The sequence below is a fragment of the Opisthocomus hoazin genome, chromosome 2 (genome assembly GCF_030867145.1).
Source record: "Opisthocomus hoazin isolate bOpiHoa1 chromosome 2, bOpiHoa1.hap1, whole genome shotgun sequence".
In the NCBI taxonomy this organism is placed as follows: Eukaryota; Metazoa; Chordata; class Aves; order Opisthocomiformes; family Opisthocomidae; genus Opisthocomus; species Opisthocomus hoazin.
The window spans coordinates 5,286,455-5,428,605 of record NC_134415.1 but is presented as its reverse complement, the minus strand read 5'-3'; the positions used below and the strand labels follow the sequence as shown (position 1 = coordinate 5,428,605).

Sequence of the window (142,151 nt, the reverse complement as noted above, 5' to 3'; positions counted from 1 at the left end):
CGGCTTCCGTTAGTTACTCTTGGATACTCTGAAGTCTAATGAAAAAAAAAAAAATCTGGAAAGCCTGCAGAAAAATGGACAGTCTTATGAAAATAAATCTCTTTTTTTTCCAGCTATCTTTCCTTTAAAAGAATTGTTTAGTATAACGTGGCAATTTCCAGAACAGTCAAGTGAGTGAGTTACAAAAAAAATATTTGGGAATTGTGATGAATGTACTCATTAGCAGACTCAAAAAGCATGCTAAAAGTAGACTTAAATAGCGGAAAGAAGCCAGCACTGAAGAAATCCAGGCAGTAATAGCATCTCTGGAAGCTGGTTTATTCTGTCCCTTTACATAAACAGGTCAGAGTGGGAAGAGGCAGCTTCTGCCAAACAGAAGCGAACACCACGCTATTGTCCAGAAACGATGCAGAATTACAGCAGGTTTCCCCAAGGTTTGGAGAGTGTCTGACTTTTCCCAGTACTTCCCTGGAGGTCTCACCCACAAATAACGAATGGCCCTTTTTGGTCCTCTGGTGGACATGTCCCCTGGGCACCAGAGACAGAAAATCCGAGAAGAGGAAAACCTATTGTGCCTTGCCGGCAACTTCCCCTCTTTCCCTCTGGTGAGAACAACAAAGATGCCATGGTGCTGAGGCCACCCAGCCCACCCAAAAGAGATGTTGGGTACAGGCTAAAGCATCCAGCAAGCCTGGGTATTTCTGCTTCCCGTTCGGAGTGCCCTGTCCACCCTGGCAGAGGGGGTATCTCCAGGCCAATATACACATGTATTTCCATGCTGGATGAGTCTCATACGGAAACCAGCCCAGCCTCCATGGTGAACAGATGTCGTAGACAAAGGTTTTGATACCTTGGAGCACTGGTCACACGCACACGGTTGCGAACGGCAGTGAAGCAGCAGAGAAGACCTGCCTCCACCTCCTCTGGTGCCTGGGGTCAGACTCTGCGTCCAGAACAAGAAGCTGTTGCTGCTTACAGAAGCTCCACTCTGCCAGCAGAGATCCTGGAGAAATTATGAAGTCTCTTGGGCCTTCGTGGATTGGAGTGCATAAAATAAAACGCTAGGGAAAGTCTGAAGTTCAAGGCTTTCTTTTCCTCAAGACAGCTCTGTTTCCACTTCGCTTGTCATTTGAATCATGCCCTGACTACTTTTAAAATCACCTCTTGCACAGCAACCTCTTCCCATATTCTGATTTCTATCATCCTCTAAGGTAACTAAAAGCTAGCGGCTGCTGGTTCAGGAACTCACAACCCTAATTGCTGTCCCTGATAGAGAGGAATTTGCCTTTTTTTTTCCACATGGATGCTCTTGGAAATCACATCACACTTACATAAACCAGTTATTATCTCCAAAAGAGTAGAAGTCTCAAGAAATCATGTCAAAGACTTAATCAGGGTAAGAAATCACATCATCTTGAATTGCTCTTCAGTGTGGCAAAAGTCTCTTCTAGACTAATGCAGGAAAAAATGTCAAATCAGACAACAGTTGTATTAATTTTATTTGGCACACTGACAGCGCTGAATTCATGTATGGAATTTAATAGCTATTTCCTTCACAGATCCAAAAGTTATGGGCCAATTGATCACCGACGTTTGTCCACTGAAGTAAATGGAATTAAACCAGGGTGAATCATCTGTGGCAGTCTAATAGAATTCATTAATTTAAAATATTTTTCTTATACATTTTGTTGCAATGATCAATATACTGTGGACAGCCTTTTTGGATTTTAGGGGACGTGGTGAAGTTTGGAGAAACTTTGAGCAGTGATTCCAGGTGATAGCGTAGACAAGAACACCAGTGTTTCTAGCCTCTTATTAGGCATATTTGGCTGAACAAAAGGATCCAAAGAGCACCAAAGCATGGCGAGAATTATAATCTGGGCAATGCAGGGCAGAGTTAGAGAAGCAGTCTGCCCTGGGATTATAGTAGAATCAGAGAATCACAGAATCATTAAGGTTGGAAAAGACCTCTAAGATCATCAGGTCCAACCGTCACCCCAACACCACCATGCCTGCTAAACCATGTCCCGAAGTGCCACATCTACACGTTTTTTGAATCTCTCCAGGGATGGGGACTCCACCACTGCCCTGGGCAGCCTGTTAACCAATAGGTCCCTGGGATTACAAATGCTGCCTAAGTTTTCTCATCGGTTGCGAGTCCTGGAGAACTGGTGCCGAAGGCAGGTGATGCTGGCAGCCTGCTGTCCAACAACAGGGCCAAAAGGCTGAGGTTTGCAACTTGAAGGAAAAGCTACAGACTCATTGTCCAAGTGTCCTTGTGCTCAGAGGGACAGGATCAAGTGCAGAGACAGCTGCATAATGCAGGACTTGTCCTACTGTCCTCTCCTTGCTCTACCCAAAACGGAAGAGATGATCCACTCTAGAAACAGACAGCTCTTTCTAAACCTGCTAAGCCTTACCTGAGAAATGGCAAGAACTGTCCTAGAGCAGGAGAGATTCAAACAGATGGCTGAGCTGAGACAGCCTGCGTTTACTACGCTGTGTTCAGTCCGAAACAGAACTGCTACCAGAGATTTTACACATTCTGTCCTAAGGAAAAACATCATCTCCTTGCTCTTTGTAAAGAACTGTAGAAGTTTAAAGCCCTACACTTGACTTATATCACTACCCACCCTTTTTTTCCTGTCCTAACTGTCAAAAATACCTGTAAATAAGTTCAGAATACCACAAGGAGACTGCTGCAGGAGCTGGGTCATCAACGGTCAAAAAGCATCCACCCTCACTTCTTCACATGCCTTCCTTGCTCTGTCCCCACTGCTTCTTGTCCCCGCTCACTGTCACCCCATGCCCTTCCTCCTTGACTGGTGGTAGAAGGAGGTGGGTGGGAGCTGCCCTGGGAGTGTGGGAAGGGAAGCGAAGCTCAGTTCCTCAGGCTTGCTAGCTGTGCTGACAGGCTAAGCTATTTTTCAAACACAGAGACACATGGGCAAGAAGAAGCAGTGGGTCAGGAGAGTGACTGTGCTTGACAACTCTTTCTAACACCCTAGATATTGCTGGGGCTTGGGAAAAGGACTCTGCTCCTTCCGTGTAAGACACTGGTAAACAGCCTTGGCTTGTAAATGGAGGGGGAAGGGGACAGAGGGCAGGAGACATGAACTGCCAGCCCCTGCTCACTCCCTCCCAGCCAGGGCAGCATGCACTCCTCTATCGCACATGTTGGTCTACGTGCTTGTAGGGTCTCACCGCTCCCCGGAGAGCAGCCCCACCGAACTGTGCTCCTCTCCCTCTACCACGCACCCAGACCAGCAGTGCCCTGGAGACCCCCAGCTCACCCAGACGATCCCTGGCCCTTCCACTGGTGGGAAGAAGAGGTGCTGAGAGCCAACCAGCCAGCAATTAGCGCTTGGCTAAAATGCTCCTATGCTGAGCAGCCACCCTGCTCTCAGTGGGCACAATTACGGCAGCAGAGCAGCATATGGCCGCAGGACTCGGCGCTTCTTTCACCACCCCACCGATCCTTTCTGCTTTTCGCCGGCTTGCTGGTCTGGTCACGGGAGGTTTAGATTGGACATTAGGAATAATTTCTTTATTCCTAATAATAAAGGAATTATTAATACTGCAAGAGTGGTCAGGCATTGGACCAGGCTGCCCAGGGAAGTAGGGGAGTCCCCATCCCTGGAGGGGTTCAAAAAACGTGTGGATGTGGCACTTGGGGACATGGTTTAGCAGGCATGGGAGTGTTGGGGTGACGGCTGGACTTGATGATCTTAGAGATCTTTTCCAACCTTAATGATTCTGTGATTCTATTATTCGAAGTCTGACAGCAAAAAGCAGGCTAGGTGGTGGGGCTGATGTCCTGTGGAGCACACTGCTCACGGCTCTGAGCTCCCCACGCATGCACACCCCCTCCTCCATCGGGGTCCACCTAACCAGAGATGGTGCCCAGGATGGCAGGCAGGTACAAGAAATAATGATGGAGTGACTGGTCTGCAGAGAATATTCTCCCAATCACTATCAGTCTGCTCCCCCAAGCATAAATATCGATGTCCTAGATATGCATAAGCCCATACATATAGAAAAGACTGCCTAATCGAAGTTCTCCATCTGTGTTTGTGGTGGGTTTTGTGCCACACAGCTCACCTTGGTCCCACGGCTGCAGCCTTCTCAAAAGCTCAAAGGTTTAGCTGTAAAGTGCACACAGTGTGTTCATTTGTCTTCTTTTTTTACACGTCTCAATGGTAATTTGGTTTGAGACTTTTAAAAAGGGCAGGATGTGCCATTGTTCCTGTGCAGAATGTAAGATGGAGGGAGACCTTTGCTCCACAGTTATTTTATTGGAAGGAGAAAGCAGGTTGTCGTAGACCAAATCTTCCAGCTTCTTTCCTGGGAAGGTACCACTCCTTCTGCTGGGTATATGGAGCTTCAAGAGCACTAGGTGTACAAGTAAGAATAAATAATATATAATAATTACTCGCAATTATTTCCAGTATTCATTTGTTTGCGTGGTATAAGCTGTACTCTCAACTGTCATCAGACAGAGAGCAGAGTGTTATTTGAAAATGCCTGCTGGAAACACAGCTAGTTGAAAAAATATCTACATACCCATTTCCCCTAAAACGGTTATTTCCCCCCTAAAAATTTCACAGAAATATGTCCATTTCTTTCACACGTTCAATAGGGAACACTGATAAATATCTTGGTTTTGTCTTAACCTGAAAATGTCATTCAGATTATGTTGTTTTCATTCACCTAATTTTGACTCATACTTAAATATTAATAATACGGTACATAGAATATTATGTTATATTTATCAGTACATGTACTAGATATATTTATATTTTATCATGTTTCAACATTATGGAAGTGTTTCAGTATGATCAGAATAAAGTATTTAACATCTAAAGTAATCTAAATTCTGAATTTATGCTTTTATTATATTAATTAAATTTCGTTTTGATACAAAATACAGCCCCTTTTTACGACTTTGTATTACCTGCCAAAAGAAACTGAAGTTCTGGCCGATTCTTATCATGCATCCTTTCTGTGGATGTTGGGAACTTTCTGAAAAACTGCTTCCTCTGAATGTAAATCTTCACATTTAGGACCCTCATCTACTGAGGAGCCTCTGCCTGTGGCAGAGAGGCCGCTTTTTAGGCTGAAGCCACTTAAAATAACACAAGCTGTTAGCATTTATGTTAAAATATTAATTTGCTGATTACTGATCTCTTTGACTTGCATGTCTATCATTTTGTGGGCTCAAACACCTGTGATAATAAAGAGAAGTATAATCCCATACACCTACAGCTGTCTCTTGCTCCCTTCAATATTGGTGATGTTTTCCACATTCCAAAAGTTTTCATACGCCGCACAAGAAAATACCAGATTTCCAGTTCCTGGACCTCAATAACCTTCCCAGCTAGTCCAATTATTTTTAAAATGACTTCCACTTCTATTCAATTTTAGATTTGACTACAGCTAGATGCTTTCTTTCCTCTTCTTTTCTATGCCTGTAGTTGAAAATCAGAACTCCTCACTTCTTTGCTCAGCTCCAAGACAGCATGAATGATGAAACTCAAGAGAATGGAAACTGAACCGAGAAGAAATTCCTGTATGCAGTCACCTTATTTCACAGGGATTCCATTTTTTAATAATCCATCATGTGATTAGAAAACTAAAGAGCAAGGAAAATCCGAAAAAGCAAACAAAAATGATAGAGATCAATTGCCACAATGAAACGGACTAATGTACCCTAAGATGAGGGATGCTTACTTAAAAATGATATTTTATTGAATCAGGCATAACTTGACCTATATTGGAAACTGAAGGAATTATAGTGATTATGCTGGGATAATGCCAGCGAGCAGCTTGGCTACGTTATTAAGCTCGAATGAATCAGCCTCCACTATAAAATGCATCGCTAAACAGACAAGGACAGTAAGAAATTATAGAAAGGAAGGTGAGGGAGTCGAGAGGCCGTTTTGTCACCGCGCTGTCAGCGTGCAAGCGCTGATCGTCCGTCTCGCTGAGGACAGCCCAGGGAGGTGGGGAAACACCTGCCATCACCAAATCCAGCCTTGGCACAGAGTCATCGTGGAAATATTGCATCCAATCATATAGAAACCCAGGCAGTTTATGTTTAATGGAATACTGGGGCTGGACGGAGGTCCTTCGGGAAGAGACAGGTCCTTTGCACCGGCAGGAACGCTCTCACGTTGTGTCTGCTTGCTGTCTCGCTGTTTCTAACAAGGCAAACAGCTGAATGCAGGCATCATTTGTTAAAGATGCTGAGAAGACAACTAGACAAATATAACACGAAATATAGTAGCACAGTGTGCTAGGGTGAGAAGGGCAATTAAAAATGGAAATTAATTCAGTCTTGCTTAGGCCTTTCTTACCCCTGTGATGCTAGTGGAGTGGCTCAGTTGTGACTAAAATTAGCTTTCAAGCCAAGCAGAAACAAATACTGCCTTGTGGGCCATAGCAGGAACATGTATGTGACTGTCATATATGTGCCTGTCATATACGTGCCTGTGTTTTAAAGCTAATGTTTACAGGACCAAGAGATGCTAAGTCAATGAGCAACCATGGAAGAACACACTCAAGGCCACCTTTTGCTTCTAGATGCAGAGAGACAGAGCCAGTCAGACCACGACCTTCTTGGGGGGGGGTGAATGCGCCAGGGTGCATGAGGGGGTGGAAGTGACCTAATGCTCCCTTGGAACAGGAGATGGTTGAATGACACAAATCACTCCTCTAATTGCAAAGATAAGGAGGTGTGTCAACACAAAAAATAAATTCATGAGTTCTGTTGAGTCAGTGAGAGGTCTTTTGGAGGTACTGTACAGTATGAGCACAGATACTAATATTTAATAGTGAAACTGGAGACTGGTCTTGAAGCTTTCAACTGCAGAAATTTCCATCATGCTGATTTTTGCTACAAGGCTGAGAACAGCCTATGGAATTCACACTGGAATTTTTAGACCTTTATTGTGTTTTTATAAGCTACAGGTCCATTCCCTTCTGTTAGAGAGCCTCCATGGGTTTGATTCACCATCTGTAATTTCCTTATGGTGCTGAACTTTAAGACACTGGTTTCTTTCTTAGTCAGGCTCTTTTGGAAAAAAAAAAAAAGGTACAAATGTATATATTAGTCAGTGTTTTGAAACTCTTATTTCTGACTAATGTTTGTACTAGATGTAGCTAGATTCTCCCCGACTTTTCTTAGGAAAAACAAAGAAAACAAAAAATTTCCTTTTTCTATAGACTAAAAGATCAGATCCTGGGATTTGTGCAGGTTTTTTTGAGTAAATAAAGAAAAAAATCTCACTGGTGTTCATTTTTTTTTTTCAAAAACTTTGACATATTTCTACCCAATTTTGACAACCATCTTACTCAAACCACATATTTCATTCCAACATAGGGAAACCCTCTAAACACAATGGAAATATGCTGGAATTAGAAAATTAGTTACGCTGAAACTTTTTTGAATCACTTTTGAAAATTTTTGATGGTAAAAAAATTGCCAGAACAGACACTTTCCTGCAAACAGTTTCAGCCTGAATGATTCAGCATTATTCCATAAGAAACTTGCCTGTTGAAAATTACCTTGACGGTCCAGAGCTTCATTTGCAGGGCCGCAGGCATCACAGGCATCGCCCATTGTAACTCTTTGGTGCAAAAGAGTTGTATCATCTTTCACCAAGAGTGAATTTGGCCTGAGGATTCTTTAGGAGAATTTACTTCCACGTAGCCCTTTTCCTAAATGCATAAATTTTGATTGTTCAAAAACTCCCTGAAGAGCTCTGTTACATGGTAGAAAGATATTTTTCTTATTTAATTCAGGCATCACAATTTTGATCAACTAATTGCGAGGGGAATTGAAATCTGATTTCTCAGTCTCAGCCCAATTTGACTTTTTGTTTTTAGCTTCAACAGAACTTCTTTGGCCATCTGAGTTCTTCAGCTGTACATAATTTAAGGGAAATCAATTTAGAAATTAGCTGCATGAATTACTCAGCAATGGATAGAAAAGAACTTGCTCTCTTGTACTTGGTTGAATCCAGATACCTCCTTTAAGAGCTAAAGCACTAAATCTACTTGGAGGGAAATTAGCTTTTAAAAAAATACCAGTAGTATTCAGTGGAAACATTCCTGTTTGTGAAGGGCTGTCTGGTTATGTTTTTAGATCAATCCATATTTGGGGAGGGAGGGAGTCAGGAGTCACAACCAGAGTTTGTCCTTCCCCTGACTGGCACATCCAGGATCCCCTATTTATTTATGAACATTTAGAGTTCACCCACTGGAGGGACGGCTATAGCTCCACGTTTTATAAAAAACTCCAGGTTAAGGCTGCTGCAAGGTAACAATCTCTTCATCAAGGACAGTGTTTAAAGAAAAACAATTCATTAATATTTTTTATTTCAAAATCAAGGAGAAAGTTTCTTTCATTTAGCACTTCAGAGGGATTTACAGGTAACGTTTTTGTCAAATTAAGCATCTAAAAGTGGAACATTTGAAACTCGCTAACCAGAACTTTTCCTGTCTTGACTTTTTTGCTGATCACCCTGAGAGGTAGACACTTTGCGTGCCGTAAGATAGTAAGTCAAAGTTGCAATGGAAGCGATAGTCTGTGATACTCTCTAGGGCATGGCTCAGGAATGTGTGTGAAAGAGCGTCGGCCATATTCCTTAAGTAAGCTGAGCAGTGTTGTCCTCAGGTTACCATGAAATTACTTTTATCAGCTGCAGATGTGGCCCACTATTTTGAATCATATGCTTGAAAAGAAATTGAGCTCTGCATTTCTGAATTCACTCCCTTAATGTTCCTTATCATTTGCTGTAGCTGGCCGCTGTCTTGTCTATACCCAAAACACATGTTGAAGCACCAACGTCGTTCAGTATAAAGTAAGCAAAAAAAGACACCCTTCACCCAGCTTAAGGTGAGAAATCTCTTCCTCCCTTCAATATGCAACACAGAGGCAAAGCTGGTTTCACCACGGTGATGGTAGGCATATCTGAGGTCTCTGCCAAAACCACATGCTATATTGCATTACTTTTGACTAAACTTTGCTACTTTGGCTTCTCCCTTAACTCTGCACCTTTAAGGAGAACATGGAGGAAAAACTCATTTTACGATTTTTTTTAAATTCTTTGCTTCTAGGCTATTTTGAGGACTGCAAGTTGGGGAAAGAAGCCGATCATGCTGAGCTACAGATCTGTTTTTTCATGTGGAGAACCAAGAAAAGATGTTCACACCAGAAGACTCTTTGAAAAAAACACCCCTGCAACAACTGGTTGGCATCTGTCTGAAAAGATACCGAGGTGGTGAATGGATGAAAGGCATTACAGCACGAGGTGCACACCGGGCGCACTTGTATTGCATGATTTGGAGCTGTTTGTCAATAATTTCCTGCATCACAGAGACAGTGCTGGAAAACGTTAGGAGCAGCGTCATGTTTGTCTCCTGCGCACACAGGCAGCTTAGACATTTCTGCTGCGAGCAAGGGTTCAGCAATCACTGTGGCTCCCTGTCAGTCTGCTGACCTCGTATGACTTATGCTTGAGACCAGCTCAAGTGCAGTGAAGAGCCAGGACACTCCCGCAGTGACCACGCATGGGCAACGCAGCCCACAGTCTAACTCACAGCCCTTCCTGGGCGACAGTGGTTTGGGGAAAGCCTGACAATACTTGTGTTTGTTGGCAGAGTCATTAGTCCCAATGTCAGTGGGGACTTCAGAAAGAAGGCAGCACTGGTGAGTTGTGTCCCCAGATGTACAGAGCGGGCTGGGTCCCCCAGTAAGCTCTGTGCCAGTGGCAGAGTGAGCTCCAAAAGAGTAAAACGCCCTCCCAAAGGGCCCTTTGCCAGCCTCGGTGACAGGCATGGACATAGTCCGGGGGCTGTTGCAGCTTTCAGCCTTTTCGTCCCCCTGTGCTCCCCGTGAACGTGTCCTGGAGCACCTGACGCAGCAGCAGCGTTTTTCTACCCGGAGTCAGATGCCAACAGTTTCCAGCCCTCAGTGGCCTCCATAGGGGTAGGAACATACCTATGTTTTCAACAGACACCAGAAAAATGCATGACAAATGTTCCATGGGAAGAGTTCAGAATTCACTTATTTGTATACAGAGACTGAAGTGATGAATGAGTGATAATTACAAAAATTTGGATGCTTTTTTACCTTTGTTACGCAGATAACATTTGCTCCTAGTTCCTTGTACTCTTAGGACATATTGCTGCAGAAATCTTAACATTGAAGATAAATACTAGGGTAAAAATTTTGGATGATGTTCCTGAGTGGTCAAGCATTGGACCAGGCTGCCCAGGGCAGTGGTGGAGTCCCCATCCCTGGAGGGGTTCAAAAAACGTGTGGATGGGGAACTTCACGACATGGTTTAGCAGGCATTGTGGTGTTGGGTTGACGGTTGACCTTGATGATCTTAGAGGTCTTTTCCAACCTTAATGACTCTGTGATTCTATGATTCTGTGAGTGCAGCAAATTAGGTGGGTACAAAGTGGTTTTTGTAACCTTCTTCCACGGTTTCCCTGTGGCTGAAGCGGCCATGGGCGAGCTCAGCTCCCCCATAATTCACAGCAGCTCATGGGCTGCACTACCTTTCCCCTTCCTTGGATCATCCCAGGTGTCCCATGGGCACCCATCCGTTGCTGGCCAACCCTGGCAGAGGCATCCCTGGCTGCTGGCAAAGCCCTGGCCAGCACGAGGGGACGGGCACGCCTGCAGCCCCAGGATGCCATTACAGGCCTGTCTGTCATGTTGCTATTAGCGTCACCGAGAGGAACGACTCTAGCCACGAAAAGGCATTAGCAGAGGTCATTAATGAAAGGTTCTACGTATTCTTAGAAAATTGCAGCATTAGCGGGATGACTTGAAATATTTATTAACGTGGGGAATTATGTCAGTTTGCAGATTTCTCTCATTACCCTACTGGGGTGTTTTTTTAGCTGGTTGCAAGGCTACCAGGCAGGCCTGGGAGGAATCCAGCAGCGGTCTCTTCAATCACGGAAAGTGCTTTTAGCAAACATTATGGTAATGCTCAGTGCTAAATGCTGTTTGTCCCCAAAAAAAGCAAAAATCACTGTGAAGAAAACAAGAAAGTAGCACAGAGAGAAGAGTGTTTGCTGCATGAAAAGTGCTTATTTGCTCCATCCTCAAATGTTTTTTGAATGGAAAACCAAGATGGCTTTGAGCAACAAAATTTGGGTGTAAACAGTCCCCAGGCTTGAACACAGGTAATGGGCTAATCAAGCGAGAAGGCGAAATCATTGTTTTCATCAGCTTTCCTTTTGCTCGTCAGGGATGTTTCAAAGGAAAGCACGCAAGCATGGTTAAGGAATAGATATTTGGGGCAAATTTTGAGCTAGTTTTTAAAGTAAAAACCTAATGTTCATTTGCAGGTCCTTTGTAGGTGCTGATGGGTGGATGCCACAAAATTTGAATTCTTTATTTAGAGAACATTTGCTGACTTTCACATGTCCTTCATGACATCCTCGGCAGACGCTACTGACACCTGCCTACAACCGTTTGCTGGAAAAGTAGAGGAAATGTATGGAATCAAGTTAAAGGAGGGACTTTCAATCTTTGTTCTCAAGGCCCGTGTCGAATCTGGCTCACGCAGGAGAACTGTTCCCAGAAAAATCCCCTTTGAGACTCCCACCCACTCACATCTCCACCTGAGCACAAGTGCCCATGCAAAGCAAGTCTGGGCGTCAATGGGCGAGTGTGCTTGTTGAAATTGTTGTCATGGCAGTGGAGAGGTTGTTAAAGTTACCTGATGGAAGGAAAAATGATGACAGCCTTCAAACTGGTGAGAAGAATTTAGGTGAACGGCATAAATAGGCAAAAGAGCATTTGTCTCTTGTGTATGATGCCAGGCAGAAAGCGTTGCGTGGGGGTGGTAGCTCTGCATTTGTTTGTTGTGGTTGACTTAGCTTAAGTCAATAATTCTGCTGACATAAATACCTGAAAAGCCAGAGGCAAATCAATGAAGGAAAAGGCAGGTGTCTAAATTTCTCCAGAATCAGAAAAATCCCACTGTAATACCTGCGTGGCTACAATCTAAAAAGAAATTGGCAGTGAGTTTTGTGCAGGATTTGACTTGCACTGGAAAACTATCAAAATATAAGAATTTACTACATGATAAAAAGAATCAAAGGATTTTGATATTATTGTTGTGTTTAGCAATAAATGTAATGGTAAATCATTTATCTTTCCTGAATCTAAGAAAACCGAGGGTAACAGAGAGTGAACAGAGATGTAAATAATTGTGTAAGTGTGGACTTCAGAAACTTTCTGTTAAACGTGCCACTTCCCTTCTTCTTGTCAATGGGGGAACACATTGAAGAAGAAAGCACAGTATGCAATAACAATAAGAACAATAATAATAGTAGTAGTAGTAATAATAATAATAATAGTAATAATAACGCAAATGAAGGAACACAGAATCTATAATGCATATTGAGCATCTGAGTCATTAAGGGAACCCCGAGGGGCTCAAAGCCAGAGGCAAAACACAGACTGAGGGTTATACCATGCAAATCTGATACTACCTGGCAGCTTCACACTAATGCAGGGAAAGCATTTCATTAGCGATAAGCAGAGTGCATTCTATGTAAGTAGCTGGAGTCAGCAGAAGGGCTAAATTAACAGGCACGTTTGCCACACACACCCCAAAATTGGCTCGAAACCAACAGAAGGTGACTTTAAAATCTTCATTTCAGGCATTGTTTACCAATCTGAAGTTTATTGCTTCAAAAATTTCAGACATTGTATACAAAATTATAAATGTCTTGGTCAGCCATCCCCTTTGGTTAGACAAGGGACAAAGAGAGCACTGATAAGATGTCTTCCCAAAGTTATGCGTAGTTATCTGTGGAGGTGCAGAAGTTCCACACTATTCTCTCATTCATTTAAGCAGGATTCCTCATGTGACTACGCGCTCTTCAGCAGGAACAAAGATTAATAAAGCCTGCCCCTGAAAGATCTTCATGCTATTGTCAGATGGATTTCATTCTTGTACAGTTTATTAAAAATATGTGTAAAATTAAAGCATTGTTACCCAGATTTAATTAGATCTATATGTAACATGGTAAGTGCATGTCCCTGGACTGGAAGAATATCACTTTTGGAAGCAAATTTCTAGAGAAATTATTCCTTTGTATAAACGCAAAATGTAGTTCTTCATTTGTGCCATCATTTTTATTATTACTATTACTCTTCTTATCATTGTTGTTAATGAAAATGCTCTCCAGAAAGTCTCTTGCTGGAGTCTTCCTGCACAAGGAAACTACTACACTTTTATCCTTTTTTTTTTTTTTAATTAAATTTTTCGCACTGTTGTCCCACCACAAGTTCTGATGTTTTTACAGTGCATGAGGATTCAAGAGTTTTTTGATGCTAAACAAATTAGCCATAAGGTACATTGCCTTCAGATTAAGAAGAGGGCTGAGAAACACCCCCATGCAGAGTAGAAGTAAAGCTCAGCACTGCTTTCAGGGAGCTCTGGAAAGGGGCTGTGTGCAGCTGGAAAGGTGAGAGAGGTTTCTCCTTTCTTTGTTTACAACTTTGTATTTATTCCTTATGCCAAAAAAGATATTTCAAGACTGCTGCTCCTGTTTTCCTTCTGCACAACGTGCTGTGGCCTTAGGAAGACCTCTCCTCCAACTGACCTCTAGCAACAGCAAAGCACTCAAGTATCTAAATGGAGTTCAATTGAAATCCGTCTTAAAATGTCCATAACTTTCACTTAAAAATGATGCCTTCACCAGAATTTTAAAAAGCTACAGAAAGTACATCAGCTCCTGTGAAAAACAGCACATTTCCACCCTAAAGGGCTAGACAGCAAGAACAAAAAATCCCCCAAATGAGGAATTTCTGAAGCACTGGATTGCAGTAATGCCATTTGAGAACCTGTCAGCGTTTGCAAGAATGAAGCCGGCCCCTGCCCAGTTTGGTTTTTAGGCTGAGGAACGCGCGTGGGTGCTGAAGCAGCTCTGGCAAAAGACAGCCCCCATCTGTCCTGCTGTCAGTGGCCCCTGTGGCTTCCCATCCACATCCAGCGAGACGCTGGTGGCCTGGCAGGTCACGGTTCCCGGAGGCCCAGTAAGAGAAAAGAGACTTACAGCTGTGCTCGTGAAATGAAATCGCAGCTGAGACGAGAGGAAAAGTGCAGTGAAAAATGAGGACAAGTTGTAAGCCCTCAGAAACTAATTGGCACCACAGCCAACTTCATTCACTAACGTATGGGCATAAAACCAAATTTCTTTCTCGTCATGAAAATACTGAGGGTGTTTTAACACCATTCTCCTAGGCTTCCATCCCTTTTATTATTTTTCCCCTACATTTTTATGTTTTCCTTCTGTCTGAACATTTATTTTCCTTCCCCCCTTTTCTCTCTTAGTCCTAGCATTTCTGCTTTTCTCTGTTCTTTTATAAAAAACACTTAAACTTGTGTTTATTTTTTTTTCTATTAAATACTTCCTTGGTTACCCACTGTTTCAAACATCCTTTTATCCTCTGTCATTTTGACTTCCACCTACTCCACTAACTCACACCCATCCACACCCATCCAAACACAAAGCTATTATTTTTTTCTTTTTGCCTGGAAAGTGTGAGTCAATGGGCAGTGGGAGGGAGTGAAAGGGTAGTGCCAGAAAACACGTCTTCAGCTTCAGCATCTTGCAGTCAAGTTCCCAGTGAAAACTGGTCATAGAATCATAGGATCATCAAGGTTGGAAAAGACCTTGAAGCTCATCAAGTCCAGCCATCAACCCAACACCACCATGCCTGCTAAACCATGTCCTCAAGTGCCACATCCACACGGTTTTTTAACACCCCCAGGGATGGTGACTCCATCACTTCCCTAGGCAGTCTATTCAACATATCAGATATTAAACTGACAAGAGCAAATACTACACTTGTTCTTAGCCAAAAGGCCAAGAAGTAAATCAGCAAATGTGTTGAGGTAAAGGCAGAGAAGATGGCAAGGACGTTTTTGAAGGTCTTTTCGCTAGACTGGAAAGTTTAGGACAGTAGTGTTCTAGACAAAAGTTTTGCCTGGAAATACAGCACCTTCTGCTGAAAGCATGTCTTGTCATTGAAATTTTTTGTTCATTGAAAACTCAGTTCTCAGCTGATCTGACTCCACATGGGAAGCAGGTATACGGGACCAGAGGACAACTTGTTCCCTGAACTTGGAGGATGTTTTGTTTGATCTCCAATCAGTAAGCAGAGCAGCACCCTGCCACACTGTGAGGTATCCATGGGCTGCTCCTCCTGTCCATGTCACCAGATCTTAGTTAGACAGAGGTAATATATCTCTGGAAGGTGTCTGGGTTTGTCCGTTCTTCAGTACTGCTGACCGTGGACTGGGTTACCCAGCAGCTATCTGCACGAGCACCTAATTTCGGGTGATTGGAGTGGATCAGATGAGGCTCCTCTGTCCACACTATATGTGAGTCAGAGGGTTGGCTTTGAACTACCTTTACTCAGTGGACTCTTGGACTCCATGCTGCTATTGTGTCTGTGGTTCAAAGCTGTCCCAAGGATCAAAAACTGTTCCAGAACTTTCTATTGCCCAGTAAAGACAGGAGGGTGCTTGGTGCATGCCTGGAGCAGAGCTTCCAGTTTAGTTTTATCTGAAGCAAAGGCAGTTGCTGTGCACAAATGCCACTTGGTGAGCCAAACCAAGAGAGTGATAAGTGGGGACAACCACGGAATTCTCTTAAAAACCTCACTACTTTTCCGAATTGAAATGTTACTTTAGACACAGGCAGTGAAGACCACTGCTGAGATTCATGGCTCCGTGTGTCTACCTTTTCAAGCTAATAACCCTCTGGGAGTTCACAGTAGTCTGAAAAGAACACACACACACTGCGCTGCCTCTGACATGGAAATTGTCTTTTTTCTTCGTTATCTGAAATCTAAATTAAAGTCATCCAGACCGAAAGAGGTTTTGACTGTGTGCATGGCAATAACAAAAGTCACCACTAGCATGGCACAGCAACAAAACATAATGAACTCTGCCTTTTCACGCAGCAAAAACATGCCTACAGTGAGGAACCAGGTGCATTTCTGTGATGGAACGTGAGAAGACTCTACAATGAAATGCTAGCTCTTTTCCCTGTAATTATATTGGTCACGTAACAACACACATCGAAGGAATTTTCTGATGTGTGGTTAGGGCCCTGTCTCAATCAACTAAAACATTTTTTTTTTAATAAACTCAAGTTCCCTGTCAGCCATTACTTTGCTTCAAATAGATCATGCGGTATTTTTGTTTCCTTGTCTTTCTAAAATACATATTAACACTGCAGAAGGAGCAGTCTGAGTGAATGGAAGCCTGGGTAATAAAAATACATTCAATTGAATACCACAATTTGATTACCGAGAAGGACAATTTGGTGGCAGCACGCTCTATGTACCCCTACAAAGATGGATTGGGCATGCAACATATCCTGATAGCCCAGGCCGGTGAATGAAAAGGCAACTCCTCCAAATGTTTTCTAAAATCAATTTTCAACCTCTCTGTCAAAATGGTGTAACATTTATAAATCAACTGGGTCAGAGGTAAGCAGCTGCATAAAGAGAAAACAGAGTAGACTGAGCGAAATATCTCACCAACCAAAAATTGTGTGTTTTCTGTCACCAGTACAAGCCCCTTGGCAAAGGATTTGCTGGTGGGCTGGGAATGAGGTTTTTCCTCCTGCTCCGTCAGTCTTTGGCTTCTCTGCTGGCACCCTTCGTCACTAACAGACTGATGAGAAAACCAGCTTTGGGCTCTGACTCCTCAATATTTACTGTGGGACAAACTAAGGTACCCATCTCCACTGTCTCTCTGAACAGCTATTCCTCCTCTGAATCACTTGCTACCCAGAGAGGAACAGTTTCTAACACGGCATTTTAGGACAAAATGCTGTCTGTACACGCTAACAGGCTTGGTCATGAGAACTGGCACAGGGATGGAGAAGACATCTAGGGGAAATCCTGTCGTTGTCCCCATTTGAATGACTAGCACGTGCAAATGGAGATTCATACTCTACTCAGATGGGCCACGAGATGCTATTAAGTCTTGAGCAACACAGCCCTGATCTGGATTTAAACCATCAGTCAAATAGGAATGAGACATACAGCCTCTCCCTCAAGTCTCCTAATCCTTTTTCTGTGACACAATTTCACTAGAATTCTTTGCATTCACATAACATGGCTTAATCTGAATTAGCTTTCTGAGCTAGACCTCATAAGGCTGATCATTTAGCCTCTCCAACCTGTTTTCTCTCAGCCAGACCTAATTTTAGGTCTCCTTAATACTTTCTCCAGATGTTTTGTGGTGACTTTCAGTAGCTCCAGCTCCCTCCAGCCGACCCAGATGCTTTGCTCCTGTAATCTGAGTCCCCAGCACCCAGAGGTCACCCCTGCTCCACGGCTCCTTTCTAAGCTTTCAGTAAACTCTCACAGAAAGCCCTTAAAGGAATATAGTTGTCACGACATGGGAAAGAAGCAGCTCTTGCCATTAAAATCTGCTTATGACACAGGGGAAAGAAGATAGGAATGAACCATCACTTTTCATAATGAAGGGAAACCGCCATCAAGAATCCTAAATGTTGTGTGCTGGGACTTGTGAAACACTTGGAGATGACAGGAAAAGGAGGTGCATGCCTAGGTTGCAAACCTTTTGTGATGATAAAAAATTATTTAGTAAAATCAGTTCTAAAGCTGACTGCAAAAAGCAGCTGAGGGATTTCACAATGCTGAATAGCTGCAAGATAAACTGGCAGATGAAACATAAGGTTAAGAACATAGTAGCACGTACAGGAAACACACTTCTAAGCACACATAAAAGTGATCGGGCTCTAAATTAACTATTGACATCAGGAAAAAAAAAAAGAATAGGAATCACAAATAGAAACCATCACTAATTAGATAAATACACTGTGTGCCCACATTTTATCAAAGAAAAAAGATCTCTTCTTTTTTTCAGAAAAGATAGGGACAAAGGAAATAAGTCTGGTCAAAGCTATGGAACTAGCTTAGATCCCTTTAACTTTGAAAAGAGATGACTGAGGGAAAATATGATTAAGGTTTGTGAAATGATAATGGCTTGGTAAAGGACAACAGATCTTCACTGCTTCTCATAAAGAAAGAATGAAAGAACATCCAAACAAACAAGCAGGCAGCAAACATAAATAAACCAAAAAGAAGTGCGTTTTGCACAGCAGGTAGATAAACCATGGAACACTTTGCCACAGGTGTTGAGGAGACTAAAGCATGAATGGCTTAAAAAACCTGCTAGATATACTCATTAATGCAGAAGTCCATCAAGAGTTACTTAGCCTATGCTCCAGTTGAGTCTTCGAGATGAACACAGCCTCCTGGTCCAAAAATCTCCATCTGTTGATGCCTCAACATCTGAGGTATCAAGAAATAGAAGAAAGGTTGTTCTACATTGCTCTTTTTCTTACTTTCTCCTCTGAGTACCTGGTATTAGCCAGTATCAGAGACACGACGCTGAGCTGGATGAGTATTTGTTCTGACTCCGCATGGGCACCTTCTTGCAACCAAGGAGAAAACGTTATGCAGAAACTGTTGACCAAAAGAACCTTTATATATCAAATAAAGAGAAGGAAACGCAACATCCAACTCGGGTACTTCCAGTATGCAATCAATACAGCCTCCAAAGAGATTACACAGACGGCAGTGATATTTGGAAGTGCAGAAAGTGCATTTCCATTGCAGAACCATTCAAAGAAAATTCTAGTCAAGGAAAAGGCTTGTTCAGATCTTGCGTTGCCCAGATCTTTGGACGCAGGGCTAATGTAAGCGCATGTGTGAGCCATCCTGCTCAGGGCAATTTCATGAACCAGTTTCCACAATCAAATAGTCTGTTGCACGAGTGTATGATGCTTTTCAAATGATCTATAAATAAACTGAAGGACATTACATCAACAAGTCATATGATGGATGGGATTGAGATTAGCTATTATGAGGAGGAACAACAACTTCTGATGGAGGAAAAATAGAGCACACCCAGTGATGATTTTGCTAATCAGCCAGGCTTTGTGTCAGGTGTAGAAAGCAGACAGCAGCAGAAGGAAATATTTGTTACCATGGGCTTGCTCGGAACACAAGAAGCCAAAACCTAAGAGACAGGCCAAAAGCTGCTTATATAACCATGGGGGGAAGAAAAAGGAAGCAAGAAATGATCCAAACAGGATCTGCTTCATTTCAGGACATAAGGTGGGAAGTGTTAGTCACAGCATCAGGCATGCACATCGTTCATCCAACGAGAGGAACTGTCTGTACGAAGGCATTGACTCGGCTTTCCAAAGCTATCTGGTACAGCATGTTTTGAAAAGCTGCAATGAAAGATTGTGAAGTGAGACTTTGAATGGTGGGGCACATCGTGGCAGATGGGAAAGATGATCTTCCCCTTTGCTACTGAATCACGATGAACAATCTCTCTGAAGTATTGCAAAGTCTGGAAATTCCATCAACTACCCCCTTATGAAAACAACATTCAATTTCACTTCCATCCACCCGAAGAGTTAAGCAGCCACAGCTTTTTCTGGAAGCAATACTACCAGAACCTTGGAAATTGATGAGATTTCTAAGTGCCAAAGAATACAAAAAAATCTAAGAAAATGCAAAATAGGTGACAGGTAAATTCAGATAATCAGAAAACAGATGAAAGTTTTAAGGCTTCTATTTCAAAGATTTTATTTCTGAAAGTTCAATATCAAATGGAGATTTGAAGGCAAGAGCTAAAAAATTATTTAAAATCTGGCAACTCTTACTGCTCCTATCAGTAACCGAAATTTCAGCTCAGAGTGTATCTGTAGACCGGCGTTCTGAATCCTGCTATGACTGACTGATTTTTCACCTTAGCTGATTTTGTAGAACTGGCAATGGTATGTATACAAGCAAAGTTTCACCACTATATGGCATATCAAAAATGTGACTTTGACCAGGATACTGGAACTCAGAAAGGAAATGTCTTCTACACCACACAAGGAAAAATCTGATGGGTTTTGGTTTCCAATTGTTGCAGAAGAATTCCTTGAGAATGCAAAAAGAAAGAGAGAAAAGCTCAACATCTCTTCAGCTTCAGAAGTCATGCTTAGAAAAAGTAGTGCTTTAGTGAGTTCGTTTGTCATGACTAATTTCCTTAGATTTTAATAAAACTGAGATGTGAGCGTCTCTTCCAAAGGCATCATGTCCTTTATACACTTAGATAACCCATAAATGCTTCAGAGAAGTGAGGACTAGTCCCTGCGTGCCGCAGACTGGTGTATCAGGCACTCTTTGTTTGATGGAAAGGAGGTCCAGGTCCATCGTATCTTGCAGAGGTTGTGCTCCCCAGGGAGGTCACCAATCGCAGATCCCTCATGCAAGTATTTCTGTGGTTTGCTCTCTGCAGAGGGAGCGGAAGCTCAGAGTTGTGGGCAGTGCTCACAGCAATGGGAAGGATCCATCCTTCACAACAGAGTGGACATGGGTGAACTGAAGGATGAACACGAACTTTGATGAAAGTGAACCTTAATGAAAGTGAACCTTGATGAATGTGAACCTTAATGAATGTGAGCGTACGTGGGGGTGACGGCTGAGGAAAGGGATGGAGAAGCTAGGGGTAGAGTGAGAGTCTTCTCGCCGTTCATCCTTTATGTAGGTGATCTGAGCCATTGACGGGTGAAGTCAGAAAGCACTTTTGGAGCACTGGTCTCGAAGCACAAAGGAGCAGTCCCCTTGAAAAGCAAGCATGCGAAGACTGGCTGGCTCCTCAACCAAACCTATGCTCCCAACATTGACTACAGCTGTCTCTTACAAGGGTGAAAATACATATCGAGGTTTAGTCTCTCCTCTTCATTATTGGCAAAGCTGCTCACCTTTGCTCTCCTCAGCTTCAGAAAAACAGGTCTGATGTACTGCACTGCCTTGCAAAACTGAGAAGTTGTCATATCCCATCACAGAAACAATGATCTCTTAAAATGGGTAGGTCACTGAATGAATCTGAGGTTTCCAAGGCCAGGGCATTGCTACTTCGGCTAAAGAAGCAGGCAGCATTTCTGTTTGCTTGTGCCAACAGCCACATATATCATAATCCATTAAGGAGGCCTTTCTGGACAGTCCTGGTTCATAGGACAGCATTCTGGAATTTACTGTTCCAGATGGCGAATATCAGGGACAGCTTCCCCAGGGTTTCTCTTCTGTCACTGAGTGTTCAGTTGGCATTAAAAAGATAAAATATAAAAAAAAAAGAAATCTATCTGTGGCAGACACCCAGCAAGGCAAGTTTCATCCAAAACAGCTAAAGAGTTATATAATCACAGTCAAGAGACAGCAGGCTTATCTGGGAAGCGTCAGGCAGCCTTACTTACGGGCAGTGAGAGGAACTCAGTCCCTGCCACAACATGTTCTTTCATGTTTCTTCTCCTTTTTATAGTTTCCTCTGTGTAACTTTGTGCCCTGATTTTATACTGGTTGTCTTAGTCTGGTATTAGTCTTCTGTAAAATCAATGGGGATGCTGAATTCAAAAATACAGATTAAAAGGAAAAGGAGGGGGTTTGCCAACACAGTATTAATGACTTGTCAAGACAGCTAAGCTTGGCATACGAAGGCAGCTTTCTCTGGTTATCCAAAATAATTTCCACAGTAATTGGCTTCTTTCTCACTTTTTTGAAGGATGTGTCCCCAGTACAGTGCTATACAACTGACGATTTATACTCCTCATCAGAGTAAGAAAACTGCAGGAAAAATAGTGCCTAAGCCACACTGGAAAAAAGATGCCTATAACATAGCTACTAGAACTTTCTTAAGCCCCTTTATTAAAAATTCAGAAGTGAGGGTATTGTAACGAATCATCCACGTGAGTAAAGCCCAGGCTTCTCACAAATTGCAAAGTCACTGCAATAATCAATGAATGGAGAAGTTATTTCCCTAGGTGATCATAAATTAACTTCCACAAAATAATCTGTAGCTATGGTGTAGGAGGTGTTTTTATCAAATGTATTGTCCCAGTGGAACGCCTTGGAGCCAGCAGCTCTGGATTTTGGCATGCTACCCTTTGGCTTTGGGTCTACGTGTGCGCTGACCTGGAAGGTGATGCCCTCTGCCTTTGAGAAGGAGCGGGAACCTGTGACAACCGGAACAGGGGTTCAGGTAATATTTTAAGCTGTTTTTCCTGGTGGCTTTGTGAGGGATTAATCAATCAGGCAGGGCAGATGTAAGTTCCTGTGCGAGTCAGCTCTCTCCAGCCTGCTGCCAGTGTCATCTGCAGCCTCTGCACCTTTTCACTGCTGAGTCCTGGGTACGGAGCATCCACTCAAGGCACAACTGCCTGCACTTGCAAAAGCGATGCTCCTGCCCACCTCTAGGTGCTAGGAACGAGAGGATCTATAAGGCAAACAATCATACACCTTTTCCTTTCTGTGAAAAATAGTGAAGTCCAGACTACTTTTTAGTCCGGTGGTCAGGGATATCACCTGTAGGGACTGATAGCTAATGCACAGAATCTGTATCATAGACAAGGAGACATGATATTTCCATTAGCAACACAGTTCATCACATAAAAGAGAACAAAAAATAGAAGAAATAGTACTGGGTAGTGATTTCTTATAGTAACAAAATGATGCTAATGCAGTGAAAGATGCAGGTGTAAGAAAGTGCTGTATTAGCAAGGAATGGATGAATAATCCCCACAGCTGTGCTTTCAAAAACTCCCTATCCAGTTCTTTTTCAGAAGATTTTGTAAGAACATAGAAACCTGTGCTGGGTGATGTACTGATCCTAGGGTAGTGTGACAGCTTACAACTGCCACAGGCCCAAAACCCACCCAAACAACAGGGCTGCCATGCTTCCACTGTCTGTGACGCTCTTCTCGGGCCAGCTCTGCTGCACATCCGTCTGCATTCGTGCCTCACTGCTCCGCTCAGAGCCACCAGTGCTTAAGCACTGTTTTGGGTGTAGTATGAGAATAATGTTGATAATATATTGATGTTTTTAGTTGTTGCTAAGAAACCAAGGACTTTTCTGAGTTTTCCATGTTTGGCTAATGAGCACGTGTACAAGAGCTGGGAGGGAGCACAGCCAGCCCAAGCTGGGCAATGGAAATATTCTGAACCATAGATGTCATGCTCAGTACATAAACGGGGACAGGAACTTTCTTCCATGAGTTTGGTGAGTTCCATGAAATCTGCCAGTTCTGTGATCGCACTCAGGGACTGGCTGCACCATCAGTCATCGGGTGGCGAGAAAAATTGTACTGTGTATTGCTTCTTTTGCGTATTCATTATTATTATTAGTAGTATTGTTATTGTTGTTGTTGTTGTTATTATTATTATTATTATTATTATTATTATTACTACTACTATTATTATTATTTTCTTTCTTGTCTTATTAAACTGTCTCTTTCTCAACCCACGAGTTTTGCTTTTTATCCATTCTCCTCCCCATCCTACTCGGGGGATGAGCGAGCAGCTGTCTGGTCCTAGTTGCCAGCTGCCAGTTTAAACCACGACAGTGGTGAAAGAGGAGATGGAGAAAGAAGAGAACAAAACAATCAACCTTTCCAAAAGAAGTAATGCATGCCTCATGTTCCCTCAGATATGGTGGAACCTCCATTCCCTTTCACTCCTGCAGAAGCTGTTATGACTTATGTTGACACCGTAGAGCCATACCCTCCAATGCTCTCTTGCTGGAAGAGTTCTTCAGAGTGACTTGGACAGGCTGGAAAGTTGGGCAGAGAGAAACCTGATGAGGTTCAACAAGGGCAAGTGCAGGGTCCTGCACCTGGGGAGGAACAACCCCATACATCAGTACAGGCTTGGGGATGACCTACTGGAGAGCAGCCCTGTGGAGAGGGACCTGGGTGTCCTAGTGGACGACAAGTTAACCATGAGCCAGCAGTGTGGCCTGGCTGCCAGGATGCATTAGGAGGAGCGTGGCCAGCAGGTTGATGGAGGTTCTCCTTCCCCTCTACACTGCCCTCGTCAGACCTCATCTGGAGTACTCTGTCCAGTTCTGGGCTCCCCACTTCAAGAAAGATGAGGAGCTAATGGAGAGAGTCCAGCGGAGGGCTACGAGGATGATGAGGGGACTGGAGCATCTCTCCTACGAGGAGAGGCTGAGGGATCTGGGCTTGTTCAGCCTGAAGAAGAGAAGGCTGCGAGGGGACCTAATAAATGTTTATAAGTATCTCTAGGGTGGATGTCAAGAGGATAGGGCCAGACTCTTTTCAGTGGTGCCCAGCGACAGGACAAGGGGCAACGGGCACAAACTGAAGCAAAGGAAATTCCATCTGAACAGGAGGAAGAACTTCTTCACTCTGAAGGTGATGGAGCACTGTAACAGGCTGCCCAGAGGGGCTGTGGAGTCTCCTTCTCTGGAGATATTCAAGACCTGCCTGGACGCGATGCTGTGCAGCCTGCTCTGGGTGACCCTGCTTTGGCAGGAGAGCTGGACTGGGTGACCCACAGAGGTCCCTTCCAACCCCTACCATTCTGTGATTCTGTGATTCTGTGAGTTCCTCCTAGCTTGTTGACTGACTTCGCCATTGTGCTCTATGCAGCTTAATCACATGCTGGCAGACGCTAATGGGGACACTAATGAACTAATTAACATTTATTGGAACCTGAGCTTGCTGGGAATGAAATGGGAGCTGCTCTTCACATATGTCACTAGGATAGCCCCTGCTCCCAGATTAAGCAGAGATTTCCAGCTAGTGGCAGACGCTGATGGAATAGAAGGATCACGTGAATCAAAGTTGGGAAGGGATATACTGCGCAGTCCTTCTCACATCACAGATCCCAAGAATGTGCATCCATCAGTGGGACAGGCAGTGGTGAGGAAGAGAAACAGAGGATCAGCCACCTGAGTACAGCCATGCGTATCCCATAAATCATTCTAAGAAGCTGGGCTTGATCCCTGTGGTAGCAAGTTTTAGAGGAATGATATGTTTCTCTTGCCTACTGGCCACAGGATGAATGAGGAATTAAATGTCTGATACATGAGATACAAAATACAAATTAATTGTGTGCAAAAGAATATCTTCAAAAATTGATTCCAGGTTTTAGGCAAGACGTAGCTTGTCCAAGAAAGCCAAAAATGCAATGGATGTTACCTTCAAGACATGTTTATGAGAGAGTCTGGGTGTTAAAATTAAAAGGGCTCTGGCTAATTCAGAAACAGGGAAGCATGCACAAGACCTACTAATGGACTGTATCTCCGCAAAGTTAAAAAACATATGGGACAGAGCAGCCAAATTCCAGTGTGTGATTGGTGCTCTGGAAGAAGACATCACATATGCCAAACTCCAGATCTTGTTATGCTATTTTTGTCCATAGCTGAAGTGGAGAGATTTCCCCTGGTTAGAACGGATTTTAAATCTGGCCCAGTATTCACAGGATCCATTGTGATATCTGGGATACTATTACAGGAATGTTAAAATGAAGAATTGGAATGGAAGAATGGAGAGAAAATAGGGTGAAAACTGTTAGGGAGGAAAAAAGAGACAATTAGGGAATCTCAGGATATGTACGTAGGCAAGAGATACACTACACAAAAATCAGTGGGAAAAGGCAACACAACGAAAGAAGAGAACGTTTCTATTCACCTCTCTCTCTGCCTTCTGACAATGTCAGAGGGACGAGGCATTAGCCCTAGTAAAACTGTCTTCTGGCTGCAGGATGGAAGTGTGTTGGTGTTCTTCAGTGAGCAGTCAAAGAATGACTACCCGTGTTTCGTGTGGTTTGAACAACTGGCAGTCGGATCAGAGATATGGGAGGTATCCACCCAGATATGTATTAGCTTTCACGGTGAAGGAAACAGAAATAAAAGTGATGAGTTTTGGCGTAGTTGCCACTTCTTTTGAGTGTCATGCGGTTCTGATCCTAAGCCAGGACCGCAATTTGTTAAAAAAGTGTTCCTGTCTCCTATGTGGCAGCGTCCTCTCAATCATCGCGGCAGCGTTAGCGTTTCTGTGTGCAGGTACAACACTGCCTTGTCACAGCGCTGCCGTGTGACTTTGAGGAAAGGACAGTCCCAAAGCAGGGACGTTTTTAAGGCGATAATACATAAACTTCAGGAACTGTTACCTTAAAATCAACCCTAGCTATCTGCGAAGAAGTAAATAATAATTTAAACAATAGATTTCAATATTACTAAGTAAAAGTTGAATTTTTTCCCCGTGATTTGATTTTTTCCTGCATTATTTTGTTACTGGAATGAAACAGGAAGGTAGGCAACTGGTAACGCTGTGTGGTACTAGGGATCAGTTCTTCACTCTACCGCTTCTTCTGTGCACAGCCATACACAAATATCATTACAATTTCTGTGCCTTGGTTTCCCTACGAGGTAAGCAATAGATATTCCCATTAATAACATCATGATTACCTCACAGGAGCGAGATGAGGCTTAAATAACATCAGCAGTTTCCAGATCCACTAATAGTACATGCTAAAAATATTTTAAGTGTTGTTCTTAGGGTAACTGGGTTTCCACAGAAGACAATAAGCAAGCTGAGAGAAAACAGTAAATGATAACTCTCTTGAATGCTTAACCTGACTTCTCCAGGTACAACTCCTTCCAAATAAGTTGGGATTGTTATTTTTTTGTTCCTCCTGAGTTAGTCTAGCTTCTCACCTTTGCTGCTGCACGTGTTCTATCCAGACTGTGTTAGCTGCGCAGCCAAAAGGGTGAGGGGAGCGGGGGGAGCTGCGCCGCTTCATCCCAGGTCACGCAAGCAAACGACAAGCCAGCTGCTGCTACCTGGGCGGCTGATATCCCTTCATCTGCAGTGGTAAACCTGTGTTTTCTCGCTTTGCATTAAAGCCATGGAGAGGCAGAAATAACTGGGGTAAAGTTCTTCAGGGCAGGATTGCGTGGCTTTTATTCCCTTGTTGCGTAACACGTTACGTGAGTGCCTGAAACACCAAGCTAAGGCTTATCTTGAATCCAATGATGCAATTGCCCCGTTCCATAGCAAACTGCAGGGATCACTAATTACATCTCTCAGAGGCCAAGCTATTCAGCTTACATCAAAAGAGAGGCTGGAAAAAATAATTACTGTTAACAAATGAACTGAAACTATTATGCAGACTTCCCCACTGTGCTGAAGCTGCAAGCCATAATCTGAATGAGATAGAGGATAACAAACAAAAAATGTTGTTAGGACACATGGCATTTCCTGTGACCTCTCTTAAAATATTAAAAAAACCCCAAAAAACAACAAAAAACCCCAAAACAAATGAACCGAGAGGTCAATGCAAAAAACGCAAGCACAGATTCCTGCCCTAGGGTCATAAAGACAAACTGGGATGCTGATGAGACACAGCTCTCTGCAGGGCCTCTGAGCTGAAGGAACAAATTAAACTATTGCCATCAGCCAGGCCAGTTGAAGACCAGTTCAAAGTCCCCCTTCCCTTTTCCACTCTGTCTGCTTCCACCTGGTCCTCCCAGCTCAGATGTTGTGAAGAAAATTCTCCTCCTTCTCTGGTGAGGAGTGCATGTGTGCTGTGAAGACTGGCTTGAAATAAAACTGGGCCACCCGCCAAACTTGGATTCAGGGCTCTAAGTTGCTCTAAAATAAGCACATTTACCTTCCCCCGCGTGGTGAGAGCCCATCCCATGGCTGCCTTCATCCTTTCCACCTCTCCCACGTTCTCTCTGCTCACCTCCAGCACCTCACCCCACCCTGTCTGCTGCTTCCCAAGCCTCACCAGTGCTTTTACAGGGCAGTGCTGGTCCAATCACCAGCTCAGTCCTTACACAGGGCGCTGCAGAAGAGGTCTGGGAGCTGCAAATCCACCACCTCTCGCAAGAATGCATCTGTTGCTCCAGCATCACTGCTATCTTGTGCCACAGTGCACATGAAGCTGTCTTTCCTTCAAAGGGAAAGAGGTCTACAATTCTCCTGAATTAAAGCCTGCACATCGGTGGTTGCTGTGGTTTGACAGGATGCAGGACGGGGCAGGGTGGCACATGGCAAGGTGCTTATAGGCACATGGTCACGGCAGTCACTGGACTTCAGTTTCATTAATAAGGATATTGCAATCACTGTTTGGGATAAGAAGAGATTTTTTTTTTGACTTCTCAGGTTGTTAATTTGCTTTGAGGCATCTTAGTCCTTTCGAGTATTAGCTAGGGAGAGATTTCAGCAGCCTCTTTTGGGGATTCAGTAAATATCCTTGTTGTTTTTAGACACCAACCAGAATTTGGGGCCAGCTGAGCTGTCAGTCAGACTTTCTGTAGCAACTGCTATCATCTTCAAAAAGAAGAAGCCAAAAGCTGAATCAGAAACATTATTAATTTACAGAGGGGACTGAAGAAAACATTTAGGAGAGGGATATTGCAGAATGAGAGAGAGCTGGAACAGTAAAGCAGATCTGCAGCCTCACCTGCCACACTTTATGAGACAATGAGAGAAAATAGCAGTGAGTTATATTAGTAGCAAGGTGACCCAAAGTGCTTTCACGGTTGAACTCACAACTTGCACAAAATAGCCATGGATTAGCGCCTGTGAGCCAGAAATAAATTTAAACCTTGTATTTTTTACGCTGCCAGCAGTAGTCCTTTCTTTCTTCTGTATTCTGCTGTCCTTGCTGAGTGCGACTCTTAGAGCCTGTGATCTGTGGGACTGTCAGAGAAGAGAAGCAGGTGTGATGATAGCTTAGTCTATTTATATCTACTCAAAATGTACCTCAACCTTGAAAATTCTCCCAGGCTCTTTTCCCTCTTTTTCAAGCAATGTTGTTGCTGTGGACGACAACATACCCAGTTGGGAATCACTTACCACAGCCAGGTGAAACACAGCTTGTGGAACTTCAGATGGATACAGAACCAATCAGACAACGGAAACAGGTCTAGAGGTACCTGGTCAAGCGGAATCACGCTGTGAACAGCAAGGGAAATAGTCATCGCAGAGCACCAGATGACTCAGCAAGGCAACAGCTCGGAGGTGGGCTTCAGAAAGGCTTAAGAGCATTACAGTGTCATTATTTTCCCCACAAGCCTCTCCCACAATTCAGACAGGAGCTATCCCTTCCCTTGAGTTCAAGGCACTTTCTTCGGCATTCCCAGATGTCCTGGAACTCTTCCAGGTTCATTTCCTTCAGTTTCTTTACTTCAAATGCTTCACACAGCACTCTTTGGCATCTTAGCAGCCCCTGTATATAGGTTTACTTAGCAGCCCCTGTATATAGGTTTACCACTCTGGCTCCTTCATTATCTTTCTTCCTCTGTTTTTACGCTTTTCTTCTCCTTAGCTGAGATGTAAATATGCTAAAATGCAAAACAGTGCTCACTGTCCTCTGGGGCTTCCTCAGTGCCACAAGCTTTTAAAGAGAGCAACTCAGAGAGCACTCTCAGAAACACCCGTCAGCCCAACCCTGGGCTGCACCCCGTAGCTGGGAGGTGTGAAACTCTGATCTCGGGCTGAGGAGTTCTCCTGGCTTCCCTAATGGTCTGTCAAATGCCTACGCCTGGTCCCGTGCCCCCAGGGATGCATCCAACTACTGAAAACCAGCTGTTGTCCGTTCTGTCACTTGGCTACGGCGAAGAAAAGTGAAACAGGAGCTCAAGGAAACCGGTGCTGTACTGTGAGACTTGTGACAAAAATTACCAACAAGCAGCATACGTGGGAGCTCATGCAACATTTACAGAATAGGACCACATATATTTGCTCAGAAAGTGGAGAATGGCCGGTAGCTCTGATCAGTAAGGGAGGAATGGGAGTTCTTCTTCACACTAAGTGATGTTTAGCACTCCTGTTTCTGATTAGTCTCCATAGCACGCCTCTCCCATATCTCGCAGGAACCACGTACTCAAAGACGGCAGAAAAGATAAAACCACGGTTTTTGCTTCTGAGCAACTGAGCCAGGCTGGGCATTGTCTTCTTGGCACAAAGACTCTTTATTTTAATAAAAAATGCTGACCACTTCATCAAGGCAAGTCCTTTTAATCTGTATAAAGGAGTCATATCTTACCTGCAGTCTTCTCCGTGAGAAATTTAAGCTTATTTGAGCTATTTGTGTTCTTTATTGCACAGCAATTATCCTGCTGTGAAGGGATGGACTTAATGACCAAACAGGTAATTTCTGTTACTAATTTCTTTGCTCATACGTCAGGAGGGTGCATGCTAAAAATTCTTTTTATTAAAAAGAGCTTTCTTAATCTAGTGCACATAATCAGACAACTTGTAAAGCACAGATACGTTCTACTTTTTTAATAAACGACTCATGATTTTGCTTGCCTTGCTTTTCAGATGCATCTTGATGCGCTCCATCTTGTAGGGACCTGATTCTTAAGAAGCCTCATGCATGGCTTTCAAATATGTGGTCACTTCAAAGTGCTATAAACAATCTAAACCAAAAGCAGCATAAAACTAGTTGACTGAAAATTTCATCAGAAATTAGAACAGCTTTTATACTGCAGCTGAGCTCAGAGGGAACTTTTTTAACAAAGGTGCTTGGCTGCACAAGTGTCCTGACAAGAGCCATCCATTAAGTTCAGACGGCAGAGGACAAGCAGAAAATGGTGGAATCAACAGAAAACATGAGCTCATGTCCGATCATTTATTGCCATGTGTAAACTAATTGATAGCCTAAGTGAGAATGTGACAAAGCTGGCCAAAGGACAGAATGAAGATTGCAAATCATAGCTTTGTTTTTTTCCTAGCTCTAACTGTACAGCACTAGAGAATGACAGTGACTCACAGCCTGCATCTTCTGTGTAGCCCGGGTTACCATACATCTCATATAAGGTCTCTTTCCATTTAAAAATCTTGCCTGGGCAAGAGTGAGAGGATCTTTCGCGTTTGCCTGTGATTTCTGGGCAGCTGGCACTATTTGTCACTAGCTCCGACCAGGCTATTGTATTTCTGGAAAGCTGGGACGTGTCCTCAGAGCATCAATAGATCAGATGTACGGTTCTTGACCCGCAGGACCAACGCATGAACATGTGGATGGTTTAGCGCACGTGCCCATAAATCCTACCCCCCTCGGGAGCATCAGCGGATCAGCACGTGTTCCCACTCAACAGAGCGTGACATATCCTAGAAGCATTGAATACTCTATACGGCTCGTCGCAATTAGCTGAGTCTCACAGCTATGGAGCATCACATGCATTAATTTAAAAAATCTGATACAGAGGCAGTAAAATTTTCTGAGCAGATTAAAAAGGTTGGTTCCTGGTGACTAATCATGCTAGTGCACATTCCAGTGCATTAACTGGAAACTGTAGCATGACAAATATGAAAAAGGAATGACACATATGGTATTTCTGTGAGGAGTTCTTGAAACTGTCAAGATGTGCAAATTTTTTCACAAATATTTGAATAAAGAGTGGAGAGCTCTTTCCCCTGGCTGTGAGTCGAGTTCAAGTCCTTTATCTGCAAGTGTATTTTTGGTGATTTCAGGGCAAAGATAACATTTCCTTAAATAGCTGCATCAGAAAGATGCTCTAAATGACTTCTGAGGACTGTGAATTTCTGCCTCCTGAGAGTGCATATGAACCTGTGGTCTGCACAGCACTTGAATTAAAGGCTGCCTGAACCTGGTCAAGACCTCCGAACATTACCAACAAAGAATGCTGATCAGGCACTATATAGAATAATGGAAAAACCAGACCATTCTCTTTTAAAATCACCTTGTCGCAGCACAGGAGAGCAAGCTTCGCGTGGAGAGATGCCACGCCAAGTTACTGACAAGCGTCTGCTCCGACGCCGGCTGTCCTCCACAACTTGGCATGCTGTAATCGCTGAGCACTCCCGGCTGGAGCAAGGCATGGCTGACAGCTGGCTGGGGAGGCAAACGGCACCCATGGGGCAGCCGCAGCTCAGGGTCCAGGTAGCAATCGAGTGCCTCGCTGGCTCTCTTCCCCGTCAGCTTTAGATCACCTCTCAACTGGTATGTAGCCCCCTCCTGCCAATCCTATTTACTTTTTGGGGTGGCTCCCAGCTCCTAGCCGCCGTGAGAGGTTGCCAGCGTTTCGTGATGCTGCTCCCACCCCCCCAGGGGCAGCTGGGAGCGGGGGAAGGTGGGGTGAGGAGCAGAACTCACCCTTTTTCGGCGTACAGCAATAAAATCCTGGTGTTGGCAGGAATGGGAAGGATCTCGCCAGAAGGGGAATAAGAAAGATTTTTCACTTTTCCACTTTGTTTCTGATCGCTTGCTCTGTTACAGGCTGAAGTGCCAGTGCGTACTTCAGCACAGAAAATGGGAGGCTGAGACAGAGCCTGATCTCTCTTGTTGCTAAGAGAGTAACCTCATTTGCAGCAGATGGTGTTTATTGTTACTCCCCATCTGCACGAGGATTGAGAATTCTTCTCAGAAGAAAACATTGCAGCCTGACAGCATCCTGGTAGGAAAAGGCAAAATGAATTCCCATCAAATAGAGCTTTTCTCATAAAAAGACAGGTTTTTCTGAATCTTTGGGTAAGCTTGACTTAAATAGAGTTTAGGATTTTTTTAAAAATGATATCACTCTGAGTTTCTAGCCGTGCTGTGTCATTTTTCAAGATGTGGAAAAATGGAGTCAAGTAAGGGTTAAGCACATTGCCTCTGATCAAAAAGGAACTTAATGTCCGAGCTGAGATTAAAGTTTCAGCTCTCTGCCATCTTAGGCCAAGATGCAGTCCCACAAAGGAACAGACAGCACATCTCATGAGCATCTGTCCTTGGCCGGAGCACTGATAAGAGAGCTAGGGGTGTGTTGCCTATGAATGGTCAGTCCCTTAAAATCACGGATATCTCTCTTACATTTGTCTTCCATTGACCGATGTTGCATGTCTCTTTGTTCTTATTCAGAAAGCACACTTTTCTTTTATTCATATAACCCATCCGAAGTCATAAGAGTTACACCAAGGTGATTCGTACTTTAAGCCTCATTATAATCTGCCTGGGGGTTTTTTTGCATCCTATACCATAAAATTCACACCCTGCATATATAACTGCCACTATCACTTTCAGTTGTGCCCAAGCTTTCATGAGCACAGAAACATTAACAGGACTACAACTTAGTAACCGGCTTCCCAGGGCAGTGGTGCAGTCCCCATCCCTGGAGGCATTCAAAAATGTGTTGATGTGGCACTTTGGGACATGGTTTAGCAGGCATGGGGGTGTTGGGTTGATGGTTGGACTTGATGATCTTAGAGGTCTTTGCCAACCTTAACGACTCTATGACTCTCTGATTCTGTGAAAACCGAAATGGAGGGAACTGACTGTGGACAAAGCGAAAAATAATAGTATGCAAAACAGAGAGCAAAAGAACAAAGAAGGAAATGATCATTTGATCAGGTATGTGTTCATGTATAAGGGCAACTTGCCTTAACGTGTGGGCCAGTCCCCAGACTGCAGTGGTTATACTGTATTTACAGCGTACCTTTACTTCTGCTCTCTGTATGCTTGCTTATAGATTCATTTTTTGACCGAAATGCCCTCCTTTTCTTCCTGCAGGTTATGTCCTACAAGAAAAAGCAGAGTCAGGCTATTTTTTGGCATTTCTAGAAATCAGGCACGCCCTGGCAGATGGCTGGTGGTGCACAAGCAGATTGACTGGATATGCCAAGAAACTTGTAGCATTCCAGGCAACAGGAATGTGTCTGAAACCAGCGGACCTGACAAAAACACCTGCCTGGACCGCAGCAGACAGCCGTCCCTCACATGGCGGCTGCCCAGTTGATCTGTACCTTCACCGTAAATCTGAAGCAGCTGGGGTATGCCTGATATCTGGCATATGGGCTGCATAAACAGAAATCTCTCTCTAGGATTTCTTGAACGGAAGTCTGGAAGTCCTACGTACATCTGTAGCAGGTATGCTAGTGGTTGCTAATTTAATGCAAAGATCACAGCAGCATGAAGTCACTTGGTATGCTGCCTTCTTGAGACTTGCAGTGCAAAAGGTACAGCAGTAGTGACACCTCCATGGTGACGTTGGCCAGAAGATGCTTTGCCATCTTAACACACATTAATTAAAACCCTCAGATGTGTATTTTTCCTCTTAACTGGTGCATACAACAATGGCACAGCTGAGATTTTTTCATTATTTCCTCTCTTGTGGCATTACTAGGTGGACTCTGTGTGTGAGTGTACACTTATCTGCAATATCCGTTGTACACACACCACAACTTCCACATTTTCCCATGTGGAGTTTCACTTCCAGCTTGGTTGTGCTCATGCCTTGCAACTCAGCGGCGCAAGGAACCTTTGCTGGCTTTGTTCCCCAGAGTCTTAAAACAGAGGATCTGTTCACTGCCTAAAGTCATGAAGCTGAACACAACTTGGCGATCCCAACCAGAGCTGTGCTTACTGCACACTGATATAATTTTCTCCCATTTCACATGGAAATGCTTCTCCTCCAAACCTTGTGCTCTTTAAGTCACTTTTTACCGCCTGGAAAAAGTGCATAGGTCTCTATGTTTCTGTGAACCATCAGTGACATCCAGTGGCTATCAATGCAAATACTAAAAAGGCATAACCCCTACGGGCAAGGGACACCTAAACTTCTTCCATCTTTCTCTAACAGATAGCTATTCACAAAAGGAGAAAGGGGAAAAATTTTTGTTTCCTGGCCCTTCCACAAAAGCTTCTTATCGTGGATTTGATTGAATCTAATTCAACTTGCAACATAGGACTGTTATCGTTCCTTTGTAATAACTATAAGAAACTATAGAGCTCCCTTGAAAAACCAAATGGCTGAAACCATGTCATCTCCAAACAAAATACAGACACTGATCACAATGCAAAATAAATAAACGTGAAACCACTGAGAAATATAAACCAGATATGCATAAGGGTTTCACTAGGTAGTCTTCCAGGGAGGTATGTGCCTGACAGAGTGAGTCAAGCTGAAGAAACAATACAGAATGAAAGAAAAGGAACAGCAGTGATCATCTGGACAGTCATAGCATCACGGAAGCACAGAACTAAAGAATTGTTAGGGTCGGAAGACACCTTTAAAGATCATCTAGTCCAACCCCCCTGCCACAACCTTTCACGGGAAAGGGAGCACCCTTGTCCAACTGCATCTTGAAAACCTCCAGTAATGAGGACTTGACCACCTCGCTGGGGAGTTTGTTCCAGTGAATGGTTGTTCTTATTGTAAAAAATTTCTTTCTTCTGTCAAGATGTGCGTTTGTTTATATCATACATATAAAATAATATTTTAATATAATCACAAAGAATGGCATTACTACATTTTATAGTCGGCTTCCAAGACCCACCACTCAAGGAATTTGCAAACTACTCCTTTACATTGCTCATTTAGGACCAAGGCTTTTCTCAGTGTGATTACAGCCTCAGTGGCTGCAGTAGGATTATTTACACTTTCGGAGCCAGGCACGTATTGTGGTGAGTGACGGTTATCACAGAAGTCAGCAGCACTCATTCACTGACTTCCGTATTCAAGACTGCAACCAGGGACACAAACTCTTCTACTTTTATTCATGTAAGCGATTCCATTCCCAAAAGAAAACAAAATAAAAGCACTCAGTAAAACATCAATATTAGGAAAATACCCTTTTCTGCCTTGAAGTTCTGCTTATTAACTGGCATTCATTGTTTTTAACATCTACAGAAAGCAGCTAAAGCAGAACTTTTCTTCCACAATTTTGTCAGACAGCCAAGTGATACATTGACCAAGATATCATTTTAGGATGGAAAGATATTAAAAATAATTAATCAGCACTGGCACATTAGTTTGTCTAACATGAACTACATTTCCTGAAAGTTCTCAGTACCTGGAGTGTCCACCACAAATCAACTGTAGCATCTCTGTCCCTGCGTGTTGCACACTGTCACACTTCTCTCCTTCATCATAAATTGTATGCAATGCCTTCAGCAGCTTTTTAAAATAATAAAACCAGGGAGAAATCTTAAGAATGTGGTGGAAGGTAACCCCAGCTGTTTTCCTTCCCAATTTCACTAATATATACAGGAAGTTTCCAAGATAGCGGATTAGTCATTGGCAGCCTTCAGGAAAATGATAATACAATTACAGTAAACGTCATTTGTCATATCATTATGCATCCCTTGAAATGTTTTTTATTTGAGAATAAAAAGGGATATTGGAATCTTTAAAATTCAGCACCCACACAAGAGCTAAAAGTAGCTCTTCTACTCTCTGGCACCTACATCACCTCTATTGAGATAATAGCAATAATACTGAGACAGACTTTTAGATGCTTTCTCTTCATTCATCTAATGGTCCATTAATGGTATGTTATCCAAAAACTGCAGATAAAACAGTGATTACAGTTTTCACAAGAAATTACTAAGTGTCATATCTTCGTGGCTGTGAAAGGATGATGGGAAAAAGAATTTAAAAGCATGTTTTCTAGTTCCTGGAAATCTTGGAATGATGGTGACAAGAGTTAGGAAATGAATGAAGGGGCTTGTAGTAGAAATTATCTAAGAAATCCTAGCACAAAAAATATGGAAGTAAAGAGACCTTCGTATGACTGTCTGGTACGGCTGTTTCCCTCACTGCTTTGCTAGCCTCCTCTGCCTTGGAGAAACGTTACTTTGTGCACCACTGCCCCAGGTTAAGATGGTGTTCAGGGACAGAGTGTGGAAATAACCCACAAGTCCTAATTCTGGTTCTACTGTTAACTTAGTGGAATTGCTATGTTGCAGTTTCCATTGCCAAATCATTAAATTCCGCTTGCTTCATATTTAATTTGCAATGACATCAATAAATATGAAGAGCATAAAGAGCTCATCAATAAATAAATTCAAGTGGAAGCATACTTTTTATTTCCTCAAGGAACTTCGCAGTTACAGCTTTGTAAACAAAATGTAAATGGCAACAGTAGGTCTTTTTAGAGCAAGTTTTGTGTAAGCTAGTACATAAGACCTTAAAAAATGTAGGTGTAACTCCTTTGTTAAGCAGTTAACATTGAAAACCAGTTAGAATTTTAATTTCAAGCATCTAGCTCATTAAATTGACAGCTGAGCAGTAATGTGGCTTTGTTCCTGTACTGGAATGTAGATCTTTAAATATCATGACATAAGAAAATCTTTTTGATATGATGCACATAGTCATAGCTATTGCAAAAAAAGTGCCAGCGTGGATTTACATGGTGGGTGTTTATCTTTTCTGCTCTTCAGCTGACAACACGTGATGGCTATAAACCATGCCTGCCAGCATTTGCATCTCTGAGAGGGTTGGACATGGAGAAACCTGTCAGTCTTGAAGAGTTTTCCAAAGGGACAGGGTGAAAGCAAGCAGGGGCAATCAGCACCACTGAACCCACATCCTTTGGGCGCGGGGAGTCTTCTGTGCCCTTGCCCATAGAGCAATGAGCAGAGCTACAGCAGATGCGCCCTGCCAACTGCTTGGTAAGGCGCTGGGCTCGCCCCTCGTTTGAGCTCACCGAGACAAAATTAAATCCATAAAATGTACGTGCAAGGAATGAGATCGCTTGCTGTCTTCCATCCTGAGGCAGCAAACAGAAACGCAAGTCACAGCAGGGAGGCTTTTTAGAGCTAAATTCGTCTTCGCTAAGCCAGAAGAGACCTTGAAGGAAAGATTTTGAAGGAAGCAAGCCTAACAGAAGAGCCTGCTGAAATGCAGAAGTATGGAGGAGGCAAATTATGCTCTGAGTCGATTCCTCTTACTCAGGAGTACATGGGCACAATCTGCAATAAATTTAAACATAAGCAAAGGCTTTTTTTGGCTGTTAAGAGTGGTGAGATGCTGGCACAGCTCACCCAGAGACGCTGCGGGGTCTCCACCCCTAGCGATACCCAAACCCCAGGAGGACACAGCCCTGGGCTGCTGGCTGTGGGTGCTCCGCTGATGGCCGGGCCCTGCAGCTGTAAGTGACCAGATCTAGTTTCCATGCTGGGGGCCTGCCACGGGACACCAGGCACCCACTCCAGCAGCACAGCCCAGCTCCCCAGACCTCACAGGGTGGGAGAATCATAGAATAATTAAGGTTGGAAAAGACCTCTAAGACCGTCAAGTCCAACCGTCAACCCAACCCCACCATGCCTGCTAAACCATGTCCCGAAGTGCCACATCCACACGTTTTTTGAACCCCTTCAGGGATGGGGACTCCACCACTGCCCTGGGCAGCCTGTTCCGATGCCTGACCACTCTTGCAGTAAAGACATTTTTCCTAATCTCCAAACTAAACCTCCCCTGATGCAACTTGAGGCCATAAAGGAGGAACCACAGGACTTTCTCCTGTTATCATAAAGGCCCTAGCGTAATTGAAAGAGCCAGTGTTCCACATACAGGCCCTTGTGTGATTAGAATAATAGGAGTTTGTTGTTTTTACTTAGAAGAAGAGGTCGTGTTACCTTTAAATCAAGGAAACTCTCCTTGAAGAGATAGGGACACCCTGAGACGACTACTTGTTAGCGCTTAGCTGGTTTTAGCTGGTTTTAGCAAAGAAGTAGTGTCCGAAAGTAACCTACTCTTCATGATAATACATTATAATACTAAAAATCACAACCCGTGGGTGAAAGGCTGAGGGCTGAAGTCTCCAGAGCTGGGCACAGGACTCCTGGGGGGATCTCAGCAGAGCGGGGCAGAGGGGCAGAATCCCCTCCCTCGCCCTGTGCCCACGCTGCTGGGGACGCAGCCCGGGGCATAGCTGGCCTGCTGGGCTGCCAGCACATACTGGTAGCTCACGTCCAGCTTTTCACCCCACCAGTACCCCCAAGTCGTTCTCTGCAGCTTTAAAGGCCGCTGCCGCACATTCCCCCCCCCCCCCCCCCCGCCATTTTGAGCTCCACGCCACTCCCCCCACATTGCCGCCTGCAGGGCCGCTCGGAGCCCTCCAGGGGGCGCTGCGGCGGCCGGTACGCCTCTCTTGCCGCACGCTCTGTGGCGCCCCGGCGGCGCCGCGCTGGCGGGGGAGGTGTCGCGGTGGCCGCGGGCCCTGCGCTCCCCTCCCTTCCCCTCCCCTGCCCTGTCTCCGCCTTGGGCCCGGCGGGCCGGGGTCGGCCATGGAGGCGAAGAAGGTGAACCTACCGCGGGGCCCCGAGAACCTCTGCTTTGACAAGGACGAGTTCATGAAGGTGGACGGGGGGCTGCTGAGGCGGGCGGGCTGCGGGAGGGCGCTGTGGGCCCGGGGTGCCGGAGGGTGTGGGGGGGAGGCCTCCTGAGGAGGGGAGTGGCGGGTTCCCCGGGCGGTGAGAGGGGCCCGGAGCCTCGGTCGGCGGCTTGGAGCTCCGCCACGGCTTTTCCCCCGGGCGGAGGCCTCCGGAGAAGAGAACCTGCTCCCGGTGGTGCTCTGCGTCCTTCGGAGCCGAGCTGCAGCTGGGCTGATAACCCGCGTTCAGGCCTCATGGCTTGGAGAGCTAAAAATAATTCTTAATACTGTATTTCGACGTTAGTTTGGGGCTTTTTGTTTGTTTGTTTAAGTGTATGCAGGGGATGTACAACCTGGTGCTTTGCAGAGTTAGTCTTTCAGTGCCCTGACTCACAACATTGAGTGCTTCTAAAGTTAAAGGCCAAGACTTTGCAACATTGGAAGCAACACTGTTAAGTAGCCTTTTTGCCCCCCAGTACTTCAGTTTGGTCAGCTCGCTGGCAGGTGGAATACTTTATTTTGGGGGTGGGGTGCGTTCCTGGTTTGTACATTTTATTTACATCCTTCTCTCTTTCCTGTTTCATTTTCAGCCGGATTTTGATGTCGATCACTTCGTATCAGACTGCAGGAAACGTGTTCAGTTGGAAGAGCTCAGGGAGGATCTGGAGCTCTATTACAAACTCCTTAAAACTGCCATGGTGGAACTCATAAATAAGGACTACGCAGATTTTGTCAATCTCTCAACAAATCTAGTAAGTCTTACTGAGTTGTACTACGTAGTTCAGACTTAACATGTTCTTGTGTGATTTTTATTGTTTTGGGTGAGAAGTATGTGGCTTGTATTTTGGCATTATTAGTTTTGAGGCATCTTAAACTGTGACCCCTTGCACTGAGAGAAACTGAGAGACTGTTATTGTAGAATATAGTTACAGTACAGGCTGTTGGCCCATAATAAGTGTTTTGGATATATGCTTTTTGTCTTAAAAAAATCAATTCATTAGGAAATTAGACTCAAGGCAAACTTTTAGAACTGCTAGTAGTTGTAAAATTGAAGTAATCAAATCGTTAAAACTGAATAGCAAAGATACAAGTAAGGCCATTCTGAGGGATTCTTTCAGGAATCTTTAAATTTACTATACAGTCAGTGTATCTTGACTGAAAATTTTAATCATTTTCATATTACAATGTCTTGTTCACTGTGTATCCTGCTCTTTTACTCCACTTCATCCAGATTCCAATTATATAGGTTCAGAGAGTGAGATTGAATATTTTTATTGGAAGAAAACCTTCCACAGATGGAAGTTTTCTTTCATTTTTGGCTTTGGGTGACAAGCTGGTATCTTTATCCCTGTGTTTGAGGTAATGTATTTCTGCATTGCACTTAAAACTGGAGACTATAAAGAGAAGTATTATTTCTCAGTTCTCTTTTATTATCTGTAAAATGGTAGGCTTTGTCAGCAATTTATGAACTTATCAAAAAAGTCATAAATGTTTTTATGGTAATTTCTTTAGGTTGGCATGGACAAGGCCCTTAATCAGCTTTCGGTACCCTTGGGACAGTTAAGGGAAGAAGTTATGGTATGCTCAAAACAATCATTAGACACAGCTTGGTAAAATTCAGCTCAGTTTCGTATGATGTATAGAATGTCTTTTATTCATGTTAATAATTATTATGATAAACTTCTCTTTGAAAATTGACTTGTTAGAGCAGTAGTAGGAGGGGCATTGTGTTTTCAAGCCATTGTAGTGGCAGTAAATGTACGTTTTCTATAGTCCATTTTAACAGAGATAAATGATTTCTTTAATGTGATAAATGAATGGAATGGATGGGCTCTTGCAAGACAAGTATATGGTGAAGTATTGAGCTGTTTTAATATTTAAGTAACTTAAAGATAGTAGTAAATAAATCAGATACAACACAGGCCCACTGAGGACTTTTTTGCTCTGTCCTGTGGTTTAACCATAAAAAATGACGCTCTTGAAGATTGGTCTTACTCTGACTCTTCCACAGGGACTTGGTATTTAGTAAAGGGCAATTTTTGTTCATGTTGGCAGCTGATTCAAAGGGAAGTTTGCTGCATAAATGTGCCTTCAAAATATCTTAGCCTTGATGTCTAAAAATCAGTTCACAGCATAGAGAAATATTTATTGTGTGAAAAATGTTACTTAAATCTGATTTATAACTTTAGTTTCAAGACATAAAATCATATTGGTTTTATTGCTTATTTCTGGGTGAAAGGTGTTTTGATTTCTGTAAGGGACTGAAAGAACGCTTCTGCTTGAAAAAATGATGTGTGGTGGCAGTGCTTTAGGAGCAGGCTATACTTTCAGTTATTTAGTCTTATTTCTGTTTTTTTTTCACTTAGAGGGCAATTGATGTACTGTAGCTTTTATTTGTCCTTTTTTCGTATTCATCTGTTTTCTGTTTTGAGTTTAGTTTTTTGAGTTAATGTTTTGCAAGCCTGAAGTGGGAAGCCAACTTTTCATACTGACTTTCTCTCTCACAGAGTCTGAAGTCATGTGTCAGTGAAGGAATTCGAGCAGTAGATGACCGAATGAATAAACAGCAGGATATTAGAAGAAAAAAGGTACAACAGACAAATTATTACTTTGGAAAAAATCCTCATTAAGGCAACTTTTCTTTGTGCCATTAACCCAGAGAAAATGAAATGTTAAAAGTTTTAGGCTGCCTAGATGCACACTGTGCAGTATTTTGCACTTGTGAAAAATAAAGATTGAAGTTTTGGTTGACAGACTTAATTTTTACGATGTCTAGTTGATCATAATCTTTATTTTACTTTATTTGCCAAAAACATCTATGTTTGGTTTGGTTGGCTTTTTTCAATTATAGTTACTCATGTTTTTGCTTGTAGTGGTGTATAAACTTGCTTATTATGAATGTAATTGAAATACATCTGTCTAATTTCTATATGAGGGGGAGGAACTAACATTTGTCTTTTGTGCTTAACTTGGTAAAAATCAGGCATAAAAACAGCTGCTCTACATATGTGACAAACATTGTTTGTAGGGTTTTATGGACGAAGGTGAGCAGTACTTTAATTGAGACATGACTCAGGTATTAAGATGGAGGGAGAGAACTCAACACCACCAAAAAATAAACAACCCCAAAACCAAATCAAAATGAAAAAAACCATCCAAAACGTCTTCAGGGTTGTTAGGTAATGTAAATTGGGATTGGGGTCAGAGATGAAAAAACTTTCTTTAATTACAGATGTGTGTCCTGAGACTTATTCATGTTATTCAGTCTGTTGAGAAAATTGAGAAGATTCTGCATTCCCAAGGCACTAAAGAATTGTCCTCATTAGAGGGAAACAGGTAAATGTAAATATTAGGTTTTATTTGTAATTGATAGGACTAGCTTAATTTCATGGTATCGATGTAGATGTGTTTACATAAGTTAGGATATATCTTTACAGATGTAACTCTGATGGAAGAGGTGACTGTTATTTTAGTGCTTTCTCAGGCTTAGTCTTCTGCAAACTAGTAATTCACAGAATGCGTAACTCTGCCTCCAAAGTTCTGAAACACTCGTAGTGCTCTCAGTAAACGTGTGCTTTTTGAAGTTTGCATGCAATAATTATTTTTTTTTTTCTTGGAAGTCACGGGTCCTGTCATGTCTGAAATACTTTCTACAGTAGAGTTTATTTCAGTATCGTTTGGAAGTGAAATGGGAGATAGCTTTTCTTGTTTTCCCTGCATACGTATAACAGAAAGGACTGCTGCAAGGATAGTCTGAGGCAGGCAAGCCACACGCTTCTGCATTCTGGTAGAAGGAAAGTTTGTGACAAGTTCCAGTCAAACTCATAAGTTTTTGGGTTTTTAACAACTCTGTGGAAAGTGTCTTCTCCCTCTGCCTTTTCTGAGACATGGAAGATGTCTTTCAGCCAGTTTTGGAACTGATGTACCAGCTACGTGCTTGAGATAATTGACTGGAATGCCAGTGCAAATTACGCTGCAAGAATAAGACAGTTTCATGAACCTGTTTGAATGTGAGACTGTCTCTTCAGTTTAGTTCACTGGATCACATGGGAGTGAGTAGAGGGAGGCAGACAGAAGAATAGGTTGTTGCCTAGAGGGACAAAGCACATGGAACTGTTTTCAGTCAGGGTGAGGCACTTTACAGAATCATGTTTTGAAGCAAGATTGTACTCCGGTGGCTGAAAGTTTGGCTAATTATATAGACCTGAGAAGGGTAGGACAAGGAGTAATGGTTTTAAACTAAAAGAGGGCAGATTTAGACCGGATATAATGAGGCACTGGCCCAGGTTGCCCAGAGAGGTGGTCGATGCCCCATCCCTGGAAACATTCCAGGCCAGGTTGGACGGGGCTCTGAGCAGCCTGACCCAGTTGAAGATGTCCCTGCTCACTGCAGGGGGTTGGGCTGGATGGCCTCTGAAGGTCCCTCCCAACCCAAAGCATTCTGTGATCCTGTGACTGTTCCTGTAGAGATAGCTGTCATTAGTTTTACCAAATGACGGGAAAGAAGGAACAAATCCGGATGGTGACGAGCACTTACGGTAATACGAGCTGTAAGCCTGCCTTACTGTGTGACAGTAAGCAGCACTGCCATGTAGAAAACAGTGCTTCATGCTGCTGAGGCACCTGCTTATGTTCCTTTCAGCTTCTGCTTCAACTGCTTCATGTCTTAGTAGCTCCAAAACAACTCTAATCATGTAGTCTGTTCCAGATTACTATTGCATGATTGCAATAATTGTAGTAGTAACTATCAGAATTCCAAATATTTAGATTAAACCACAAAAATTGGGGGAGAGTGTTATCTATCTGCTGCAGATGAAAGTGAGTTGATTTGAAAGGATCCAACTGTGTATTCTCATTTTGTATCATCTCTTTTCTAGCCCACTTTTAACTGGACAGGTTTTAGAGAGAATTGCCACAGAATTTAATCAACTGCAATTTCATGCAGTACAAAGCAAAGGAATGCCCCTTTTGGACAAAGTGAGACCAGTAAGTATTGCATGATAACCAGCTTAACGCTTGTAGGATCAAGCAAAACTGATGTAATTGAAAGACAAATGCCTCTTACTGCAGAGTTTTACTGAATTAGTTTGTGGGGAGAAATGAGTTTCGAGAGATCATTTTTATCATGACTAGAAGTATTGCTTCTTCTGAGGGTTTACACTTTGTTTGCGAACTTCTTCAGGATAAATTATGTAGAATAAGAGTAGGAAATATGACAGACGTTTTTGTCAGCCTGATGTGTCTTGCAGTTTGTCTGCTTGCTGACGCTGAGGTCTAATTCTAGAGATTTATGTTGGTTTTGTTAGTTGCAGTGTACAGACCAGAATATAAATGGAATGTGCCTACAGAGTGGCTGGCTGGGATGTATTCAGCTTTGTCTCTTGGTGAAATCTGTTGCCCAGCTGTGACTGTTTTGGCTGGTAGGCTAATCTCCCTAATATCCTGTTTGTAATAACTGTCTACTGTAAAAAATGAATTGACAGGTTTTTTCTTCTGTCTGTTCATTGGATAGAGGAAATAGATGAAGACTGGTGGTTAAAGGTAGATAGTATGAATAATGTGAATATGGAGACAGGGTAACGCTTTAAGCTGTTTAGCATGGAGCTGACATTCGTGATGGCTTTTGAGCTAGTGAGCTAGTTCATAGTTCCAGTTTTTTGCTACTTATGTCTACTGGCAATGCAAAGATGTTTCGGCTAAAGGCTTCCATGGTACGGTGTTGATTCGTGGGTAGTTTACAAAACTGTTGTGGCCGCTGAGTTATTGAACATGGATAGCAACAGAAGGGTGGGCAACGTGGTAGTAGTTACGGTGGGAGAACCTTTATTACTTTGTCGTGTGGCTTCCTTAATAATGCTTGCCAGGGCTTCTGTCTTGTTGCTAAGGGTCATCAGATTATGGTCAGCAATTAGGTTATGGGCTTTGCATGTTCAGAACAAATTCTGTGGCTAGTTAAAGAATCATTTTAGGATGAATGGGCACAATACAGCATGCAAAAGGCCAGAGAAAAAATTTGACTTGTTAAATTGGTAGTTCGACTGTGATTGAATTAGTGTGTGTTGCTGAACTTGCTTTGAATACAGAGTTGTAAGGGACCGTTTTGGGCCAGGAGTGTATCTGCAGGTAGTGTAGCAATGAGTGGGATCTAGTGGAAGAGATGTTGCAGGAGATGAGGAAAAATGGTTTTAGCAAATGGGAGAATATATGGTGACTGAAGCAGCTGTTTGGCAGAAGCTGGAAGGAATCTAATGGCATGCCACGTGTTGGGTTTTTTTTGCCTTTTTTTTTTTTTTGCCAGTGTCACTCGATGTCTTTGGTTTGCAGTAATTTGATAAATAGTGCTGGGAACACGCTCTCGTTTTCATTTTTTTACAGTGCGGGGTAAACGCCACAGTTGTTATCCCTGGTGATTTACTGTCAAGCTTTTCTGTAACGTCACACATAGTGGTTCAGTTGGACAAGGAACAAGTATGGACCTGTTTCTTCAGGATGAAGGGGAGCTTAGATAAGTTACCACATAACTTAGAACATATAGAGGAAAACAATTGTCTTTTAACCTTATAATAAATACTGTGTTAAATAGTGTCATTAACCCATTAAGCTTGTGTTAATGTTCATTTAATGCTGACAGTTAGCGAAACTTGTGCACCTTTCAGATGAAAATGGAAAGCTGAATTCTGGAAGAGTTTTGTTCAGCAGCGATGGCAAGGTCTTGCTTTTGTTTTTTTGTTACTATATTTTGTTTCTCTTCACAGCGTATAGCTGGAATAACAGCTATGTTGCAGCAGTCTCTGGAAGGGCTGCTCTTGGAAGGCCTTCAGACTTCCAATGTTGACATAATACGTCACTGTCTTCGCACCTATGCAACAATTGACAAAACGCGAGATGCAGAGGCATTAGTTGGTCAAGTGCTTGTAAAACCTTATATAGATGAGGTAAGATTAAAATCAAGAATCCTAAGAAAGTTAACTGATTTGCAAACATGCTTATTTTTCCTGTTAACCTCCAGCTTTGTTTAGCAGCTTCAAAATGCCTTTGTGGAGAGAGCAGGAGAACTCAGCTCCAACACAATGTCATTTTGTTTGTTGTTGCTGTTTAAGAAAAAAGGGTAGAGGAGTTCTCTGTCTGCCTGTCACCAGTTTCAGGTTATATCCAGCTGGGCTGCTTCTTTTCGCCTACATTTTTCTTGGGGTGGGGAATCCAAAAAACAAACCTTACACCCAGCATATGACTGGAGTAAAATTCAATTTTTTTTCTGGACCAGGGTGCATCTGTGGGAATTGGAGCAGATCTGGGGTTTGCATTGCTTCATGGCTGGCTAAGTAGTAGGCAAATGCAGCAAAAATAGTTTATAGTGCAATGACCTTTTCTTCCCATTGTATAAAAAAGTAGTTTCTGCGATTCCTAGCTGTACTAGGAAGTTAGCAGGGTGAAGTGTTTGTTTGGGAAGCAATTGCTGTTGTCTGGTGGGAAAAATGTGTCAAAAGGTCAGTTTCTCAATTAATCAGAAACCAATTTTTACTAGGCCGTCAGTTTGCAGTAGCAAGTTGGACCAATCACAAAGTGCTGATGGAATTTTCTGAAATTAGGGGACTTTCTGCTAATTCTGTTGACTGTGCAACTTTTGCTGCTACCTCTAAAATGGTTCCTCACCTTTTTGTAGCACAGTTTGTTCTTACCACTTCTTCTGGCCTGAACAGTTGGTGACTAGTCTACACTACTTTTTTTTCTTTTTGTTGTGGTTGATGATAATGTAATTCCTCCAAAAAAAAGCTCAGTCAGTAACCTGCCACAATAGTGTAACAATCAGAATAACAATCATTTTTCTTGTATGTCAGCACACCTGCCGTTGCCACTAATAACATTTTTAAGGGCCTACAGTTATATTATGGTAACTCAAGTTTCAAAGCTTCAAGTAAAAGTCTAAAAATGGGTTTTAAGATATTTGATAATCTGCTGTGTTTGAAATGGCTGATAAAAGAGGTTTGTTATGTTTTTAATGAATGTGCTGAAGTGGTGTTGCTGTAGTCCCAAGACTACTTTTGACTCTCTTCGTCAGTGTGTTGGGAGTTATGTCCAGGTCAGGTAACGATTCCGTATGATTTCCAAGGATATTTGCTCCCTACTGAGATCTGAAGAAGCGCCCTTTTACAATACAATTACTAGTGCTAACTGACTGCCCCATTGCAGGAAACTTCGCTGGCTTTCACTAGATTGTCAGAGTGTTTCATAAATGCATTAAATTCACTGTCCTTAAAGAAGAGGTTAAACTGGGCCAGTGCCAGGGCTTCAGCAGTATTCATTTTCCTGCTCCTCTGGGGAGGAAAAACTAAAATACAAGCGCTGCCTTGGCGATTGCAAATATACACTTGCCTGAATTTGTGCATGTTAATAGAAGGCATAGATCTTCCTGTCATGGGTGCCTCTGCAGTGCACGGCACTTCTCAGTGGCTTTGAGTCCTCAGTTATGCTATTGGTGTATCTTTCCTTTGCTGTCAAGATTTTCTTCTGCTGTCATTAATCTTTAAATTGAGATATTTAAGAACATTCTCTTTGCTCAGTAAACTGTGAGAGGCATGTTATGATGTGAGGTACTCTTTTCTGCTTTCAGGGTATTTAGAACAGTTTGTTTTCTACTGGTATTTTACAAAAAAATGAGACTGCTTATAGTATAGAGTTAACATTAACACCCACAAAAGTGATGTGAACATTGTGTCTAAAAGTATTGAATATGTTTCTGTAGGAAATAATACAGTTGCTTTTTGTTACACGGATGTGCCTTGCTGAAAATAAATGCAGAAGCAACCTTAAGGTATTTGCTTCCTTGTTTCATTTAGTGTCAGATTGCCACTGTGTTCCCAACCGAGGCAATTGAAGAGTTAGTGTATTAATTCTGATGAAGGAGTTTTTCTTCTAAATCGAGATGAGGAAAAGAAATTACCTTTTTTCACTCAGTAGTGTCTTCAGCAGCCAAGAGATGGAATTGTTAGCTTTCCCTTCCCTGTGAAAGAATGGAATGTCTGGTAACACCTGAGCTGAATGTCACTGTCAGGAGGATGTTTCTTTTCTGCTGTTGGAAGGGCAACATTTAAAATTATTCTGGTTTTACTTTGTATGCACAGGGATTCACAAACCAAAGTCAGCTCCTGACGTTTGGGTAGGAGAGGGAGTTGAACGGTGTTGACCTCTCCCTTCAAGGACAAAGATCCTTTGGATGCTTGCTGGTGCTGTAGCATCTGCTGCAGTGGGGGACAGGCCGTCTTCCCCGCTTGGTTTTCTCAATATCGATTCTTTCCCCACTTCTGTACCGTTCTGCTTGCTGATGCAGTGAGGAAGAAGCATTCAAAGAAGTGGAAGAATACCAGGGCATACAAGCTATTGTTCTTTGCCTGTGTTGTCCAGCTCCTATCTGCCTTCTCTTTATGGCAGAGATGATCCCTTTTAACTGGATGTGAGGTACCGTCCTGACAAGCTGCTGTGCTAGCTGTGGTAGAGGCTTAGCACTGTCACAGGAGATTCTTGGCTATTGGCAGACCTGCATTTGGGATTGGACCAACAAACTCTAAATTTAGAATAATTTTTTGACTTTATTCTGAGGCTTGATTAGCTTGCCTGTCACCTGTTTAACTTCACAGTCTGCTTCAGGGGACAGTGGTGCGTGCGGTGGGTAGGGAGCCAGACGCAGTGGCTAACATTTAAAAGCAAGGAGCTCATTCGTATTCTTGAGGCCAGTCTTGTCAGTTAGAGTGCTGCATTACAGGAACTCATAATTCAAGCTGGCAAGTTATCCTTGGAAACTGTAATATAAATTGGAAACTGTATATTTGGGGTTATAGTGGTGAGAGTTTTGAGTGAGTAGACTGCAAGTCTTTCATTACGGTAGTTCATGTTCACTTTTCTTACATTTAACGTTGAACTCTTCCTGGCAGGTGATCGTGGAACAGTACGTTCAATCTCATCCTAATGGCCTTCAGGCTATGTACAATAAACTGTTGGAGTTTGTTCCTCATCATTGCCGTCTCTTGCGGGAGGTAACAGGGGGAGCCATTTCAAGGTAAATATCTTGGGGGTTCTTTCGGTTGCACTAAAGTTACAGCAAATATCATAACTTTTGAAATGCTTTGCATAGTTAGCTTCCATGCACAAAGGTCTTATCTGGCCTTTCCTGAAGATTCGGAGACAAGTTTGATTTCTTTCTTGTCTCCGTGTTTTCAAAACAAAACAGTGAACAAACTTTCTTGGTGCTGCGGCCCTGACTTTCAGAGGAGGGAAAGAATCCTGTATTTCAGCAGTGAAATTGAGTACAGTTAATACATTGTGTCAGATCCCTTGTTTTTTTGAATCCGTGAAACATGTTTGTATGCCTCATCCAAGGAGGAGCACATAATAAAGCTATTAAAAAATAAAAGTTCAAAAAGTTCTGGGGTTGTTAGTGTGATTCGGATAAGTGGGGATGATCCCAAGAGGTTTGACTGATTTATTGCATGTAGTGGAACTACAGGTTTAATTGATTTGTGTAGTGCTTCCACTGTCTTCTCCAAAAGTGCTTAATTCCTTACACAATTAAATTGCCTGTTTTAAAGTTTAAATAATTCAGGTCTAGTGAATTGTATCCGTTTATTCATCTGTTTGCAGGCTGGTTAATACGGTAGACTGCTGTAATTAGCAGAACTATGGACGTAGCCCCTAGGGACTGCAGAATTACTTTTCTAATTAGTCATCCATTGCTGAGCTTTTTATGACTCCTAAGTTTTACTAACATTTCAATTCTTTTAATCCCTCAGCAAGTTTTAATCTTTCTTCTCAATAATGGAACGTTTCTACTTTGTACTGTGGTGTACTGAACTGGAATTAAATGCTTGTATCTCTTCTGCTCTCAATTTATAAATTTTCATAGTCAAGGTAGCTTTTAATCTTTTGCTTCAAAGCACAAGATCATGTATAAATACACCTTGGAACAATTATGAAAAAGTTTTGCTTCTTTCCATTACATTAGTCACATTACTCCTACTTGGTACATCTTTGAAGTTTGGAGCTGTTAAAACTTGAAGCACACAAGTAAGAATAGGAGTTCTCAGCTGAAATGTACTCATTTTCCAGAACAAACTTGCAAAATATAACACTAATAAAATTTTAAAACACTTTGAGAGCTATAAAAAATACCTTACAGGTGATGAGACTTTGGGTTCGCCTATGAAACCTGGAAGGAAGAATAATTTAAGGGAGTCAGCATACATACGTAACACAATTTTGTTTTGCCTAGTGCAGCACGTGTCTTTTTAGTTATCCCTACCTCCAAATAGAAGCCTGGTGATAAAATATAACCATGGAATAATTGCATTTTTATTTCAGTGAAAAAGCAGATATTATTCCTGGGTATGATTTCTTGGTGAATTCAGTGTGGCCAGAAATAGTACGCGGTTTAGAAGAGAAACTGCCATCACTGTTTAACCCTGGAAATCCAGATGTGTTTCACGAGGTAATGAATTTTAATTTTTTGCATTTGTGATTCCTTTGACAGACACAAGAATTGAATTAATCATGTTCTCTAGCTTTTTTGCTGCTGCTTTTGTGTAAATTCATGTTGTTGCATGGCTCAGAAGAGGAGGTTATCTCAAATCACTTAATTTAATTTTTATAGTAATTAATTCTCCCCTCTAGTTTGTCAGGAAAGCTTATACAGAAATTACTGGAAGCCAGTCCAAGACTGGGACTTCTGTATAGGAAGGGCTGTCATGTTAAGTACCTTGGTTGTAACTTGGCCTATACTATGGGAAGGTTTAAAAAAAATTGTTTCCTTTGATTGTTTTAGTTTTTACTCTGTCAGTACTGCAGATTATGTTGTGACGAGAAACACAAGTTGACTAAAAGAACCAAAAATACTTGGAGGCAATGTGATAAGTTTTAGAACATAAAAGAAGTATTTTCTCTGGTATTGCAAACAGTTATAAAGCAAGCTTACGTTATAAAATGAATATGAAGTACTTGCCACACTTATATTTTCATCATTGGGAGTGTTTATCTGCCTCGAAAAGATCATCTTTTGCTGATGTTGAAACAGATTTCTTGGTCTAGTATGAAAATTGGCTCTGGCAGTACTTTATTAGTATGTCACAAGCAGAAAATAAAGCTTTCTGCTTTTATTCATGTCCTGTCTGTCTGTGTTTCACCATGACTGCTGAAATGCTTGGATTTTTTTTTTTTTCTCCTGTGCAGCTTGACTTATGAATAGTGTGAAACTTTTCATATTCAAGATGGAGATGGCAGGCAGTGATAAGTTGTCTGAAGGAAGGCATAGTAGGCAGACCAGGACAGATGACTTAAGGAGATGTTGGATTGTTGGTGGAGGTTTATAAAGCAAATAATTCTTCTTGTGTTCATGCAAAACTGCTTTGACTAAATACTTACCTTTTCCTTGGAAATTAAGATCTCTTTCATACAGATACATTGCATAATTGAAGGCAGACAGGCATGACAGTGAATGTTTGCAGGGTTGGCTCTGAATAAGAAACGGATGAAATGGGTGTTGAGGAAAACTGTGGTAGTGCCATGCAAATGACACTCTGGAGTGTTCCCCCTCCGCTCTGAGAATGTCTGTCTGTTTCCCATAAAGCTTCAGTCACTCTTCAGGCTTTCACCTAATACCTCGCGTACTGCAGTTTGTGAGCAGAGCTGTGCTTTTGTCACCTGTGCTGCTTGCTTTACACAAGAATGTATTTTTTTTCTTCAGAAGAGCTGGGCTTGCTGTTTTAAATTTAATATTTCTATAAGGCTATCATCTTATGTTAAGCCAGTATTGGCTAATAGTACCACTGTTTTTGTTTACAAAAACAAAACTACAACAACTTAGCACCCCCCATGACTTTCACATAAATTATGTAGTAAGTCTGAAGTACTTTCCAGACTGCTTTTGACTACTTAAGTGACTCAGTCTAAATCATTAAAATATTTTAGCTACAAATCAATAAGAAGTTGAAATGCCAAGTGTAAAAATGCTGTTATGTCTGTGTAAAGAATTCCTCCATGAAGTAAGGGGGTGGGGGGAGACAACTTTAAAATTGTTTCTGCACTGCTGATAATCCAAGTAATGCAACACAGATTTTACAGTCATCTTCTAGCTCTGTTTTCTAGGTTGACAGAAATGCAAAAAAGTCTTCAGGTTTGTTTGGATGTGCATATATGTATAGTTTTAATGCTGAAAAGTTGGAATACGCAGTATTATCTGTTAGGAGGTTTTTAGATGTAGATGGGGGGGAACAGAAAAATAGGTTTTTTTAAATCCTGTAAAAATCAGACGTGTTAAGCACATATGTTAAAATAACTATTCACTTGTGCAAAGTTCATTTTTTTTCAGGTGGTTGTGCCCTTATGTCTGAGTCAGATTTGTAGATTTACAGGTATTTGAAAAGGATACTTGTTTTATCCCTAAACATTAATTTGAAACTGTGAAGTTTAGATTCCTGTGTTTGAAAATTGCTCCATTTTGTTTCCCACTTTAACTTCTCTTAACGAACTTTGTGTGGTGAACAATCCAATCCTGGAAGCTGAAATGGGAGCCCGTCTTGCAGTTAGTTCCCTCTCTTGGATATAATGTTTTTGATAACTAGATAAATGTCTCTTGAGTCGTCTTCTGTTTTGAAAGTGATAGGTCTTTGCAGCGTGTTTGGTTTATATCTCTGACTAATACTTTAGGTAGCAGAGCATTAGTGGCTTGTTTGCCTTTTTACAGTACTGGGTTTATTATCTAAGAAAGGAGGCCTGGAAGAGCACCAATCTGTCATTCATTCCGGGTTTAACTCTCATAGCTTTTACTGTTCCCCGGTGTTATAGATACAGCCACGCTGGGAGAAGAGTAGTTACTGAAAGCTTTTGTGTGCAATTTTGAGAATGCCATCCTGAGACACTGAAACTGCCATGCCACAAGAAAAATACGCTGCAATTACACTTCTAACAGCAAGTGATGAACTACTGAGGTACACAGCACGAAGGCATGCCCATGTCAGTGCGCGTCCTGTGGTCGCAGGAGAGTTTCTGAGAGCGGAACCTCTAAGCAGCAGCAGCTCAGGGGCTTCTCCCAAGAATGTTTTACTGCTTCGTAAGAGGCAAAGTCACATCACGCCCGTAGGGCTCTGGTTTGTGGCAAAAGCCTTGCTGCTACAGCCCTGCTGCTGCTCTTACTGCAGTGAAATCGGAAGCACCGAGAGATTGTCAGCCTTATTTTGTTAATTCAGCAGCAGCTTAATGAGCGTGTATGATATCTTTTGTGGAGGTTTTTTGTTTTATTAATAGAAGAAACTTGCACATGAGGCAAACCATTTTTCATTGCAGAGAGGCATTTTAACTGTTAGCCGTATTTTGACCTTACGCTGATTTACATAACCTTTGCGTTCTGTTAGCATGGTCTGTTTTGTGTGAAATAACAAGTTTATGTATTTATGTTATTTCGTTTAGTTTCAGGTTATTAACAAGTTACTGTTGAGAGTAAGCCCACAGTACATTTTAGGATTAATGTAATTTCTCTTTGCTTGCAACTGGCTTAATACTATTGGTAAACATCTTATTAGAAGTATACACTGGATAATGTTAGTTTAGCTGAAATTGCTTAAAGTTCTTCTGCAAATACCAAATATTTGCAAAACACATCTGTTGGGAAACAGTTATAGAAATTCCTATTAGACAGGTCCTATATAATGGAAAAATATGCTTTCATTCTCATGTGTGTTTGGTTATGTGTACTTCTGGGTTTTGTTCCTGATTATTTCTCTTTTTGTATCCCTTGATCTTCTGGGACTGACTCTGTTCTTCGTACTGTGCAGCACTGTTGTTCCACCCCAGTGATTTCAGCTCAGAAATACTGATGCATCTCTCTGATCGGTTCTGTTTGTTCAGGGTACTTTAACAATTTTATTCTTTTTAGAAGTGTCCTGCACTGGCTTTTCTTATCGTAGAGTAACACCTACTAGTTAATTTGGTTTGGTTTTACTGCAATCCAGAATTTTAGCCTTGTAACATTGGGTGATGGGGACAGTGTCAGTCCATTCTGAACCTCGAGCTTAACTGCAGGGTGATCACCTGCTGAATGGGTGGTGGCCTTCCTTGTTTGCTGAGACCTTGTGCGTGCTCAGAATGCTCGTTCTTTTTCTGCAGAAGTACACTACTAGTATGGATTTTGTACGGAAATTTGAACGACAGTGTGGCTCCCAGGCCAGTGTGAAACGGTTAAGATCTCATCCCTCATACCACAGCTTTAACAACAAGTGGAATTTGCCTGTATATTTTCAAATAAGGTTAGTATGCAATTTTTTTTTTCACTCTTTCAAAGGCAGAGTTCAGTCACAGCAAGGTGATCGGGCTTAGGGTCAGATCTCCTCATCGTTCGAAGTGTCACTCGTCAACAAATCATAGTAGAAGTCAAACTAAGAATTTAATTACTGAGTCAAGTAGCTGTTTTCTGCATCTTTCAACGATTTAACGAAATTAGACAGCTACGTTTCAATATGTACGGTGTTTTTATTACACTGAATTTGACATGCTGCTCAGAAGACTTTCAGGAACAGATCTAGATACGTCTTGAAATCTTGTTTCAAATTCTTTTTCTCCAGTGTCCGTGGAACTAGGCTGTATGTTGAAGGGTGCTGCTTCTGCAAATACAGAGGAATACTTACTAGGAGGGAAGAAATCTTTCTTCCTAGAAATACAGAATTAAAGGACTTGGCACCTTGCAGCTTTTCCAGATCTAGCCATGTTTCTGACATCCTTTTTGCCTCACAGGATGTGCTCTGTAAAGTGCTAGGTCTTGTAGCATTGCCTTCCCAAAGATTGCCCTACTATTCCGTCTTCCTGAGGAGCCAAGTAAGAAGTTTTAGCTTAATTTTCCAGCAGGTCCAATGTACCTGTAGTATTACCTTTTACAGATCTTGCAGCTGGAAGAGAGCAGAGAGACTCAAGAAAGCCCTGTTTTCATTCTAGTAATGCTAGAATTTTAATGAAGGGAACCAAATAGAGTGTAAAGCCATGTTTTTATGAAGTGTGGCCTACACATTTGATTTTAGGGCTGACAGTTGATAATGTGTGAGCTCTCTTCGTTCAAAACCTTCTGAGGGTCTCAAAAAAAAGGGGTGGGGAGGGTAGAATTTAAAAAAGAAAGAGGGGAGAGAAGTTATTTTTAACCTGGATCCCTTCAGTGGCCTCTTACTGACAGAGTCATGCAGTAACAGTATAACCATAGCCACGTTTGTACAGTTTTTTTAATCCAGGATAAATCCACATTGCTGCTGAAGAATTCCATCCAGGAATCTTAGGAGTGCTGTAGCTAGTATAGTGACAGGAGCATGGGGCTGAGAGCAGCATGTTAGCGTTTTGGTGGTTCACTGTTTTGTAAAATGATAACCCCGGCCTCTGCTATCCCGGTTTGGTGTTTTTACTTGCACAACTGTTCCTGCAGCTGTGTAGTGAACCGATAAGAGGATCTGTTACCCTGGGCAAAAAAGGCTGACTCTCAACTCTTATTAGTTTCTCCAAACCACTTAGCTGCACAAATATTCCCGCTGGCCCAAGGGAAAAGGCAGGAGTACTCACTGCAGTAGCCGTGCTGAGTGCACAGACTAAAGTGTCCATGGAAGTGTAGCCATTATAAACCTTTTAACAGATATGTATCGTTAATAGGAGTGTGAGTCTGCCCTTTTGTTTGAGAGTGCAGCTTTTCAAATAGGTGACCACTTGATCAAACTTTGATACTCTTGCTCATAAAGTTGAAATGGAGCTTCAGCATGTTCTTGCTGTTCAAAAATGTTCTTTCTGATTAGGTATTTTGAGCTTTGGCTGATGAAAAAAGCTTCTGGAAAAAATAATTTTCCTTTAATCCAAGATTACTGTAAATCTAAATAGTGCGCCATTTTGATAAATGGTTGGATAACAGCAGCTCGTTCATCTTTCACCATATTATTCCTATATATTGGAATAATCTGATACTTTGGGAAGCGCCTATGAATTCTTCAGTGCACAACTGTGAAAATAATGTGACATATTCATTATATCAGGGAGGCTTTTTCTTTGATGTATGTTAATATCCTTAGGTCATACAGGATTTTTATTGGAGTGTTACCGCACACTACAGCATTTATAGTGAAGATTGCCAGGGTTTTTTCTTTTTTCAATTGTAGAAATTGCCCAGAACAATCAGCGCTCACTAAAGCCTTTACAAACGATCCTTTGAGGAGCGACTGGATGTACGTGCATTCCTTCTGTAGCAGTGCTGGCACAGACAGCCCCAGTGACTCTTTCCCTTGCCACTGGAACTGTAGTGAACCCCACATCGGGAAAGTTTTTTTCCCATATAAGAAACATTCAGCAACAATTATGCCATTGTTAAATCTGTTTCCATTCTCTAATCCTTTTCATCGTAAGACTTGACGGCACTGCTCTGTTGGTGGAAGTGGTGCCTAGGTAGGAGTAAAGGCCATTTCACAAGTATTTCTAAAATGTGTTTAGTTGCTAAACATGCATCTAGTCCATTAGGAGTTTGAACTAGAACAGCTGGGTGGGCCCCTGTTCTGATCTGGAAATCACAGTTAACGAGGCTTTAAGAGGAGCCCTCCAGGTTCGTAGTTAGTAAGTTTGATAGAAAGACTTGCAGAGTTATTATGATGCACATTGAAGCAGGAAAGGGGAAACCGGTGACAATAGAACTTTCTGTAGGGGAACTTTAAATAATAGCTTTGTTTCAGCATTTAGAAGGAAAATATGGTTAAAGAACTATTTTCTGCAGTTCTTGCTTGACAGTTTTTAAATGAGAGAAATACTATGTTGTTTATTCGATATGCTTTAAATATTGAAAAGTATTGAAGGTTTTAATACTAACTTTGCTGTTACACCAAAAAAATTTGGGGGAGCGAGATTTTTTTCACTTTTTTGAGAAGGGGGTCAAGGCATCCTGTGAGGAACTATTGATTTTTATCAGGTACAGAATTGTTTGCAGAACCTTATGCCACTGTTCGTTAACAAACACGTTAGGCTGAAGCCTCCAGTGTCACATGACATATCTGAAGGTCAGCTAAAGCACGTATGAAACAAGTGTTCACCTTAAAAACAGTAACAAAGCAAAAAACTTCACTCCTCAAAAAAGCTGAGGCTTGACACTGCGAGCTATCATTTTGATAATGTTTGCAACCATAACTTTAATAATTTCCTGAAGTACAAGCTTCATATCTGCCTGTAAAATGTCAAAGGTTCTCTTTCAAGTATTTGAATGTTGGTCTGGTTTATATCCCAGTTTACGTTGGGCAAAAATAACCCCATGTTTAAAATCTCTGTGTGTGTGTTGATAGCACATTGAAATAGTATTGAAATAAACAATGAAAAAATGTGTAGGCATCAGTGTAAGCAGTTGTTGAATTGTAATAGTCAAACTTTTCTGTCTCTCAGATTCAGAGAAATAGCAGGGGCCTTGGAAGAAGCACTTTCAGATACACTAGAGGAAGCACCAGGTAAACTTCTATTGCAAAAATTAATTTCTCAGTTGTGAAGGAATTGGTGGTACAAGTAGCAGTGGTTACTGTCTGTGCATTGAGTATTTAGTAATACGCATCCCGCGGGTTCACGTGAGCTTTCTGTGCCATGATGGACTGATTAAACAGAATACGTATAGAGAAGGCAGTACAAGACGTCTCTTCAGTGATCACTTTACTGACTAAAACCACCCCTTTTGGCAGCAGTCATTAACATATTTGTGGAACTATCCCCTTAAGGCAAGAAGGAACTAAACTGGCATTTAGCATCCTCCAAGTGACAAGCAAAAGGCTGTGCTGTGTTACTGGGACGTGTTTTGCTTAATTGTAGGGCTATGTGAAGGCGAAAACGGCTATCATCTGTTGGCAGCATTTAGGCTTGCTGTGGTTTACAGCGTTGCTGTCTGCTCCGAGGACACACATTGGTTTGTCAGCAGGTGAGGAGGTCTGCACAGGAAGGATTAGAGTGGAAGGGAAAACCTGATATATTCATTAGAAGTATATTGTAATCAGAAAAACTTGCTTCAGTGAACAGAGTAAATACTTCTGAAGAAGGCAGCTAAGAGCAACATAAATATGTGTGTCTGTGTGTGTATATAGATAGACACATGTGCTCTCTGACGAGAGCAAGGAGAAAAAGATCCTAATGGAGATGAACTGCATAAATCCTGCTACTTCAAGGTGTCTGCCTGGAACTCACGCATTCCTTAGCTCTCAAATTATATGCTACAAAATGTTAGTGCATTAACTGCTTTGAAATATTTTGTTTAAATGTGAATATTCCTACTGTATTTTAAATAAATATGTCTAGCAGGTGCCCTGGATATAACTGTGACAGGACCAGTAGTTTAGTGCTAAGGGAGTGTTACTGTTATGTTAGGCAAGCGTGTCTAATATAACTTCTTCATAATTATAGACAGCCAAAAATTATCCTGGAAGTGTTGTCTCCTGAAGTGCATTATTTGGCCAAGCTGTTCCTGCCTTTGTTGCAGGCACATTCTCATTTGTTGCTTTTATGTGCACAGCTGCAGGAAAACTTAGTGGAATTTGAAATCTAAAGCCACGAGGAGCTAATATTTTAAGAGTTTGTTTCAGACAGTGCTTAATAAATCCTCTGTGCTATCTTTGTGATTGTGTCTCTTTGGAAGACTACTGGCTTTTTGCTCAATTTTTTTAAATCTCAGGTAGTGCAGTTACACTGGTGTTACATCTTTTTAAAAATGTGCCGAGGAACTTGACCTTTGTCTGATTGTTTCTAGCTGGCAGCTCCTACTGTCTTTTGGCCACTCACATGGTCTGGATGAGTCTTCTGAAGTGCTGGTCAGATCAAATGTTTTTACCGTTGTTAGCACACCGTCTGTGGAAACTTAGTCTGCAGATTTTGGCGCGGTACTCTGTGTTCATTGGTGAGGTAAGAGAACAGCACGCTTATGATTTTGGAGGTTGGGTATGTCCATCAGTAAGAGACCTTCTGAAACAAACTATGTGACCTCTTCTTAAGCACTTTTTTTCCCCGAACTCAACGTTCTTGACCAAGAATGCTTTCAAGCAGCTCATGAGTTTGTTTTATAGAAAGTGTCACTGCAAAATATGTCATCAGCCACAAATACGGTGCTCCTGTGGCGTTACTGTTTGATGATTACCAAGGCTGTATTTCCATGTATGCATGAGGCTGCCTCTGCCACTGAAAGGAGTAGGCACCATCTTTTGGGTTTGTTCTGTTTGTGTAAGTGTTTTCTCATTGATACAGTGAAAAAGGTTTTGAAACAGAGCCAGGTGAAAACTCACTCTGGAAAAAAAGAAGGGGGTGAGTTAATCCCCATTGGTTGCTCAGTATTGAGACTGTAAAACTTTTGAAAGTCTCCTGAGCAACTGATTCAACATCAACGATTCCCTGCTTCTGAGCAGGAGAGATTGTTCTTTGCTCTTCTACTCCCTGCTCCCAGCCATACAAGTTTTCCCGTTTCTTGTGTCATAGAAAGAGAGCATGGTGGAATAATTGGGGTTTAAAGGGACTCCTGGAGGTCTTCTGGTCCAGATTCCTGTACAGAACAAGGCCAGCTTAAATAAGGTGGTGCAGAGCCTTTTCAAGTTGAATTTGGAGTATATCCGAAGATGGCAATTTCACGCCTCTCTGGGAACCCTGGTCCACTTTTTCCTCATATTTGATCAGATTTTCCATTGCTACAGTCCATGACCATTGCCTCTTACTCTGTCACTGTACCTCAAGGAAGAGTCTGATTCCATCTGCTATATACGTGCCCATTAGGTAGTTGAAGGCAGCAGTTAAGATCTCCCTTTATCCTTCTCTTAAGACTAAATGACTCGGTTCTCTCAGCTAAACTGGTTCATTGAAAGTCCTGACAAGTACCAGAGTTGAGAGAGTTGTGGGGTGAAGCACGTGCCTGGCAGCAGAGGACTTGAGGAGGTGGGAGAAAGGAGTTTTTGACAGCCGTGAGTGGTTATGACTTTTGTATTCCAGCGTATGAAAATAAACTGTGTTTCTGCAAAGCAGATAATGATCAGATTTTTGGCCTTGCACATTGCTTCCATGCAGTAGTTTGTTCAAACACCACACGGGTGAAAATTGCTGTAGGACTGGACTGCCTTCTGCTATAGTGACAAGTTTGCTCCAGATCATCCAACTCCTTAGTGCAGCTAAAACTATTTTAAAAATATCTTTTTTAATGTAATTTAGAAATGCTAGTATCCCTTGCAAGTGTGGCATTCTAATGCTGAAAACTTACAAATCCTTTATATACTGTTTCTTTTTGTCCAACTTTAACTGCCTTCGCTATTTTTAGGGTTCGCATCTCAATTTGATGTTACAGGTTTCTGTAAGGCCCGTTTCCTGTGAGAATACGAAGGAAAGCAAAAAATCTGTGCCAGTTGGTAGAAAAGAATCTTCTGTAAGCCTCAACCCTGGTGAGGACCAAGGGAATGGGTCTTCTCCAGAAAGTCAGCCGTTGCCTTCTGTATCTAGTACTCAGCTGATATATGTTGCTGCAGATCTGGACAAACTCCAGGATCAGGTTTGTGCTTGTGTCTTCACTTAGAAAAGAGTCTTCCGTGATTTACTTGCCAGTGTTGTCTGGCATCTTGTTAAGGACATGAAATTGTTTAAAATCATGTACTATAAAGCTGTTTTTAAATCTTAAATGCTAAAACTGGAGTAGTCCAGTATAGAAAATACCACCTGAAATAAATGCTCTACTCTATGCTTATTTGGAGTGGCAGATTACAGAGAGACCACTTCAAGTATTGAAGCTCTTTCTATCAGGAGCTGCTGGACTTAACCTCTAAAATAACAAGTTTCTGCTCATTTTTGGTGCAAAACGTCACTGTCCCCAGAGTCTTTTCTTTGCTAGCAAAATCTCTGTTGCAGGTGGGAGTGTGGTGCAATATTCAGCTTTAAAATTGCATTCTCTTCTAAATGTTTACTGATTTTAGTCTTTGAGGGTGAAAAAAGGTTTTATCATCATGATTATGCTTTGCTAATGATCGAGAATCTTGAGAGGTACAGTATTTTCTTTCAGTAGAGATGACTTCTGTCCATTTTTGGTCAAGAAGGCTGAAATTTCTGTGGTTTGTGAAGTTGTAAGTTGCATCTGGGTTGAAAACATTTTGTTAATTCTATATTATTTCCTCTGAGGACAGTAGTAAGGTAGGGGATTTAGTGCATAGGCCTTAATTCCTGTGAATATTGTATTCTTCTAGTATTGATTTCCCATAAATGCAGTAAAAAAAATAGAAAAGATTGAAGGTGTCTTTTGATGCACTGGAAGCTTACAGAATATAAGAAAAATAATGAAGATATGTTTATAACATGAATGTATCTCTTGGTTTTTTTTGTTCAGATTCCTGATATCTTGGAAATGATTAAACCAAAACTTGAAATTATTGGCTTCAAGAATGTGTCTTGTATTGCAGGTAAAGCTGAGAGGCTGAATTCAGTTGCTTTCCCCTTCTTCCATATCCCCTCTGCCAACAAACAAAATCAGCTTTTACACAGTTTCATTACAAAAATTCAATTTACAATAAAAATTTGAAAATACTGATGTGTTTATTACTTATGAAGCTGCTATAGTTTTAAATTGTTAGATAGAAATGATCTTGAGTAGACACATTAAGTCTGGAAAACATTTGATTAAAACTGAGGAACTGAGTGAGTATGAAGTGCTTTGGGATGTGTTTTCTTTTTTTCTTTTTCCTTTCTTTTTGAATTAACTTGTCCAGTAATTAGGATGCTTTTCCAGCAGGTGGGGGACCTTAAGCTAGGAGATTCATAAAAAGTCTTTAAACACATACTTGTAAAGGAAATGGGGAAGAAGTAAAGAGGGGCTTTCCATTGTCCAATTGAAACTAAAATATTGTTCTAAAAAGATTTTTCTACTTTTGGCCTGATGCATCGTGTAAGGAGAAGAGTTCCCAGAGTTGCATAGTTAAATACCTTAACTTCAGAGGACATAAGCAATTAAGCATTTTAGCCTCTTTTTCTGGTGTTTTCTTTGTTTGTTTTTTTTTTTTTTTTTTTTTTAATCTGATCCTTCTGTGTGTGAAACGTGGAGTCTGATTTTAGTTTAGTAGTTAAAGCCAGGCATGTAGTAGCTGGGTGAGTGAACTAGTCCCTGTCTTCAAGTATAGCTGGAAGTTCTGCACTGTGAATTCCACTTAAATCTCTAAATTGTGCTTATTGGTGGATGTCCACGTCCATAAGAGGGCTTGTGCACGTCCCTCACTCAGCAGATGGTCTGTTGTCAGTCACAGCTTTGAGTTGAGCATGTTCCAGTCACTCCATAGGGAATTTAGGTACCATGAGAGAGAATTTCACAACCACAGTTTCTGTGGCAGGTCGGAGCCTTTTGATTGAAGCCCCTTGCTACATTGGTAATACTGAAAAAAAAGTGAACCTGGAGAATGTTACTTTACCCCTTTTTTCTTTCCTTCCCTTCGTCTGTTTTTCTGGCTGAGGAATGGGTGACATTACTGGAGTTGTCTTCTAGATGGCTGGTGTTAGTAAGCATCCTGTATTTGACACCAACATCCATCTAAGATAGTGAGATTGGGATGATGGGGGGGGTTCACCTAGTTCATATTGTGATTGGACAGGGTAGCTCAGTTTAAACTTTAGCATTTTTTTTTTCAATAGGAGCCTTGGAAGACTCAAAGACTTCTTTATCAGCCTGCGTGCCTACCTTGAACAACAGGATTATCCAGGATCTCAGTGAGTCCTCCTTCGCTTACCTAAAGAGTGCACTGGAAGTTCCAAGATTATACAGGAGAACAAATAAGGTCAGTGCTGGTTGCAAATGGAAAAATTAAATCTCAGAAAGGCCTGTGCTAAGAATGTTGACCAGGCAGTACATTTATGAGTTCTTCAGGCCTGTCTATATATGCTTGACAGTCAAGTGCCCTATTAAATACCTTGAATTAATTTAGTGATTTATTGTTTACCTCACTGAAAAGGGAAAAAAAAAATCGTATTTTCAAAAATTTGAGGTAGAGTAACAATGATGTGGGCACAGGTCTGAGATAGAAGGAAGGGCAAGGAGTAGAACTGTTGATGTGCGAGAGAAAAAGGGTTAATGAGAATAAATGTGTTTCCCTCATGTCATAGCACATGCCATGAGATGCAGTGCTTCTGTGTGGCAGGCTTCGTTTGGGGGGATGACACTTGTACCTGCTGTGTCAAGAAACTTCCTCTCAGCGGGCTAGCTGCTTGGATTTGGTTAAAGAAATACCTTGCATGGAAGGAACCAGATGAGAATGGCTAGAAAGAGTAATTTGTTGAGAAACTAATAAAAAGTAGCGGTGAAATACGATACCAAAAATGATTGTCTGATCTTAGCTTGTTTTACTACTGTGATTTGCCTTTGCCAGTCTGCACACTCTTGTTGGTAGAAAGCTTGGTATCATTTAGGCAATAGAAAACAAACTGAGTAACGGGGACCACAGACTACTACATCCTTGCCTAATTTGAACACAGAGGGCAGGCTGAAATGGGCAAGACCCGTTGCTGGGAGAGGGTTGCCTTGACTCGCCAAAATCAAAACCACTTTCCTGGCTATCACAAAGAAACTGCACCACCACCAACAGTGCTGTACTTTTTCAGTGGCTAAATGGAAAAATCTACTTCTTTCAAGGATATTAAATTTTCATTGGGTGGTAAACATTGAGGGTAAGCTGGAAGAGAAATTGTTCTTAAGGGAGTAGTTTATTACTTCAGTTTACTATTAGGGTTTCTCATTATCTTAGTTTTAAGGACCTACTTAATCAGGAATTGTATTTAAAAAGGAGAAACAACCTCAAAGCCAATAAATCCATCTATGTAGCGAATGGTTTATTCTGTCTTTAACACAGAATATTTTTACTTAAGGAAAGAGTAGGACAAAGTATTGTAAGTCCAAAGCAGGTGAAAAACCCAACAGCCCTACACTGCTTAGCTCAGCTATCTGAAACCAAACTCTGCATAGTGATTCAGTGGACTGCCATCATCTCTCAGTTGTCCAAGGGATGTTTTAAGCAGGTGATGGCCTAACTGTGCCAAAACAGAGACCTAGGACCTGTCTAGTTTCAGTTCAGTCAGGTTGCTAGCTGGAGGTCTGTACTCACGAGTGTGACTGGATTGCTTTCTTGGCTATCAGTCTAACTGCCTTTTTGTGGTGCGAAGCCTGAACTGATGAACAGGGGCGAGACTTGGGTAGAGAAGGTGCGTTACTACAGTCATGTTAAGTTCTGGCAACTTGATTTTTACTATGTTCTAATACTTTGATTTTTCAGCAGAATTCAGAATTTGGTATGAGGATAGTCTTTGCAGGAATTGGATGTGCAAAGGCTCTCTTGCTTGGCCAAGTTCTAAGATTTGGGACTCTTAAGAGGTTAATGAGGTACTTTGGGTATCAGGGATTTTGTGTGCCCTGGATATGTTCTGTTGCTTTGCAGTGGATGAGGTTCATCCAAGCTGTGTGTGGATGGTCCCTGCAGAGACGAATCATCCTGCAACCAAAACTAGCCGAGAAGAAGATAGTGAGGGGATATTAGTTATCCCAAAAGCATTCTTCTGGAAGACACACCAATGGAGCAGGATGGTATAAGAACAGAAGGAATAATGTCTTCAGTTTAGTGCAGTATAGTATGAAATAGTAGGTATTCTAACAAAGATTTGGTAGGCTGCCTGCTCAGCTTTCTCTGAAATCAGCATGAGCAGAAAGTACATTCAGGATCATGCCCCGATAACAGGAGTGGCGTTTCTCAAAAAGCTTTGGTCATTTTGAACCTTGTTCTGTGTTATACATCATGTTGTATAGCACTACTGAATGATTTTGTGATGATGTCTTTCCTATGTATGATGACCTCTTCATTGATGTCATGAATTGCGTGTATATATGTGCATTGACACATGTGTGCATAGCATTTTATGTGTGTGCTACAATTCGGTGTTGATGCTTTCAGTAAGTAAGTAAATTACTGGTTCTTTTTCCCAACCTCGTTTCTCTGTCATCTACCAGGAGGTGCCAACTAAAGCTTCACCTTATGTCGACAGTGCTCTTAAGCCCTTCTACCGACTGCAGAACGAATACAAAGATATATTGAAGCAGCCGATGATTCATCAGTGGTTGGAAGGTGCCCTCTCTGAAAGCACACAAAAGTAAGAGAACCATACAGAACATTCTGTGCATTAATTAAAAATGCCTTGGTCTGTGTTGAGTTCAGACAGCTTGTACAGGTCAAAAATGTTGTGATGAGGAGGAGGCTTCAACACTGAATGTCAATCTTCATATTGACCTGCAGAACTAATGATGAAATACTGATTAATTGATAATGATGGAAACATAGGTAGTTTCCTCGCAAGGAAAACCATTCTTCCCAGCATTGTTCAGTATTGTTCTCAGGGCTGGTGATGTGTACTGATGTGTGTGAAGTAGGCTTTTCTGTAAAGGTGTAATTTTTTTTTCTTTCTTTCTCATTAATCTTCCTTAATTTAGGTATTATGAAACTGTATCTGATGTGCTAAGTTCTGTTAAGAAAATGGAAGAGAGCCTAAAAAGGTTGAAGCAGGCTAGAAGAACTGCAACTTCAAACCCTGTCGGTACAAATGGGGGCATGAGTGATGATAACAAAATCCGACTGCAGCTGGCCCTAGATGTTGAGTATTTTGGAGAACAAGTAAGTTATGAGAAACAAGTTTGTTTGCTATTATTACTGATTTTGGAAGGGAGTGAGATAGAGGGGGAAAGGGAAGCTTGACTTATTTTTTTGGTCTGAAAAGCTTTGTTGGTATGGTTTTGTTTTTTGGGTTTTTTTGCTTTGCTTTTTCGCATCTGTATAATGGAGGTGACTTGAGACCTTGGTGACTGTAGATACCCCTTGAGCAATGCGTGCTGTCGTGTCCTTTCAAATACAAATACAAAAACAAAACTTGTATTTCTTACTATGCAAAATTCAGGTACTGCTTCATGCTTAGAAGCACGAAGCAAAAACACTGTGTGGACTGATCAGAGGGCAGGGGTCTTCCTTAGCTCTGATGGAAACATCTTTATGGCTCTGCTTTTGTTTGCCTTCTCTCTGGATATTTCCAGCTTCGACTTACTGAGTAGCCAAGGCTCTGTTCCCAAGAGCTGTGAAGATGTTAGCCTTATTTCTTGTGCTGCGTAACTGTAGGTTCCTTTCAGTGCCAAATGTGAAACCTTAAATAGCAAAACAAATAAAAGAATAAAATATTCCAGGAAATGTGTGCAGCAGCTACATCAGATTGTATAAGCATACTGTTTTGTATTCATTTATTTCTGACAATTATGTATAGAAATAAACAAACTTCCAAGTGCAGGTCCATGTCATTAGTTGCCAAGCAGTTGTCATCTGTCATGCTTTTGAGCAGATGCTGTTGATGCGTGGTAACAGGCAGATGAAGTCTGCCTCTGTGTGAGCACATGCGTGTCTCGTACCTGAGACTTTACACAAAGGAAGAAGATTTGGGTGGAAGTACGGAAATCTTACTAACAAGAACTATTATTTGGCAGGTTTTGGCTGGGGTTGGACTTTGTGCTTTTATTCCTATGATTTGTACTAACATCACTGCAATGCGATTTTAAGCTGAACTGGGATAGGCTCGTAGTCATTTAGGAACTGCTTTGGAACATGTGAACATTGCAAAGAGTTCCAACAGCAAGCACCCTTTCAGAATCATTTAATTACAGTTTTATTTAGATCCAGATTTTTCTGTTTCAGTGCACTCTTAGTTTTTTCATGGCTGTATTTCTGTAGCTGCCAGAGCAATAGATTTCCTGGGGAAGAAGTGACTCGTAGCAACCTCTCTATTTGTGCAGTGGTTTTCATCCCCCAGGAAGTTCGGGGCTAGAGCCTTAGGCTCTTGCAGCCTCTTGAAATGCTTTCACCATCATGCTGTTGGCTGTTCTTGGATGTATTCATGTTTACCTTTAAAGTCTTGCCCAGAAACTTTGTTTGGGGTTTGAAAAAATTTCGGTTCAAATTAATGCGTTAAACTTAGAGCCAAGTTTCTCTTTCTGACTGTTTCATTGGAAAACTTCAAATTGGCTTTAGTTACAAGTTGTCTGGAAAATGATTAAATATTTTCCTGCAAGACCCTACATTAACTGAGCAAAGTTGGGTACAAATTTTTTTATAGAGAGGAAAGGCTGAGGGAGCTGGGCTTGTTCAGCCTGAAGAAGAGAAGGCTGAGAGGGGACCTAATAAATGCTTATAAATATCTGCAGGGTGGGTGTCAGGAGGACGGGGCCAGCCTCTTTTCAGTGATGCCCAGTGACAGGACAAGGGGCAACGGGCACAAACTGAAGCAGAGGAAGTTCCAGCTGAACATGAGGAAGAACTTCTTCACTCTGAGGGTGACGGAGCCCTGGCCCAGGCTGCCCAGGGAGGTTGTGGAGTCTCCTTCTCTGGAGATATTCAGGACCCGCCTGGACAAGGTCCTGTGCAGCCTGCTCTGGGTGACCCTGCTTCGGCAGGAGGGTTGGACTGGGTGACCCACAGAGGTCCCTTCTGACCCCTGCCGTGCTGGGATTCTGGGATTCTGTGACTATATGCAGTTTTGGATTTTTGCCGCGCATTAATGCAGGACAAAACGCATGCTTTGCTAAATCTTTTAAGTAGAATAAATAATGGTCTTTATGTTTTAAAGAAAATTAATGTTTCTTCTGTGTCTGTTTTAGATACGAAAGATGGGACTGGACACAAGCAGCATAAAAAGCTTTCCAGCCCTTGCAGAGCTGGTTCTGACTGCCAAGGACCAGGCTACAGCAGAACAATCCTAGATATTTTTGAAAGCATGTGAGTGAAGATAAACAGTGTCCCCAGAAGAAGGAGAGAGAATTTAACTCTTCCTTATTTTACCAAACAAGTAGCAATGAAGTGCTTCCTAATGTATCTCGAGCAACAAGTCAGTGCATCTGCTGTCAAGATAGGCTTGTTGCACCAAAAGGCTGAGAATTTACTGTGGGTTTCCATTATATGGAAAACAGTGAAAAGTTCTAAACCTTCTACTGTAGAATAAAAGTGGAAGAATTTTTTTTTATTATTTTTGTTGTACATCTCAAAATTCAGAAGAATGAACTTATATCATGAAAATAATATGTAATAAATTGTCTTTCTAACTCTTGGTGTCCCATATGTTTTTGAATCAAATGTGTTCATTGGTGGCTGTCAGAAGCTTTCGAAGGGACTTTACTCCAGCTCTCCTGGAATAAAGGAGGTGCTCACAGGAGCAGGAGCCTGCTGTTTCTTGTTGCTGCTTTGCACTTACCTGCTTTCCCTCATCGTGGGGATGGGTTTGGGTTTTGAATGTTTTCATTTTACTGATTTCTTTTTTTCATGGACCTTCTCAGTGAGAAGTGCTGCATAAAAAAAACTCTTCACTTTTAAATTTCAAAAATAATTTCTGGTATCAGTATCTGACTTACTGGCTGTTACACTCAGGCTACCTGTTTTTCTTCAAACTAAAACTTAATTCACTAAGCTAGAGTTTGTTCAGAGTTGGCGTATTTCTGATTCGTTTTATATTGTCTGTTAGAATTCAGGGGTGTATGGTGCCTGAACACAGGTAAAATTCTTGTAACTTCAAACCTAGTTACTTCAGTACAAGGTGCATCTTTATATAGCAGGAAGTTTGAAAGAGTTGTTAGGGTTTTAAGTGGTAGAAGGATTATCAAAGAGCTCTCTTGAACCTAGAGTGCTTAGCCTGTTGACACTTCTCTTTTGTATGTGAGGGACGGGTAACAGAGGCTGGCAGCAGCGGGAGGTGGATCTGAGGCTTTCAAATGGGAGAATGCCCTGTGTGAGCGAAGGAAGGTTTTGTTTGTTGTTTTGTGAGGTTTGGTTGGTTTTTTTTACCTTGTGAAAAGTTAACACTGGAATTCTAGTTCCTGTTCATGAATTAAAAACACCCAGTTTCTCCCGAAAGTATTTAGAGAGTTTGGGTCTTAACGGGAGAGCCGACGATGATGCAAGTCTTCGGGTACTTGGAGATACAGTGCTCGTAGCACGGGGCTGTTACGTAGCATTGATGTTGCAGTGAGCAAACCTTTCGCAGCATGAAGGCTTTTGTTCCTCACTGCTGGAGAACTGGCCAGATTTTAACTGGGAAGACACAGCTGTGTGATCACTGCTTTTGAAGCCATTGGGTGATTATTACGACTTTTCTAAAATGAATTTTATGAAGGGAGGCAGCGGGGAAAGTACTGCTTAAAATCATCTTGGTTCTTGGATTCAGTCTGAGTAATGGAGAGCAGGATTTAGCTCTTCTAATTGGCTTACCATCTCTGGTCACGGCAATGTATACAACGGAGAGAGCATCCGAATTTATTGCTGGAGACGGAAGCAGCAAAGTGAACCGACTTGCTGGATGTCAGGTTTGTTCGTCTCCTGGAGCGGCGTGGAGATCCTCAGCCAGCCAAGGGCTCAAGCACGCGCTACTGAATCAACATAACCCTCGCTGCTTACGAACAAGAGTTTTGATGTCTCTCTTCTATTTTTCCAGGCTTCTGACTGATGAACCCAGAAAGCTTGGTCTCCCTGCACCTCTTCATGTGCTTTTGTTAGCAGTCGGGAGCAGAGATGTCTTGCTACCGCTAACTACTGTTGTTTTCAGCGATGCTTCCTCATTATAAAACGAATATGTAAGTTGTAGTCTGAGGCTGAGATTGTAGTGTTGTAAATGCGTTGTGCAACGTCTTATTTTGGAAGCTGTGTACCTCTATAAATTCGAATTTCTCTAACAGCTGTCACAACAGTAGCAGATTCTGAGACCTCTGGATACTGGTGACTGAAGGTAGAACAGCTTGCTTTGTGTCCTCCAAAATCGGGGAAAAGGATGCGATCTGTGTACCAAACCAAAAAAGCACAAAAAGGTTACTTGCCCTTTTGCACGTGATTTACGACACCTTCCTGCAGTAACAACCCTTCTGACCTGTCACCAGCAGCTTGCTGAGCGTGCAGCCTGCCTTCTGTTCTTCTCCACCAAAGACCAGCTGTAATTTCAGGGCAAGAAACAACATTGTATAGCAAATCAAAATTATTGAATGGCCCTCTGATTGCCGTAAACGTCGACATCACTGGTTTTGTGCCAGTTCCCCACCTTTTGTTCACTTGAATAGCATTTAATTTTCTTTCAGTGGAATACGGCGTTAGTTAAAAATGTCTGTGATGCTCCTGTTGAGAGAGGGGTGTGAATCGGCTTTGTCTTTGGTAAAATGAATTTTAGCATTTTCAGATACTGCGGATCAGTCGGGAGGGGAGAAGAGGATCTACCATGTCAGTAAGTGTGTTCAGATAGAGGTGTCTGCTGCTACTGAGCTTCTTTCTTCCGTTCTTCAGATTTTTAGTTTTATTTAAGTGCAGTTCATGCCAGTAATGCAGATTTTGCATCTTCTTCCCTTCTAGGACTTCTAGAAAACGCACTGTGCTATGTCTGGAAGGAATTCAGCTGGAAGAGGGTTTGTGCAATAGCTTTGGGGAGGGAAAGAGCTGTGGCATGCTTTCCTCTAAAATGGTAGCTGGATTCTCATGTTTCTGGGCTATGCCCGGAGTGGACCAGACTGTTTTAACCTTATCACCTAGAGATAACTGGCAAGTGTTTAGGTGCTGCGTTCGGCAGGCTGCGGAGAGCTCGGCCGTGGCTGGTGCCTGGGGCGCTTGGGACACGCGCCGTGGTGTGCCTGGCAGAGCAGTTCGCTGCGGCTGGGGGAGACCTCAGAGCGTAAAATGCTGTAAAAATTCTGGATGTAAAACTGATGTCGGAACCCAGTCTCAGCAGAGCTCATATTGTCAGGGAAGCAGATTTAGTTGTGTTTTGGGGGGATGTTTTTTTTTGGTTTGGGTTTTTTTTCTACCAGCTGAGTGTCTCGGAGAACGGCTACATGTGCACATAGCTTATCCTTTTGGTACGGTAGCACTTGCTGGGGTACCACTCTCTTCCCAGTCCTTGCTCTGGCCAGTATGCGTTTAGTTCCCTGTCCTAGCCCTTTCCTCCTGCCTTTTCTTCTCCCGGGTGTCAGAGGAGAGGTGCTCTCCCTCCACCGCGGAGTTTCTCTTCTGATAAGCGTTAGGCTTTGTGGGTGGTGGGGTGTGTTGGTGGGTTGGGTTTTCTGCCTGTAGCCACTGAGGAGGGCGTGGAGCCCTCCCCAACCATGCAGCCCCCACCTCAGAGCAATGGTGTTTTGTCCCAGAACTTACCGGCAGCGTGGCCAGGGGCTCCCTTACGTTATCCTCCATCTTCAGCGTGGAAATGGAACGTGTTGTGGTCTGAAATTTTATTTGTGGCTGATGCCACCTTCCGACTTCAATGAGGAAACGGGAGAACTTTTAAATTAGTGTGAACACTTGGAAGCTACCTCTTCCATGCTCACAGCTCTATCGTTGGCTGTATTGCATGACAATTTGCAATTTATTGTCTGAAAAAAAACATAAATCTGATTTGGAGCAAATTTTAGAAACCAGAACAAGGGATACAGTTACAGACATAAACCAAACTGAACTGTGGCAAAGCATTTTGGAAGTGGTTTTATTAGCATCTTGCTGTCTCTGGACATTTATAGTTACTTGCTTCTGTATGTAATACATCTAAATATTGTACTTGTTAGAGCATCTGGAATACATACAGTATAACCAGATAAATACGTGGATGCTGTATCATAGCACTTGAAATCCTCGTGTTCTCGAGAGTGAGTTGTATTATTTATGAGTCTGTTCCATTAAGCTGGAAGGATCTGTGATGGAGCTGCATCACTGACAGCAAGCTACGGCTGTTAGGGGGTTTGGATCAGACAGACGTGTGGGCCGTTGCAGATGGCAGTGAGCTCCATAGGCTGCATCGGGCGTCACGTACCCGAGAGACTTGCAGTGATTTTTCTAAGCGCCACCAGTGCTAGAGACAAATCGAGAGATGGGAGCTGGAAAGCCTTGTTCCACTGAGAGGTTTTCCCCTAGTACCGGGATCTCACCCCCAATTCCTCGTTTCCTAATTCGAGGGTGGTCCAATAATCTGTTGTTCAGTCGGATGTTTCAAACCTTTACAACTCTGTTAAGAGTTAGATTGGACCACTAAAACCTTTTTATTCATGTGTAGCAGCACATCCACCATTTATACTGGTATTTAATACTATTTTTTGAGAACATATGGTTTGGATATGTTAAAATTTCCAGATCTAGGCTTTAACCAGTAATGTTCTTTTCACTATACTGCTGGAATAAATCCCTCGCAGGTTAGAAACTAGTCCAAGGAATGGAGTTGTATTGGAATAGTAAGCCTTTTTTTTTTCTCCTACAAAAAGTCAGAGATAATTCTGTCAGGCTGTGCGAATTTATCCATCGCAGTTCATTAATGCTACCAAACCCTATTTTTAGCTTTTCCATAGACTTAAGAAACAAATGTATCCATCTGGGCTGCAGAAAGAAGAAACTTCCTCTAAATCTTTTTTGCTTCCAAGGCAAAAAACCCCTTGTCTCAGCAGGACAAGCGAAGCCTGCCCATGCTGTTGGCAGCATCTGAAAGGAAAATGCTGGTTATGAAGCTAGAAATCTCTGTGGATAACGGTAAAACTTTCACTGGCACTTAAAAGGGGGTGGCTCTTGCAAAACTGACCAAACTAAAAATTAAAGAGTGGCCTCATGAGGAATGAAGAGGTCCCTTTCTATACCTTTCTATAGTAAATGATGCTTGTGCTTATAAAACTATTTTTCTAAGTCAATGCCCTGCTGGCTACTGCTTTGTCCCCCTTGCTGCAAAGGAAGGAGCTGGGGGCGGAAGGGAGACGAAGTGGGAATAAGGAAAGGAGAGAGGCTGGAGGAAGATTTGAGTCACCTCACGTGGAACAGGTGAGGAAGGATGAAACGTTGCGATGTTTCAGCTTCCATTTCAAACGCTACCCGCTTCTTCTCAAAGCGAAGCAGAGCACTCAACAAGGTCAGAAAAGACGAATAAGAAAAAGGCGATGGGAAACGTGCGTCATCCCCCTCCCTCCCCGTGCCCCCTGCTTGCGGTTAAACCCCGAGCAGGGGGTTTGTTACTCTGCCAAGCAAAAGCATGGCCCTCGACTTCTCTTCCAAAACCGCTAAAAGGAACGGCTTGTTCAGCGTCGCTTCCAGGAACGCCACATCTCCCTTCTGCGCCGCGGGGCCTTCTGCCTGCTCTGTTCCATCACCGCTCAGTTGGAAGAAGGCGTTATTTATTACCTGTAAGGCAAAACACATGAGTAAATCTGGGGTCATCGGAGCGTGATAGCGAAGATACGAATGAGGGTTTAAGTGCTTCCTAGTGCATGAAGTCATCAGTAACTGAAATCGGCTGTAAGGAGCGCAGGATAGACTCCATGGATGTTTGAAAAAGACCTTGGAGCACTTGTTCTGTAAAATGTGGAAAAGCTCTACGACTGCTCTGTTAGAGATTGATTATAAAGAATATTGATTATAGAATAGAATAAAATCATAGAACTAGAACATAGATGCAATTGTGTAAACACAGCTGTGTTAAGAAACCATACAATCGGTATGCTGCAATTGGGATAGAAACCAACTGTATGGATTATATCAGAATTCACAAAAGATGAAGGACAGACGACGACTCTGAGACGACCTTGAAACCAAGCAAGGCCTGAAACCAGCGAGGAGAATTCTAGGAAGACAGAAGAATAGAAAGAACTTAATAAATGACGTACTTCAAGGAACGGAACGGTTGCCTAGAGACTTATGAAGATTCTGGACTTAATGCAATACTTTTAATAAATGTATATGAACTGATCTAGTGAGTTAAGCTTTGCCACTCATTGAGGTGATGGACCAACTCTGAGTTGTGAATAAAGCAATACCTAGCGTAACCCACTCGTGTGAGAACAAAATTTTTAACAGCTCATACACTTGGGCCGTATGAAATCCTGGTACCCTTGAAGCCCCTGACAGCTTCCAAGGTAGGACAGCTTCTGAAAATAAAATTAAATACAAGTAAAGGCACTCGAATTACACTTCTGGAACATAATTTGCCTTCTTTTTATGAAAGACAGCCCTCTCCTCCAAGCTCTCCCTCCTTCCCCTTGGGACTTGAATGCTGGAGCCTGTTTTCAGGCAAGGTTGTGTGCTGCAGGCACCTCGGCGCCGGCGATTTCTGGGCGCAGTCCCAAAGCGATGGAGGATTATCCCCAGCAGCTGCAGTACCCGGAGGTGTTTGAGCTGGAGGTGGTAACGAATGTGGTCTAATTTGTACTTGGAGTACCTAGCACACTCAGAACTTCACCTCTCTGCTGCATTTTGTTTGCTGCAGTGACAAAATTTGGGTAGTTTAAAGCAAATCTGTTTCTGCTGATGGGTTGGTGTAAGAAATATTCACTGACGTTCAGTCATCCTGCTGTAGGTGACCCTGCTTTGGCAGGAGGATTGGACTAGATGACCCACAGAGGTCCCTTCCAACTCCTACCATTCTGGGATCTGGGAAGTCACCTACTAGCATGTGTCCCACATGGCTCTGGCTGGTTTGTTCTAGGCCAACTGGACAGTTAAAGAGGCTGAAACGGAGCAGGAGGCGTATTTGTTGAATGCCAGTGATGTGTACTGTACCTTTCCAACGCTTAGATTGGCGTCGCTTATTTTACTGAGATCTGCCCCCTTCCCCAGCAGCGCGGGCAGTTCCATGTCTGCGAGAAGCTCCTGTAGATCGGAGCTGCCTCGTAGTGTGAACTCCGGCAGCGTTAATTTGATTTTCCTGCGGAAAAGAGAGAGAGAGCTGAGTGAGCACACGCTCTGTGGCATGGAAGCAGGGTGTTTGGGTGTTCCTTCAGGGGGCTGTTTTCACATGTCCGTTCCCCAGAAGCACTCAGTGTGTGGGGACAGGTGGGCTGATGGGTGGCTTGTTACTGCTTCCAAGTGGGAAGTCACCCAAAATCTGCTGTTGAATCTCAAATGATCGCACGCTGTGGTTCCTGCACTGTCAGCTATGGGAAGGGACTTGCTCCTTTCCCTAAAATACCCACAAAGAAGCAGCCAATCCCACCAAAGTCAAGGGACCTTGGGATGAGGTCCCTGGGGTCTGCAAGCTTGGGTGCTTGGTGTTAAGGCAGCGAGCAGGCAGGCTGGCGCAGGGCACCTGGGTGCGTTGGTCCCTGCGGGATGCCTGGTACCTTGGGGACAGCTGCTGAAGCCAGGCCGGGGACTGCAGGGACAGCTCGGACTCCACGTGCTCCAGGTCGCTGCCGTTGACGGGCTGCAGCAGCACCAGCAGCGCGGTCTCGCTGAGGGGCACTTCCACCACGGAGAAAGTCCCACCGGCATCGGTTTTGTACTTGAATGTCCCCGTGACTGACAACATCGGGACCAAGACCTTCGTGTGTGAATCCACCCAGAACTCCTGAGGCTCTTTGAGCCGGGAGGCTTGCTTAACCTTCGCTGAAAAACAGAGTGAGAAAGAAGTTGATTCTTCTCTTTCTTCCCTCCTTCCCCTCTGCCGCCATATATGTCAGTTCAAAAACAACACCCTGTGCATTAGACAAGGGTTGTGTGTGTAAAATCACGTTAGCTGTGGTAAAACACATGTATCCTGCCTTTATTATGCCTTCTGGTAGCATCAGGCAGGGGCTGGAGCTCTTGGGCAGCCGTGCGGGAGAGGGAAGGCAGCACGAGCGTGGGCGGAGGTCTCGCCCTTGGCCATCTTGTCAACCAAGCAATGGGGAAGGTAGGAAACAACACCAAAGCGCTGACTGAGCCGAGGAGGTTGAAAAGGACAGACCTGACCACTTGCTAAACCTTGATATTAGTTCCTTGCCCAGTTGACAAGTTTGGGAAGCCTTGCTCTCGCCTCCCGCTCCTGCCGTGCGGCTTTGCGTTTCAACACGTCACCTGCTCGCTGCCAGACGTCAGCGCGGCTGGCGTTAAAGCAACTCCCGCCATCAGCGAGAAGGGCAAAGATCTGACATCCTGAAATTGCTGTTTGGTGGAATTAGGAAAACAAATCTATATGTTGTGGTAAAGAAAGGAACTTGTTGCAATTAAAGTAATTAATATTGGTAGAAGATAGGAGCTGGTCTAGCTGCACTGTTAACTCATCTATTCTCCAATAAATCCAGATAAACACTGGACCCTAACATATTTAATATGTAGTAAGTGGCTTTGCATGGGAACACTTGCCTCTTAAATGAACTTGCATAAAGAGAGCATTTAGGCCCTTTCACCTGCTGTAACTTCAGCAAAAAGAAGAGGCAGGTAGGAGCTGTGAAAGGTGTAAGCAAAAGAAAGAATTAGGCAGTCGAGTTATTCACATTCTTTCCTTACTTTAGAAGAACAGGAGATGCAAGCCAAAAGCAGGGAGGAGCCACTTTCACAAGGTCTGTATAACCTGCAGAATTTATGCTCACAGTTTGAGGAGATACTGGAGAGAGTCCAGCGGAGGGCTACGAGGATGATGAGGGGACTGGAGCATCTCTCCTGCGAGGAGAGGCTGAGGGAGCTGGGCTTGTTCAGCCTGGAGAAGAGAAGGCTGAGAGGGGACACCTTAGAGCAGCTGCCATTACTTGAAGGGGCCTGCAGGAAGGATGGAGAGGGGCTTTTCACAAGGGTGTGTAGTGATAGGACAAGGGGGAATGGCTGTAAACTAAAAGGGGTCAGATCAGAGAAGGCTGAGAGGGGACCTTAGAAATGCCTACAAATATCTGCAGGCTGGGTGTCAGGAGGATGGGGCCAGACTCTTTTAAGTGGTGCCCAGCGACAGGACAAGGGGCAACGGGCACAAACTGAAGCAGAGGAAGTTCCAGCTGAACATGAGGAAGAACTTCTTCACTCTGAGGGTGACAGAGCCCTGGAGCTGGCTGCCCAGGGAGGTCGTGGAGTCTCCTTCTCTGGAGATATTCAAGACCCGCCTGGACGCGGTCCTGTGCAGCCTACTCTGGGTGACCCTGCTTTGGCAGGGGGTTTGGACTAGATGACCCACAGAGGTCCCTTCCAAGCCCTGCCATTCTGTGATTCTGTATAGCAAAATTCAAGACTGTAACACAGTTAAATCGAAGGAGAAAAGAATAGGGCATTCAGATAGCTAAACATATCAAGATGGGCTAGTAACTGGTTTTTAATAGTCTTGGGAAAGATGCTGCAAGAACTCAAAGCTCTGCTGCTGACTTTGGGACAAAGTCCATTAACATTGTACAGGCCATGAAGCAGGATGAACCAGCACCCATGTGTTTGCACTGGCTCCCCATGGACTTTGGCTGGGTGAGGGTCTGGACGTCTGTGCCCTTCAAAGGCGTAGCTAGGTGTGTACCTTGAGAGTGCTCCAAAAGATGTTAGTAGGCTTAGTATGACCATTTGTTTCTTACAGCATTTTTTTTAAGATGTGGGAGAGATCTAGTTGCTAAAAAACCTGCTTTTTGTCCCAGACACCTGGAACGTACAACAAGGAACACTGAAGATGATGAGCATCCCTACTGTAGAAGGTGATAGCTGACACGCTGGGAGAGATGGTTTCTTACAGTGAGACTCTCACATTGGGACATGGCAGCTGTGGGACTGGGCAACCTTCCAGCAGCCACATCAAACCAGGGGAGAAACCTGGGCCTGCGATAAAGTGAAGATGGGCGGAGAGTGGCTCGAGAGCAGCCCCCAGGACAAGGACTTGGGGGTACTGGTGGATGAGAAGCTCAACAGGAACCAGCAATGTGTGCTTGCAGCCCAGAAATCCTGGGCTGCCTGAAGAGCAGCGTGGCCAGCAGGTCGAGGGAGGTGATTCTGCCCCTTTACTCCACTCTCATGAGACCCCACCTGGAGTCCTGCACCCAGCTCTGGAGCCTCCAACACAGGAAGGACATGGATGTGTTGGAGCGGGGCCAGAGGAGGCCACGAAGATGATCAGAGGGCTGGAGCACCTCTCCTACGAGCACAGGCTGAGGGAGTTGGGGCTGTTCAGCCTGGAGAAGAGAAGGCTCTGGTGTGACCTTGGAGCAGCTGCCAGTGCCTGGAGGGGCCTACAAGAAGGATGGAGAGGGGCTTTTCACAAGGGTGTGTAGTGATAGGACAAGGGGGAACGGCTCTAAACTAAAAGAGGGTAGATTTAGATGAGGTATTAGGAAGAAATTCTTCCCCATGAGGGTGGTGAAACCCTGGCCCAGGTTGCCCAGAGAAGCTGTGGCTGCCCCCTCCCTGGCAGTGTTCAAGGCCAGGTTGGATGGAGCTCTAAGCAGCCTGGTTTGGTGGAAGATGTCCCTGCCCATGGCAGGGGGGTTGGAACCAGATGATCTTTAAGGTCCCTTCCAATCCAAACCATTCTATGATTCTAAGATAACTGAGGTGGAAACAGCTGTCGATCACAGAGCAAAGATGTAGCCTGGGAGAGCACCAGAGCTCTCTGCAGTGCTGACTTGGGAGTCCAGGGAAGAAAGGCTGGACCTCTCTGCTTCAGGTGATGATCTCCACGTTCTGTAACACGGGCTTGATGCTAGCCTGACAACCTAACGAGAGGATGACTTTCTGTGGAAAGCTATGACTTTTTACTGTCAACAAAAAAGTATAGCAAAAAACATCCTACCAAATTTCTAGTTCAAACTGAAGTTGTTAAGGCGTGTCTTTTCAAAAGAGAGTTTAAATAGGAGAAGGTAAGGGCACTAAATATCACGCAGTCCCACTGAGCTGTATTCAGTCACTAGTTTGTCATTATTTTGCAACTTCAAAAAAAACCCAGAAGTCTATCAGTAAGATGTGCACCTGATGTTCTGCGTTGGATTCTAAATGGCAGCCCCTGCTCGGCAGCGAGCTGGCAAACGTGAGAACAGCCGTGTGCAAGCGAACAACAGCTGGGACCCCTGGAACATTTAGCTTTTGTTTTGTATGGATTTTTGTCATTTTACCAATCCTTTGGCTGTTGATAGCATCTCAGGAGTACACATAATGTGTTTCACAACAGAATTGTGCTTTTTCTTTTCTGCAGCTGTAGGGACAGACGTGGAAGACAGCAGCATCAGCTACCATGGTTGTCCCTCCGAAACCGAATGGCAACGCAAATGCTGCAGTCCATCACGTGTTTATTAGAAAAGAGTTGCTTATCTAATTCACTCATTCTTGAGCCCATTTTTTCCACCCCACCTGGGGAGACTGAGACATCTCAAGAGCACCCTTCTAAGAGAGGAGGTAGTAGAGATGACCCAGTGACTCAAGGCCTCGAGCATGTGCGAAGGGTCCTAAGCTGCTAAAAAAACCAAGTTTCCAATACAAAAGAAGAAGAAAAAATTGCTCTCCTAAAGGAAAACCTCTGCTTTTGTGACCATGCCCAAGTCTGTAACACAAGAATTATTTTTGCAGTATCCTCTCCATGCTAGACCTTATGCTGAAGAGAAAGCTGATGCTCACAGCTCCCTCAGGAGCTGGGATCAGTTCATGACAGCACCTGTGAAAGGCAAAGGAAACCTGATATCCAGTTTCCAGGTGGGAAGGTGAAGGCACGAAAGCATTTCACGAGCACCAGGGCTCTGCCCTTAGCAGTAGAGGCCCATTTAGAAAATTCTGTCTAGCTGCAGGTTTTCTTTTGCCACTGGTAGGCAAGCTGACCTAAAGCGTGCGATGTCTGGTGTTGCATTCGGTCACAAGAATGTTAAAAAGCAACCACGCTCAGAAGACAAGACTCAGTTGTGGTACTGGGGGATTTCTGGGACAGCAGCATGGAATGACCCTGGGTAATTAAGGGATTGCCTTGATTCTTTTAATTTTGTATATGTTCCAAGCTTCCATAAGAAGGGCCACCAAGATGATCAGAGGGCTGGAGCACCTCTCCTATGACCACAGGCTGAGGCAGTTGGGGCTGTTCAGCCTGGAGAAGAGAAGGCTCCGGGGTGACCTTAGAGCAGCTGCCAGTGCCTGAAGGGGCCTACAGGAAGGATGGAGAGGGGCTTTTCACAAGGGTGTGGAGTGATAGGACAAGAGGGAATGGCTCTAAACTAAAAGAGGGCAGATTTAAATGAGATATTAGGAAGAAATTCTTCACCATGAGGGTGGTGAAACACTGGCCCAGGTTGCCCAGAGAAGCTGTGGCTGCCCCCTCCCTGGCAGGGTTCAAGGCCAGGCTGGATGGAGCTCTGAGCACCCTGGTCTGGTAGAAGATGTCCCTGCCCATGGCAGGGGGGTTGGAACCACATGATCTTCAAGGTCCCTTCCAACCCAAACCATTCTATGATTCTAACTGGTAGCTTGTTTGGTTGCTTCCTGAGCCAGAAGTTGCCTCCAGCCTTCTGTGTTTAATAGCCACTAGAGGAGCCCTGCCCCTTATCTTTTACAGCCTTTCTTGAACCTGTACCTCTGGGCTATTCTCCTGCGGAAATAAGCATTTTGGAGAAAAGTGGGGTTCTTTTTGGCTTCCTTTAAACCTGCTTCCTGATCATTTTTGCTGCAGGCCTCTCATGACTTTTCATTCCTTTGCAGTCAGAAATGCTGTGCAATCCTCTGTTATTAATTTTCCCCTAATCCTCAGCTTCCTGGTCAAGGAGGATTTCCCGGAGGCCGTCTCCGTCCACCTCCTCCTCGTTGCCCTGCAAGAGCGTGGACAGGACCCCGAGCACGGCAGCAGGGAGCAGGGGGCCGTGCACGGAGCGGCACTCCAGCCTTTCCTCCAAGCCCTTCCCTCTCGCTGCTGGCCAGGCATGACCTTGCCTCCCTCCCGGGAGCGTGGCCACTGCCCATCCTCCACCCAGCCCGTCCCCGAGACGAGCATGGCTGCCTCGTACCTGCCAAGCCGACGTCCACCGCAAACAGCAGGTCGGCGGCCGGGTCGATGTCTGTCAGGAAGCATTTGCTTTGCCCCTTGCTTTTGGCCTCCACGAAGGCGTTTATTTGCTTTGCTGCCTCACTTGGGTTTGTAAAGTCAACAGCTCGGGCGTAAAGAGCATCAGCGGAGGGGAGCAAGTCCTGCACGAAGGGTTGGGACAGAGGCACGCCGGGGGCAGAGAACAGGCAGAGCGTCTTGGAGAAGAGCAGCTCCTCCTCCTTGCTCTTGACGAGGCTTTCGATCGTCCTCAGGCTGGACAGGACCTTGTGTCCGTCCACCCTGGAGGTGCAGTCGGGGTCTCCGGAGGGGGGAACAAACCCCAGCAAACGCTGCAGGTCGGCTGCCGTCTGGTTCGAGGCACCCAGATAGAAAGACACCAAGGAGCCGTAAAGACTGGTTGGGGACAGGATCACGTTTTGGCCCCGCCGCCTGTCCCGCAGCTCGCTGTAAAACCGTGTGCCCAGGACGTACACAAAGTCCTTCAGGTAGCTCAGCTTCTGCCTGCCTCGGCCGCTCAGGCTCGGGGCTTCCATCTTGTCCTTGTCCCTCAGGTCATCTTCATAGACAGGTGTGGTTTGGGAGTCAATGGGGACAGGGACAAATGTTTTCTTTCCCTCCTGGACCAGGCTTTCCAGCTCTTCGCAGGTACTCTTGTTGAAAGAAAACAAATTGAAAGGGTGGACGTAGACCCGGTCACAGGTCACTGCGGTGAGGCACGCCAACGCACACAGAAGATCTGCTGCCAGGTTCATGTCGAGAAATTGCTTCCGCGGGGTCTGCTGGAAGAAAAAGCGGGGAGGAAAGAAGGCTGATCAACCTGGTGTAAACACAGTTTCTCTTACTCGCAGGGCGAGGTGCGAGTGCTGCGCTGGAGCTGCAAAGGCAGGAATTTCAGTATTTAGTGCCGGCTGGTCTGACTCTGCTCCCCAAAAAGCCCAGGGAGATGCGACCGCCCGCGTCAACGGCGGCAGGCGAGGAAACGCTCAGCGCAGGTTTGGCTTCGTTACCCGCTGCAGCACGGGAGGCAAGAGGGTTGTGCGTGCCGGCGGGTCAGGCTCGCAGACTGGAGGGTGCTAGGTCTGGCAAAACGTTGTGAGACCGCAACGGCGTTGCTCCTGGCACCGGGGCAGAGCTGGCTCTGCAAACCGCTGCGCCAAATCTCGCTGGCACGCGGACGGGCTGAGCGATTTGCCCGCTGTTAAGCGGGAATTGGGTTTGGAAACCGGGTCCCTTGAGGTCTGACCGCTGAACACCCCATTTTGTATGTCTAGTCAGCGTAATACTTGCCACTAACACAGCATTTTGTGTTTTCATAGCCCAGCGCAAACATTCGTTCCAGCTTCTAGGCAAACACGCTCAAGGCTTCCTCGTACAAAGGTGCTGGAACCCTTTTCTTTATCTGAATACAGAGTTAGAAGGGGTAAGCTGAGTTTTACTCTGCTGTACAGACAGTTTTCCCCTGCAGCAAAAGACCACCTGCTGCTCTTGTTTTTCCTGATAAGTATTTTACTGGATATGGCTGTCACTAGTATTTTGGGATAAAGATATGGTGCGTACTGGGAATGAGAAAGTCATGGGGACACACACACGTACATCCATCTATACACATACATGTGAAAACACCCTGGCAAATTTCGCATTTTCGTAATTCATGCAAACACCCTGGCAAATTTTGCATTTTCGTAATTCTCACTTATCCTGTAGCTGATCTTTTGATAACTAATACCTCTGCTGTGCCTTCCCTGGATTTCTAGTCTATGACTTTGAATCTGTATATTTGAAATCCAAATCTGAATCCAACGCAGAGCTGTATTTTTATTCTGTCAGTCATTTCTTGTTTATTGTGGCTCTGTTCACCCTCTTCTGCCCTTTCCAAGCTCTGCAGAGAGCATTGGGTGGGCAAAATGCTGACAGCCTTGCCAGTAACCTAGCTCTGCTCTCTGCCTGCTTTCTCCAAGACTTTTTCAGTCGTGCCAGCCTGCCAGTTATTGTAATTCTGGTAGCCTGAGCCTTTTGAGAGGACGCGGTGTGATCTCCGTCTCACCAACGCTTTCATTTACACAGGGTGGAAGTGTCTGGGTTTGAATCCAGCCGTTCAAGACCTGGCACCTCCCCAGCATGGTTTGCAGTGTATAACCACGCTCAGTTCAGTGAGGGGTCCCCAAGTGTTTCATGCCTAATAATACCCATTTGCTAAATCACCGTGCTCTTGCAAACACAAAAACTGAGCTGTGCAGATGCTTGGTAATTAGGCATACCTTGCTAAGCACGGTGTGCCTGCTAACGCGCGCATCTCCGTTCCCAGGCTGCAGGCTCCTACCTAACAGCTTGGTTTGCTGCAGTGATGGTTCCTTGGGACGTCTGAGCACCTTCCCTGTGGGTGCCCGCGGGTCAGGCCTGAAACTATTTGCTCTGCAGAGGCGGGCAGGGGAGGACCTCCAGCCCTGTGCCTTCACCCAAGGGTTGCTCTTCCCCATTAACTCCCACCCCATCCTCTGAATTCACGTGTAGGCAGCGGCGGTGGGTGCTGCCGTCCCCTCAGCTCCCTGACACGTCTTCGCCTCCCCAGCCCCACCAGCAGCAGGTGATATGCAGCACTGCAGGGCTTCCTCAGGCCTTATGGCCAGTGAAAAAGTTATCTTGGGAGGTGCCTTCCCAGCTTCACCTTCGCAGTTAGCCCAGCCACTGTCCGTTGCTAGTCTGCTCTCTGGGACAGCTCAAGAAAACACACAAAAAAGCCACGAATTATAGGCACTGCCCTTCCCCTGTTCTCTGCATTGTACAATTATTTTGAAGCATTATTTAATTCTTCCTGTAGCAGCAGAGAGGATGACACTGTGCCACCTGGTCAGGCTGTACCGTTGGGCACCACCGGTGCCCGGTGGTCACATCTCCACCACTACCAAAGCCACCACGCCTACTCTACTCTCATGAGCAGCAGCAAGAGGAGCAGTCCTCACTACCAGCACCAACCCTAAGCCCCGTCTGTGGAAAGCAAGCGTGGTTTACTTCCCTAAAGAAGCCAGCCCCGAGCCTTTCAGAAAAGCACGAAAACCTGAGTTGAATAATCAGCATTCAAAGTAAATCCAGCAAGCTGGCTTACTCGCCTCCGTCCTGGTGCGTGCGGCCGATCTGACGCTGTCCCCGCTTGGGACACCTCTTCCCGATGGAGACGCGGTGTGGTTGCTGGTGGACTTCTGCCCTTTCCACGGGAGAGCCCTTTCTACCTGCCCGCAGCGGCGTTGCGCAAAGCATCACAGGCTGGGGGGGCCGAAGAGAGTTAGCTCAGGCCGGCCAGGTCCCCGGCTGGACGCTGGCTGCATAGAAAGTTCCAGGTACGGACACACAACCTTTAGCCGGACCCAGCACGTCTGGGCAGCAGTTACACATTTACTGAGATGGACACAGACGTTTTACTCTGCAGAAGAAACTCTTATAAGAGCTGAAAATAACTCAGCTGGTTTTGTGCCAGACTCAAAGAAATGCAAATTTGGTGTGTAGGCAGACCATTTTTATTTCTTGGATAAATTGCCTTTAATCTCTGCGTTGCAGCCTGGGTACCCGTCAGTGAATGGACATGCATGCCACTGCAGAGTGAAATTATTAAGCTCTCCATTTTTACCCTTCTTTCCCTCTTGACCTATCCAGAAAATCAAAAGTTGGTTCGTTTTCCCTTTCAAAACAAAACATGTTGAAAAGGAAAGAATGAAAACGAGATGGATTAGGTTACCAGATCGAGATCACAGAGACTTCATCCCTCCCAGTCTCAGTTTCCTAAGTCCTGCTTGGCAAAAGGGGTGGGATTTGGAGGTCCTCCTCCGGCTTTTGAAATGGTGCTTCAGTTTGGTGTGCCCCTACTTCCACTTGAAGCGAATCAAACCGGGGATGGCGGAGCTGGGTTAGACTGGGTTCATTCAGTGCCCCTGTTACGGTTAGTGATTGAAATCCCGTGGCTCCAGTGGGAGTGGGGCAGATTTAACACCCATGCTCTGATTTCAGAGGGCCAGGCAGGCACGGTTTGTACCGCGGTGCCCAGTCACACGTTGGCTTCAAGGGAAAAGCAGAGGGGGATGCTTTCGGTGCGGCTGGGCAGTCGGAGCTGGTGGAGCTGAAGGTGGTGTTGGGTTGACGGTTGGACTGGACGATCTTAGAGGTCTTTTCAAACCTCAGTGATTCTAAGAGATCTGCTGGCCCGAGTGTGGTGTGCCAGGTGGCTAATGCCGACAGGATGGGAAATGTCTGACTCTGCAGCCCTGCTTTTCATTTAAATGATCTGATCACCTTAGCTCTAATGAGGTCGGGGAGCGGTTCTGAGTACTGGCCCGTATGCTGTGCTGTCCTGCACACAAGGCGTAAACATACAGCTGGAAATATTTAAGGTGTTTTGTTCTCTTGCTGCCTGAGCATCTCAGTCAAGGAAGCATCTGGCGACAGAACAGTTCCTGAGCATTTGTACCGTCTCCAGATGGCTATGGAATGTATGAAGCCCAGCCCCGGATTCAGGCAACGGGAGAAGGAGTTCCTCCATTAAAAATGCATTTTGTTCAGCTAAATGCTGAAGAGAACAAATCAGGTTTTGGGTTGCAATCTCCCCTTTCGCCTCTCCCCTGGAGAGTCCTTCCCACAGGCAGGCCGGGGAGAAAGCTGGTCCCTCCGAGGCCGGTGGCAGTGAGGGTGGGATGCGTGACAGCATGGCCCAGAGCTGTGTCGCCTGCATGGCCGCCCACCTGGGTCTGCGCGAGGCACCAGACGCCACGGGGTACACGAGCAGCCAAACCTGTGCTGCGTCCTCCTGTGCAAAGCCTGAAAGCGGGGAAAAAGAGAACCCAGCCCGACACTTTCAGTGTCAGAGACACAGAAACCAAGGCTGTTTCACTGCAGGACACCTTGTGTTCTGCAAAACACTGAAAAGTGTCCTTATTAACAAGAACTATTGACTTTGGCTAATAAGCTACAAGTGATGCTAATAACATATACAATAGCTGCCAGACTTATTTGTTTACTGTGGACAATAAACACTGGAAAGAGAAATCACATAACCCACAGCCACTGTATTTTTTTCCCTTAAATCATTACATCTCTGTGCATGATTCAGAAACACGTCCTAGCACCCGGAGAGCATTGTTACTTGGGTATCTCCTGCTCCCAACTCCCCCACGGTCCATGGCCAAGTCTTGCTGCAGCTCTTGGTGGTCTCCTTTTGCTATGGGCACCAGCCCCTTGGCAGGCATCCCTGGCTGCAGGGGATGCTACCCTGCAGAAGAGGGGGAGCAGGGGGCAGCTGAGTGATAACTCCCATGTGATACTCTGCTGGCTCTGTCACATAAAGGAAGTTCAGGTTTTAATCACAGAATCATAGAATCATTGAGTTTGGAAAGACCTCTAAGATCATCAGGTCCAACCATCCACCCAACACCACTGTGCCTGCTGAACCATGTCCCGAAGTGCCACATCTACACAGTTTTTGAACCCCTCTAGGGATGGGGACTCCACCACTTCCCTGGGCAGCCTCGTCCAATGCCTGACCACTCTTTCAGAGTTGAAACTCTTTTAGTTGAAACTTCTCCGAGTTTTCAGCCAGGTGGACCTTTGGGGCTCTTGTAGTGCTCATGCGCTCATTTCTATTTTTTTCTGTCGACAAAGAATTGTCAATGTCTTTGAGCAGCACAGGAATCTTTGTGCCCTCACACCCCCCCCCCCCCCCCCCACTTAATCAATAAAGTAATTGAATTCAAATACTCAGCCTTCTCCAGAAAAAAATATTTTGTCAAGAAATGTTCAGTGACCTGCTTTCACCACAGTGCTCCTCCTGCTTGAGACCACCGGGAATTTGTCTGGGCTCAGTAACGAGGGAGAACCTTTGATCTCAGCTTACGTTCATGTCCTACTGCAAAGCTCAGACACCAACACCCTCCCCCCTTATTTCCCAGTCACTTGTGCTCACTCAATTAATTTTCCTCTATTAAGATGTGTCACACACTAGCACACTTCTTAGATCTTTGTCTTTTATCTTATCACAGTTTCTACTAAAGGAGAAGCTTTCAGACTATGGAGAACATACGCTGCTACACCGGGAACGTATTTTATCCTGGCAGGACTTAATTACAGTTAGTCTTTCATTTTACTTCCGAGCCATTTTTAAGCAAGAGTGCACAAGCATTATTTCAATTACTACATATGGACCCTTTTGTCGGGCTTTGTTTTGCTGCATTGCCATGGTTTTAGGAATGAGCATCTGCTTTAATATAGAGCTTTGACTTCGGAAAGAAGAGAGCTTCTGTCCTGCCCTTCGGCTCCAGTGTCCAAGGATTTGGCTCCCCAAAGAGAGGTGTCACGAACTTGGGTGAAAAGTGTTCCAGGAGCTAGGAAGTGCAGAAGGCGAAAGCAAGGCTGTTCCTAACGGCATCCCCTGTGCAAAGCAAGCCCAGGGCCCACGCACGTTTCCCAATGAACCTTGCCCTGCAACAGCCACAGCAAAGGCACAAAGAAACACAGACCTCTCAAACCTGCTCTGTGGCGAAGAGGTTCGCGCTCCTCCTTTTGCCCCGCTCTTCCCGATTTTTTTGGGGGAGACACTCGGCTCCCCCTTTTATACCTTCTCTTGCATAAGCGGAGCTCTCCCTCCTCCCCTCGCCCAACCGCCCTCATTTCTCTTCAAAACCTGCCTCTGTTTTTTCCTGCTTGTTATTCATGGTCGCTGCTGAGAGGGAGCAAAAAGAGGGGTGGAAAAACACTGGTGCCGTGGTTACGGGTTCCCTTGCAGCCCTGCTGCTCGTCTCCTTTGCTCTGTTGAGATCTCTGTGGAGGAATACTAACAAGGAAGCGCTCTCCTGCTCCGTGAGAACTTCTCGCTGGTGATGCTAGAGCTACTTCATGTAAATACTGTCAAACAGGCTTCAGAAATGTTAACCCTGGCAGAGAAACACTAACCCTACAGCCGGCAGAGAGTAATTCAGTCTTGAATAGGAAAATGATTCTGTCCAAGCTAGAATTTTGATTGACCAGCCAGGCAGCTATTCTTTAGCTGAAGGACATTGTGTCTCCACGCTGTCAAGAACTGTTTTCATTAATCCAGATCACGTGGGGGAAAGGCTGTATAAAATTCAGCACTTTGTGTGGAGACAACGGTAAATATTTTATTCTGTTTTGTTTGGTTTGTTTTCCAGCCTTCCCAAATTTTGCTCCGAGATCTGAACTCAGAGTGGCCAGACGTACTCCTGTGGTGATGTTCTTGGCTCCTGCGAGGTTATGGTGGGCGTCATGCGGGAGGGATAATAAATTACTCTGCTCACAGCCTCAGACTGCAGACCTTCACACGGGCTCTTCCTAGGCTGAGTTGACATGTCTGACCCACATATATTATGAATTAATACATGGCTAACTCAGACATAATAGCATGTACAAGGTCATATATCATTCATTGCTAAACTTGAGAGTTTCTTTTTTTAAGACTAAAAACACCTCGAGTGAGAAGTAGGCCCCAAACAGTGTGCGTTGATGCTGGTAATTGTAAACATGTACACCCCGTCAACATTCATCATGTTGCCTGCCTCTCTCTTCTTCTTTGGTAAGGGAAGATAGTGTGGGGTTTGGACAAGCCACCCAGTGGAGAGGGCAAACAGGCACTGGGAAAAGGACAGGAAGGAAAAGAAGAAGAGGATGCCCATGTGGGAGGATCCAACAAAACAAAGACCGGGAATATCGCTTCATCAGCTGGTGAGGTGGCTGCCCCAGATATGGCAGGCAGTCTTGACAGTGGAAGGACCACCGTTGGTGAGACATCCAGGAAAAACATTGTAGAGCAGCCAAGTGCCTATGGAGACCAAGACGCTTCAGTGCGGAAGAGCAACTACTGCTATGAGGAGTCTTAACATAAACTGATGAAGGTGAATGGAAAGTCTGGAGTCACTGTTCTATCACAATGCCAGAACCAAGTGGGTTCCCAGCAAAATTATCAGGCAGCAAATGTAAATGGAAGGAAGGACCCTTTCACATAGATAAACTGGAGGAGGCACTGCCATAGGATGCTGCGGAGACCAAAAGCCTGAGCTGGTACAAAAATAATTCCAGTGCACTCACAGAGGCCATGGCCATCAGAGGCTGGAGAACCCGACGGCACGCTCGTGATTGCTAACTCGGGAAATCTTGTGGAGTCTCCTTCCCTGGAGATATTCAAGACCCGCTTAGAAAAGGTTCTCTGCAGCCTGCTGTAGGTGACCCTGCTTCGGCAGGAGGGTTGGACTAGATGACCCACAGAGCTCCCTTCCAACCCCAAACATTCTGTGATTCTGTGATTCTGTGAAATCCCCGGACAGCCGGCTCCCATGAATTTTAGCTGGATCCATACAACAGCTCTCGCGCTCCTCCCTAAGGGCTTGACTTCAACTTGCGATGGAGATAGAGATGTCTGAGGTGAGGCCAGCTCACGCTGGCTCATGTTGCAGCACAGCTTGGAGATGTTCTTTCAGCAGAGCGATGCCAGTGAAACCTCGCACCCAGCAAACCTGGCCCTCACCCCCGGCGTCGCTGGGCGGTGCTCCTGTGCGCAGCACTTTTAGGAACCCGCTGCTATCTCTTCAAAATCAACATAAACCCTGGAAAACATGAACAATTTTCAAAAATGGTGGGTAAGCTCTTATTATTAGCCACTTTTCAGGTTTTTTCTCTCGTAACCGGGGTACGTGGACTAACCAGTGGCAGAGTTGCTGCGCTGCGTCTGAAATGTGTCTCTGTCTCCCGCCAGACCTTTGGGCTCTGTTCTCACTTCTGCTGCACACAAAGTACTTTTTTCTGGACTTTTTCCAGAGTAAATAAGCAGGGAAGAGGGGGTACAGCTCCAGTGACGAGTCAGGCAGGTTTCTATACATTAATAAACCAGATTTCCTCCCGTTCTTTGTGAACCATGGCAAGCTGCCATGGGCCTGATTTTATTTGTTTATTATTGCTATCTCTGGTGAGGAAAGGCTGAGCAACTTTTTTTTTTAAACTGTTTCAATAAAACTTTGATAAGGAATAAGTTTGCATGCGATTTTTCCCATGTTTTCTCTGTACCCCTGACCTCTGCCCTTCTTGGCTGGAACCACTTTTCTGTGAAAGCAGCTGGTGAGCATGGGGGATGTACTCAGCTTGCCCAATTCTTTTGTGTAAAGAGGATTGCAAAAATGCTTTTCAATAATAGCATTCAAAGTACGGATGATGAAAGAGAGAGATTATCCCGCTTCTGCCGTGATTTCTCACAGAATGGAGCAATGGAAAAATTGCTAACGCAGTTGCTACAAACCCCGAGGACCACGTGTGCCACCCCTGTGCTGGGGCAGAGGGACGATGCCAACATGCGCCTGGTTTGTTATGGCTGCTGATTGCAGGCCCTGAGTGTAGGGATTGCTTTGAATTTTTGTAACCCTATTTTTTTTCCTCTCCCAGTGGAAGACACAATTTTTAATAGCATTTTAAGAATGGTCTGTCCACAGCCTGCACATACAAACATGGGCATGAAAGTGTGTGCACTGTGTGTGTGGGCGAAGGGAATCTCCTACCCTGAGGATCTCAAAATACTTTGCAGTCCAACAGTTATATCAGCAATCTACAATATATAACCTGGATGAAGAGTTAGAGTGTACCCTCAGCAAGTCTGCTGATGACACCAAACTGGGAGGAGTGGTAGACACACCGGCAGGCTGTGCTGCCATTCAGCGAGACCTGGACAGGCTGGAGAGTTGGGCAGAGAGGAAGCTGATGAGGTTCAACAAGGGCAAGTGCAGGGTCCTGCACCTGGGGAGGAACAACCCCATGCACCAGTACAGGCTGGGGCGGACCTGCTGGAGAGCAGCTCTGCGGAGAGGGACCTGGGTGTCCTAGTGGACAACAGGTTGACCACGAGCCAGCAGTGTGCCCTGGTTGCCAAGAAAGCCAATGGGATCCTGGGGTGCATCAAGAAGAGTGTGGCCAGCAGGTCGAGGGAGGTTCTCCTCCCCCTCTACTCTGCTCTGGTGAGGCCCTGTCTGGAGTACTGTGTCCAGTTCTGGGCTCCCCAGTTCAAGAAAGATGAAGAGCTACTGGAGAGAGTCCAGCGGAGAGCTATGAGGACGGTGAGGGGACTGGAGCATCTCTCCTACGAGGAGAGGCTGAGGGAGCTGGGCTTGTTCAGCCTGAAGAAGAGAAGGCTGCGAGGAGCCCTAATACATACTTACAAATATCTCAAGGTTGGGTGTCAGGAGGATGGGGCCAGACTCTTTTCAGTGGTGCCCAGTGACAGGACAAGGGGCACAAACTGAAGCAGAGGAAGTTCCATCTGAACATGAGGAAGAACTTCTTCACTCTGAGGGTGACGGAGCCCTGGAACAGGCTGCCCAGAGGGGCTGTGGAGTCTCCCTCTCTGGAGATATTCAAGACCCGCCTGGACAAGGTCCTGTGCAGCCTGCTCTGGGTGACCCTGCTTTGGCAGGGGGGTTGGACTGGGTGACCCACAGAGGTCCCTTCCAACCCCAAACACTCTGTGATTCTGTGAATTGGGGTCCTTCCCTGCAGAAAAAGGTGCTGTGCCTGTGAGGAGCGAGAGACAATCCCAGACCAAAGCAGCCAGGACAGAGCAAGCCTGTCCAAAGAGGGAACGCGGACACAAAGAGGTGATGTGATTCACCTGCAGTCACGCCGCAGGCTGGGCACATCTCAAGGACAAGCATCCAGGCTTCTTGATGCCCAGCCCGGTGTGTTACCTGTTTGGTCACACTGAGTCTGCATCCCCCAGCTGAGAGGTGCAAGGCAGAGGAGCGGGGATGGCAGTGCCTGCACAGCGAGATACCTGCCTCAAAGGGCTGGGGCCAGCTTTGTTGTCACAGTTGAAGAGGGTTTTCTGATACTCTCCTGCCGAGCGCCCTTGTATCAGGGAGGGATTTTGTGCTGTTCCAACATTCCCAGCTGGATCAGCCGCTGAAGTCTTCAAGCTGTTCCCCAGGATGAGTGAGCGAAGCAGCCAGGTGACCGCTGTCTGGGAGATGCCACAATATTCAGCTCCAAAAGGCTTCACCACCAAACATCCCGCTCCTCTCCGTATTGCAAGGTTGCTGCATAAAGCTCAGTGAAGATTTACTCCCTGGAGATGATCTGAGTGAGACTTTGGGAGGCTAATCCTTGCTGGCACTACTGAGATTTTCAAACTCTCCTTGCACTTTTCAGTCCCAAGCCAAACTGTCCCCGGGGCACCATGAGGGACGGTTGTTTTCTCCTAGCCTGGAAATGGCTGCTATTCAGCGAAACTAAAAGCAGAGCCATAGAAAGACCTTTGGCAGGTGGGACACCCCCATTCCCTGCGCAAACTCAGGTTCCCCTTCGTCTTCTCCGCAGCCTCCCTCAAGCCACCTCCAGCCCTCCTCCTGCTCCCCTGCCCCCAGCTTCTTGCCCCGGGTGGGCAGAGAGGGGCAAGCAGCAGGACTCCGCTGTTCTTCCGAGAAGAATATCTGTGCTGGTCTCCCGCCTCGCTCACGGGGTGGTTTTGATCATATATGGTTTGTGCCGTTCAGCAGTGAGAAACAGGCTGGCTCCCTCCCCGCTGCGGGGGTTACAGGACTCTTCCATTTTCTGGAGTCGCAGCCACCGAAAGGCAGCTCCCCCAGGGCCAGCCAGCTACAGGGGCAAAGCCACAACTCTCTTGGACCAGCAGCACCAGTTTTCACTGCTCCAAATATAGTCTATGGTATAAAAAAGGACAGATGCCTTTCTTGAGCTGAGATAAGGGTGTGGCTTTCAGATTCGTTTTAATTTGAGGGGTGTACAACTGATGACAGAGAACTTATTGACCACACTGGACTCCCTCCTGCTTCCAAATCCTGGTAGAAAGATGGAAAGGTAGAAAGCAGAGAGAGAGAGAGACCGAGCGAGGCAGCATTATGCTAAGGCTGCCCAGGTTTCTTGAGCCTCCAGGGTCTCTCTCACCAGGGCCCTGCAGACCCATCACCTCCTCAGGACCAGCTCCAGCCACCCCATGCAGAAGTGGGACCCGACTTCCCACGCCGGCACCGACGTGGAACTATTCACAGCTGGAAAGTCTGGAAAAGAAGGTGAAGAGGGCGAAGACAGACATTAATCCTGCTGGCTGTAGAAGAGCAGGGGTGGTGGCCAATGCCTCTCTGCTGAGCCGAAGCTGCCTCCGCGCGGAGCGCGTCCGCATCACGGCTCCCAGCTCAGCGGGGGCTGAGCCGTCACGGCTGCGGTGCCAGCAGCCTTTGGAAATGTGATTGCCTTACTGCACTTTGTTAAAACAATAATTCAGAAAGCAAGAGGAGGTAGAAGTTAAATTTATACCCAGCAGTGGGTTTTTTACGGGAAAAAATGAAAGAGCTTGTAATTGAGTTTTCTGAGGTTTCAAGAAGTGGCAAAAATCAGTCTTTCTGCAGATCAGAATTTCCTGCTCTTTTGTTTTTGCTGGATGATTTTTAAGCAAAGGCTTAAACATTTGCTGCAGTTTTGGGTTCATTTTATTTTTACTTTGCTTTATTTTTCCACTTTTTCAATGTTAATTGTAAAAACATGAAATAACATTTTAGCTTACTGCGTAAGGGATCAAGCTGAGGAACAGTAAATTCAGCCCAGGATATTCCTAGCGAGAAAAGAATTCAGATTGCCTCCCAATCAGGATGCTGAAGTACACACTGATGAAACACTCTGAACACCACAAGCTCCCCAAAAAAGATCAGTGGGTGCTCTTACAGCTATTCTCCTCGGGAAAGTTGAGCTCCCATAGGGACTGCCTCTGGCTCAGGGGGTTTGGGGACAAGCTGCAGCTTGTCCCCTCTCCCACACTGCCACTTGAAAAAAGCCTAAAGAAAAAAAAAAACTGAAAAGCCCCCTTTTGTTTGTAAAACGGCCCCTCCTCCAAAGCAATGAATTAATGCAGCGGTGTATGCTTAGTTCTGGCAAAAGCCTGCAACCACAGCTCGGAAAGCCATGCCTGTTTGTCTGGGTGAAGCACTTCAATGATCATATTTCAGCTGCCAGCATAGATAATGTTGTTGTTACTTCGCAAAGCACCCAAGAAGATGTGTTTCATATTTCTTTCCGGGTGTTCAAACAGCAGGGAAGCTGGCTGGGTGATGCTGGGCAGAAAGGGGCCAGGCAGAGCAGAGATGCCTCCCGGCCCGGGGGTGCCGTGAGCATCGGGGTAACCTGGGCAGGGTGGGCTATGGTGGAGGAGCTGCCCTGGGGGATCACCCCCACCCAGGGTGACAGCTCAGCACCCACCTCCCCTCGGCCCTGCAGTATATCTGGCCCACTCCAGCATTTCATAGAATCACAGAATCACGAAGGTTGGAAAGACCTCTAAAACCATCAAGCCCAACCGTCACCCCAACACCCCTATGCCTGCTAAACCATGTCCCCAAGTGCCACATACACATGTTTTTTGAACCCCTCCAGGGATGGGGACTCCACCATTGCCCTGGGCAGCCTGGTCCAATGCCTGACCACTCTTTCAGTAAAGACATTTTTCATAGCCAAGCATGGCAGTGATGGCAAAGCTGCAGGTGCTGCGGACAACAAACCAGTCCTGAGACCACATTTGGGATTGACACCTCTTTAGGAGAAGGACCTTTTGCTGTTACACAGCACAGTGAAAGCAGCCAGGCTGTGGCCTCTGGCCTCTCACCACTATATGAAATGATAATGAACATTCACTGTAATTTTAGGATCCTGCTTTCGATGAGATTTTGATATCCTGCAATTCCTCCAAGAGATGGTTTTTTTTTTAATCAGCTCAGGGCAGGATCTTCAAAGGGCACTTCTTGAAACCCCTCCTCTTCATCTCCAGCACCCTATTTCTCATTCCTCTCCAGCATTTTTCACTGGGCTGTCCGTGACATTTCGTAGGGCAGTCCAGTCCTCAGGCCTGGCTTGCAGCCTCTGCACAACCCCTAAAGCCCTGCATGACCTGTCTCTCCTCCCCTCCCTCTGCCTCTCTTCTGCCTCTGGAAATGAGGGAGAGAAGGATGCTCCAGCCCGTCCGTAGCGAACCCTGGACACGCCAGAGGAAGCGTGTAGTATCTTATTGCTGGAAACTAAAGGAAAAGTCCTGAAAACACCAGCCCCAAGGTGGGCTCAATTTCAGCTGGTCTCAGCTGTTGTTAGAGCAATGTAACATGTCCCCAGGTAGCACAGACGTGTGTGGGAGCACGTGCAAGCCCTGCCAGGCTGCGAGCCACCGGGCAAAGGTCCATGCTCTGCATTGAGCCGAAGCAATGGAAAGTGTAAGAAGCAGCACGGTTTCGTGTGACCGTGCCTGTGGCATTTGGATTCAAATCAACGCAAGGTTCAGAGGGCGCCAAGCAGTATGAAACGAGACTGAGCTCAGAGACAGAGCAAAGAGGTTTTATGTAACTTCATACAAATTCAGAGGAGAAAGAAAGGACAGAGAGCTGCCCTGCTTCGCAGATGGTACCTCAGTCCACTAAATAACATCCACCCTTACATCTTTGCCAATATAAACGAGAGCTATAAAGGGACCAAGATGAAATAGGTCATGTCTCTTAAACCCCTGGAGAAAGAGCACAAAATGAAATCATCTAGCGCAAAGCAGTCTCTTAGAGAAGGTCAGATGACACTGAAGGGGCTTAGCCAGGAGGCAGCAAGCACTGGAGAACGTGGGCTCAGTCAGGTCAAAGGCTATGGCTAAACCCTCCAGGGTTAAACTGATGACAGAGCATGAGGTTTAATGATGACAGGGTTATGAAAGATTTAATCAGGCTGCTGTCCTTTGAATACCCAGCTCTAAATCCTGAATGACCAGGGTCCACCTGATGTTGATGGGGAAGGAATTGCATAAGTGTGACTCCGAATAGCACAGGCCAGATGCTGGACAGTGGGGGCTGAAAGTCAGAGCCATAGTGTGATGCTAAGCTGGAGGCCAAGGAGAAGTGGAAATCATATTTTCCTACATTGGACATTTTGTTTTCCCTTTATGTCGCCTTCTACTCCGTGAGTTACAGCTAGAGAGATGAAGCGTCTCCCTTAGATAAACCACAGTTAAAACCACAGAACGCCAGATCAGACTTTCTGCCTTCGTGGTGAAAACGAGAAGATCCCAGGAAATCTGACCCGATAGCGCTGATGATAGCAAAAGAAATGACAGAAATGCCTCTGCTCCTGCTCCTAACACCAGTAAGTGTGCCCGAGGCTCTGCTCTCAGCAGAGGATGCTCGCCCTCCGCAAGAGCCACCAGCTCTGCGGTGCAACACCCACCAGGACCCCTCTGTGGCTGCCGTGGGATGAGCAGGGCGGCTGGGCAAGAGGGCAGCTGCCGTTGCGCCGGTGCTCACGCTCACAGTGTGCTTTGGAGCCGTGGCTGAAGGGAGCAGATAAATCTCCTGCTGTTTCGGGAGCAGGCATTTAATGACGGTGCCTGGAAGGAAACAGTGTTCAGCTTAAACATGCGTTGCCAGCCTGTGCATCGCTTGTGCTGCTGTGCTGTCACCTTCAAATCTTGCCTGGTGTTGTGACTCGCAAAGAGATCTCGGAGCCTAACGGTTCCCAGAGGTGGCCTGTTGGGAATTAATCGCATTCAACTTGGCATCTCGGCTGGCAGCGCCTTCACACCCTGCAGCACCCACTTTGCGGACCAAGGACAGACCTTGCCCCTGCTGGGAGAGGGCCGGCGGGCTGGAAACCTGCCGTTCCTCCGTGTAATTGTGGCAGAAGGGCTTTGTTACTCAGGGCTGCCTTGTAGTGCTTTAATGTCACCATATGTCTGCAGCATCGGCGCGCCAAAGGAAAGCACACACAGCCTGGTGTCACAGCCTCCTATCGTCTGCGTTTGCCCACCCTGAAGAGAGCGTTAAAATCTCAGGAGCATGTCTAAGGAGCAAAGCTGGTTTAGGTCACTGGTCCAAATCCTGCCTGCCGCTCTCCCGAGCTAGTAGCAACATGTTCTTGGTGTGTGTCCGTGACGGAGGATCACAAGACCTGTGTTTTGCTTTCCTCCCACCTCTAGCAGTCTCTGAGTATCCACAGACAGCACCAAGTGGCAGCAATAGCAAGAGTCCTCTTGAGCAGAGACATGTACTTCTCACTGCTGTCAAAGGGGGATTTAATGGTAAAAGAGCAAAGCTGCCTGAAGTCCCTTTCCTTGTAAAACACTCGAGTGGGATCAGTATAGGCGATACACATGCCTGTGTGTTTCTGCCCTTCCAGACCAGAAAGCCTCAGGGATGAGCCCATGATTCTTAACATGTGACTGGAAAAGTGTTGTATTTTAAGGAGAGCTGAGACATTTTATCAGCATTTTCTGCTCATTCCTTTTTTTTCCACCTGCCCTCCCCAGGCGTCATCTCTCCTGGGCCACCAAGGCTGAGATGTGAGAGATTTGAAGTTTCCATGCAGTGTCACGACATGAAGCAGCAGGGTGAAGAGAGGGAAAGGTTGTCCCTGCCCTCTGGGAGAAAGGCTGCGGCGTGAAAACGTCCCTTATTGCACACCAGAGTGTTCAAAAAGGAGAGAAGCTGCAGGAATTCCACTGCTGCAGGATGAGCACCCATAGAGCTCAGCCCACACAGTTTTCTATGCAACAAGAAATCCTCTGTCACTCTTCTTGGGCCATAGTAGGTGTGGAGGCCACACGTCCAGGACGCTGAACATCTCAGCACGTTAGTCTGGTGTGTGAGAACACGCCTTGGCCCACACAGAGGTGTTGTGAATAAAGTGCATTCCTGCTTTTGCCACCCGCTGAATGCGGGATGTTGGGTGCTTCGCATCCCTGGGCTTGTATTGGCACTTCAACGCTCTTCGTCTGTGGTAGCTCCGTGGCTGGGATCCATCTCACTTGACTGTACACATTAAATAGCTGGGCATCCATGTGAAGCTAGTCCATGAGTGTCTGTCTACAGGCCAATGAAAGACACGCTCATCTCCAGAGGAGTCTTCTGGATGAGGACATGATGAATCACTTTCTGGAGGTGCCAACCTTCTGCCCTGACTGTGGAAAAAGCTGAGGTGAGTGGCTTGGACTGTCTTCTGCAGACCCAAATTTCGGTCAAATGATGGCCACATTTGGAGCACCAGGCCTGCTTCTTCTCACACGTTTGGATGGCATCCATACTTTTGGACAATGGGAACTCAATGTCAGTGGGGAGCCGGCAGACATCCACGATGGGAATAAACACGGGCATATACACTCTGAAAAAGAAAGATTTCCTCACGGCACCACTGTGAGAAACAGCAGGACAAGGTCCTGCACAGCCTGCTGTAGGCGACCCTGCTTCGGCAGGGGGGTAGGACTAGATGACCCACAGAGGTCCCTTCCAACCCCGAACATTCTGTGATTCTGTGATTCTGAGGACAGAAAGGAACTAATTCTGTTTCACCTGATTGCTCTCCATAAATCATCTCTTGGCAGCAAGCTCAACCTGGTCACCAAAGGGCCAATTAAAGCAGAGGGGGAGGCTGAGCGCTCTTTGTACTCCAGGCTTGTATTACAGGAACTGCAGTGTGTTCCAAGAGGGTGGCACCCCTTGCCTTTCCAAGCAGAGAGGAATATCCGCACGTGCCTGGCTCTGAGCCTTGCCGTTCTTCCTTCAGACCATTCGCCGTGCCCTCTCCAGCACAGTGAGGTCTAGCTGTCCAACGTCAGATAGGATGTTGCACATGAAAGCTGGGGAGAAGAAGCAGCACTGCAGCAGGTGACTGAGCTCGTGAAACCTGGACATCAGAGGCAGGTATGTACATATTTGGTTTTAAAATCCCGTGTTACAGTGCAAAGAGGACTCCTTCAATGCACGGTCCACTAAAATCCCTCCTCGGGGTAACATTTTCCGACACTTTCCCTGAGTTTTACTCCACTGCTTGGCACACGTCGTGCTCCGAGCCCTCCCCACCAGCTACCACGCAGCCCTTGCGCCGTGGCTGGGCCACCTCTCTGCCATGCTGTCCCTCCTACACCTCCTCCGATGGGGACAACCCCAGCCTGCCAAGACGGCCCTGCAGCCAGCCATGCTGGGCATCATCTCCGCCTTGATGCCGCACCGCGTGGCTCTGGTTCCTCTCCCACCGCGTGAGGCGAGGGCTCTGGCTGGGCGCCGCACACCTCGAAACCATCCCCGGCATCACCCTCCCGCCCGGCCATGCCCGCCGGGGAGCGACCCAGGCTCCGCACACGCCCCTCGCCGCCGGCGGGCACGGCCGCTCTGCCCTGGGGAGGACGTGGCACCACCCGGCCGCTCCCACAGCCGGCGGGGCCGTGGCCAGCTGCTCTCCTGCCCTGTTTGCTTTCAGGGTGTTCTTCACCGCCGCGGCTTGAGTCCCTGCCCACGGAGGCGCGACGGAGGAGGGCTGGAGGACGCTGCCAGCTTCCCCACATCACGCTCCTTTCCTCCCTCTTTTCCTTCTTGAGGCATTAGAGATATTTTTCCACTCCTTCTTCTTCTTCCTCCAGTTCCTCTCCCTTCTGCCCGCCGCTGCCCGCTGAGCCCGGGCTCCCTGGGGTCCTTCTCTGGCAGGCAGGAGGGAGCCATGCCCTACCTGTACCAGGACTCGAAGCCCCAGCCGCCGGCACTGCCCGGGGCCGCGCGTGCCGCCCATGCCTCGGGGAAGGGCTACGAGGAGCTGAAGCGGGAGTGCCTGCGCGGGGGGCTCCTCTTTGAGGACCCCGACTTCCCCGCCTGCAACTCCTCTCTCTTCTTCAGCGAGAAGCCACCTATCCCCTTCGTCTGGAAGAGGCCCGGGGTGAGTACCTGAAGAGGAGGGCAAGCCTTCCTCTCCTTCCGTCCTGCCGAAAGTCAGGCGTGGCTCTGCTTCGGGATCGCACCGAGCGCGCAGTGCATTCGGGGGGACGCGAAGGCAAAGGGCGGGGGCAACCCTCCCCACTTCGGGGGTCAGGGTCACCCACAGCAAGCTCAGGCTGTGGGACCAGAGGGCTGGAAGGCTTCACCCCGTTTTTTAGCTGTAGCTCTTTGTATGGCCACACTTTCTGCATGTTTATTTATCTACATGCATAAACAACTTGCAGTCAGCCTTCTGTCTTATGTTATTGCCAAACAAAAGCACTGTTAAGCTGAAGACAAGAGGATGTGCAAGGAATTAAGGGTAAAATACATTATTATTATATTCTAACTATGCAAAAATCAAGTGTCGTTAATGTAGGAAATTCATAATTAAACCTTAAAAATTCAAAATTTTTAACTTTTAGAGTATGAGACTCTTAGACTTGCTTGCTCCATTCCATCACAAAACACTGAGAGATTACAAGTACATGCCATGGTTACTGAGCCATTCAGCAGCAGCCAAGGTCTTGACGAATGTCTCTAAATACATCTTGCATAACAAGCATCAGTAACGCAGCAGCAGCCTGAAGCTTCGCTACTCGCGTGCTCTCAGGTCCCAAACCCAACATCATTCCAGGTTTCTTCTCCCCTCTTCACTCTGTAACTAATAGCCACAGAAAACTTCTGGCTACATTTAATTTCTTTGCTAATGGCTGATATTTATTCTCTTTTTCTTCATCATCTGAAAGCTTCTCACTTAGTAGAAAACTTTCCTTTGGCAACACTGATACAAAGAGGAAAAAGAGACCAAAATAAGCTTAAAGAAGGGTTTAAATTTTGACTTAGCTTAATCCACTGGGACAGGCATTCAAACACCTCAGCATCTGATAGTTAATGCAGTGCCACTACAGAGCAGAACTAAAGCTGTCACTCCTAGGCACGTTTCAGCTATGAGAGAATAGGAGTTCCCTGCACACGGTAAGCGCAGCGCCCACAGGCACTGCTGCCCACCGCGCCTGTGCCCCGAAAGCCAGGTGGGCTGTGGGGCTGCCCCCCAGCTCAGGACGGGGCTGTGGGGCTGAGATGCTTTTGGTGTGGTGACTCTGGAATGCCGTGGAGCATCAAAAACGCGAGTGCCTGCAACACTAAATCAGAAAGAACAGTTCTTTGGCCAGCCATTAGGTGCTAGTTTGTCTTTTTTTTCCATTTGGGGCTTTTCAAGACTTAAACTTTGTTGTAAAATGTGACCAGGAGCAGCTGAGATCTTGTGTGGGTGTCAGGAAGATGGGGCCAGACTCTTTTCAGTGGTGCCCAGTGACAGGACAAGGGGCAATGGGCACAAACTGAAGCAGAGGAAGTTCCAGCTGAACATGAGGAAGAACTTCTTCCCTCTGAGGGTGACGGAGCCCTGGCCCAGGCTGCCCAGGGAGGTTGTGGAGTCTCCTTCTCTGGAGATATTCAAGACCCATCTGGACAAGGTCCTGTGCATCCTGCTCTGTGTGACCCTGCTTCGGCAGGGGGTTGGACTGGGGGAATCCCCAGAGGTCCCTTCCAACCCCGACCGTTCTGTGATTCTGTGTCCTTGTATGTGGTACCCAGGGACGGCAGAGAGCGGTCTGGCTGTTTTAGATGTCACTTTCTGCTTCAGAGTCTTTGTACACTGAACTGGAAACATTTCCAGGATGAGTAAGTTACCTGAAACAGGATCTGCTTTTACGCTCCAATTCCCACCCTGCAAAACAGTGAACTTTTGTGAGCTGCACAGCGAGAAACGAGCCTCAGGGGAGGCCGAAAGGGTGTGTAAGGACAGAGTTTTAGTTATGCTCTTCTCTGGTTTTTCAGCATTTAAGCTAAATCAGTTTCATCCCTATTATCCATCAGGAACAGCGGCAAAATAGAGGCACCGTAACCCCATCCCAACACGTTTTCCTTTGCAAGGGGGATGTAGGCCTGGAGCATGTGCCAGGGTAGTTGCCACCGCTCGGCTGGTGAAGCCGTGGTGCAGAAGAGGGGGAGCACAAGAGCACGGCCTCTCTGTAGGATGTCTGTGTTCAAACTGTTTTTCACAGTGCCTGGTTTTTACCGCTTCTCCTACCAGTGTTTTACAGCAGCTTGGATGAAGTATAGCACAATACATGCAGGTAATTGCAGGGCCAAACAACATCAGTCTTCAGATTTACACCTTGTTAGAGTTTAATCTTTAGTAAGGAGAGTACAGAAGGCTTTCTCAATGTTTTGAAACACATATACCAGCATGTATACACACTTGTAGGCAGCGTGAACAAGACCCTCAGCTAGCCCTAATCTTTAAATCTCCCACTGCAATCAGTGAGCTACTTGGATCTGCACCAGATTATCATCTCGCCTTCCACATAAAACCTAAGTGCTTTAAGATCCCCAAAGTTACTTAGTGATTTTGTGTAGCAATCTCTTTCATTACAAATTAAACCTTTGAAACTATACCTTATCAAAATTTTAGAATAATCTGAATATAAGATCCTGTTCTCATCCTATTTCCTTTCCTTTCCTTTCCTTTCCTTTCCTTTCCTTTCCTTTCCTTTCCTTTCCTTTCCTTTCCTTTCCTTTCCTTTCCTTTCCTTTCCTTTCCTTTCCTTTCCTTTCCTTTCCTTTCCTTTCCTTTCCTTTCCTTTCCTTTCCTTTCCTTTCTTTGCCTTGCCTTGCCTCACCTCGCCTCGCCTCGCTTCGCCTCGCCTTTCCCTTCCCTTCCCTTCCCTTCCCTTCCCTTCCCTTCCCTTCCCTTCCCTTCCCTTCCCTTCCCTTCCCTTCCCTTCCCTTCCCTTCCCTTCCCTTCCCTTCCCTTCCCTTCCCTTCCCTTCCCTTCCCTTCCCTTCCCTTCCCTTCCCTTCCCTTCCCTTCCCTTCCCTTCCCTTCCCTTCCCTTCCCTTCCCTTCCCTTCCCTTCCCTTCCCTTCCCTTCCCTTCCCTTCCCTTCCCTTCCCTTTTTCCTTCCTAATTTCTATCTAATTTCAGCTGCTGGGGTAAATTCAACGGCTCAGTGTCTAGGAAAGTTAGACATACAAGTTGAAGAATAAAAAAAAGAACCCCAAAAAGGAAAAATAAAAATGTTTCGCTAATGGCAAACGAGTCTATTGTCTACAGGAGGAAGTAACAAAAAAATTCTCCTAATATGAATCGCAACCGGTACGACAGGTATTGTGTGCTGGAACCAGGCAGAGCAATGGAGTCACAGAAATAAGGCCACCTAAACAGCCTCACCCGCAGCCTTTCTTAGGTCTCCCTGTACCCCTTCTACCAACATAAGGCAGAGGCGCAGGGGATGCAATTTATTTTCCCCCAAGTCTAAAGCAACACGGGCTTGATGTAGAACCAGGAGAGTCACAGGTCACCTTGTTTCGTCTCTCTGAGGATGGGTGGGTGGGTGTCAGGAGGATGGGGCCAGACTCTTTCCAGTGGTGCCCAGCGACAGGACAAGGGGCAACGGGCACAAACTGAAGCAGAGGAAGTTCCAGCTGAACAGGAGGAAGAACTTCTTCCCTCTGAGGGTGACGGAGCTCTGGAACAGGCTGCCCAGAGGGGCTGTGGAGTCTCCTTCTCTGGAGATATTCAAGACCCGCCTGGCTGCGGTGCTGTGCAGCCTGCTCTGGGTGACCCTGCTTCGGCAGGGGGTTGGGCTGGGTGACCCACAGAGGGCCCTGCCAACCCGGAACATTCTGCGATTCTGTGATTCTGAGATTCAGTGATTGCACATCCCTACTTCTAGGCAATAACCTCGTGCGGGTGACTCCTGGAATTACTGTACACCACGTGTGAATGCAAGACTCACCTTTGGGTTTTGTCCTTCAACACGCTGAAAGCCCCGCTACACACTGTTACACCATCCAGTCTGAAAATCCCTTTAAAATTAATACTGTTTTTGCAACATCCATTCAGAAAGTGTAGAGTGTGGTTTTCTTTTGTGTAGCAGAGAATGTGGCAGAGGTCGAGTCCAAATCCTCTCCATTCCTTCTCATTGTTTTTTATTATTATTTTTTTTGTTTGGTTTAGATATAGGAGATAGCAAATATTTCTCCATAGGTCAGTTGTAGAGCTATGTAATAAGCAACGAGCCATGAATCTAATGTTCAGACCCATGTCAGTGGAAAGATATTTTTATCTCGTCCCTTGCTAACAGATGGAAATATTCAAGACCCGCCTGGACTCGGTCCTGTGCAGCCTGCTCTGGGTGACCCTGCTTCGGCAGCGGGGGTTGGACTGGGGGATCCCCAGAGGGAACCTCCAGACGCTGTGGTTCTGTGATTCTGTAACAGCTGGATACAGTTCTTGCCACAAGAATTATGTTCCCCAGGGGCAACGATGCTAAAGCAAAGCACGTTATTAAAGATCAGCCACGTTATCTGCCAGTGTTATATTGAAGTCTGAAGATAATCAGCTGCATTTTTTTATTGTTCTTGTCCAGTCCCCACAAGACTGAGTGTATTTAACAAGCAGGCGGGCCGGGTGAGGAGGAGCTGCTGTTTGATTTCCCTTCGCTCCGCACACTGGGGACACGAGGTGCTGTGGCAAAGGCAAAGGCACAGGCAAAGGCAAACAAAAGTCAGGCAAAGCAGCTTCCTCCTGAGTGTGGCCTCTGCAGGGTGAGCTTCGCAGGAGCAGAGCTGGCTCCCGGGGACCATGTCCTGGCTCCAGCAGTGGCCGGCAGTGGATGCTCCAGAGCTAAGTACAGGATGCTGAACACAATATCCTGCCCTGATGGCCTCACAAAATGCAGATATGATCCAAAAGCAACTCCATTTCCTTCTAGGCAAATGCAAGGGTTAAATGACCGGACGTATTCTTCTATTTTTCCGCCCTTCTTTAATTATTTTTTTTTTTTGCAATAACACATCAGGGCAGACTGACTAACCAGAGGCATATTCCTCTAGCAATCTATTAGACACCCTCCTTCTCTCTTTTCTATTCAGTTCAGTCAATTAAATTCAATTTACAGTTCATGAGAAAGTGGAGAAAAGAGGGGAATTCCTGGAAAAAAAACCCCAAATTATTGCTTTACCACTGTAACTTTTCTGTCTAGCTGTGGTACTGGTAATTGAACTAAAACACTCAAATGGGTGCTGGACAATTGCTTTAATGCCACCATGGGTGCCAGTCCCTCTGACCGCTGAGCACACAAGCCTGGGTAGTGTTAGCTCCTCCTAAAAACTAACTTTGTAAAACAAACAAAGCTGGGGTCTACCTTTGTTGTTTCCTTATTTGAGGAGGAAATGGTCTCATGATTGTCAGACACTGGATGTTCTAGGTATTACCTGCAGATGAACAAATTCCTTCCCCTCTACTCTGCCCTACTGAGGCCCTATCTGGAGTACTGTGTCCAGTTCTGGGGTCCCCAGTTCAAGAAAGATGAGGAGCTACTGGAGAGAGTCCAGCGAAGGGCTACGAGGATGATGAGGGGACTGGAGCATCTCTCCTATGAGGAAAGGCTGAGGGAGCTGGGCTTGTTCAGCCTGGAGAAAAGCAGGCTGAGAGGGGACCTTCTAAATGCCGATAAATATCTTCAGGGTGGGTGTCAGGAGCACGGGGCCAGACTCTTTTCGGTGGTGCCCAGCGACAGGACAAGGGGCAACGGGCACAAACTGAAGCAGAGGAAGTTCCGTCTGAACAGGAGGAAGAACTTCTTCACCCTGAGGGTGACGGAGCACTGGCCCAGGCTGCCCAGAGGGGCTGTGGAGTCTCCTTCTCTGGAGATATTCAAGACCCGCCTGGACGCGGTGCTGTGCAGCCTGCTGTGGGTGACCCTGCTTCGGCAGAGGGGTTGGACTGGGTGATCCCCAGAGGTCCCTTCCAACTCCTAACATTCTGTGATTCTGTGATTCATTCTGTAAAGTGCTTAATAGTTCATTTAAAGGTAAATCACCAATTTTAGTTTTTCCAGCCATTGGGGGTGGGGGGGTGGAAGCAAGCAAAAAACCCCTTCAGTCAGGGTTGTACCATAACACTGAGCTTGTGGACCAGGATGTGCTATGATATTTTAACAACCGCCTCCAGGTGAATAAAGAACACCAGCCTTTCATTAGCAGCCAACTAATTATGAAAAAATGAGGATAATTGATTCTTTAATTGCTCTACATTATAATTCATTAGGAAAGATTCCCCACCTAGTTTTTTGTGGTGGCTACATTGCTGCAGGATAATATAGCTGACGTGGCACACACTGTGCCGCACATCTGGGCTCAGCGTGGTGGTGGTGTTTTCCTGGCATGTTCTAAGTAATTTCTGTGTCTCCCACTCCACAGGACATTGTCAAAGACCCCAAGTTTATCCTTGGAGGAGCCACAAGAACCGACATTTGCCAAGGGGATCTTGGTGAGTGATTCCTCCTGGGTGGATGCATCCATGACTACAACCCGTGAGGAGCAGCAGGAATGTCCTCGCACAGGAGGGGATACTGTCCTTCCAGAACCGGTGGGAGCAGGGAAGCTGGAGGTGCTGCCCATGCCCACCTTGCCCACAGCCACGTCCCATCCATGCCAGGGACCATCCTGGTGCGGTGGCATTCGAGGGGAGGGCAGGATCCGCATGCGAGGGTACGGTGAGTCCCAGGGAGAATTTTGTTCACCAGCACCTCCCAACTGCAGCACGGTCTGCCCTGGCTGGGCAGGGACATGCTTCCTGGGGACACAGGCTGTCGTTTGGGTTTCAGGAGGGGTGGCAGCTAACTGCTTTAACATCTTCTCTGGCTGCTACACCACCACCTTCTCCTCCTGCAGGGAAGAAAATGAGGGGCTTTTTCTCCCTTCTCGATTCACAGGTGACTGCTGGCTATTAGCAGCTATCGCTTCTCTCACGCTGAATGAAAAAACACTAGCAAGAGTGGTGCCTCTGGATCAAAATTTTGGGCCAGATTATGCTGGAATATTTCACTTCCAGGTAGGATGAACGTCTGGCATAGCATGAACACATTTCTGTGCAGTTGGTCATTACATATCATGGTCTATTTTGTGGTGGGGTTGCCGGTTGTTGCAGCGGAGACATTGAAAAAACAGGGATTGCTGAGCTTACACTGTTGTTCATGTTTTGAGGAACAACCTAGAGGGCTATGTCAGCCTCCCACAGCCACGGACACAGCCACTTCTGCTCTGTGAAGAGATATATGGCTTTGGAAATCATTTCACATTTTCCTCGGCACACAAACCCCACTTAGGATATAAAGCCTTAAAAGAGTTGGACTGGGATCTGTAGTACGTGTGCGTTTCAAAGGTGTCTTGAATCCTGTGGTGACCACTTGTGTAGCTACATGAGTGACGTTATCCAGACAAGGAACTACACTACAGCTCTACATTTTCAATTTTAGTCTTTTCTTAAGATAGATTACGCTTCCTTCAGAGCAGCCTAGCATGGTATAGTGGGAACGAATGATTTATGTATGACTTCTCATGAAGCCTATGATTGTCATTAACTCACAATGAGAAGTCCTGGACAGCAGAGTCCTACACTCAGGACACAACATGCTCTCAGCAGGCTCATGACCCATCCTTTCCAAATAGTTTTGGCAGCACAACGAGTGGCTGGATGTCGTAATTGATGACCGATTGCCCACCTTCAACGGCCGGTTGGTTTTCCTGCACTCAGCTGAACACAACGAATTTTGGAGTGCCTTGCTCGAGAAAGCCTATGCCAAGTAAGTCACACTGCGCATACATAATTCGCTATTTGTACATACATTATTCACAATTTGTACATACATTATTCACCACTCAAGTGAACAGCTTCTATCCAGTATTTTTTGGTGGTGGTGATGGGTTTTTTTTGCATTTGCTGCTGCCCTGATCTAAAGAAATTATGTCTATCTCTTGTAAGCTGGTCCAGCTTCCAGCACATCATTAGATACAGCCCTAGCTGACAGCAATGGAGTTGGATCAAAGCCTGAATCCTGCTGCTCGTGTCTCTGCTGAGACCTCAGTTGATGGTTCTGGCTAATTCTGCATTTTTAAATTATTTGGCAGGTAGCAAGCCATTGACACACAGGAGTATTCAGTCCATGCCAACCTGGCAACTGGCACTAAAGAATGAAAGCCCGGGGCTTTAAGGATATGCAGAAATGAATGAATTAAAAATGCAATTAGCAGGGGAAGAAGAATGGTTCCAATATTCCTCTCATATATCCTGGGGAGATTCTGGGGCACTTCTTTTGACTTCAGTGCCATTGCTGCAATTTTACACTCATGCGAGAAGCTCTCAAACACGGGTCTCTTCAAAGTTTTGAAAGCGTGTCTCACGGTCAGCATGTGTTTTCCAGGCTGAACGGCAGCTACGAGGCTCTGAAAGGAGGCAGCACAATAGAAGCCATGGAGGACTTCACCGGGGGCGTAGGAGAAATGTATGAGGTTAAAAAGGCTCCCGACAATTTCTATGAAATCCTAGAGAAAGCTCTGAAAAGATGCTCAATGGTGGGCTGCTCTATTAATGTAAGTAAGAACTGGGGTCTGTATTTCTCAGCTAAGTTTTCTGATTTCTGCTTTAAAAAAACTCACTTTTTGAAGACCGGTTAAATTAATGACAAGTAGATGGATATGCGCTTAACTCTGCAAATAATAGCTATGAACTAATAGATATGTAATATTAATGTAGTCCTTTAGTACAGTTGTTTAAAAGGAAAGAAGAAGATTCATTACCTTTCAACAGGTGATGGCCACAGTATTTAAGGCAATAACAACATGAGTATGAGCGTTCGGTGAGAGCGAACTTTATTTCCTGGCTTATTCGGTCACTTAACATTAAAATTAGCCACAGCTTTTTGAGGACTTACTGGTTCCAGAGACCATGAAATCATGTTTTTTCAGCCCTGAATTCTGTAACAACACCTGTGGGGACTTGGGGGAACTCAAGACAATTTGAAGGGTCAGTGTGATTTTTGTAAACAAGGGCTTGGGCTTAGGGTATGTCAGGTTTATACCTCCAGAGAATAAAACCTCCAGCTTTCCCAGAGAAAAGGTTGCTGGTGGGTAGCACCTGTGTGGGTTATTTACACTGCTCTGCCGGTGTGTCTGACCCAGGGTAAGAGGAGCCGTCCATGCGTCCTTGGCTTTCTGGTGGGAAATGCCTGAGCTGCTCAACAGCGAGAGGGAAACCTCTGTGGCTGTTCCTTGCTGGCTGTGCTCAGCGGGAAGGGCAGTTCGGAAACAAAACCGTCCTGGGTTTCTCCACCAGAATAAGCAGCTGGAGAAGAAGGTTTCAGAGCAAATGAAAAATCTCACCAAGCACAAAATGTTTCATTTTCCTTTCTGTCACTTGTAACAAAGGCAAAGGAAATGCCCAGGCTGGAGCAGAAGGAGGGAGGCTTTCGTTTGCCCTCTGCCCAAGGGTATCATGACTGAACATTTGGCCGGGCTGAGGGAGACCTGCTGCCTCAAACCCAGTGTCTGCCTGACTGAAAGCACGGCTTGTCCACAAGCTCTTTTAGTCAAGACCGTGCCCTCAACTTCATGGTTCAGTCCTTTCTGATATGAATTTCCCTTTCTCTCCTGATGAAGGTTTGCTGTTTACAAAGACTAATCAAGTATTTATTGAACTAGAGAAAGCGTGTGATACTCAGCTGGCTGATGGGACCCTTCACTGCCATCACTGCTCCATCAATGTCTTTTTACAAGAAATGAGACCATATCAACACCTGATCTCAGTCTGAGGGCACCTTTTCCTGTCCCTTAGCTGACACAAATTACATCTGAATAGGAGTTAAGACTAAGATCCTGCAAATGTAGATGATGATACAAAATCACAGGGGCAGAGAAGGTGTTTCAGCCTGGAACCACCTTATTTTCCCCCTGAGTGAACAATGCTAAAAAAAAAAAAAAGTCCTTTCCTCAGTGGGCACCATTGCACCATTGCACCATTGAGGGAACTGGGCTTGTTCAGCCTGAAGAAGAGAAGGCTGCGAGGGGACCTTATAAATGCTTACAAATATCTGAAGGGTGGGTGTCAGGAGGATGGGGCCAAGCTCTTTTCAGTGGTGCCCAGTGACAGGACAAGGGGCAATGGGCACAAACTGAGGCACAGGAAGTTCCGTCTGAACATGAGGAAGAACTTCTTCCCTCTGAGGGTGACGGAGCACTGGAACAGGCTGCCCAGGGATGTTGTGGAGTCTCCTTCTCTGGAGATATTCAAGACCCGCCTGGACAAGGTCCTGTGCAGCCTGCTGTAGGTGACCCTGCTTCGGCAGGAGGGTTGGACTAGATAACCCACAGAGGTCCCTTCCAACCCCTACTATTCTGTGATTCTGTGATTCTGTGATCCCTGTCTGCATTGAGCAGACAGACAAGTTCCCTGTTCATCGTACTGGTTAGCCACTGACCTCCCATCCGATGCTTGGAAGGGACCAGGTGGCACCACTTGCGATCTCACTCGGAAGAGAGAGATTCACACTTTTTCCCCATATTTCAGACCAGCAGCGCTGCTGAGTCAGAAGCCAAAACCCGCTTTGGGCTCATAAAAGGCCATGCTTACTCCGTGACTGGCATCGATGAGGTACGTTCAGCAGCGGCGGGCAAGGAGAGACCTGGGGAAAAAGGGAGTGTAGTGGGACCTCAGGTGATGCGGGGAGTGATCCTGGGGAAGCTGTCCAAATCCCCGTCCGTCTTCCCTCCCACATCTCCTGTAGCAGTCCGTACCTTTTGCCCAGCAGTCACAGCAACTTGCCCAACCTTTACACGCTGGAGAAGACCTGCTCTCTAGCTACTGACACTTGGTCTTTTCTCTATTTCCTTCTTCCCCAGGTGAGCTATCGAGGCCAGCAAGTGCAGCTGATAAGGATAAGGAACCCCTGGGGACAGGTCGAGTGGAACGGCCCTTGGAGTGACAAGTGCGTGCGCTGTCCCGTACACACTGGCCTCGCAAAGGCCAAATCCCAGCTGCTGCTCCACAAATAGCTTTCTGCAGCCCCAGCTATTCCACGGAAAAAATTAAATCAAGGGGTTACACACGCGCAGCAGTGCTACTTCCATACTAACATGTCACCCTCAGTATTTTCAGAGCTGCTCAATTATGGGGATGCTGTCAAGGTTGTTCAGCCCCCAAAATCTAGAATTGGCAAAAATCATGCATTAATATAAATGGGCTGAGTTAATTTTAATACATTCCCAGTTGGAAAGGTTATAGATTTGGAGTGATTTTTTTTTTTTTAATTTTTCTGCATGCCTATTGCTTTAGTACTTGTAACACAACATCCATACTTCGTCCTACTGCAGATAACCTGAAAATGGACGTGGTATTACCCCCTCTAATTAGCTTATGAGTCTCTAGTTGTATTTATTGTTCTGGGTTTCTAAACATATCAGGAACAGGCAGGAACCTTGCAGGCTGGTATGACCATCAGATGAGACCCTGTCCATGTGGTACCCACCAAAGCTGTAGAAAGGACACAACAGGATTTGTCTGAAAACCAGTCTGGTTTTACTACCAAAGGAAGGGAAACAAAGTGCAAGAATACAAAAGGAAAAAAAAAGTATAGTAAAAACAACATTACATTCCCCCCCAACATACACTTTTTGGTATATTTTTGCACGTATGCATAGCTTTGGTTTTGTTTCGCTTTCTTCTACTAAGGTTTTCTTATTCACACCGATCTAGAGGAGAGGAGATATAACCTGGCTGGCACTTTAAAATTGCTGAGGCACATAGTCATCTGCAGGACTACTTTTAATGTCCCTGTCATTAACATGACTCAGAAATAAATGAAATGTTTCTGCATCATCTCAGATCCCTTGTTAGCTTGAAAAATAAAAATGTGGATAATTGGTGTATATAATAAATGACTAAATCTCAAAGAAACTGGAGAGGTTAAGATCAGGACAAGCATCTGGCAATTTGGGCTATTTACTGAAAAGGCTGTCTCTGCGAGGCAGAGCTCTGGTTTTCTGGAACTCAAGATGCAGGGGGACTTGCAGGTCAGTACAGTTATCTGTATTAACATTTTGCAGTGGTTGCTGGAATTAAAAACCCCAACACAAGGTGCCTGCTAGTCCCTGTTTATCATGTCAGATTGGAGAAGCAGTAAGGCATTTCCAGTTTTTCCAAAAAGCTTTAGTGAGTTTTTGTTTGGTTTTGACCTACTGCAGCTGTTGGGCTGAATGAAAAGGAGGTGAAGACTTTACCTGGAACCCCAGTTACTGCAGCAAATCTCTCTGTACGGGGCAAGGACCCCATATGTTTCCCATTGATTCAATTTTGAAGAAATGTCTGGTCCTAAATTACTGACAAACCTAAAAGAGACAGTGGTGCTACAGATGGGAAACAGATTTAAGGAGGGACATGACTTAGCAGAATCTTGAGGTTTACTGATAGTCCTGTTATACCCAACCCCAACGCCTGACAACAATCCCAACTCTGAGTGCAGCGAATATCTCATGCAGGACCATCCTGGAGAAGCTTTGGGATCTGTGTCTCCGTCCTGCTTCCAGCTACATTACTCGGGTCTCTGCTACCATGTGAAGTGACAGCAGGGATCAGGAAAACTCTTAAAGGCATCTATTTTTTTGTGTGTGCCACTCACATAAAACACATGTGGAAGAAGAACAGCCTGCTGCTGTGTCCAATGAGTTGTTCTGAGCCAGGGAAAATTAATTGCCACATACCCTTAGTTAAAGGTTGCTTCTGTTTTCTTGCAGCTCTCTGGAATGGCGTTTGGTCAGCCCATCGGAGCAGAAACGCCTGTCGCAGGCAGCGCTAGATGATGGAGAGTTCTGGTAAGCCGCAGGATTTTACAGTGTGTGGCTTTCCTCGGAAATCAAGGTGCAAGTGGCCAAAATGTGTGATAAAGGAGAAGACTCTGAGTGAGGAAATGCTCATTGTCCTCCTAGGAGAGTGTAGGTAGAACACTCACTTGGTTTTCTGTGTGTTTCGTGAGTACACGTCTATTTTAATAACAAAAATCTTCTTAAAATTCATCTTACTTAATGGCATTAGCATACTTCAAATACTGCGTGTCTGCCATAATTGTAACACCCTTTAAATCCTTACCATGAACAAAGGCAGGCTCTACAGAAGGGAGCATTTTATTGCGCTGTGTCACCCACAAAACGCCTTCAGGGCTGATGCTAGGCGTACGCCGGAAGGGAGTCCTGAGAAGCGATAGTACTTGTCACAGAAAGTAAAAGAACACTGAGATATGTGTGAAATTATGGAAAGGTTTAAGAAAAGATGAACTGAATTGGGAAAAAAAAACGTGGTGGAAATTGCTTTAGAAGTGTGAAGTGTTCTTCATGCCAAATTCACGATCTCAGACGGAGCAGATGGCTGACTTGCACATGATCTCCCCCTGTATCAACCACGATGCGCAGTGCTGACGGTGTGTCTGGTCACATTTTCTAGGGCCAGACGCTCATCTCTTCACATGGAGGTAAATCTAGAGAGGTGTACAGTGGGAGTATTCCAGATTTTTCCTGCAAGCTAAACCGAAGTTCACCTTTAGGTCTGAAAAGTGATTTGAAATAGACCATGCAGCATCTTAGGTCACGTAAAATGATTTGTCCCAAACATTGATAGCTCTGGAGGGAAGTGGGTCCAGTGGCTGATCCATTACTTAAGTATTTACACATAGGATATTTTGAGTTATTTCGCTATTGACATTGCAAATGCAGTAGGGCATTTCCAGTTTTTCCAAAAAATAAGCTTTTGTGATTTTTTTGTGTGTGTGTTTTTGACCTGGCTACATCTGGATCTTATGGGGTGAATGGAAAGGAGGCAAAGACTTTACCAGAAACCCAAGTAACTCCAGCAAGTTTCTCTGTAGAGGGCATGACTTCAAGGATGGCTGTGTAATGGAGGTACAAGTGTGCAAGTAGGCAATTAAATTAATGAAAAAGTCATCTGTCCAACAGAGCTAAGCTGATAGTTGAGTAAGTCCTCGGAAGGCCAGTAAAAAGTAAGGAGGTTGAGCATACCCAGACAAATGTTGGCCTTCCTCATCCAGCATCTCAGCCATTCAGAGCAGAAACAAAAACCATTGGAACTGAAATTTTCACTGAAGGGGTTAAGTGGACAAAAATCAGATGCAGATGATAAGAAATGTTTTCAAAACCAGTCAGGCAAGTTTGAATCCTCCACCCAGTCCATCAGACTTATTTTTCCTAATGCCTTTTGACTTCTGTGTATTTCTCTAAGGAGCATTTGCCCCTTGACGGTTTCCCCATCAGGCTTCACATACAGACTTTGCATGAGCAGTAATGTCATGTATCCCTAAAGACATTAAAATAGTCAGATGAGGAAAGAGATGAACATTGCCACTTCTCTCCAGCTTTCAGTTTGCTCCTACTGTGGTTGTCGCTGATACAGTTCAGCTGAGGAGATGGCAACTGAGCTATATTCCTGCTTCTCCAGCTGAGGACCTTCAGCCAGTCTACTCACCACTCCTGGTGGTGGCTTGGCTTGCCTCCCTGGAAAGCTGGCGTAATCTTTAAAAGATGCTTTGAAACTGCTGCTAGAAGTAGTGAGTAGCAAAGTAATCAGGTCTTCGAGTGTTCAAAACATGTTCTCCATGACACACATTATCTTTGGGCTTAGCAAATAATGTAAGTTGTAATGGGGCTCTTCTCCTTGTTGACCATAACTGGTTTCTACTGCAGTAGACCTAAATAGAGATCTTTGTATGGCGTTTCTTAATGTGTTTGGAAGCTGAAATGGAGCCCAGGAAACCTACTATGCACTCATCAACAACTTCTGTAACCGCACTGGTTTTGGACCCAGCTTATTCCGTGTGCTGGCTGCACACAAAGCAATGGTCATTTCTCCAAGACAGGCTCGTTTCTGTTGAATGAAAGAGAAGAAAGGGAAGAAAAAATATGCCTGTTTATTCTTGTGTGTTGTGTTAGATTTCATCCTAAGTGGAACAGGGAGGCTAGGAGGATGGGTAGTGCAGCCATGGAAATTAGATCAAAAACTATAGAATATTTAAAGAAAAATAAGTGTCATATCATCAGAGTGTCTTCCGCCAATGCAAAAACATAACACAGCTGTAGAGGACTACATGGGATAAGGCAGCCAAAGAGGGAAATGTGCCCTCAGAAGAACTTTTGTCCCTTTCATTCTTTGGATTTGTGAGGACTGAAGAAAATCTTCATGGTAACACACTGAAGGCCTGCTGACCTCATCAACTACCGTAAAGAACTTTTGGCTACATATCAGCAGTTCAGATTGGTCTTGTCCAGATGCTTCTACTAGATGCACAGAAGGCATCTGGCCATTGCCTAAGAGATCAGCTTCACACTCACCCTAGTCCCTTCCCTCCTAAAATCAGAGGGTCACCATCTTCTCTTCCCTTCACCAGGAAAGCAAATCCTGCTGTTTCTTCCCACTAAAAAGTTGTCAAATGGCCCATAGCAAGTGTAAATTAGTACCACCACAGACATCTATTTCTTACACAGCAGAAAAATGGAGCTAGCTGTGTTTGGTGAGCTAGACTGAGGGCTAGCTGGGTCCTATCTGCCACTGTCACAGATAAATACACAGTCTTGGAGAGCTTTTACTCTCCTGCTACTCCATTTTGCTGTTAGGCATCAGCCACTGGAGGAGAAGGTTAGTTATAGAAATGAATGTTAGGGAGGACATCAATTTCTGTTGTTGTTTCTATGGTCCCTGAAGAGAGAGGGGCTCTTGCAGATAGCGATGCAGAGCAGAGGACGTATCTGGATGCTAAATTGCCCTCAGGAAGGCCTAATACCTCTCCTCTTTTACAGAGGAAAGTTCAGCCCACCAAGGCTACCCTCAGACTTAGAGCACAGGGGCCTCCCGTCCTTGCAGTGCCCACCATGCCAGCTGCTGTCTCTTAGACAGCTTCCTTGCTCTGTTCCTTTTGCCCAGGGCTGCACACCACGCCCAGTGGTGCCTGGCTTTGGCTGTCTCTTCTCATGGCTGTTTGCTCAGTCCTGAACACAGGCTCCTTGGCCAGCAGGACCATGCATATCATTTTGTCCTTATACTTGCTAGATAAAATCACATGGCTTATCTGCTTCTCAGCATGCTGAGCGGACTAGTTTCAACCAGCCCAGCCTAGCAGCTCAGAAAAACCCATACTGTGGCATTTGCTTCCTCCTTCACTTGTCCACGTATATGTGTCCACCTTGGGTACAAAATACTTGTAGTGCAATCTATGTGACACAGTAGCAGGCAGCAGTGTCTATACCACCTTCAAGGGCAGGTTGGAGCCACCACTCAAGTTCAAATACACATTTGTCTCTAATGTTTGGTGTATATTTTTTCTAGGACAGGGTCTCAGGCACCCATAAAGGAGGGTAGGGTGCACAACTTGAGCCTAGGCACCTCAGCAGAGGCCCAAGTGTGATTTTAACTGCAGTGCTGACCCGCTAGTCACAACATGGCTTGGCTAATCCATCACCATGTGTCTCTTGTAGTGCTGTCTTGTGGCTCGCATTGAACACACAGATGATTTGTAGGCAAGCTTGGCTTCTGCACAGATGCCTGCCATCATTTGGTTGGCTCTCCAGCAACCATTAAGGTCAGGGTAGAGTTGGTGAAATATCTCTTTCCACCATAGGTTTTGTGCCAGCGTCACTTCTTTTCATCTTCTACTCAACTGTAACTGAATAAAATCAATGGAGTTGTAGTGTAAAAAGAAAGGTGTAAGAGGCATCAGAATCACACCCAGACAACAAGGTTGTTGGTGTTTTACACCACGGTGAATGAGAGATAGCTTCTCCCCTGGTGTACATCAGCATATCTCCATGATCACTGAAACTGTTCAGATCCACGTGAGCTGGTGACCTGGCCCTGGGACTCTGGGGAGTAAGTACTTCTGCTGGGAATCCTTCACTGAAGCGAATGACTGCCTGTTGCTTTTCATGTCTTTCACTCAGGATGAAGTTTGAAGACTTCAAAATGCATTTTGATAAAGTTGAGATCTGCAACCTGACTCCAGATGCCCTGGAAGACAGCACTGCCCACAAGTGGGAGGTGACCATCCACCAGGGGAGCTGGGTCCGGGGATCCACCGCAGGAGGATGCAGAAATTATCTAGGTAAATAGATAGTGCTTTGAAAATGAGAAGCAGGCACCGAAGTCTTCACTCACCTGCAGCCACCTCTCCTACTACCCCATGGCCAGAACTGTGGGTGCAGGCCAGGCTAGCTGAGTCTCAGCTAGCAGGAACCAGCCAAAGGGACAAATGTTCATATGGTCCCACTTGAGAATTTGCGGTAAAACAGAGCTGCTTTCTTTGCTCTCAAGTTCGTTGGATCCGATTTGCCTCTTATTTACATTTGCATGAGCAGGACTAGTTCCAAATAAATCACTTAAACTGCAGCCGTAAGTGTAAAATGAGACAAAACTCCAGCTCAGCCAGCATGTTTACGTGGCTCTGAAGCAGCATCGTGGATCTGAACTGTGTTACTCCAGGCTGGCACCAGCACTATGGGATCATTGTAGCCATGTACTTTTAACAAATTTCCATCTGACAACTTTATTTAAACCATGGTAACTCAATAAAAAGTCAGACCTAAAATCTTTTCTACACCTAGTTCCATGCAGGACTTTGGGGTTTGGCTTATTTTCTGCAGAGCTTAGTGGAAAAAAGCATGACAGCTAATGGAAAAACTAAATTTGAGCAAAACCACAGCTTAATTGTCCTTTTTGTCTTCTTTTCTTTTTTTTTGTCGTAGTAGTGGTGGTATTATTATTCTGAGGCAGGAAACTCTCTGGTGTTCTTTACATTGGCAGAGACTTTCTGGACAAATCCACAAATCAAGCTGCATTTGACAGAGAAAGACGACGGGCAAGATGGCTGCACATTCATAGCAGCGCTGATGCAAAAGGATCGCCGTAAACTGAAGAAGCTTGGCGCTGAAATGCTAACCATCGGCTACGCTATCTACGAGGTACTCTTGCTTTTACAGCACAGTAGCTGCACTACCACTATTAGCATCTTTCTGTTTGTACCTCTGCCAATCTTCATGTGTTTTGCTCTTAAAATAATATTCTCATTTACATCACGCCCCATGGAGAATTTTGACATGGTTGGGATGGAGTCCTCTCAGAGGAGGATTGAGGAGTCCCTGCGGGGCCATGGGTTCCCAGGATAGACTCCTCGGCCCCATGATTCCGTCATGCCCTACCTGGCTCCTAGAGGGAGAAAGTTGCTGCTGCTGAGGCTCTTGGGGTGTGTCACGCACAAGGGTTCCTGTCCTTGTGTGAGTTTGGGACTGGTGTCTCTCTTTACTGAAAGAGTGGTCAGACATTGGAACAGGCTCCCCAGGGAGGTGGTTGAGTCCCCATGCCTGGAGGTGTTTAAAAAATGTGTAGATGTGGCACTTTGATATATGGTTTAGTAGGCATGGTGGTGTTGGTTGATGGTTGGACTTGATGATCTTAGAAGTCTTTTCCAACCTATGATTCTATGATTCTATGATTCTATGGTCATATATCATGGCAGGGAATGTTTAAGCGGGAAGATAATGTCCCAGATGCCTTCTGGGTGGGAAAGGACCACTGGTAACAGGTCCTTGCCATGGCGTGGGAGATAGGTTGCTGCAAGCACCTGGGTGAAGGGGTGAGAGTCAGGATCACAGCCGGGGGAGAGGCTCTTGCCAGGCAGAGTTTGGCTCTGTGGTTGGGAAGCGCGGAAGGATGGCTCCCAGCACACCCTGGCCACTGCAGCACTGCCTTTGTGTCCTCTCCTAGAGCCCTGGCACCGATGGACACCTGGGCAAAGACTTCTTCAGGTTCCACCCCTCCAAGGCCAGGAGCAAAACCTACATTAATTTAAGGGAAGTATCTAACCGATTCAAGCTGCCGCCGGGTGATTATGTTCTCGTTCCGACCACGTTTGAACCGCACCAGGAGGCAGATTTCTGCCTGAGGATTTTCTCTGAAAAGAAGGCGATCACTGAGTAAGTCAGCAGCGAGCCCTGGACCCTCCGGTGCTCACCTGCACGTGGGGCCGGTGGCTGCTGGGAGGCGTCTGGCTGCCGGGTACCCAGCCCTACAGCAGAACCCCGGCATGGGAAGCTCCTGATGGTTTTTTTTTTTTGCATTTGCCCATTTTTGCTAAACCTGACCTTTTTTTTTTGGAGAGCAGTTGAGGAGGTGGGGAAATAGGGCTTGCCATGGGGAATCTGCTGGAAGTGTGACAAGGAGTTGTTGCTAGGGGCCTGATACGGTTCAGGAGTTTGGGAATGCAGCAGCGTTTGTTTCCTCCCAAAGTTTGTCCAAGTGACAATTTCATATAAAAAAAAGGGTATTGAGGAAAAAATGTGTGCACAATGAATAAAGAATGAGATTAATTCTTTAGCAGACAGCATGCACAGCTGTGCCCTCCCTGACTCCTGCTTGAGGTCTGCTTTAAGGGCTTATACCAAATTTTGAACAGTGCAAAAATCTGATTCATGAATTTTACCTATATTTAACTTATTCAGTAAAAAACGCAGTTTTATCGTTCATCTCAGGAAAACGTAATGAGCAAGCTTCGACCCCAAGCAGATGCTGAGTATCTTCAGATACTGAATAAGGTTTTGTTTTCTCCAGGGATCTAGATGAAAACATTGCCATTGATCTCCCGGAGGTAAGTCTACAGAGTTAAAACAGGAAGAGAATAGCTCAGCAGAAGCTGGCACACGTTGCTTTTACTGTCTTTGGCTAAAACACGCTCATTTCACAGGAACGTTACACGATTGCCAGCTTTGTGTGTGTGACTGAAGCAGTCAGTTCTGCTGAATATGGTAAAAGAGCTGTAACAACCAAGATCATAATCGTTATGCTTCTGCATCTGCTTCAAGGCGCCAGTCGGCACTGGCACACCCATTAGCAAATGGCCATTCACTTCTTTTAAAGTGCTATTTATCATGTAAAAATAAGAGGCAAGACAATGTCGACAGACCTACATTCATTTTCCATACAAACATCTTTATTTTAGTTATCGATATCCGCAGTGCGTGGGAGGGAATGCTTGATGCACGCATGTGCCTACTGAAATGATTCCGTTCTTTGTTTCTGGACGGCCTGGTCTGCCTCCTGAGCACTAATTGCAGCTGGGTCTGAGTCAGCTCCTGTTGAAGTGTATCCCCGCAAATAAGCCATTGATTGTGGTGTGCCTGCCCATGGAAACGAGCTGAGCCAAGATCTCATGTGTCCCTCTTAAGTAAAATTCTCCTCCAGGGATCAGCTAACAAGACTGTCTCCATTTCTGGAATCTGAGGGCCATGTTCAGTAGCAAAGTAAATCTGTGCACCTGTCCCAGTATCATTTAGGGACTGCATCCATAAGGGGCTGCATCCAAACTTGAGCAGAAGGAAGTGAGGAACACACATAAGGTCAAAAAAAGTGTAAATGGACAAGCAGTGTCACCAGGGCCACTCTGGTGCCAGTACGTTAAATAGCACCCATGTTGTATCTTCACAGAATCACAGAATCACAGAATCACAGAATGGTAGGGGTTGGAAGGGACCTCTGTGGGTCATCTAGTCCAACCCCCTGCCGAAGCAGGGTCACCCAGAGCAGGCTGCACAGGACCGCGTCCAGGCCGGTCTTGAATATCTCCAGAGAAGGAGAATCCACAACCTCCCTGGGAAACCTGTTCCAGGGCTCCGTCACCCTCAGAGGGACAAAGTTCTTCCTCATGTTCAGCTGGAACTTCCTGTGCCTCAGTTTGTGCCCATTGCCCCTTGTCCTGTCGCTGGGCACCACTGAAAAGAGTCTGGCCCCGTCCTCCTGACACCCACCCTTGAGATATTTCTAAGCATTTATAAGGTCCCCTCACAGCCTTTTCTTCTCTAGGCTGAACAAGCCCAGATCCCTCAGCCTTTCCTCGTAGGAGAGATGCTCCAGTCCCCTCATCATCCTCGTAGCCCTCCACTGGACTCTCTCCAATAGCTCCTCATCTTTCTTGAAGTGGGGAGCCCAGCACTGGAGACAGCACTGCAGATGGGGCCTCACAAAATTGTGTATCTTCTGTGGGTAGAGATAACCAAGCCCAATTCTCTGCTTCCTGTGCTGTGCTGCCGCCTTCTTTTCCCCCATTTTTTTGACACAAAACCACTGCTCTCTGCTCACACGGCCACCCCAGCTATAGCAGTGGCTCTGCACTACGGCGTCTCTCTGCTCTTCGGTGCAGACTGCAGCCTGGACTCCACCACTGCGCCGCGGCACGCAGCCAGCAGCCAGCTGGAAGGGCTTCCAGGCTCCGGACGGCTCTGGGTAACATGCTGAAGCGCAGCCGCCTCTGCCTGCTGCTCTCTAGAGGGCAGAGAGGTCCCTGGATGACACCGCTAGGAAGAGCTCAGTGGAGCTGTGGTTTTGCGAGGACCGGGGAAGAAGAGTTGTGCAGGGGTGGGATGAGAGGAGAGGTGTTTTCCAGTCTAGGTGGTCTTGGTTTTGAGATAGCCGAGGCAACGACACGCTACGCAATCGGAAATGAGGGGGTGAGACTCCCCTCGAGCAGCCAGAGGGTTGGGAGGCCTCAGGTCTCGCAGTGTTCAGGAGCACGTGTACCCTTGTTGGAAGATGTACTGGGGTCCCCTGATGCACAGAGGGGCTGCGTGCAGCAGAAACGGAGAGTTTTACAACTCTTACAATGGCTCGTGTGGTTGATGTTGCAGCCTCCAAACCCAACCCCAAACCTGCAAGAAGCTGAAGAAGAAAAGCAGTTCCGGGCACTGTTTGAGCAGATTTCGGGAAAGGTGAGTGCAAACCCCTGGTGGGTCACAGCAAGATGTAGAAAGAAGGGAGACACTTCTGCTCCCACCCAGGACCAGGTGAAACGTAAAGGATGTATTCTGGGAGGAGCGTGCTTGTTTGTAGTGTGGTGTTTGGGCACCAGATGTCCCCATGACTTATGTCTACGTGGAGAAGGGTGCAGGCCCTGAGGAGCAAGCAGGAGGACCAAAGCTAGAGCTCTGAGGGAGCCTACCTGGTTCAGTGTCCAGCTGCAGTTCGTTTTGCTTTGAATCAGTGGTTCCTGCGTGAGATCTCCTGCAGACAGCCTTATGCACTCCTGTACTTTGCCAGCCCTGTAGTTTTTAGCCTTTGCTGGGTTTTGTATGGTTCTCTTTTCCCAAGCTACGTAAAGTACAGATGGAGGATGTTTGTGTTTTCTGAGGTTTTTGGTATGTCTGATTACAGAAACATTCAACGGACAGATGCTGCATTTTTATTTTTTTTTTACTTTAGGACATGGAGATAGCTGCAGAAGAACTCGAATATGTTCTGAACGCTGTGTTAAAAAAAAGTAAGTGCTGACAGCCTCAGAGTTAAGGACCATAAAGAACTTTATAAAAGCTGCCATTAAATTCACTTGCAGATAAAAAAATAAAGGCTGTGTTACGACTCCTGCCTGGTGTCGTCCAGCCAGCCGGGCAGAGCCAGGAAAACAGCTGGTCCCTGATCTAACCACAAGCTTGCCCTGCCTCCAGCGTGATCCATGTCAGCTTGGAGAGGCCAGCTCTCCATCGTGCTGCTGCTCTGCTCTAGAGAGACAGGCTCTGGGCTGTGATTTGTAAGACCTGGGTGCAGTTAATGACCCTGACCTTTGTACGATGGGAAACCTGTCGCCCTCTGAACCTCGTCTCCTGATGTATGAAACAAGAGCAATATTTCCACTCATGTCTTCAGTACATACCTCCTCCATCTGGACTGTGACTTCTCTATAGTCTTCATCTTCCAGTGCACAGGCCCTCACACAATGAGGACGAAGAGTCAGATATATCTGCTTGTGAAATCCCATTTTCTACTTTCAGTTTATAAAAGACAGATTTGTCCAATGACTTCCTTCTTATTATTATCCTTTTTCAGCAAAGAACATCAAATTCAAGAACTTGAGTCTCATTTCATGCCGAAATATCATTTCTCTTATGGATGTATCCTTTCAAATAAGTGCTTGTGAGGCTACATTAATACTGAACATCATTGCCTGCAGCATTACCTGTCATAAATAGCAGAGATGGATGTGGTAATGCCACAGCAGAACACTACCCAAATTAAAAAAATATGTGAAAGTTGCATGCTGATTTTTATTTTAGAAATGTAGGGTTAGGAGCTTCAAGACAGACCATTTTTTACTGCAGACTTAAAGGAAGATGCTTTAATGCTGAGCACCTGTAAAAGCAAATCTCAGATTACTTCTGTGTAGAACACAGTGCGTTTTTCAAGCTGTGGTTTATTTGCAAAAGGCCTAGAAGAGAGAAGTCAAGAAAAGGCAGTTGTCTGTAGGGTTGAATTCACCACACGGAGTTGTGCATGCAAGTTATGGATTGGAAATTAAGGATCGGCAGGGTATTGAAAATTACTGATATCAAAGCTGTGGGATTTTTGACAACCAGATTAAAAACTGGAAAATCTGGTCTTTCAGCTAGGTCCTGGAACTCCAGGAAGCAGAAATGTGGGTGAGAGTTGTCTGTCCAAATTTAGGCGTTTGAGGTGTAGGTGTCTACATCTAAGCTAGCTTTCTAGACTTCCTTTGTAGATAGTGAAAAGGATGGTGTGATTATGCTTGTTTGGGATGTGCCTGCCTGTGAGGGATGCTAAATGACTTCTCAGACATTAGGTGAGATGAATCAGAGCCCTGGTACTTCCCCACCAGCTTCGTCCTTTCATCCTTTGCAATGTTCTGCTGAGTTTGCTTAGTATGGCTTCTCCTCAGGTAGAGCTGGTCTTTGTAGCACGCTTTCCTAGTAGACAATTTTGTTAAGTGTGAGACAAAACAGATACAGTCCTGACAAGGCAAGTATCTAACATTTGGTTTAGATCTTGCTTGTTCAGCTGAGAAGCTGGTATCTTTTCCTTCTGTTGCTCCAGCCCATGACAGAGGTAAAATCCTCTCGAACATTTCTAACAGAAAATCAAAACAGACAAAACTTTATCCTGTTAAAGCTATGTCCACAAAGTAAAAATTCAGTGCAGATCACTCACCATGCATATGCAATGAGAAACAAGGGACCAGTCCTAAATTTCGTCCCTTGAAAACCAAGCTTCAGTAGGGAGCTGGTCCATGTTCACATCTCATCCTTACATGGTATTGGGACAGAGCCAGGGTCTGCCCTTGACCCAGGAGCACGGCAGCAGTTCTAGGTTTACTATTTAGGACACAACTAAATAGTTTCCATGGTTTGCAATGCTTCCAAGCAAATGTCTGCATAGTTTTGAATAAATGGGTAGATATCTCTTCATCTACTTTGGAAGCACGAGGAATGCAGACACTACCATCCCACTCTGGGCCTGGTATCTGGAGCACAATGGAGGATCAAAATGACACTAATGCAAACCTGAGTCGATGCTGGCAGAGTCCCCTCCATGTCACATGCCACCAAATTCCCTGGCTAAAGTCACCATGTGGTGGCACAGAGCGGGGGGCGAAGTTCTACACAAATCCAGGAAGAAGAACGTGGCTGGGTAGAAAGACAGACTTTTTGGAAAAGTGATAGCATCCTTGGGATGCCTTCAGTAATGCCACCAGTGTAGGTACTTAAATAACAGCAGGCATTAGCTTGACCCTGCTTGGCACGTTTTGACCTTTGTGAGCTAGTGTCCATCTGACCAAGGGCTTTGTCCTGACAAGTAGGATGGAAAGGGGAAGGGGAATGGATGGATGGAAAGGGAAAGGGCCCATTCCTTATTTAGCATTTTGGAACAAGTGCCCCATCCTGCAAGTGAGCTGTGCTTGGGCAACGTCAGTAATTCAGTAAAATAAGTATTAAGACCCTCATACTTCAGGCAGAGGGAAGGCCAGGCAGATCTACTCACTGCCTCTCAGAACTGCTGCGTAGACATTTTTTTCAGACCATAAAGACCATATTTTGCCAGCCTCACCACACAACTCCCATTTATTTTTGGTTGAGCCATTGTAACAGAGCCTGGTGTCTAGATGAAAGCACTGAATAGCACATTGGTTGACTAACTCCTTCGAGTACAGCAGCAACTAGTTTTAATCAGGTAATTTAATTCTCTGAATCATTTATATCCTATTTACATCCAAAGCTGTTCTTGCCTTAGAACAATCTGTCTCTCTTTCTTCTTTGGAGTCTGCACTGCTCAGCTGTGGTTTTATATCGCGTGATGTTCCCCAAGTATCACAGCCACGGCCATGACTGTAACTGCTCAAGCTGCTCCTCATGAGAAATCCCAGTGTCGGTTCCAGCGGCACCATGGGCTTTCCAGGCAACATAATATTTTCTGCTTAAAGGAACAGCACAGACAAATGCAGACAGAATTTGGACCTTCACGTAACAAATCCTTTTCCTTAATTTGAGTTACCAGACCAGCGGCAACGGGAAACTGGAGTTTAATGAGTTCAAAGTTTTCTGGGAAAAAATGAAGAAATGGATAGTAGGTGACATTATTCATTGTATTTGTTTCTCCATTTCATTAGCTATTTCCTGCATAGTTTGTTATGTACGCACAGACAAAAATGGAGACAGGAGTGTTTACAAGCCACGAATTTTAACTCAAAACAAATGTTTTAAAAGTACAAGGGCTTGTTTTGGATGGTCACAGACATTCTTAGCTTTCCATGATGCTAAACCATAATGGTTTTCTGGAAATAACAGAGATTTTTGTAAGCAGCTCAACTATGTTTGGGATAAAGAATTCGACAGGCACAGTAAGGAAGCCAATCAAAATGAAACCTAAGGAGTTTCCATTACTGCTGTTGTACAGAAGAAGAAAGTGATGATTCATGACTAGTAGGAAACAATCATTTCCTCAGTCACTGCGTTTCCGTTATTGATCTCTCAGGAGTCAACTGTTCTGAAGTCTGGGAAAGTGTGGATTCTAATTTTAAACAGGTTTCCCTGCCACTGTATATGGCAGTGAGCATAAGCAGGCTTGCAGAACCAGGCCACAGACTGAACATTCAAATAAAGACATCAGAATTGTTTCCTCGTGGTCATCAATAGCTTTTTCTGAATTCATGCTTCACCCAAACATTCGAAATATGCAGTTCTCTGCTTCTTGTCTAGCCCATCAGAAATGGGTAACACTTTTTCTGGGTAGTAATGCCACATCTCTTTCGACAAAGGACGCTTTATTTTTTAACAAGGGGGCTTGAGAAATCCTCATATCCTGTAGGAAGATATGCGTGTATATTTGCCGGAAAAATTTAATCTGAATGTGACGACAGCTCTAAATAACTCATATTCCAAGGGAGAGTCATGTTTGTCGTCTCATTAAAAGGATGGAATTTAGCTCCAGCTTAATAATTATTTCATATTTAGGTCAAAATTCAAATAATTTGTACCAGTTCTCTTGGCTGTACCATGAATGTGGCTATTGAGATCTTTAATACCTAGAAGCAAATGAATAAGCGACAGTCTTAACTTCATGTTAAACAATTCGTCTCTAGCTTTCAGAATTACAGAGAAAACCATAAAAAGAGATTAAGAGAATGCTTCAGTTAAGAGTTAGAACACAAATAACAATACATCCCTCCCAGACAAAAATCACTTTTTAAAAATGCGTGGAATTTTTTTATGAAGAGCAACTCATTATTTTTGAATGCCTGAGCTTGGCAGCACTTGTTGAAGTTTCACAACAAACCAGTCATATGACAAAGAAAACTGGGACCCAGATTTGCTCCTCAGTTACAAAATCAGACTGGATCTAGACCAAAGTCTTGTCAGATTTCTTAAATTTATGCTGTGCAGTTAGAGGTAAACACCTTGCCTTTCTGTGCCATACCCATGCTCCCTTTCATATGCAAATACTGAACTTTCCACGTGCTCCTTTCATAACAGAATATCTTTCTTCAATTTGACTTTGATAAATCTGGCTCCATGTCCTCCTACGAGCTTCGCCGTGCCCTTAATGCTGCAGGTAAGATAATCACTGCATTTTATCTGCGAAACCTGTCAGGCAGATTGGCTGTGGGTGAAGAGGGCTGCACCCAATTCTGCAGGCTCGGTGCCCTTGAACAGGGCAGAGGACTGCACCCCAGAGAGGTCCTGGGCACCCAGAGGTGACACTGAGTGGACTGATTTTGCACCGGGTGTCCCCAACCCTGCAGGGCAGTCGGTTAGAGCAATCTTTACATTTTTGTTGAGCTCTGCTAAACTTGAGAGGGCTGCACATGTGCAGGGTTGGACCCTGGAACAAGCCCCTTCAGAGCCCATCTCCACTCAAGGGTTGGAGGAACAGAGAGTAAGCTGTTTGTCATGGAAAGCAGTCGGTGCATTTGTATGGGCCACGAAGATGATCCGAGGGCTGGAGCACCTCTCTTATGAGCACAGGCTGAGGGAGTTGGGTCTGTTCAGCCTGGAGAAGAGAAGGCTCCGGGGTGACCTTAGAGCAGCTGCCAGTGCCTGGAGGGGCCTACAGGAAGGATGGAGAGGGGCTTTTCACAAGGGTGTGTAGTGATAGGACAAGGGAGAACGGCTGTAAACTAGAAGAGGGCAGATTTAGATGAGATATTAGGAAGAAATTCTTCCCCATGAGGGTGGTGAAACACTGGCCCAGGTTGCCCAGAGAAGCTGTGGCTGCCCCCTCCCTGGCAGTGTTCAAGGCCAGGTTGGATGGAGCTCTGAGCAGCCTGGTCTGGTGGAAGATGTCCCTGCTCATGGCAGGGGGGTTGGAACCAGATGATCTTTAAGGTCCCTTCCAACCCAAACCATTCTATGATTCTATGATTCTATGATTCTATTTCATCACAAATTACTTTTGTCAAAGCGCCTAGTTCTGCAGAAATCCTCCCAAATTTCAAGGAGGCAGAACGGTCCCTCATACATCAAAAAGTGCACAGACTAGAAACTGCAGTGACTGCAAAATTTCTTGTTCAGAGTTTGTTATTCTTTGCAAGCTTACAGAACTTTGTGGTCAGATTGCTTTCTGGATAGATGTGTGGCACAGAATATCCTCCTCTTAACTGGTTTTCAAGATTAGTTAGCAGAGATTTGCAGATTCCTCCCTGGCCTACAAGGTTGCTCACTTTTCCTTTGTGCACGTGTCTTTGGGAAGGATACCAACTCAACAACTACTTGCTGCAACTGATCGTCCTCCGATACTCTGATGAACAGTACCAGATTGAATTTGATGATTTTCTGAACTGCTTAATTCGCTTAGAGAATGCAAGTCGTGAGTATCTTCCTCCTCTGGAATCTTTCCCCCTTTGAAAAAAAACCTTCCACTTTCATTTGTTGTCGAGCATATTGCACAATATCAGAGATCAAGAGTGTACATTGAATGGCTAAAAGAAAGAAGCTGTGTTCAGCATTGCTTTTAGGATGATTTTCCTCCTGTAAAGTGAAAAATTTTCTGCTGCTAATGGAAAATTTTCCCATGTGAATAGAGCCTGCTTCATAAAGTCTGCAGCAAGCAGAAGGCATGTGAAGAATGCTGGCAAAGTCTGTGTTCTAGCCTTTCTTGTGGCTCACCCACGAGCTGAATTTGGGATCACAAGGTTCAAATGTTGCTTGTGCCTCATGCAAAGAGATAATTGGCATGCACTTGGGCCGGTATCTCCTATACCTTTTACATAACTTTTCCAATTTTGGCTGAAGATATGGTCCCCCATACATCGAGGCACCCTAACTCCCAGTTCATTCATGCGTACAGTCTCTCTTGTTCCAGAGCAGAAGTCGTAGACAGAGGTAGAACGGCTGGATAAATGCTGAAGTGATCATTAGTGTTGCTCCAAACTTGAATCAAACTCAACTTACTCTGTGAGACGCAAAATCAACTTTCTTGAGTGGTGATTTTTCGTTTTGTTCCTCTCTTTGCTTTCTGGTTCGATCTGTGGCAATAGAAGAATTAAAATACTGAGAGAGAGAAAAGTTAAATAAGATGTATAAAGAAATGCAAATTCCTTGGCTTCATTTTGGAGTATCATCCAAATCCAACTCTTTAGTGCATCCGCAGCCAAGTCCTGAAGCGAGACGTGCACAAAGGCCTTAAGTCAGGGAGACTTTTCCCCTTGCAAGGGCTTCGTTTTGTCAGAGCAGCTATCACCACCAAGCAATCCCAAAGGATTTGCCTTTGCACCAGGCCCTCCCTCTCCCTGGCACGGCCACCCGTCGTTGTGGGATGGGGAGCTGCTCTGTGAATACGAACGAGGTGTATTTATAGCGCCGGTGTCCTGTTTTTTATTCCAGGAGTATTCCAAGCACTGAGTGTGAAAAACAAGGAGTTCATTCACCTGAATATAGGCGAGGTATGAGCGCAGCTTCATAAACGCTGGAAAAATTACGGGGCTTCTCTAGAGCTTTGTCCTCTCTTAAGAACTGGAGTATTTCTGAAGAACACTTCAGGTGACATCCGTGTCCGTGAGAGTGCGGGTGCCACCCGACCTAGATTTCAGCAGGGCTGAGATTTTATACCGATTGCACTGATTACATCTCCTCCGTGCTATTTCCTTCCTTCCTTGCACTGTGGTGTATTGGCAGCTTCCCATCCCCTGTCCTAGGTTCTCTGCTTTTTCCTTCCTCGGGTGCCAGCTCTTGATGGGGGAAAAGGGAAGCAGCAGACTGGGATGGGGGCTCTTTCACTCTCCCTGAATCTCCCAGTAGTTCATCTCAGCCTCTGCTCTGTGTGTCCATCAGCTGCTTCTCACACTGCTCAGCACAGGCTTCTTCTTTTCTCGTGCTCTCTTTGTCCCCCTGTTGCATACGTCTCCCGTTTTACACTAACCGAAAGCTTCCTGGGGCAAGGCACAACCAATTCCCTGGCACAACAAACATGGCAGCCCGTGTGGACTGCTAGGATGCAAACAAACTCACCGCTGTTTTGGGCTCCTAGTGCTTGGAGAGCTCTGCCTCCTTCCCTCCCAACACAGCAGCAAATGCTGGCTGAGGTCTCTCCCTAGTGACAGGACACAAAAGCCCAGCGAGCAAAGGTCCTCTTCCCCGCGTGGGCTCCGTTCAGAGCAAGGCACTGCTTTTGAACATCTCGCTTTCTTTTGGGGAAAGCAGGGCTGGGAGGAGGGAGAAGGGCCTGAAATTGTTTATCGTAAAGCTGATCTTTCGTCCAACATTAGTTCATCAACCTGGCAATGAACATCTGAAGAAGTCTGACCTGGATGCCAGGAGTTTCTTGCGATGCTGCTGCTGGGGTCCCCTTTGCATGCAGACTTTAGCAGGAGCTTCCATGGGGAGGACCACATGTGCTGCCCACCCTTCCTGGTCTCCAGCCCTGTCGTGCTGATGAGTTCAACAGCCAGATCACATTTTGGTTTTGTTTTTGGTAAAGCCTGATACTGGATTTGCTACTGCGAGAGGCACTGGGATGGGACACACATGCCTCAAGCAGACTGAAACCGATTTTCCTGAGTGACCACAGGCTTTTATGAAATAGGATTGTATTACATTTCAGCACAGACTACGGTGATTAAAAGTCTTTATTGCTGCTTGGCTGCAGACTACTGTAAGGTACTTCTGAAAATATAGCATTGAGTAAAACTTCACTCAGTTTGGAATTTATTTCCAGGCGTGCTGTGTGGTGGCATAACGTCTCCTGCCATTCCCACGCGAACTGCAGTCTGGTGGACCACAAACAAAGGAAAACTAGGGCATGCATGGATGAAAATTCATCTTTGAATACTAATGACAGGGGTTCCTGTTCCAGGCTTCCTTAGAAGGATGCTTAAGTTAAGGTCTGACATATGTCAAAGATTTAATTTAGAGAAAATTTTTGCATCGCACCTTAGAATCATAGAATCATAGAACGGTTTGTGTTGGAAGGGATCTCAAAGATCATCTGGTTCCAACCCCCCTGCCATGAGCAGGGACATCTTCCACCAGACCAGGTTGCTCAGAGCTCCATCCAGCCTGGCCTTGAACACTGCCGGGGAGGGGGCATCCACAACTACCAACAAAGTTCTTCTGCTACACATTTCACTTTGTGGCCGAAGGACGTCTCACGAGCCAGTCTCTGCAGAGTAGCACCAACTCACCTTCATCTTCAGAGAAACCCATGGCCTTCGAGACAGCGAGCTCTTGTGCAGGGCCTTTTTCCCCCAGGCAGTCCGAGACTGTGTCCCACACCAACCATCCTCCAAAAGAGGACCCATAGTCATTTTAGATTAATTAAGTTTGACCACTGTTAAGGCTCTGATCTCTGCAGCTGTTGGTATTTTACATCTGTGACTTACATAGCAGTATTCATGTGATGTGGGTAGCCAGCGCTGACTTAAAAAATAACAGTAATAGCAGCCAGGGTTTTAAGAGGTCTTCAGAGGATTTGTCTCCATGATTATCTTCATAACTTATGTCTATTTTATAATGAATCAACTGCCTGGATCTGTTTTCTAAAATCTTTCTTGCAGTGAGACAGCTGGCCCTAGAAAAGCCTTGCATTCCCTACTGTCCAGCATCACTAAGACAGCCAGGGTTTTGTTTTCCCTTGTTTTAGACCTCATGAGCAATTCTGGAAGGAAAATCAAGCTGCAGTAAAGATGAAGTTCAAACGATGAAAAAACACAGGGATGATGATGTTTCAAATACGTGCTTTCTTTTTTTCTAACAATTATAATCCTGTAACTATGCAGAAAATCCTCTGAGGCTAACTGATAGCTGAGCAAAAGCTAATGGTTGCAGTATTTGATTAGCCGAGGTACTCAGCCCCATGAGGTGTATTGATTTTCAGATGTGCTGACTGTATGCACGGCGCTGGAGGCAGCTGTCTAAATTTGTGGAAGTTTAAAATAAAATCTAGACGGTCCTATAAACATTCGGCCACATACTTGAAACAAAAAGTCACAGATCCTTAATTGGTTCATTGTGCGAGCTTGGATGTGGACACCAATTTGTTGTAGTATATTTTGGTTCTGTAGCAGTGTTCACAAGCTATGCAGAAGGGAAGAGATGTCTCAATGCCTGGCACCACCACTGTAGCGTTCTGTTCCTCTGCACGGAGCTGGGAACATCTTGGAGGCTTCAGGGTTAACATAAGAAAGGGATGTATATTGGGGTGGGAGCACTGGGGCACAGGTAAAAATCTCCTTTGCATTTAGAAAAAAATTCCTGCATTTAGAAAAAAATTCCTGCATTTAAGAATAAAAACCACCGTGAAGTGTTTTCTGCCCTCTCGGCACAGAAGCCTGCTGAGCGTGTCATGTCACTAGCAATTCTTAAGGGTGGGTGCCAGGAGGATGGGGCCAGACTCTTTCCAGTGGTGCCCAGCACCAGGACAAGGGGGAACGGGCACAAACTGAAGCAGAGGAAGTTCTGTCTGAAGATGAGGAAGAACTTCTTCCCTCTGAGGGTGACAGAGCCCTGGCCCAGGCTGCCCAGAGAGGCTGTGGAGTCTCCTTCTCTGGAGATATTCAAGCCCCGCCTGGACAAGGTCCTGTGCAGCCTGCTCTGGGTGACCCTGCTTCGGCAGGGGGTTGGGCTGGGTGACCCACAGAGGTCCTTTCCAACCCCTGCCATTTGTGATTCTGTGATTCTGTGATCTGAGCCCTTGACAAATCACATCTCTTTCCTGCCCCACTGTCCTGCTGCAGGGAGCCAAGTCCCCGTCCCGCGTTGGGCTTTGCACAACCTCCCAGCCACAGCAGAGGTACCCATAGGGAGAGCTAAGCACAAGAAAACCTGCACCTACGGCAGGGCTGGCCCGTGGGCACCTGGCGTCGGGTGCAGCACAGTCCCCGTCTCACCTCCTGCACTCCAAGGGTGCTGTGGGTGCCCACGCTGAAAGCCTGGCTCAAACCAAGGTGAAGAACAGCAGCTGCTCCCCCTTGTCCTATGTGCTAGATCGTATTCTTTCTGCGCTGGAGTAAGGCCCGTGTCGAGAAGGGAAAAGTCGCCTTAGAAGTAAGTGCACGTGAAGATGGAGGTTTATATAAGCCCTGGTAAGGGTTTTTTTTGGTCTGCTATTAAACTGCTCGTGCGAGCGACTGAGCAGGTGAGGGAGAGACATTTGACCTAATAAATGTTTATAAATATCTCAAGGGTGGCTGTCAAAAGGATGGGGCCAGACTCTTTTCAGTGGTGCCCAGCGACAGGACAAGGGGCAACGGGCACAAACTGAAGCAGAGGAAGCTCCAGCTGAACATGAGGAAGAACTTCTTCCCTCTGAGGGTGACGGAGCCCTGGACCAGGCTGCCCAGAGGGGCTGTGGAGTCTCCTGCTCTGGAGATATTCAAGACCCGCCTGGACACGGTCCTGTGCAGCCTGCTCTGGATGACCCTGCTTCGGCAGGGGGTTGGACTGGGGGATCCCCAGAGGTCCCTTCCAACCCCGAACATTCTGTGATTCTGTGATTCTGTGATTGACAGCCTTGTTCAAATATGACAGTCCTCAGCCCTGCACCCGCCCGGCGTTTGAGCAGGAGGGCAACGCAGCGCCCAGGAACAGAGGTCTGAGCTTACTGGTCTTCTTTTTAATCAAAGATCTCGAATTTGACGGTAGACCTTGCTGCCTGCTCTGACACAAGATGCAGACACGTTTGTCTCTGCATCGTTACAGGAGCTGTGGCAAATCACCTACGATTCTGAAAGCCACGTGAGTGGTACGTTCCCTGGCACAGCACACGCAGACCTTGTTAGCAAGAGCTGGCTCATGTTGGGAGCCCTGCCTGCGTGCTAACAGCAGCATTAACGGGGAACATGAGAGGCATTTTTCATAATTAGACTACTGGAAAAAAAAATGAAAATCACTTAGCTACAGGGCTGCGGTCTGAGCGTGCTCTCCCACTCCCTCACAGATGCAAAAATCCCTCTCTAAAACCCGCTGCTAAAGCCTCAGGGCAGAAGTTAGCAGGGGCTGGCTGCTGCCCCCGTGCTGGTGGTCTCCCCTTTGCCCCCCCTGCCCCCTCCCAGCAGCCCCAGCTCCCCAAGATTTTGGGCAGTGCAAAGCGTGTTTCTGAGTTGAAAGGAACGATGCGAACTCCAGGCGCAAGCCTTTTGATAGGGGATTTATTTGGAGATTGTCCCGAGCTCACCCACCCTCACCACCCTCCTGGCAGGTCTGGGAATGGCGTTTCCCCATCTTCAAGAAGGTTTCCTGCCCAACATGTTGCTGAGGACAGAAGGGACATAGTTAGTGAAAACCACCGGGAAAGACTGCCAGAAAAATGGAAAGAAACTGAAAAATAGTGAAATGGCATTTTGCTGTTTCTCTGTCCAAACAGAGATAGAAGCTGCCAATATTTTGGGCGGAAGTGTCCCACGCTTCTCCGCAAAGCTCCCGGGGAGTCGCAGAGTGATGTTGAGTCTTCAGCAGCAATACCTGCCCCAGAAAATCAGGGGGGTTTTCCCAGGCCTATTTTAATCCCCACAAGGGTTTTTGCTGGCCCCATACACACGCCAAGATGTGTCAGCACAGGGCAGGGTGTGAGGGACTGGGAAAGAAAAAAAAGTGAAGCCTGGCGGTCCCACCGCTGGCAGAGCCTCCATATTGCGGTGCGGTGGCATCAGGCGGGAGAGACGCTAGAAGCGATGCGGCGGTTCTCCCCACGTAGAACAGTCGTGGTTGCTCCCAGTCGTGCAAATCAAATATTTGCAAACAGGAACTGAGTTACCTAAATCATTTTCATCGCGACTGCATCATCTCCCCGCTCCTCCCCCGCCCATCCCCTGAAATATCTGGAGCTTGGTGCTTTTTGCCTCGTGGCAGCGTGTGTTCTGGAAGCACATCAGGGTGCGGAGGGCAGTTTATAATGTTCCCAGTGAGGCTGGAACTTCAATGTTTTAAAAATGAATTAAAAACACTTGCTGATTGAGATAAACACACCAGCGGTCAGCCATTGCCAACAACCATCTTCTGCACGTCAGCCACTTATAAAGGCAAGTGTGTTACAAGCTGCTCTCCTCAAAACTCTGATTAATTTTCATCCGTTGCCCTTTGCCCGGTCTTTCAAGGGCAGCCGGCTCCGCTGAGCAGGGTTTGGCCTCTTGGGCAGCCTGGATACCTCTCGGAGTGATATCCACAGAGGAGTCAAACGGGGCGAGGGCAGCAGCAGGCACTGCTCACATCCCTGTTCTTCTTCTGGCCAGAAGAATCTACAGCTGCCACTCTCCAGCACCATTTTTAGTTTGTTTTCACTTAAAAATGCTCTGAATCAAAGCAAGACGGTGCATTCACGCCCAAATACGCAGTCAGGAACGGTGAACATTTTCATTTTCGGGTACTTCTCGAGAATACTCCAAACGTACGTTTTTTTCCTGGTCTTTCAGAGAGGGAAAAAGCATTTACCCACCCAGACCCCAGAACAAGGCGCCGTGATCAGTGTCCCACGCGCCCCGGCGTGCCTGCCCGCCTTGCCTGCGGTGCAGCGTTTGCCGTGCGTAAGGGGCGAATTCCCTCGCACCCTTGGGACAGGAGGCGGCCAGGGATAGGGGTCCCCCCGTGAGCCCCTCCAGGACCCAGCCCAGCCCCTGCCCTGGCAGGGAGGGCACTGCCAGTGTCTTGTGACGATTTTATCCAGTTGCTAAGCAGCTGGGGCCAGGGGAACACAAATACAGAGAAAACAAACCGCCCCGAGGGAAAAGAGCAAAGCCGTGCCCGGCTCTGCAGCCCAGCGCTCAGGGCACCCGCTGCTGGGAGGCAGCTTCTGCTCCTCTCCACGCCGAAGCGGTTTATGGCAACTGTTCTCCTTGTCTGGCCAGCAGGACCAGCAAACCACACTTCTCAATGCCTACACACTCCCTCCACCCTCCCTGACCTCTTGAAGGACCGCTTCGTCTCAGTGCAAAGCGGAGCAGCTGCAGCGCGGGGAGCTGAGAAGACCCCGACTGCCACACGACGGTGTCCCATATCCCACCGGGTAGAGCAGAAACGGGAGATCTGGGATCGAAACCCTCGAGGGATTCAAATCACATTTGCCTTTCTCCAGTCTCCTCTAGCTGTTAGAACCTCGGCCTTTCAGCGCCAGTTTAACACCCAAACCAAAGGCTGTCAACCCTCCAGGAGTGAATTTGTGGGATCTTTACATCCAAGCCAAAGGCTGTCAGCCATCCAGGAATTAATTTGTGGGATATTTACATCCAAACCAAAGGCTGTCAACCATCCAGGAATGAATCTGTGGGATCTTTAGAAAGATGCATCCTTTCCATGCAGCTTGAAGAGCGGGATGTGCCGTACCTGAGCAGGGCGTTTTAGGACACAGCACTGTGTAGCAAACCCATCTCTCATACAACGGGGCACCGACACAAGTCTGCAGGGATGCAGCCACCTTGCACTGCGACCCGCTCGGTCATCCTCCAGCAGGCTGCCAGGACGGGCATCTCAGCACCTGCTCCGGCTCAAAACCAGATTATCTGGTGTCACAGGGAATGAATTTATCGTGACTGATCCCATTCATCTCCTAGAGGACACGCCGAGTGACCGAAATAGAAATGGGGTCAGCAGTTAATCGGGTAGCTCTCAGTCTCTGCCATCATATGTTGATATGATGATGCCTGGTTTACATATTTACCTGATAAATAGCTTACTGAGAGTGTTAGCAGGACACAGTTCAAGGAGAGTGGAGACAAAACTCGAGGGGCCGTCGTACAAAAACTGCCGTCCTCAAAGATTCCTTCACCAGCATGGAAGCATGCCTAGATATTTCTCCCTTTTCAGGGGGGGTTTCTTCGTGTCACTGGGGAAAGTGGAGTGGAGGAGCAGCAATCAGCTGAAGCCTCAGCTCAGATTTCTGCCCCACCATGCTCAGTTGAAGAGTGTCTGCCTTTATTCCTCACAGAATCACAGAATGTTCGGGGTTGGCAGGGCCCTCTGTGGGTCATCTAGTCCAACCCCCTGCCGAAGCAGGGTCACCCAGAGCAGGCTGCACAGGACCTTGTCCAGGCGGGTCTTGAGTATCTCCAGAGAAGGAGACTCCACAGCCTCCCTGGGCAGCCTGTTCCAGGGCTCCGTCACCCTCAGAGGGAAGAAGTTCTTCCTCCTGTTCAGCTGGAACTTCCTCTGCTTCAGTTTGTACCCATTGCCCCTTGAATTAAAGATCAATCCCAATTTTTCTTTTTTGGAAGCCTAAACACTGTCGATAATTTTAGTGGCCCTAACTCATGGCTTGTGAATGCTTTGATGTGTTGTTACTGCTCCTGACACGAAATAATCCTTTGCTGGCTTTGTTTACAGGCAGGGATTTCCTTCCCTAATAAATGATTGAAAGTGTGTGGACAATTAGGTCTCCAGAGCTGTTAATTTAGTAGTTTCCCTGATCGCTAACAACCAGCTCTTGAAAAACATTAACAGCAAACCACCAAAAGGGTGGTAACTGGTGGTTTAAAGGCCTTTGAAGAACAAATATTAGTTTTATAACGCTGCATTTTTTTAACTAAGTGGTATTCCTTTTCTCCCCATAATCACTCTGCTCTCGGGCATCTCTCAGCTGCATAGATGAGGGAGGGAGACATGGAAAACCACTGCTTCAGAGGCATATTAATATCTATATTAAGTTAGGTGTGTATACTTTATATAAAGAAAGTCATATAAATAATTATTTTTTTGTATTTTATATGCTTGTAGGACAGCTTGTGCACAAGGCTTCGGTAACAGCCCCCAGCAGTGAGGTGGTTGGTTCCCTCAGGGTACTGACAGCCAACTTCTGACTCACCATGCATGGGTTGCCCAGTTTCACAATCAACTGGGAGAGGGTACCAAAGCCCCAAGCCCGCTCTGCACAGACGATTGCCTGTAGGCACAGTCCCACCTCTGTCCCAAGGGGAAAATCCAGTTTCTCCAGCCCCTCAGTAACACGTTGGGCTTGAAAAGCCAACAAAAATATCCCGTGGGTTTCATGGGACGTAGGCATGGGTGTGTGTGCCCGCGTGGGGAGCCTGGATGTGGTGGCTGTAAGGAAGAGCCCTCTGCGGCCGATGCCCACGCGAGAGGGGAACCAGCCGTTGTGGGTGCTCTCCACCAACAAACTCCACCATGCCAAAGGCCCTAGCAAGATTGCATCACTTGTTTTGTCTCTAAACGGGAGCCAGCCTTCAAAACTCTAAATATTGGCCAAGTGGTTGGGCCAAGCGGGCAACGGCAAACGCAGAACTCCCAGCAGAATGCCTTATTTCTTTTTCCCAGTTGGTCTCTTTACTGTGTAGGTTGGTGAAGCCTCTGCAGCGTGGACTCCACCGCTTCCCTGAGCAGCCTGGCCCAATGCCTGACCTGATCATTTGGGTTCTAATTTCTCTATTTACACAACCATGTGTGGTGAACACCCTTGCGCGTCTTGCCCACTCTTCTCGAGTCAGTCCAGCAGCTCAGACCAGGTCTCCCCCGTCTCAGGGAAGTCGCTGCCCTCATCGGGGCCAGTTTGCAGCTCAACTGCATGAGCAGAGCAGGGAATTGAGCCACGTCCCCCCGTGCCAGGAGGATGCCGGAGCTGCTGGGTTCCACCTTGCTTTTGCAGCCTTTTTTTTTAATAATTTAGATTGTGAAATAACTCGCCTTCATCTTGAAGCAGCAGGAAGCTCTGAAATGCTGGATTTTCCGCTCTCGTAGGGTGGGAACCTGGTTTGCTCCCCGGCCGGCCGCAGCGCCCGACCCTCATCTCTCTGGGGTGGGTTGGGTGCTTCCAGGCTGAGCCGTGCATCCCCGCAGCGCCCGGAAAGCCCGAGCTCCATCCGGAGTTCTCCCTGCGGTGGACGTGGCGGGGAGACCGCTTCTGAAAGGCTGGGTGCAACGCATCCTACAAACCCTCTTTCTTCAACTGTAAGTTTAATAGTTTCTTCCCTAAGTATTTCTACTGCTGGGCCAAAAATGGTGTCTAAAATTAGCTTCCCTAGATACAGACATTTTTGTCATATTTGGTGCATTCCTACCCAAACACTGAAAACCAGCTGTTTGGGCTGGGTTACGGAGACAAAGCTGTTTGCAACAATACTGATCTGGCATTGTTAGTGCTGGATTTAATGGCTTTTTTTATCTGTCTACATCCCATGCTTATTTTTTTTTCCATACTAAGAGAGTGCCAGAGGAAGCATTACACGGGCTGCGTAATCCAAACCAGAAGTGCCTCCCAGTGAACCTCCCAGTAAATGCTAACGGCATTTCTAGCCAAAGGAATGCCCTGGGGGACTCGCTGCAAAGGAACGAAGGACCCAGCGCTGTTGGTTTTATGGATTTTAGCTGAATCTGGGAGTCGGGATTTGGGTTATTTTCACGTCGGCTGAAGCGCTCTGTGACCGCAGTCACTGGCTGCAGGGTGAGCATCCAGAAGCCACCCCTGCAGTGAGCATCCAGAAGCCACCCCTGCTTCTGTCGTGTATCGCCCTGTACCTCCCCTTACCAGGACATCACCATCGCCACCCAGTTTTCCCATCTACTCTTCTGGCTCGGCACTGGGAGCGGTGTTGGAGCTGGGCTCTGCGGTGAGGAGCGGGCGGTGGGAGGCTGGTGACCCTGCGGTCCCCGGTGCCCACCTCGGGGCTGACGCCAGCAAAGGGACCCAAGCCCGGCACTGAACGTCTCAGGGCTCTGCAGCCTTTAGGGTGGGGGGGCGGGGAACAAAATAAAACAAACAAAAAAGACGTTGGGAGAGACAAAACTAAGATATTTAAAGAATGCCCGCAAAAATCCAGCGGTCTCGTAACGGCCGTGCTTTGCAAATAGTTCTGTGCCTGATTTTCCGGGCACGCGTGAGAAGTTTGCAGAGGGAGTTTCAAGCCGCGTTTCAGGAGACTTTTTGCCGTAACTGGTGAAGCTTCCCTGTGGGCTGGCCACCAAGGGGCTGGCTGCAGGGGTGGGGGCTTTGGCAGGAAGGCAGAAAATTGGGGGAGCAGATACCAGCGCGAGACGAAAGGCTTTTCTGTGCTGAGGGTCTCGAGGATCCCACCAGCGGGCTGCGGAGGGGGTCCGGTGCCCAGCTCACGTGCCACCGACAGCTAAACGCCTCGAAGGGAAAGCGTCCCGTCCTGGCACCGGGCCTTTCGCTGAGCTGCTTCTGCAATAACAAACCGGCGGCCCGGGAGGGGAAAACCTTCCTTTAAAAGGGCAAAACCTTCCTGCAAAGTGCTGGAGCAGGCTGGGCTGGAGGCGGGCGAGCCAGTGCCCACCTCGCCAGCTCCCGGTTCCTGCTCCGTCCATCAACTCCAACCCTCTCCTGGAGAGCCTGGATAGCCCCAAACGGAGAGCTGGCTTCCAGAAGTGACCTAGACCAGAGGTCTCAGTCGCTGGAGCATGGCTGTGGGCCTGAGGGACCTGGCTTGGTGCTTGGGCAAGTTCTTGCCATGCTGGGAATGGGGGGAGCAAGTGTCATTCCTGGCAGAGAGGTGCTGGGCACGTCAGGGATGAGGGACCGCATGGGGCTATGGGGCAGAAGTTGATTTTTGCTTGCTCCCAGCCAGCACTGGTTTGGAACCAGCTGGTGGAAAGAGCATACGGGAGCGTACGTCACTCTTTGCTAAGCTTGGTCTTAGTCATCTCTGCTCCTGTAGTGCTGCTGGTGAAATCTGAGCGACGAGGAGCTTCCCTGGGGCTGTTGTGGGATTCCAACGCCGTCGGTTGAGCTGATCACACAACTAATGGGGCGACCTAGAGCTTGGGTCAAGGCTGGCGGTAGAGCCACGGTACAGCTTGACCAAAGATTGGGCGCTCAAAATGGTTTGATCTGGGATTTCACCACCTCCCCAACTCCTTTTAGTGGTTCCTGGAGGAAAAGCAGCCAAGACCAGCATGAAATTTAATAGCACAGGTGTGCCTCAGTGAGAGTAAGAACCTGACATCCAGCTGCGTGATGAAAACGCCTCGCAGCTTTACATCTTCTTGCCAAGATGACACTGCATGACCTCAGTGACCGCAAGACCACTCTTGGGGTGAGATGAGAGCCAAGCAATAAGCAGTAGTCCCGTGTTGGCAGGGCAGCAGGCCAAAAAGCTCTCATCTCCTGGTACTTTTGGTGTGACTTTGGCCAGAGTCCGTTTCTGGAGCCAGCTCGGTGTGCCACAGGCCGCAGGTCGGGGGTTTGCTGGAGGGTTTAGAGGCAGCGGGGCAGCCCTGGGAGCAGCCACCAGCAGCTCGGTGCCTCCAGCAGCTTGGTGGCTCCAGCAGCCATTGGTCCTCCCTGCACTGCTGCTGGGCCAGTGGGACCTCCTACGTGCCCCAAATCACCGGCATCAGCTCGGGTGCTCCTGGATGGAGAAGTGGAAAAAAACCCCTTGTGATTACTGGCCACGAGCACTTGCAGTGTTCTGTGCTCCGGAGGAACGGAGCTGCAGCCAGCCCGGGGTGGAAGCCAAAGGGTTCGGTACAACGCGTGGGCCAGAGCAGGGTTTCTTCAACACGAGCTTACAGGCACCCACACCAGAAGCTTCCTTCTTGGCAGATGCAAGCTCTGGAAAATGTGGCAAGGAGAGCAGGAGGTTCAGTCAACCCCTTAATAACAAACAGCTGCAAGAAAGTCCGGGCTTCCTACAAGTCAAATTTTGCCACCGAGCTAAGCGGAGCCAGTGCTTCAGCTCCCGTAGCTGGGAAATGTCGGGGTGGAGAGGACCCACGCGGAGAATTTTCTCCTCCCATCTCAACTTTGTTCCTTCTTCCGTCCCCTTTCTGTCTTCTCCCGTCCCCGCTGCGCCGCCGCCTCTTCTCATAGCAGCGGGCATTTCGCAGCAGCAAAACCAAACCTCTGGCTGCAAGCGGGGAATTTTCAGAGGCTGCCTCCGCCCCGGCTAGCGGACTGCAGAGCCCACGGCCAGGAGCTGGACGGCCAGCTGAGCGCCAGGCTCGCCGGCACTTGGCCGCGTTCGGTAAGCAGGGAAGCCAAGGCTGAGGTCGGCCGGGTGGGCACTGAAATCGTGGAACCATCCGAAAAACACAGAAGGTATCACAGAATCACAGAATGGTTCGGTTGGAAGGGACCTCTGTGGGTCACCCAGTCCAACCCCCTGCTGAAGCAGGGTCACCCAGAGCAGGCTGCACAGGACCTTGTCCAGGCGGGTCTTGAATATCTCCAGAGACGGAGACTCCACAACAAAGGTACTTTCCCTCCCCCCACCCACCTTTTTTTCATTCCCTTGTTTATTTTGGAGACAAGCGTTACAGGAAACCTGCAGCAAGCTATTTTGAGGGCAGCTACACGGGGTTTTTTCTGACTTGTTGGCACCCCAGCAAAGCCCTGACCTGCCAAGGGCATTTGGCCCTGTGTCCTGGTCCAAGTTCCGCAGCCATTAGGCAGCAGAGCTGATGAACGCTGTCATTTAGAGGTTGCCTAATGGAGTCTTGTGCCCCAGAAGACATTTAGAGTCCTGGCAAGCAGACCAGGCTGCTGCCGAGGAGCAGGGAGAGCTGCGGTCCCTTGGTACCCGCACCTCGAACGTTGGGGAGAACAGACGGGAGCAACATCCCCAGGGAAGCGGATCTTCGGGGCAGAAGGGCTGTTGGAGAGCGGTGAGCTGATGGCCAGATTCCCTTTTCTGCTCCTTTCGGATGGAAGAAGCATGGTCTCATCTCAGCATCCCTCGGGTGCAGCTTGGTCCAACGAGGCAAGCGCTGGATTAGGGGGGCAAACAAAGCTTGTGACCATCTCGCGCCCGCTGATTCCAGAGGCTGCTGGCAAAGTTTCAAAGCTCCCCAGGTGGTGGGGGGGTCCGATGCAGGTGGATATCCTCCTTGTCAACTAGTTGCTTGTATCGTGTGTCAAGGTGTAAAGTCCACTTGTGAAAAGGAGACAAGAACAGATTTTCAATGGAAATGCAGAAAATGTCCCTTTGAGAAGAATCAGGCGTGCCTGGCTTAGCTCCTCTGTAAAGGCTTTCACTGGCATTAACTCACAGATGTTGGACAGCTGAATTACAGGTTTGTCCTCAGAAGAACACCCTGAT

The 142,151-nt window shown here is 45.7% G+C and overlaps 3 protein-coding genes and 1 pseudogene across 8 annotated transcripts; 2 read left to right on the top strand and 2 right to left on the bottom strand.

Annotated features, from left to right (window-relative positions):
- Positions 1-14,812: 14,812 nt before the first annotated feature.
- Positions 14,813-14,919, bottom strand: LOC142360674 (U2 spliceosomal RNA; annotated as a pseudogene).
- Positions 14,920-38,791: 23,872 nt separating this feature from the next.
- On the top strand, positions 38,792-68,152 carry COG2 (component of oligomeric golgi complex 2). Of its 2 annotated transcripts, none has more exons than XM_075412070.1 (18): positions 38,792-38,986; positions 39,591-39,752; positions 40,513-40,578; positions 41,508-41,588; positions 42,233-42,336; positions 43,878-43,986; positions 45,756-45,935; positions 48,930-49,054; positions 50,353-50,479; positions 54,148-54,287; positions 57,424-57,485; positions 58,766-58,917; positions 60,338-60,538; positions 61,364-61,436; positions 62,638-62,798; positions 65,015-65,154; positions 65,492-65,672; positions 67,694-68,152. In XM_075412070.1, exons 1-18 carry the CDS (start codon positions 38,915-38,917, stop codon positions 67,793-67,795), a joined length of 2,238 nt encoding a protein of 745 aa, XP_075268185.1. In that variant the 5' UTR covers positions 38,792-38,914; the 3' UTR covers positions 67,796-68,152. The 2 variants fall into 2 exon arrangements, with proteins under 2 accessions (XP_075268185.1, XP_075268186.1); XM_075412071.1 differs by having other exon boundaries at positions 62,656-62,798; positions 67,694-68,151.
- Positions 68,153-71,512: 3,360 nt separating this feature from the next.
- Positions 71,513-87,363, bottom strand: AGT (angiotensinogen). Of its 5 annotated transcripts, none has more exons than XM_075412072.1 (5): positions 87,255-87,363; positions 80,717-81,533; positions 75,143-75,407; positions 74,583-74,727; positions 71,513-73,208 (listed from the first exon to the last, which is right to left on the bottom strand). In XM_075412072.1, exons 2-5 carry the CDS (start codon positions 81,507-81,509, stop codon positions 73,017-73,019), a joined length of 1,395 nt encoding a protein of 464 aa, XP_075268187.1. In that variant the 5' UTR covers positions 81,510-81,533; positions 87,255-87,363; the 3' UTR covers positions 71,513-73,016. The 5 variants fall into 5 exon arrangements, with proteins under 5 accessions (XP_075268187.1, XP_075268188.1, XP_075268189.1 ...); XM_075412073.1 differs by having other exon boundaries at positions 80,717-81,536; positions 87,255-87,353; XM_075412074.1 differs by lacking the exon at positions 87,255-87,363 and adding an exon at positions 83,865-84,032.
- An 11,070-nt stretch (positions 87,364-98,433) lies between these two features.
- CAPN9 (calpain 9) lies at positions 98,434-129,487 on the top strand. The gene is made up of 21 exons (XM_075445435.1): positions 98,434-98,453; positions 99,170-99,459; positions 105,769-105,838; positions 106,284-106,402; positions 107,020-107,153; positions 107,772-107,940; positions 109,913-109,996; positions 110,245-110,330; positions 112,135-112,212; positions 116,338-116,498; positions 117,197-117,354; positions 118,157-118,365; positions 119,000-119,036; positions 121,069-121,149; positions 121,640-121,697; positions 122,261-122,325; positions 124,721-124,789; positions 126,196-126,274; positions 127,412-127,528; positions 128,545-128,603; positions 129,426-129,487. The coding sequence occupies exons 2-21, from the start codon at positions 99,247-99,249 to the stop codon at positions 129,450-129,452; spliced, it is 2,073 nt and encodes a 690-aa protein (XP_075301550.1). The 5' UTR covers positions 98,434-98,453; positions 99,170-99,246; the 3' UTR covers positions 129,453-129,487.
- Positions 129,488-142,151: the final 12,664 nt, after the last annotated feature.

Coding starts and splice junctions, on each gene's coding strand:
- CAPN9 (XM_075445435.1), top strand. CDS start 99,247: ATGCCCTACCTGTACCAGGACTCGAAGCCCCAGCCGCCGGCACTGCCC. Junction 107,154..107,771: donor CTCGAGAAAGCCTATGCCAA/GTAAGTCACACT, acceptor TGTGTTTTCCAG/GCTGAACGGCAGCTACGAGG. Junction 126,275..127,411: donor CCGTGCCCTTAATGCTGCAG/GTAAGATAATCA, acceptor GTCTTTGGGAAG/GATACCAACTCAACAACTAC.
- COG2 (XM_075412070.1), top strand. CDS start 38,915: ATGGAGGCGAAGAAGGTGAACCTACCGCGGGGCCCCGAGAACCTCTGC. Junction 45,936..48,929: donor TAAAACCTTATATAGATGAG/GTAAGATTAAAA, acceptor TCTTCCTGGCAG/GTGATCGTGGAACAGTACGT. Junction 62,799..65,014: donor TATACAGGAGAACAAATAAG/GTCAGTGCTGGT, acceptor GTCATCTACCAG/GAGGTGCCAACTAAAGCTTC.
- AGT (XM_075412072.1), bottom strand. CDS start 81,509: ATGAACCTGGCAGCAGATCTTCTGTGTGCGTTGGCGTGCCTCACCGCA. Junction 74,728..75,142: donor CTTCAGCAGCTGTCCCCAAG/GTACCAGGCATC, acceptor TCTTTTCCGCAG/GAAAATCAAATTAACGCTGC. Junction 73,209..74,582: donor CCAATCTAAGCGTTGGAAAG/GTACAGTACACA, acceptor TTTGCCTTACAG/GTAATAAATAACGCCTTCTT.